The sequence below is a fragment of the Aptenodytes patagonicus genome, chromosome 1 (genome assembly GCF_965638725.1).
Source record: "Aptenodytes patagonicus chromosome 1, bAptPat1.pri.cur, whole genome shotgun sequence".
Lineage (NCBI taxonomy): Eukaryota > Metazoa > Chordata > Aves > Sphenisciformes > Spheniscidae > Aptenodytes > Aptenodytes patagonicus.
Window position 1 is genome coordinate 125423671 of NC_134949.1, and position 121896 is coordinate 125545566.

The 121896-nt window shown below is 42.8% G+C and overlaps 3 protein-coding genes across 4 annotated transcripts in view; all 3 read left to right on the plus strand.

Moving 5' to 3' along the window:
* B3GALT5 (beta-1,3-galactosyltransferase 5) overlaps nucleotides 1-635 on the plus strand; it is a 5743-nt gene extending 5108 nt beyond the window's left edge. The window contains exon 2 of the mRNA XM_076354217.1: nucleotides 1-635. This exon is cut by the window's left edge and continues 4598 nt beyond it. The gene's annotated coding sequence lies outside the window, so the exon portion shown is untranslated.
* A 12346-nt stretch (nucleotides 636-12981) lies between these two features.
* Nucleotides 12982-45586, plus strand: IGSF5 (immunoglobulin superfamily member 5). 2 transcript variants are annotated; one of them, XM_076328872.1, is made up of 8 exons: nucleotides 12982-13177; nucleotides 21725-22045; nucleotides 23064-23372; nucleotides 28518-28649; nucleotides 29168-29192; nucleotides 32305-32414; nucleotides 34387-34463; nucleotides 44825-45586. In XM_076328872.1, exons 1-8 carry the CDS (start codon nucleotides 13120-13122, stop codon nucleotides 44891-44893), a joined length of 1101 nt encoding a protein of 366 aa, XP_076184987.1. In that variant the 5' UTR covers nucleotides 12982-13119; the 3' UTR covers nucleotides 44894-45586. The 2 variants fall into 2 exon arrangements, with proteins under 2 accessions (XP_076184987.1, XP_076184988.1); XM_076328873.1 differs by lacking the exon at nucleotides 29168-29192.
* A 20806-nt stretch (nucleotides 45587-66392) lies between these two features.
* On the plus strand, nucleotides 66393-120788 carry PCP4 (Purkinje cell protein 4). Its single transcript, XM_076354227.1, has 3 exons — nucleotides 66393-66456; nucleotides 86460-86511; nucleotides 120420-120788. The coding sequence occupies exons 1-3, from the start codon at nucleotides 66448-66450 to the stop codon at nucleotides 120545-120547; spliced, it is 189 nt and encodes a 62-aa protein (XP_076210342.1). The 5' UTR covers nucleotides 66393-66447; the 3' UTR covers nucleotides 120548-120788.
* The last annotated feature ends 1108 nt before the right edge of the window (nucleotides 120789-121896 follow it).

Consider the following 121896-nt stretch of genomic DNA (forward strand, 5'->3'; position numbering starts at 1 on the left):
GGGCAGTTTATCTGTAAAAGTAGCGCACTATGCTAAAATTTTTATGCTTTCTGGGTCAGATGATCATTAAATCAGTTTTTTATTAATAGCTTTGGAAAGTTACTCTGAAAAGTTACTCCAGTGCTTCTCATTTAGTAGGAAGGAGTGTACAAATCAACAGAGCTGATAGTGTGTTACAGTTGGTTAGAGTTGTGCATTTCAGCATACTCCATTTCTTCCAACACAAGATCAGGTTTTGAATACAGAAAAATGAATATATTTTTCACAATTCTAACTCATCAACTAACATATTCTTAGTTTAGGCTAGGATTTTCAAAAATGTCCATGAAGGATTTGGTCACACATCTCACCTGATCCAGTGTTGCTGAGGAAGTATAACCTTTCCAGGCACTTTTGAGAACACAGAGTAGATTTTTGTAATGAAACATTTGCCTTACGTAAAAGCTGAATGGAACACAAGGGCTATCCGTCTGTAATGGATCTGACAGGAACGCTGCTCTTCTTGGATTTGTGCGGGTTACTATATAATGTTAATTTAAAATGCGTGACAATGTTTGCATTATTTGCATAGAACATGAGAATATTGAGCTAACTATTCAATGTATGATATTTTAGTAAAGTATTTTGTTACCACAGTTTTGTGTGTTCACTTATCTTTTCGGTTGTGAATGTATTAACATTTTGGGATGTAGTCAAGTTAGGAGGCTTGCTCTTTTTCCAGTTAAAATGAATAGAATTATAGAATCATTTAGGTTGGAAAGGACCTTTAAGATCATCAAGTCCAACCGTTAACCTAGCACCGCCAAGTCCACCACTAAACCATGTCCCTAAGCGCCTCATCTACACGTCTTTTAAATACCTCCAGGGATGGGGACTCAACCACTTCCCTGGGCAGCCTGTTCCAATGCTTGACAACCCTTTCGGTGAAGAAATTTTTCCTAATATCCAATCTAAACCTCCCCTGGCGCAACATGAGGTTGTTTTCTCTCGTCCTATTGCTTGTTACTTGGGAGAAGAGACTGACACCCACCTCGCTACAACCTCCTTTCAAGTAGTTGTGGAGAGCGATAAGGTCTCCCCTCAGCCTCCTTTTCTCCAGGCTAAACAACCCCAGTTCCCTCAGCCGCTCCTCATAAGACTTGTTCTCCAGACCCCTCACCAGCCTCGTTGCCCTTCTCTGGACATGCTCCAGCACCTCAATGTCCTTCTTGTAGTGAGGGGCCCAAAACTGAACACAGTATTTGAGGTGCGGCCTCACCAGTGCCGAGTACAGGGGCACGATCACTTCCCTACTCCTGCTGGCCACACTCTTTCTGATACAGGCCAGGATGCCATTGGCCTTCTTGGCCGCCTGGGCACACTGCCGGCTCATGTTCAGCCGGCTGTCGACCAACACCCCCAGGTCCTTTTCTGCTGGGCAGCTTTCCAGCCACTCTTCCCCAAGCCTGTAGCGCTGCATGGGGTTGTTGTGGCCGAAGTGCAGGACCCGGCACTTGGCCTTGTTGAATCTGAATCTGTTGAATTTTCTCCCCTTCTCTAAAATGCCTTAGTATGTACATCCTAAAATGACTGGTGGGTTCCTCTTCCTAAGGCAAATACGTAATTCCCATAAAAGAGAAAGAGATCAAGAATGGGGGTGCTTTCCCAAGTATTAAGCATGCAATCCTGCCACAGTAGCCACTCTTGCCATTAACGATCTACACGTGGTACACCTTTAAGTCAAAGGCATCTTAAAACAAAACCTTATAAACAGGCTGTGACCTGAATTCAGAAAGTTTTTTACAAATGACAAGAGTGTCAAGTGCAAGATTGTTAAAACCATAGCAAGGGAATTGATAAAAGACAATTTTAACCACAGTTGATACCTTCTGGAAGATCAAGATTCAACCTGAAATGGTTTTGCCTGTGTCACCATAGCCAACACTGTTTGACTGTGGCTGAACGGCATGCTCCTTGGGACCTGGAAGCAGAGTGCTGTTCCCCTATCACTTAAAAGGGAAATGTCAAATAACTGAAGGCAGTCTGATTGGTTGCCAAACACAAGTAGTTATGAACTAAAAACCATAACTAGAAAAGGTCTCCCTTACTACCTTTATCTTTTGTTTTATCTTTTTCCCTCGCTTACCTTTCTGGTGTATTTTGCTTGTTTGTTTGCAGCTGGACTTAAATTCATTAGTTCATTCCACCAATATATTTCCAAAAGTATCTACAAATGTTATCACGCTGGATAGAGGAAAGCATCTGAGTGACAGGACTTAGATATATGCAGTGCATAGGAGATCCAGCCTGAAAAAACAGACTTGAATTTGCACATGTTCCGGCTGAGCAAATAGGGATTTTTTCAAAGCCTAGTAATACAGTGGTTTTAAGGCTATCCTTCTAAAAAAGTTTGCTCAAGTACATTTTCACTGAAAAATGTAATTGGACAATTTCAATCGTTGAGAAATAACCTTGTTGTTGCCTTACATTTCACAAATTCAAAAATGCATTATTTTTGTGGAAAAAAATAATCCAAGTCCCTTCTTAGAATCTCTCCAACTGAACCATGTACACAATATCCCTTATGTTCAGCTACTGACCTAACCTGACCTCATTTAATTTATGACTTTGGGTGCAGGGATAGAGGCCCATGTAATCAGCTTCCTGTTCTTTTGTCACCAAAAGCACTTAGAAATCACAGCCGCCCTTACGCTTGCAAACCGTCAGCATACAGCTGTAGGTGCAGAATGTCATAAATTAGTTATGCAGTGTGATTTACACCTCCAGCTTGTAGATCTTCCAGGCAGCAATATTCCCTTCATGTTTAATTTAATTGTTATTGCTGGAACAGCAGTTGTAAGTAAATGTTTGACTCCAGTACATAAAGGGACCTGCAGCTTTTACATGTGCTTCTCCTAGTAAAGGTTCAACTAGGGAATAAAAAAGAAGATTGAGCTGAGCTGGGAGGCAGGAGTAGGAGTGAGACGCGGTGTGTGTGCGTAATGCAGCTTGCTCCTGCTGGGGGTGAGGAGGTGGCAGGATAGCAGCGCTTGTTGCTGGCAGGGAGAGCTCGGTGCTGTGGGCGAGGGTGTGCAATGCACCTCTGCGCTCACCTGCGCCCCCCCAGCCCATTTTGGGGATCCCATCCCCTTATGCTGAGGCCAAAGCGTGCATGCCTTGCACATATAAATCAAGTAGCAGGAGGTTTGCTGCTGGAGGCCACAGTAACTGAGCGATATCACCTTCTCCAACTTTACTGAAGAAAGTGCTGCATGGGATAGGGGAGAAGAGGAGACTGGAAACTTTAGCCTATAAACATATCAGTCTTCACTGTATTCTTGAGATCTTTCCGTGCTCACCAGTTCCCTAAGCTTTTAGGGAATGTTATTTTATATAAGAGTGTGGCAAAGGAAATAGCTGAATATAAAAATAAAGTTTACTGCTCCTCTGTAAGAGAAAGCCAAAATACAGCAGTGATCATGAGCACTTCCATTACTCTGCCACATAAAGAGAAGTAGAATATCTGCAACCATCTCTACCAGGGACTTATGTTCCCTTGCTGCAAAAGGGCAGCTTTCAGTCACAGACTCCATGTCACAGGTACAGTGCATAGGAGACATTTATTTCTAAGAAAAAAATCCTGCCATTTCTACTTGGTGATCTTAACTGAATGCCCAAAGGGAGGAGTAAGATGTCAGTCATAAGGATGCATTTAATGAAAATGCAAATAAGACACAGCATTTCCAATATAATGCCTACTTTTATGGTGATAATCTGCTCTCTCATCATTGCGGTATCAGTTTGGATCCTGCCTGCAGGTCACTTAGGGAATATTCATTGGTATTCTATTTTCAGAGGTGTATTAATGTTTCCCATAACTGGTAACCTTGCAAAATCACCTGGAAAGAAAGAAAAGGGGTATAGTTTCATACTCCCATGGTAGTTTTCCTGGCATTATCAGGAAAGTCCCGTGGGATTTGGAGCCCTGGGCATAGTGCTTGTGTGTGTGTATCACTGACAAGGCTTGTGCACTGTTCATCTGACACGTCCAGAGCTGGACTTAACGTGCACTGGCTGATAGGTGTTGAGTGCACCAGTTTTAAAGGAGCTCTGGATAGATTTGCACTTTGCCTGAACTCCTTGAAGAATCTGGCTGTGCATATAAAGCTCAGGAGGAAGTCTAAAATCATGACCCTAAGCAATAATGAAAAATGTAATAGTGATTATAATGAGTGTAGAGCATGATGTTTACTTTTTCTTGGCACGTTATCGTACATTGAAAAGTTCCTTAGAATAAACTGAATGATAACCAGACTAATTAAGCTAACTGTTTGGACCAGAGACAAAATATTTCTAAAGCTAAAGAAAATGTTGCCAGGGGAACTGATGTACTAGAGAGCACTAAAAATTTCCTTCTTAGATTTACACTCCTCCTAACAGCACCAAAGCTGCATATTCTTTCATTCTGTGATAAACTTTCTTACTTACTTATTGTTGCCTGGACTCCATGATGAATGTCTTCATCTGCGTTCCCTGAATTATGACATTTTCATTTCACCAGCTACAACTCATCACCGATTTCAGTGCTGAAGAGGAGGAATGCACCTGCCAAAGGGGAAACATGGAATGCGGTTCAGAAGGAGTGTGGGCGGGAAAGTACTGGAGAACTACATTCCAGTTGTGCAGATTTATTAACGCCAAATAAAAACTGCAAGGATATTCATGCAAATAAAGTATTTAATCCTGTGGCCTCCTGTGTGTGAAAGTCTGGAAGAAGATTCTAGCCAAAGCTTTCCTCATTAAGGGCCCACAGCAATTCTTCATAGAGTTACGACTTTATAATAACCTGCAAGAGAACACTGAAGAAAAAAATCTGAACAAAAAAAATCAGATGAGCTGTATTGGTGTTAGGAGGTTTCTGAGGAGTTACCCAGGCCTCAATTCACAGTAGCATCACTTCATGAATCTTTAGGTCAAGACAAAGATGACCTGCCTTCCCAGGAAGGAGATAAAACAGGATTCCTCAGATCAACATGAAATATTTTCTGTTGGTGGGATTGGTCTCAGCTAACTTCTGCAGCCTAAAACAGCACGTCCAGTCTAACCCAGTCTTTCAGACTACTCGGTAGTCAAAATAATGAGGCAGGCCTAACCAAAGGGTGACAAATCTCGCCTGCCTTAGACCCTCATGTCAGGATAGGTGAAGCATCATCTGGTAGTGCTTTTATATCTTTAATGACTACAGAAAAAATCCTTGATAAATAGTTTAGGATAGAGGCCTGTGTCTTAGCTGGCTAGCAGTAGCTGAGGAGGGGGTCCTGCATGCTGTGTATGGTTACTGGTATTCATAAGGATTGCAGCTCCTCTGGAAATGCCCCCACAGCCCCACTTTGCATCACGTCATCTATTCAATGGGGATGTCACAGGATACCATCAGTATCTTTCAGATAATTAATGTATCTGTCCAGTAATTCTTTTTTGTTCACTCAGCAAACCATTTCCTACAAACTGAGGTTTCTTTTAAAATATGGAGACAAACATTACACTACTGTTTGTGCAACAGAGGGACATTTGGGGTATCCTAATTTTTCACATAAATATATATATATATGTAGTAGACAGCAAGGACCCCAGCTTTCGCTGAGTCTTCACTGTGCTTGATGTTGAAAGCAGAAACGGGTCTCCGGACTTCTCATACCCTACAAAGTGGAAACAAGGTGGGGGAAAATGCATCTCAATAGTCACAGAGGTAATAAAAAGAGGAAATGGCATGGCCCTGTTATTTCTAGAGCTTTTCCTCTAGTGCATTTGGGTCCTAATTAAGGAGAAATGTGAACCAAAGCTTAAAACTGTGATGAGTCTTCAATACATAAACAGATTAATGAAAAGATTTTAAAAAGTAAAGCTTGTGAGAGAAGGAGAGGGATCTGTGTATCTCACTTTTCTATAGCTAACACTAATAAAATCTGTTTTGAATGAGAAACGTGCCTTTCAGAGCACCGAATATTTTGGCAAACAGTAGAGGAAAGGTGTAAGAGCATAGAAAGAGGAAAAGAAAAAAGGAGGCACAGTTGAAAAAGTTATGGTTTAACATCTCTTTGGCCTGCTCAGCTACTAGGGAGAAGAGTCCTGTAGGTGTCAAGATAGAGACAGCTAATTCAGTCACTATGTCAGCTTGTCTCCTACCTTAGTCTTTTCTAGATATTTCAATTCTCCTGTTCTTCACTAGAGAAAAGAACATTTATTTTTTAATAAGGAGCCATTTCTCAAAGTTTTTGTAATGTTCAAACCCCTTTTCAAGCCAGTTTCCATGGGGAAATGAAGAATTTTATTCCTGTTTCTAGCACTGACCTCAAATCAGCTTTAACGTTGTATTTGTAAGTGTCTCTCCTCTGCTATTTTAATGCCCGCATACTCTGATCATATTTTCTTTGACTCAACTGAATAAGCTAACGTACAGCATGGAAGTGTAGGGACTGGTGGTTTCCCCTGCTGCATTCTCACTCATTAGAAGTAATTTACAAATCAAAGTGTCTAAATGCTCTTCATTTTCCATCATGACAATTTGTCCAAAGTTCCTGTGAGAAAAAGAAAATTACACTTACAGCCACAATGACAATGACAGAAGGCTTCACTAAGCGACTCTCAGAAAGTCCATTTCACTTGGAGCTTCTTGTGTGGGTTTGCACAGCAAGCTGAACAGACATATGTTTCAGACTAACACACCCTAGAACAAAAAGTGTTGAGGGTTGCTCCAGCAGTTTACACAGTCTACACACTACACAGAAGAAATTCTATGGTGCGCAAAAAAGAGTTTGGAAGGGTTGGGGGAAAAAAAAAAGGGCAAAAATCCTCCTACTCACAGGCAGAAGAAAAAGGAAGAATTGGAAAGAAGTGTCTAGAGAAACTGGAGTGGGAGGTAGGAATCTGCCTGGTATGCAGGCTGATGATTCACAAAATGATTTTCCATTTGCATCAGGCTGGCAAACTTAGGACCTGATCTTTTGAACAGTCATGAGCATGGGTAGTCTTGTACATGCACGATGTTCTCAGCAGTTGGGGATTTGGACACTTTGCCATGCTGTGTGATGTCTTATCCCACGCACATCCTAACCAATGCCAATGGTTGTATTCATCACAATATCTCAGTTAATTAGGAAAGTCGAAGTACAGAAGGAACTAAGAAGGGCAGTGAGAAATAATTAATAAAATATTAATACGTGTTGGTTGTCTAAGCAGCCCCAGGGAAAAAAAAGGACATTTGAATCCAGTCACTGTGTACCAGATTCACCCAGGAGGATTTCAGCTGATGAAGCCAAGCCAGCGAGTGTGTGGGTGGAGGTGACAGGTGCTCTCCTGATGACTCCCACTGGGGTCAGATCCAGAGCAGGATGTAAACATGGTGGATGCTCTAGGCCACAACGCACACAGTTCCTGCTGTGGGCTTCAGCCTGTCCTCTCTACGTTGAGGGGATGGGAATGAAATGCCTGTGACTGGGGCCAGCAGAGTGGTGTATGCATCTTTATGTGCGTACACGTTTAAGGATATGGCTAATCTACAGACCATGACAGACTGCAGTGTGTTAAACTGATAGCTGATCAGCCTGTGATTAGCTAGTGTTTTAACAACAGCTGTAGCACAGGTGCAGCAACATGACATCCAAAGTGACATTGATAAGCTTGAGGACTGGGCCAACAGAAGCTTCTTGAAATCCAGTGTGAAGAAGCACAAAGTCCTGCAGATCAGATAAAACAACCCTGAGGTACAGGCTGCAGTGGTACCACCTAGGTGGCAGTGGGTAGAAATCTTGATTTCTTGAGAAAATTTTTTGAGACCTGGGTGAAATGAACACCAGGATAACTACAAACAAACAGTGCCCTCTCACCGCAAATATGGCAAACCAGGTACTAGGCCACATTCAGAGAAGTGTTGCCAGCAAATGCAGAGAAACTATTATTCTCCTCTACTAGACAAATCTGGAAATCTGTGTGTGGTTTTGTGTCCCTCAGTTCAAGTTGGATGTAGAGAAGCTAGAGAGGGTCCAGTGGCAGGACATCAAGGGTCTAGAGCACAGCACTGGTGAGGAGATGCTAAGGGAGCAAGGCTTTAGTCGGGCAGAGAAGAGGTTAAGGGGTGATCTAATAGGAGCTTAAATCTACCTGAAGAGCAACGACAAAGATGACAGAGACAATCTCTTCTCAGTAGTGCCAAATGATAGTTTTGTAGAAGTTTTAAAAGCAGTTATTACCCTTTCCAAAGCATTTTTACGAAGAGTTATCGTTATTAAATCAAGCTGAAAATCCAGTCAATCCATTTTAACTTTCTGCACTTTTCCTACTTGGACAACCAGAAACGGAATATGCTTATTAGATGTTTTCCCTTTTCTTCCTCTAGCTTTATTTGGATGGAAATCAAACTATACATAGAAGGTATTTCAAGAATACTGTTATGAAAGTAGGGCTGTTGGTTGAACAACAGTGTGAGATTTTAGACTTAAAAAAAAGGGATGTTTGGAAAAGCAAGAAAGCAAAAAGAAAAAATTACAACTGGTCGAAAAACTTCCTGCAGGCTTCATAGCTTCTTTTTTTTTTTTTTTTAACAAGTCAGGGTGATATTTTTTCTAATAAAGCAAAGTTCCTGAAATTAATTTTGGAAAATGATCAAAATTCCCCAAACAGACTGTTTCATTTCCCTTTGCTGAACTGAACCTTTTCATTTTGAGTCAGTGTGGCATTAATTTCTACTTGCTAGAACTGTTACCATGCTTAGTAGGAAATATAGTTCAGGAAAGTCATATGTCCCTTTATGATTTAAGCTTCCCGGCAGATGGACTCATCATAAAAATCTCCTGATGTGTCACATCAGTTCAACTCACTGACCAACGATGGCGTAATGCGAAGGATGCTGTTCAGCTCTCAGAGGAAGGCAAAAGCTGCAGCCATTGAAAGAGCATCTCTCATGAGGCATACGGCAGCTTTGGTGAGCACACGCAATTGTCAAAGTGGCAGGAAAAGGTGTGATTTAACTGAGCAAACAAACACAAAATATTTCAGAATTAAATGAAATGATTTAATGAACATTTTCCTGACGTAACATAAAAAAATCCCCAAAATAAAAACTGAAAGGAGGAAAAGAATATGAAAATAAAAAAGGAAAAAAATAGAACACTTGGGGACTGTATTTTCCATTAAAAGATGGAAAACCAATTCAGTTTTCTCACCGGCTGCTTATAAAGTTGCACTTCACAGTAAGGGCCCATTTTGCCAGGGCCCTGGGGGCACCAGTGGGCCTCACCCTCCCTCGGCAGCCCCCCAGGGCTCTCCCACCCTGCCCACGGCCCAGGGCCCCACATCAGTCACCTGGGGCTGTCGGCCCCTGCCCCAGCGATGCCTCAGCCTGCCCCGTCCCTGCCTCTGGCCCTGTCCCCTGGCTGGGCCCCTTGGCACCATGTCGTGGCCTTGCCTCCAGCCCTGTCCCCAGCCTCGTCTCCTTCAGCTCTTGACTGGACCCCCTGGACATTCCCTGGCCCTGGCTCAGCCTCTCACCCTGTCAGGGGCTGCCGATGGACCTCAACACCCCCGGCTGAGGGTGACAGCGCCTGTTGGTGAGGGCACGACTGGCGCAGGGCCCACGGGCGGGCACTTCTGCTCTCTCCCATGTTGCCTGCAGAGCTGTAACAGTGGGACGAGCTCCAGCCTTGGCCCGGGGCACAGACACACTCACCTGCGCAGTTATAAACTGGGGAAAATAAATCCTGCGCTTCCTGTTGCGTCCTGGCAAGGCGACGTGGCCATCCTCTGTGAGACATCAGGCGGCGGCACCCATCCAGCTTTTCAGGTTGGGACGGCGTGAAGTTTGCTCCTGCGTGTGTGTCATTGGCTGTGCCTTACTTCCTGCTGCAGGACCGGTTAAATATTAACACAGCAATAGGCGTATTTGGGTGGGGGGAAGGGGAAAGGCAATCCTTACCTCACCTTATCGCGGGGACAATGTCAGGGTGAGTACCTGCCCTGGGGGCTGGTGACTGAGAGGCGGCAAAGGTTGGCACTCCTTCCCTGTAGCACCTCGGGCAGCCGGCCCTGCCACCTGAGGGAGGTTTCCTCGGGGCGAGGAGGATAGGGCTGGCCTGGGGCTCCTCGCTTTGAACACCGATGGTCTCCTCCTGTGTCCCCCGGGCAGAGGGTGTGAGCGGGCCTGTCGTCAAAGGGCAAGCGGTGGGAGACACCCTCTCGGCGCCTGGGGAAGCGATCCAGGTAACCCCTCCGGAGCCTTTCGCTTCCCAGCAGGAGGAGCTGGCGGCTGAAAGATAATTTAACCCTCTCCCCTGCTCCTGCCTCAGCAGGGAAGTCTGCCGTGGGCCAGCAGCAGCGGGGTGAGCAGGGGCATTTTGCAGCCCCCATCTCCTGCTGTGCTTCCCGACCTTTGGGGTGGATGTCTCCTGCATTGCGGGGTGCCCAAAGTATCCGAGCCCCGCTCCGTGCCGGGCTGGATCCGGCTGCTGCTCCTTTAGGGCGATATTATCGATATTATCCCCTTGCCTCTGGCGCGGATGCCGGAGGTAGTAGGCTCAGAGCCATGCATGGCAGTGCTGGTGATGCGAGTCGCCCCATGTACCTGCGGAGAAGGTGAAAAGCAGCTCAGGCCAAACCCCAGGTATTTAATTCATCGGCCAAAATATCCTGTTTCATCTGGGGATCAGGTGATATTTCCTGGCCCTTTGAAAGTCCATTTTGAAACAAAGTAAAACAAAACATTATAGATTATTTCCTTTCCTGTCTTGCTTTACTTCACCCCAAGCTATTTACTGATTTTGGCCTGAATTTGGGCATAAGATTCTAGCAATTTTATTCTTCTCCATAAAACTTTGCTCAGCTCAGCTTGCGTTGGTGCAGCTGGATTTGTAAGTGGAGGTATGAAGGCTGCTGCCCTGGCCGGCGGGGACCTCGCCAGGCCTGTAGATCCTGCCTGGGATCACAGCTTCCTGGAAAAGGACATGGCCCTGACTTTTGGATTTGTTTCCTGGTGCTTTACTTGGGCTGTTTCACTTCATATGACAGATAATACTAACTCTTAAAAACTACTGACTGATTTGTGTACGTGCTGAGAGCTATCACAGTGACAGAGCAAGGAGAAATCCTTCCAAGCTGTGCATGGTGACCCTCTCACCCCTGCTTCCTGCTGGGGACTCCTCCACATACGAAACGTGGAGGTGAGAAAAAACCAAAACCTTTCAAAATGCACTGGGCAAACCCAAACCAGCCTACAAACTAGCCCCCCTCCCAACATGCACGTGAAGAAATCAGCACACAGGTTCGGCTTAAGACATTGATTAGTTGACAGGGCTTGACTGAAAGCTTGCTAAATGGGAAAACGCAGAGCAAGCTGCCAGCCGAGCCAGTCAGGTCACAACTGCTGCAGTAAACTCAGCGAGACCCCCTGCCTAAAGCACTGAGCAGTGAACAGAGCTCCAATACAGCTTGATGCTGCAGCTGAACATGTTTGGAAAGACAGCAGAAATGTTTTTTGTTGGTTGCAGTGGTGCAGCGGGCAGGGAAGGTCTGGGCGCGGGGCATTCCTCCCACACGGGGACCCCGTGAGAGGCACTGCCACCCACCCCTGTGCCATCCCACCACCACTGCTTTCACAAAAGCCCTGCTGGGAATTAATGCAGGCTCTTCACACAAAACTGCAAAATGAACTGCTTGCTTAAGGGCAGCAAAACAGCCGGGCCAGGGCTTTTGTGTTTTGTGCTTTGGTGTGGTTTTGGTTTTAGTGAAAGGGCGGTTAAAAAAGTATGCTTGTTACAGGAAATTCAGGGTACCTCTGTGGTGATACTAGTATTTATGCATTGCACAGACCTGCCACAAAGAACACCCCTGAAATCTAAAACACTTTCCTGACAAGAAATTTGGGCTGGCCACAAAACCACATCCTTTGACCCGAGTCCCTTTCATGAAGGCAAGCTTCAATTTCCTAGCTGAGACGTTTGTAAACCAAGCAGTGCAGTCAAACTCTCTCCCACATAGTTTGAGGGGGAGGAGAAGAATATCACACAAGTGAATCACAAATGCTGGAAAAGCAGAAAATGCAGAAGTAAGGTGATGGCTCCCACCCAAGCTCTGTATCTTATCTCTGACCATGGTGGAGAGCTGGTGGTGTTTTATTTTGGGGTGTAAGAGGCACTCTCGGGTTCAGAGAAATAATTCTGGGGACACTCTTTGCACTAGCAGCCTTTCTGGGCACTCAGCCTGAGGAGCTGGGAGATTTTGTGTTTCTCATCCTTGCCCCAAGGCAGGTGGGATGGAGAGGCCAGGGTGGCAGGAGCTGTTCCTCCCAGCTGCGGTGGCCCCTGTGCGGCGAGGGCCTGACGGGACCGCTGCAGCAATGATGGTACCAGGCTCTGCCTGGAAAAGTATGAATAGGAATCCTAGTTTTGGAGTAAAGCACACAGAAAGACATCAAAACAAACTTTCTGTGTGTAGCGGCGCATTGGGATATATTCCCGCTTCCTCTCCCGAAGGCTGCCTGGCACAGGAGGCATTGGTTTCCCGAGGTGGGGGTAACAACCCCTCCGTACAGAGGTCTGCTCCCCTCCGACCCCAAGAGAGCAGCTGGCGCCCTGCGCAGTTGCCCTGCATGACAGTAAGTGATGGAGCACAGGGTTCATTAGTCTGCCATGACGCCGGCGGCGGCACGGATGGTGCACCCACAATACACATGCAATTGCGGGCAGCTTAGATAATTAGTTTTCCCAGCTGCTCATGATTAACTTTGCTGATGCAGATGGAGCTCCCCTGACACAGTCAATCCTGAAGCAGTAGTGTTGTAATAGCCAGGAGGGACTAAGGGCGTGAGAGATGCAAGGTCCATAGGGGCAGGTTTCTCTGCTGAAGAAAGCTCCTCTACTTGTTTTGAAACAGTTGTTTTGAGAAAAGATACTGGTCTCCTTCCAAACCCTCCCTCATTTAATCTTCTCCCCTTGTTGGTAATACAGGTCACATAAAGTCACATTTTATCACAGGACGCAAAGCAGCAGCTCATTACCGAGTTTCTCGATAAGTTCTGTCCTTCAGCTTCTTCTCAAGTATGCAGTGACCGCTGGTGGCTTTCTGCCTTAGGGACCAGGAGAGAATGCTCCAATGGAGAGGTTCCAGCAACTCATTTTAATTCCTCTCATCTTAACTGCCTCGCTACCAGGTAGGACACATTCATAACCCGTGAAATGAGCCACCGTGGACAAAATGTGTGAACTAATTTTAAAGCTGTGTAAATGACAGTTACTGGTGATATCAGATTGAACAGTCAGTCCCAAAGGGGGATTATTTAAAATGTTTGAAATGGTTAAGTTTGCATTTCAAGCCTGAATGATCTGATGGCTTAGAGTGGGCTTCAGTATGCATGAGTGAGCAGTGGATGGGGTGGCGAGGAGGTGGGGAGGCTGTCCTCTCTCACTTCCAGTGAGCAGGGATCTCCCACTTGTTTCTTCCTCTCCTCGCGCTCTTCTTCCTCCTGTCTATTTGGGAATGCTTTTGAGGGGGCATCTGTAGAGAACTCAATATCAGCAGCTGATTTTGCTTCCAGAAATATGTGCAAATTATCATTTTGCTAGTTTGCCTCCAATTCACATTTCACATGCCTGAGTTTCAAAGTGAATTCAGATAAAAGGTGATGGCAGAGCTTTAAAGAAAATGTGAATATAAAGTGACTGGTTGGGTAATGGACACAAGGCTGATTTATTTTTTTTTTATTATAGTCTAGCTGGGGTTTTAACAGGCTCTGAAAGGAGAGAGCTGCAGTGGAATGAGAGGGAAGGTATTGTCATGGCTTAATAACTGGTGAAAGGAAACACAATGCAGGAATAAACGGTGAGTTTTCTGAGCAGAGTGGTGTTCCCAGTGGAGTTGCACAGGGATGTGTGGTATTCAACAAGCTCTTAAACAACCTAGTGAAGAGGAGTGAACTGTGAGGTGGCAGACTTTGCAGGTGGTGCAGAATTAGTTAGGGCAGCCAAATCCAAAAAGAGACTAGGAAGATTTGCCAGAAAATGTCACGATGCCAAGTGAGTAAGTAATAAAGGAGCAGAAAACATTCAATGCAAAGCATCACTTAACTGAAGATGTCTGGTGGGGGAAAAGAATAGATATCTTGGAAAGAGAGTAAATTGCTGAAAAAGAGAGAAAATTTCACCACTTAGTGTCTTCAGCAAGGGAAATACAATGAAACATGGCATTATATAAATCCGCAGAAAACTTATATCTTGAATACTGGATGTTTTGTTAGCCCTTCCATTTCAAAAAGGACATATTACGTCTGAGAAAGGTATAAAGTGTGACAGAGGTGATCAAAGGTATGAGGAGGCCTTCATTAGACTGGGATGTTTTTCTGCTTGTGAAAAAGAAGAAATAGTAAAGATTTATTAAAATAATTAATTATATGGAGGTGAATGGTGAAATGTTTTTTCACAATTTCCATAACAAAAAGAAGTAGTGGCAACCAGTAAAACTATCAGAAAGAAGGTTTAAGGCAAACCAAAGAATGTACTTTTCCTCACAGTATGTAATTAAATAGTAAAGCTCATGGTCACTGGATATGGGGGATACCAAATTACGAACAGGCTGAAAGAAGTTAGAAATAAATATCATGGAGGGTAGATGCAATGCAATCATTGGCTCTGGAAGTCCCTAGATCTCTTATTTTTGGACACTGAGAAGTTATAACACGGAAGTTTCAATTTTTATTTGTTCTGTTTCTTGCACTCTCTTCCTAAGCTTCCAGAGCAGAGTACTATGTGTTTGAGAGGGTTTATATTACCCTTCACTAATGATTTTAGTCAAGCACCCCTGCAATGGGCGTTTTATTGCCTCACCTGCAAGCCGTACTGGGGTAGCAGGCATTGCCCACACTGTGCGGGGCAGCCATGGGAGCACACCCCAAAGCAGAGACAAAAAGTGTGTTGTGGAGAGTCAAGTGTTGCTCTTGAAGGAAGTATTGCTGCTCTCAGGATACCAGGAGTCACAAGGCTGAGTGGTGTGGCTAGGCTGCCGAGATGGCTGCATGGCACAGCCAGTTTGAGCATCCCCGTGGAGGGGCACCGCATGCTCTTTGGCAGCAATAGTATTGCAGACCACAGAGCTGACGTGCAGTGCAGGGTCCCAGCCTGCTGCCAGGATATTGGTGGTGGTGCTGCTGCGGTGCTCCCAGCCTGGGGACCCTTACCACTAGAGGCAAGAGACAGTGCAGGAGGAGAGGAGGAGTAGTCCAGCAGCAGAGCCAGGAGAGGCTGCAAGGGACAGCTGTCAAACAGTGAGTAAGAGAAAAGATGGGAAGACACACTTCTGTTCCTGTGGAGAGGTTTGTATGCAGGTGGGTGGAAATTTTGGTTTTCAAAAAGCTCAGCTTCCGGGTTGTTGGTTTTTGAAATAAACTGGAGATGTGCTGAAAAAAAATCTTACCAAATCCAGAACAATTTATTGCAGAGCTGTTGCTAGAGCAGTGGGCCAGCAATGAGGCAGGAAAGGCGGAAGGCAAGGTGGGCTGAGCAGGAGACTAAAGAAAGAATGAAAAGAAAAACAAATTTAAAACAGACTGGAAGGAAAAAAATGTGGAAATCCAAACAGAAATAGCAGAGAAGGAAGGGAGGAAGACAGAGACTGGACACAAAAACTGAAAGATAAAAGGCAGGGTTTATGGAAGGGCGATACGGGTATAGAGGGGGAGATTATTTTGAAATATGATAATGAGGCTGAAAGAAAAGGAATCATTATGGCAAAAGGATAAGTCCATCCTGTCCTTCACTGCACTGCATCCAAATTGGTCACTTATAAAAGAGGAAAGACAGAGTCAGCAGAGGAGAGGAGGGAAGGAAAAGAAGGTAGCCATGTCTCTATGCCCTTGTTGCTGAAACCTTCAGCATGAAAAACATGCTGAACAACCCCAAGGCTGAGAGAGTTGGGGTTGTTCAGCCTAGAGAAGAGAAGGCTTCGGGGAGACCTTATTGCAGCCTATCAGTACTTAAAGGGGGCTTATGAAAAAGATGGCGGCAAACTTCTTAGCAGGGCCTGTTGTGACAGGACAAGGGGGAATGGCTTTAAATTAAAGGGGGGTAGATTTAGACTAGATATAAGGAAGAAATTTTTTACACTGAGGGTGGTGAAACACTGGCATAGGTTGCCCAGAGAGGTGGTGGATGCCCCATCCCTGGAAACATTCCAGGTCAGGCTGGACGGGGCTCTGAGCAACCTGATCTAGTTGAAGATGTCCCTGCCCACGGCAGGGGGGTTGGGCTAAATGACCTTTAGAGATCCCTTCCAACCCAAACTATTCTATGATTCTATGATTCTGTGAAAAAGTGGTCCTTTAAAGTTAGTTCAAGTGAGGAAGAAAAAACATCAGTGACAAATGGCAAGGGCGGTTCTTTGACAAATGAAGTTCCCTCAGTGCAGGTTTCATCCAGGGAACGAGATGCATTTTTGTTTCTTCAAAGCCCCCAGTGATGTGACAGTGAATTTGTGTGACAGAGGAGGGAATAAGCAGCTCATAAAGGGGTTGGTATATGCTGCGTGCTGTTGGGAAGGACTGAGCAACTGAAATACCATACTTACCAGTTTAAGCAAACTTTCACCACTGGTGACTGCTTTATAAACATTTAGTCATGTGCCTCAAAGAAGGTGTCCTAACTCAGCTTTGTTCTTCAAAAATCAAGGGGTAAGGCAATATCATGAAGACAGCCTAACATTTCCCTATTGCAAAGATGATATTTGCCTGGGTGGGATTCCTCATTGATTGTGTGTGGGGAAGCAGATGTTAAACCAGCTGTGAAAAGCAGAACACGTAATTCCTGTAAAGTGCAATGACAGTCTAGCCTGAGACCTTAATTTGTCTAAAAGCAACCATCTGCAAGGTATTTTTAAGCAGTATGTAAATGAAACTAGCACTAAAATTTTCTCTTTAGTGCAAGAAGCAAGGCCCAGCAAAAGGACTTACAGCACTGGCTTAAAGCACTGGTAACTGGGTTTAGATCCCATTTCTGTCATGAATGTCCTCTTTGACCTTACACGAGTTACTTTATCAGTGTTTGTACGTGGATTGGACAATGGAACGGACTGTTGGTTCAGGACTCCATGTTCTATTGCAGGATAAAAAATAAAAGCAAAAAGATAAAGAGGTAAAGTTAAAACCACCAAAAATGTTTTGGCAGCAGGTGGAGAGGCTCATGAAGCTCCTTTTTTGGTTGTGCTGGGGCTTTACTTAGATCTAAATGGAGGCAAGGCTGTGCTATGTCCCACCCCTCAGTCCTCCTGCTGCCCATAGGATCCCCATACAGGGCTTATGGACCTGTTCCCTAGCTCACAGAAGTCAGTGAAAGACCATCTATTGCTTCAGCAGATGTGGTTGGTGGAAGAAGATGTAGATCCTACCATACCTATGGACTGATAAAAAAATATTATATTAGATAAATGAAGGAATAACTCATACCTACCTGCCTATACTGTCCTGACTGTCTGAAGAAAACAAAAGCAATATCAGCCATGTATTTTAGAGCTGATGATCACTGATTATTCACGTTTAGGGATAAATTTCAAGACTATAATGGAACTCACAGACATGATCTCATAGCAAATTATTAATTAACAGCTAGCAGTGTACTGAAAGTCACATCATTTATTCAGAGCCGTGGCAAACCACAGCTCCTTAAGAAAGTAAAATGTTTGCACAGGCATAGAAATAAATTACAAATGCACAGAGATCAGTTTGCATTAAGAAGAGCAGTATGGATAAGTACTGCAGCTCCTGTTTCATGAGCAACTAAATGATTTTGGTGTTAACTCTAAGGAATTTTGTTCATGGCTGTGTCTATCATCATGGTAGCTGTTTATGACCACTTCAACCAGTCAGGAAGAATTCAAAGTGTAAAAATCAAAAAACTCAGCACAGGAACATGTTATAGACACCATAGATGTACAGGGAGTAGTATTGTAAAGGCTGGCTACAATATGAGTCAAGAAAAAATAGATAATTCAAAGACATGTTTGAGCTTAGGACAGTGTCTCAACCTTGGTAATACAAGTTATGAATAGAAATCATGACAACTAGATGTTGAATATCAGGGAAGAGGGCCATATTATGTGACAAATGGTCTCACTAGAATGCACTTCATCAGTGCACGTTCATTAGAAAACCCATAGCTCTGTAAATGATGCCATCCACAGATATGTGGCCAATCTCTAACACTCAGAACTGACAAATAGAAAAGAGAGGAAAAAAAGCAACGTATTAAGGTATGCACATAGATTTGATTGCCGAGTTCGTCTTCAAGCTGTTTCATGTTTTCAAGCATTTCAGTTCACCTTTACAAGTCTGAAGAGAGCTTTGAATAAATGCTACTGGAAAAAATGAGCCATTTAAGTTGAACAGAAATATGCTTTACTGTATCTTATCTGGCTTTATTAACTATCAGTAGAAGTGAAGTTTGCTTTTCATTTAATGTTTTATTGCTCACACGCAGATATACTTTGGAGAATGAGGTGCATGGCAGAGGTAACATAACCCAGGAAGGTGGAAAATTTTTGTAAAGGTTTTTGTAAACATGAGAGAACTCAGAGTCAATCATACAAAGAACCAGGGAGAGCTAGGTTTGCATAATCCTGCAAAACAAAGAATGAAAAGGCTCTTGTCTGTAAATACATGTGGCGGGTGGGAGGAAAGAGAGGAGCTATTTATATTAAAGAACAATTCTTGGCACAAACCTGGTTAGATATACACTGCCTAGGATTAAATGTGATCTGCAAATTGGAGAATGATGTTGACATTGGAGCAATGAGGTTACAGACCCTATGCCCTGGGTCCGTTCACAAAGGCTCTGGTTGCAACGTCGTAACTGAGATTGGGCTCTGTTTCCATTTATAAAACTACCAAGCATCTCTTTTGTGTGAAACAATACAGCATTTTCTCCCGTACTCACGTCAGCTGTTGACTGAATGAAAAATGAATTTTTCAATAAATTGTAATTAATCTATAAATGAATAAACTACCTAAAATGTACAAAACCTGGGTTGAATGAAACCTTTAAAAATCACTTCATTGTCCTGAATACTCTTAGCGAGGCAGCAATGGCCATTTCAGACTTTCTTTCTCCTGGAAAATAATTGAACACTTATGCTCAGGCCAAATTTGCAGACACAGGGTCTTAATTAGACTGCTATGGAGTGTAGTATCTAATTGCTGTAATTACGCAGACTATAGCCTGAATCGTTAGGGGTAGCACTGGCAGTCCTGGTGCTTCCTCAGCATGAACGTTTCCCAGTAGGTGGTGAAAAACACTGGTGAGGTAGATCTCACTGGCAGGACTGCTTGGTCTGCAGAGAGCTTGTGAAATCTCCATCCTTGGAGATATTCAAAATTTGACTTGACAAGGCCCTGTGCAAATGGCATAACTGTGAAGTTAGCTCTGCTTGGAGCAGAGAGTTGGACTAGAGATTTCCTGGGGTCCCTTGCCACTGAAACCTTTCAATGCCCCCATCAAAGAGCAACTCTGTCACAGTGAGGTGCAGGTAAGCACTAGGCCAAAAGGGAGCAGACCCGAGCTTAGAGGCAGGTGAAGAGACGATAGCAGCTGTGTGGGATGAGAAAGAGCTGTGCCTGGTGGGATGTGTACAGAGCACGGGCAGTCCCCTGAGATGAACCTTGGTGACAGCAGAGCCTGCAATGGCAGTCCTCTCCCTCCCCCTCCACTCCACCTGCAACCAGCAAGGCTGTGGGTGGCACTGACTTAGTTAAGTGACTGGCTTATGAGAGCGTACCATTTTGGGCTCCCCAGTACAGGAAAGGCATTCATAAACTGGAGCAAGTTCAGTAGAGGGCCACAAGATGGTAATGGGCTGGAGCACTTGTCCTGTGAGGAGCAGCTGACGGAGCAGGGCTTCTTCAGCCTGAAGAAGAGACGGCAGCGGGGTCTCTAATGGCAGCCTGCCAGTACCTGCAAGGAGGCTGTCAAGAAAATGGAGCCAGGCTCTTCACAGTGGTGAATGGCAAGAGGACGAGAGACAACAGGCATATGTTGAAACAAAAGAGGTTCAGAGTGGAGAAAAGGAAAAGCTTTTTCCCCATGAGGACAGTCAGGCAGTGGAGCAGGTTGCCCAGAGAAGCTGTACAGTCTCCATCCTTGGAGGTTTTCAAGCCCTGACTGGATAAAGCCACGAGCAACCAGGTCCAACCTCAGAACTGATCCTGCTTTATCAGATGGGCTGGACTGGAGACCTCCTGAGGTCACTTCCAACCTGAATTACTCTATGGCCATTTGGTCAGCTACTCCTCCTGAAAAGCATCAATAGTACCTGTGCCTTTGCTCTACTGCACATGGACATAGCCTACTCTGGAGAACTGAGCCAAAATCCAAAGGGATTCACAAAGAACAAAGACCCAGAGAAGTAGGTTCCTGATTTCATACAACACTGCTCTCTCAAGTCCTGTTCCCTAAGACATCAACCAAATAATCTGGGTTGTTCTTACAGTTTGAAGTTTTGTCCCTCATGAAGACTAGGGTAGTGATGTCCGTCTCTGAGAAATACTTTAAAATTTGCCCACCTTCAAAATAGCACCCATTTCCTCTAGCTATTTCAGGGACTGAAGTCACAGCTGCTGCTCTGAAAAAAAGGTCTCTGCCTTCATCCTTCCTTCACTTTCTGCTTGGTAGAAGCGAGTGCTTCTGCCTTCCCACGCGCAGTGGATCCACCATCTGCCTGGGCAACAGCTGCACATTCGTTCCTCTGAGGGCAACGGGAGGCCCTGGGTCTGTTGAGGAGGAAAGGAAAACAGAATGCCTTCATTAGAAATGAGCTTTCAGTTCTGAAGAATAGTAGCCAAAATTCATACTACCTTTTAAAGAGAAAAACTCATGAATTACAGCAGCTCTGGCTAACAGAAAGCCTGAGAAGGTGGGGAAGGATGTATGTGATGCATGCATGAGAAATAAGGGAAGAGGCAGATGAATAGGGGAAAGAGCATGGAAGGATATATGCTGAGGCTGCAAAAAATCAGTGGCAATCTCAGGTATGGAAAAGGGACCAGTTACATACTCCTTTATTTATTTAAAGTCTAGAGAACTCATGTATTTTCCGATTTAAAAGTGGAACTTTTTTCTTTCAGCAAAATGATAAGCGAGCTTTTTAGTGAATCACTGAAAAGAGAAAGTTAGTTGATTTTGGAGTGGGAGGAGGAGAGACCAAAAATCAAATGCATCTTTAAAGAAAACCATTTAATCTAAGCTGGAGCTGAAAGATTAGATTGTACATCTCCATCTCTGAACTGCTTAAGATCTTTTAATCTATATAAACCTGTACTTCTTGGGTCTGTAATGATTGGCTTGGGGATCCATTATAACAATGTAGCATTTGACCACTGTTTACTGCTGTGGGATTAACATTACTCAGTTGCAATTTCAATTCACCATACATATCTTTTGACTACTTACTGACAGGCATTACAGAAAATGAGACAATAATCTTTTCCTGAAAGTATCAGGTGCTGGCGACTGTCAGAGGTGAAGTGCCAGCTCAGCTGAATCAACAGTCTTTCCTGATACATGACTAAGTGCTTAATACCCCAGTGTTCCTAGTGAATAACACTGTTTGAACCGAGGTGCCTGGCTTTTTAGCCTTAAATTGCTGGCAGTAAAAATTAAGTCAAAGGCCTTTGGTGGTGGTGTTGTATATGTATTTACAGACTGTGGTTTTTTCTTCCTTCCAGGTCTTGGCTTTTGTTACTCTATTATAAATGGCCCTACTAATGCAACAGTCCTTGCTGGTTCAGAAGCCCACTTTAATTGCACTGTGTCGGTGGGATGGGTAATTCTCATTTGGCTGTCCAATGGAAATCCTGTCCTCACTGTCATCAATTCTCAAGGAGCTGTTGAAACATCAGACCGCTTCACCTCTCAAAATTATACCAGTAGCAATGGGTTTACCTCGGAGCTGATCATCCACAACACACAGCTGAGTGACTCTGGAAAAATTGAATGCAGCATCCAGCAACTTAGTGAGAGCAGCTTTGCATTTCTTTCTGTTCAAGGTGCGTATAGCCATCAATAGAAAGCTATTTTATTATACGGCACTTAAAGGAATCCTCTGATGCCTTGCCCAAATTATCCCTGTGAAGGAGTACATGCTCTCATTTACCATCCTTTGCCTCCTGTCCTCCTTGTCTTAATTTTACTGTCAAAGCAGGTTTCAGAGTCACATTCAGAGTGCCATTAACAAGGTTTTGAACTGCCCTTGTTTTTTCCTGTTACATCTCTTATTCTTTATTGGATTGCATTAAAGTGCCTGAAGGTTATATCAGGCCCACCAGCAGTCAGTCAAAAATGATCTTTTGGCTAGAAACAGTATGGATCTTTGTGCATGAACCTTCTGCTGTCTTTAGGGCAGATCTCCTTCCTGATTTCTGACTCAGGAATCAGTCTGTATCCAGCTTATTTGAGTTTGATTTAACGGCGTGTAGAAGTAATGAGACACAAAGCGGTAGTCTTCATATGATTGTTGCTGCAAGCTACCATTTCCAAGGAACAAAAAGTTCCTGTGTATCAAGCCCCTGTGTATGAGACCTCTTCCTCCTCTCTGAAGCATCAGTAGTGACAGAGTGCAGCCACTAAAGCAAGATCTACCAGACACTATCCATTTTCAAAGAGATGCTCCATGTAATGAGAACATCTCATCATCTACCTGTAAACCTTTCCTGATAAAACCCAAGCATATTTAAAATTTAGAGAGAAACACTGTTATTTCATTATGTTGTCCTTCAGCTGGGAATATATCAGGAAGGCTAAAAAGTATAATTTCCTGCTTGTTATTGTGAAGGTACTGAAAGCCGAGACTTGTGCTTTAGACATACTGGACAACGTGTCTGCGAAGTTGCAATATCTGTAGTTTATATTATGCATACGGTATATCTGTGTTAATAATGATTGTTTTTAAATTCATGTCTCAAGGCATAGCTAATTTTGGGCAGCAAGATAAGATTTAAAACTATGAGCAGGAAAGCAATGCAGCCAAATATTCTGAAGGAACAAAACATCTTTTCCCTCCTACAGTTAATGGATCTTTATTCATCAAAAATAGCACCTTAGCAGTAAAAGAGAACAGCACAGTTGAAATTGTTTGTGAAGCCTTAGGATGGGCTCCAGCTCCAGACATTGCCTGGATGACAAACGACTCTTTCATTGATAAGTCGAAGTATGTTACCCAGCAAAGTCAAGGATCTAATGACCTCCACAATGCCCTGAGCATCCTAACTTTGACTCCGACAGACACTGAGGTTTTGACTTGTTTAGCTGACATAGAAGCACTCCCTAACCCTCAGAATGCAACTGTAACTGTTATTTTTGTCAACTCTACTATAGGTAAGTGAATGTTTGTTGTACTTTGCCTATACTGTTTTCTCAGAACTGTGCTCTTTGTTTTGTTTTGCTTTGTTTTATTTTGAAAAGTCTTGTATTTGCAAATGAAATACTATGAGATGTGCGAAGGTGATAGAATTAAGACCCAATAGTCACAACCTGATAGGTAGGATTAAATTCACATCTGTGAGAGGACTGGTACAAGTCTAATGAACCACAAAGTCCAGCTTAGGACTGAGCAAGACAAACGAAGCAGTACACCTGCCACTGACTCCTACTATGGATTCACTGCTAAGAAAACCGGCCTTTGCTCCTTGTCCAGGTAAACATCTAATCAATTTAGATGTTAAATATCTTTGATTAGGCCATGCCTGCCATATGAACATAATTTGTTAAATCTCATTTACTCAAAGCCAAACCGTCAGGTGAAATTTTTCTCCATAATGTTCAATACCAGTTTTACCACTGACTTGGAAAAAACCCCTGGATTTTACTCCCTGTTTCCACACACAACCCAGAATAAATTCGGTACTAGCACTTCAGATGCAAATAGAAAGTTCTCCATATGAGCTGTGATCAGATGTTGCGGAGCTATTGTAGTATGGTGGTAACATCCCCAGGGCTGCACTGAGGCTGGCACCTAATTGCAGATGGTAACATTTGTATGTAGGAAGTTCTATACTGTATACCTATCATCAATCTACTATAAGAATGTCTTTGTACGTGGTGTATTCACCCATTACAGAGCAAGGATCAGGTCATCAAGAGAAGCTGTGTATCATGGGCTTTATCCCAAAGTCTACTTAGATCAAAGAGCCATTGGGCCTGCTTACCTCTTCCTGATATGGTCTCTTTCACGTCTTAGAGGAAGGTAAAATTCGTCCCGCAGCAACATATGTGGGATTCTTTGGATAGTGCATTTGGTTGCTTTTTATTGCCTTTTATTTAAGGTAATTCAAGGTTACTTTAATCCAAGCATGGCTGTTGAGCAAATCTCTCAAGAACAGTTAGACCTTTGATAACCCTAAATATTTTCGCTAACATTGTCAGCATTTTTTGTAATGCTGCTAATCTTTGGCCTCAGTGACAGTGGCCTTTATCCTATGACAGTAAATTCCATAATTTAACACATTCACAGCATTAGGAGGTTTATCAGGAAAAGGGTGATTTTATCTGATCTGTGCCGCCAGCGTGGAACAAAGCAAGTGAGACTCACTACAGATCTGCCTCATAATCAAACAGAATCCTATGCAAAAAGTTTTTCTTTTCCAAACCGTAACACAATAAGAGCAAGTAAGAGGAAGTATCTCCCTGTGGCTTAGCAGTGTTTAATGCAGACGAGGGAGACAATACCAGACAATTTCTCTGTTGGGACCAGCCAAGTGTGTCAACTGTAAGGTAGAGGAGCCTCAAGACAAACTAAACTTGAAGCACTAATTGCATGGCAGGGAGCTGAGGTTACTGGATATAGGTACACTGCCACCTATGGTGACATAGTCCACCATACAGTGACATCCCTTTTATTAGCCTTATCCTGTGGTATGGGAAATGCATAGATTATATGGATTTTTTTTGCAGTGAGTCTATGCATCCCCAGCTGTCTTCTGTACAGAGTAAGGCCTCAAATCCACGTTTCTTTTCATGATGTGGTGAGCATTGTGAACTTCTATGATCATGCTGACAGCTTCTCTTGATGAACTGATTCTTCTTCTGTAATGGGTGAACACAGCACGTACAAAGATATTCTTATAGTGGGTTGATGAGGGGTTTGGTATAGAAGTTTCGACATATAAACAACCGAGGAGGTTGAATAACTGTGCCTTTTATTTTAAGTATGAGTCATTATTAGCAAGCCTTTTTCAGAAGTACTTGCTTTGTAATGCAGTTGAAAAAGGTCATTTCACCATTCTTAAGATGACTTTTTTGTAGTCAAATTGCTCCTAATTACTGACTAAGCAAAATAGAACTATCCTGAGGAAATTAATAAATTCCCCTGCCTACTCGTTTGTGAAGTACTGAGGTATCCACCCTCAGTTTCCATAGCTACTCATTGTAAATCAGAAGAGGAGAAAAACAGATGTCATGAAGCACAATTAGTGTATAATTAGTGATTGTATAGGACCATCATTCATTTCTCTTTGGAAAAATCATTGTGCAGCAGCAGACACTCAAAATTTGTCAGTATATGAGAATATGAAGTCTTTAAATTATTAGAATGAAATAAAGACATGGCATTTACGACAGAGGAAGATATATAATGTATATATCACACTTGAAATCTCAGAGCTTGTCTGACTTTTCATGTACAGACTCAGCCTTAGCTAGCTGTTGTCAGGAAAGAATACAACTAGCTTCAAACATCTAAGGAGTCCTTCCCAAAACTACTGTAATATCAATTTCAGCCTTCCATTAAAAGCTTGAGGAATTGAATTCCTCCATGTTCCTCACAAGCAATACCTGTCCATTCACAAGAACTGCAACCAAAAATCTGAGCTCTCTTCAGCCAGCCATCTCCTGGGCAACGAATGTCCTACCTTCCTGCACCTCTAGATCAGTCTTAATCTCAGACCTTTCCATACGGGGTGATGCATTTTTATGTCAGTCACTCCTCCTCCAGAGTTACCTCAGTCAGAGTGGTGTTTGGCTGAGCCCCAGATATGGGAACTCCTATGGAGTTATCCCAGCAGATGCGTTCACAGAGCTGTTATTGGGAAATGGGGTCCATGGCAGAGTCCCTGAGCTGGGCCCAAGCTCTCTTTGGCGTCAGTGTTGACTTCATGTGGCCTTTGGTCTGCAAAAGATGAAGATAGGGAATCTGCCCTGAGCCTGATCTTCCTTCACTTTTTTAAGTTAGCCAGAAAGCTCCAAAGTGGCCAAGAAGCGATGTGCAGCTTTTTCCGGTCTCTCATTTCTCCTTGGTCACCAGCATGTGCCAGGGAAAATCCCCTTTTGTGCAGATACTTTGCCCAAGTAAATTTTTGGGCAGCTTTGGGAGGAGCCAGAGGTCAGGATAGCAGCAGAGGATGGGCCCTATAGAATGAGGAAGTGGCTTCGTCCACACTAAGCACCTCATGTAACTTGGTGTGGATTTACTAATAGGGCTAAAAGGGGTTTAATGCCCTCATGCCTTAGTGCCCCTCTGTTGCACCCCCACTTGCGTGTTGAGCTGGCAGCTCCTGCATTCACACCTGCTGGTCCCAGCTCCAGTTTCTTTCTGGATCCTCCAAAACTGGGGAGAAACTACAGTGCTGAAGTGCCAGGAGTGTTTGTGTTGTATCCTGTCCTTCTCGCTTCAGCTCTGTAGATCCTCTTTTGGCATGTAACCTGAAGCTGACAGGGAGCAAAATGCCTTGGTGTGGCAGCCAGCCTCGAGGTTTGGGCCAGTGCAGGTGTGTTTAGCTCCTCCCTTCACACTAAGGTTAAGCTTTCCCCTATAGCTAAATAGCTGTCTTTAATATGTTAGGCATCTTGAAATCCCTGTGGCATGCTTTGTGGAGCAAAACATGATAGAATATAGGTATTTGTTGCAGTACTTCTAGATAAAAATATTTCGAACAAGTTTATCACCAATTGTAATCACAACTGATTACAGCCTACTGAATTAACTACTAGTTTGCAGGTTACTGAGTGCTTGTTTTCTCTAGTAGTCAGAAGAAATTCAAAATGTGCTGATTGAGCATTAGGATTAGAGAAGACTGGAACAAATCGCTTAATCATAATGACCTGAGCTTTGGAGAATGCAGACTCCTAACAGAGGTTCAAGCTTTGTAGGAGGCTCTGGTCCTGTATCTCTGCAGTCTGAAACCTCCAAACCCCAAACACATGCCCAGGCAAATTTGTAGACAGAAAGGTTTTACTTCTTTATTCTCTGCCATAGGTAAACCAGCAGATACGCTGGTTCACACATCAGGGGCATAGCCCTGACCCTGCGCAGCTACCAGTCACCTACATTGCTGCGGTACCTTTTCCAGAGGCTGCCAGCTAAATGTGGCCATGCAGTCGTTAACTGGGACCTCTAATGAGGAAATGACAATCATAAACCCAGTACAACAGAATGGGTTTTGTCAAGTTTGGATGCGTCTCACACCTGTAATTTGGATTGGAAGTTTGTTTCTAAACATCTGCCAAAATGACTTTGGGGCTGCTTTTCAAAGGATAGCCAAACTAGAGCTCCTTCTGAAATATTTGGTCAAAACCAAAGGGCAGGATGATGTGGCAATCAGAACCGACATCTTCCTTGTGCATTCGGCTGCGTGAGAAATACAGGATATTTTTAAGATTCTGGGTACGTTAGAGCTCTGTAGGAAAACTGGTCATAGCAACCGATTTCAGCAAGATACTGAATTGTCTTAAAATCACCTCATTTAACTCTGTAGATTACAGCAAAGGCAAAGGAATAAGTTAATGTTGTGAGAATGTCAGTAGTGAAGATGGGTTAGTCGCTGCATACTCCCAAACGGTGCTACTCTTTACAGGTTTTGCTCTTCACTGCTTTTTAGGTGGATAACAGATGCCCTACCAAGTATGTCCCAAAATCAAACACCTGCTGAAATCAGTGAAAGAAATCCCAGGATGAGATTCATCAGAAAATCATATCTACAGGCTAGAGATCTCCATCTGTACTAGTCACCTAAGACTATCGCTGTAGTCTGTGGGGAGAAATGGACACTTCTTCAGAGCTGTTCATCTTATCCAAAGGGACACATACACATTTGGCCAAATGAACTGTGGCCCAAAATACCCATTTTCTCTCCACTGACAAGAGCAGCTAGGCAAGATGTTTAATATCAGCAGTATAGACATCTAAATTGAATCTTAACCCCTTTTCCCAACCCCAAATGTCTCCGAAGGGTGTTGGGAGGCCCAGCATATCTACAAAATAAAGTTTAGGTTGGAAGATTGCAACCCTGTGTTTTTCGGAAGAGAAGTAGCTGTGGGAAAGTTACAATTGCAATAAAGAATTTCTGTTTGGAAACATTTTAAATTCTTGGGCACCATCCATAAATACAGAGTCTGTCATTTGGAAAACACAGACTCCTTGTTAAATAATCAACGAGCAGTTAATAGCTTCTCGCAGAAAAGGTAAATATTCTGAAAAGGATGTTTTGAGGCTCTAATAGTACAATGTTTCTCCATTTAATTTAACAGAAAATGATTACAGTGAAGACAGCAGAAGCACGTGGGTTATTGTACTTGCAGTTGTGCTTTCACTTGTTGGTATTATTCTTCTGATCATTATTATTGCGGTCGTTGTACGCTGCTGCTGCCTAAAGAAGAAAGGTAAGTGAACCTTCACAATTGGTCTATATGTTAAAAAGTATCTTCAATTAGATATAAACCTCCTAGTTGTGCCAGCTCTGGTGCTGTGCAAAGACCGTGTGAGCAGAAGCGTGAGCAGACAGATCCCGCTCTTAACCATGACCTGCTTAAGATGCTCCTTACTTTCACCTTGCTGTTTCTCTTATAAATTGGTTCCAAAGTAATCGGTGTCAGCCACTCGCATTAACTACAAGGGGGTCGCGTTTTTCAGGAGTACGTTAACTTTCAATGACGTGTAGCTCCTAAGCTGAGGTTCTTTGTTGAAGCACACCTTCAGTGCTGCGTGCCCAATTTCCAATTTCTGTGTGAGCTATTCTACAGGGACGTTGCACGATTTTGTAAACAGGGAGGGGAGATGCCCCTGTGGTAGCTGGAACACAGTGCATGCTCTAAGAGCAGCTCTACAGTAGGTGGCATTTTAGTTTCCTGCATTTTAAACACATCTCTTTTTTTCTTTTCTTTTTTTTTTTCCTTCTCAGGATCTACATATCAAAATGAAATAAGGTAAGCTGGAAGAGGTTGGAGCATTTTTCCCTTTAACTGAACTCTTTCAGGCTGCTGCAGGACGGCGAGAGGGACGTGCCGGTTCCCGTGGCCCACCGCCCAGCACTCCCAGGGTGCGCGGGTGCTGCCCTGCTGTGTGACCTGGCCCATCGGCAGGCACAGCAGGGGAATTGGGGGGGCAGCCTGCAGGGAAAGGGACCGACCTTAGGGGCGAAAGGCGAGGGCCGCAGCTAGCCACTCTGTTCCCACAATAAACCGGGTGAAAAGGATTTTGATCAAAATCCTGCCAACGCTCCCTCCCTGATTCAGCGAGCACAGAAATTACAAACTGGCAACGCACTCCCGCTGAGGCTGATGCGCAAAGCAAATCCTTGAAAGCCGGCTGTGCCCCCAGGCGCCCGGGGGAAGGCGGGGGGGAGCCCTGCCTGCAGCGGGCTGGCTGCCGGCAGCGCGCCGGGCGTTTGCCCGCGCCGCCACGGGAGGTCACTGCGAGCCCGGCGGCTCCGCCGGCGCCGCCGCGGGGGGGATCCCCGGGCCGTCCTGCGAGAAGCCTCGCCGCAAGCTAGTTGGGGTAAATTGGCAGGCCAATTAGGCGGGCTCCCCGGCTCTTTTAAGGCTCGTTAGCGTCAGGGTGATAACGGTTAAATAAATAAATAAAGCTGCCCCGATGATGAGTGGCGACACTTAATCAAGCGATTATCAGAGGCGCTTGAGTACGAAGCTGTCGGTACATTATTGCATTGAGTTGGAAAACCTTAGAAATCATGAGCTGATGGTTATCAGCATTAAGATCCTATTTGTCGGCGCCAGCGCGGCTGTGACAGCAACGGCAGTGGGGTGATTTGGAGTTATTTTTTCTAAGCTTCTAGGGAGCACGGTAAATTCATACTCTTGCCTAGCTTGTGGGGCTTTTAACTCCCCTTCTCTTAATGAGTTTACAGAACGTTCACCACAGTTGCCTAGCGCTTCAGTAATACCTAGCTTCATTAACGGCCTCTTTGTGGGGAAATTTTGTGAAGGTCTGTTGACAGATTTCCTTTTATAGAGCACTTTATTGATATGAAACAAAATAAGGAAATTAGGTAAACACTATTTTCTCCTGAGGAAGTGATGCTAATTATGCCATGCCAGACCAGTAAACTTCCATGTGATTTCTTAGTCTATGATGCTAAACTGATCATTTTACCAAGTGCAGCTATATAAATAGGGCAGGACTAAATCAGCAGGGAATGGGAGGCCAAAAGCAGGTGCAGCTTGCGTATCGGTTTTGCTATGAATAAAGTCCTACAAAGCCTTTTTGCTTGGATCCTGACTTGGTTCTGCCAAAAGCCTTCTGCAAGGGTCAACCCTGCTAAGGCAAAATCAATTGAACATGCAGGGAAGCATCTGCCCAGCAGTGGGGACTGGTACGGCCGGGTCCGGGTCCTTCCCAGGACCCTACCTCGCTGATGCAGGTCTGCACAGTGCTTTCTCGCAGACAACCTGAACAGGTCCAGAACAGGACATAACGTTACTTTCCCCCTGTGTCTTTGAATCTGGTCTGGGCAAATACAATTCTATCTTCATGACAGAATGTGTGTTTTTAGACCTCAGCACAGTAAAGTTCCTATTTTCCCATTAACTTTAAACATGAGTTGTCGTACTGACTTCATAAATGTTGCTTACACTTTGAAAGTTTAGCAAACGCTTAAGCAAATACTTAAGCACTGGGATGAGTCCAAGCTCTATGGTTCAGCTTGGACTTAGAAACTCAGTGTTGACAGTTCTGCAAAATTTTGGTGTGTGTAAACAATGACACTGAGATCACAGGAGTTATTTACAATCACTTACAGATTCTATAGGTTCGGTGTTTTTTTTTCTTGGGGGGAACCTACCTGCAGTAAAAAGAATGATGATTGTCCAGATTTTGGAAGCTGTGTTGTGGTAGTAGCAAAGAAGTGATGAGACCAAAGATACATTGTTTTACTTCCCACATTTATTTTTAACTTGGCTGGCTATCTTTCTGTACCTCCCATACTGCTTTATAGCTGCTTTCAATTTGTCTACTACACTGAGTTTGTTGAGATCTAATGATCACATAAAATAGACAGTACAGTATCATGTAACATGTGGAGGTGGTATTCCTAAACAATTGCTCTTGTCTTCTAGCAACCATGACAGGTTTCTTAGTGGTATCTAACATGTTTGTCTCCTAAAAAAGCCATGTAGTCATAGCTGGCTCGTCAGATTTATGTGTGCATCAGTAATGCTCATCTGAAGCTCTATGGGCCTGCAAAGTAATTCCTACTAAACATAAAAAAGCAAATGCAGCATTTTCCACAAATATTGCTGACCAGGGATATTTCTGCCTTCCCCTACAAATCCCTGGGTTGTCATAGTCCTGCCACCAATTTGTGCTTGCCACACCAGAAACCTAGGCAATGATGGACCTGGGACTATCCCGGAGAGGAGTCCATGGTAAGAACAGATGAATAGTAGCATCTTCTCTAGCATAAGGGTTTTGAGTAAAAAGGCACTCTTTTCTGGCTGTGCAGCTATACAGATAACCGTTCTACGAATTCAGAGATGTGTAACTTTAACCAGGGAAGTTCTGTCAGCTTCACTGGGGCTACGCTCACTTGTAAATTTCAAAGTGAAAGATTAACTTTGGAGCGTACAGATGAATCACTTGGGAGCTAACTGTGGTGATGTGAGATAACATGCTTTGTTTTTGCAATTGGGAGGGGCTCAAATCACAAAAACGATGAGCTGTCAGAAGTGACCTAGCTGGTGTTCCATTATTGGGCCACTGAATTTCCTGTAATTCAGAATTAGAGATCAAAATTAATTTCCTACAAAACCTATGATCTGGAACAGAGTCTTCACTCTTTGAAGATCGCTCGCTTTATTTTCCTGCTTTCTGATAATGCAGCTGATGGAAACTTCCTAAACAGAATTTCACAGGTAATACTTATATGGGACAAGATTTGTACTAGCTAATTACTTGGAAGGCCCAGATATGTTTTGCACCTATTTTTTCAGAAGTAAGACATATAATTCTTTCTCTGTAGCCTACTACCCAAGCGTTCTCATATCATAATGAAGTTGTAATGACAGGCCTTTTTGTTTCTAGAAAAGTTTCAGCTGAGAGGAAAAAAGATGGCGATTTGGAAAACAGGCAAAGGCATGGTAGCGAAAATCAGGGATACATTCCAGAGGAACCGCGGAACGTACAAATACCAAGTGAGTCTAAGCTGGTGAATTACATATTGTCAAACTGCTTCTCAACATAGGCATTTTGGACAACATGTCAAGCAATTACATTACAAGATTTCACAACACTTTGTGAAGGACTTGTGCTTGGCCTGAACCTCTTCAGAACATTCTGGGTTTTCTAGAGTATGGTCCTTCAAAAGTATTGAGAAAACATCAAAGTTCTTTGCAGTTGAATTTAGTTTTAGTCCTGGGTTTGTTTTTTTAAATGCCTTTGTTCTTCCAAATATCTTCTGGGGCCAGAGGTGGGAGTGCTGGATTCCCATATGATAGTCGATTTAGGCAATATTTTGCAGTTGGTCTGTAAAAACAAAAAAATCTACCACCACCAACAAAAAGGAACAAAAATAAAAGAAAGAAGGAAAGAAAAAAAGGCAGTTAGTGAACTATGATTTTACTGATAAATGACTAAGGCATTATAAATTGTAGTCCTTAAGTACAAAGACTCTTCAAAAACAAATGTAAATCTCCACCAAATCGTTTCCCACCACTTGCATTTATAACCACATTATTATCAAAACGTTTAATCAAACACTTAATGACATAAAATTATTGTGCAGAGTCTATAATCCAGTCGTACATCCTTTTCTCTCTAACAAATAAATTGTGAAGAAATAAGTGCAGTGGAAAGATTTCAAGAGCATGTGGTATTGTAAAATGTAGCAGTTACAATAAATAGAAGAAAAACTAAGTAAACCTGGACAAATTGATTCTACTGGGTCCTAGATGGGCCTCTTTCATATTTGTTAGCATGCTGGGTTGACCTTGGCTGGCCACCAAGTGCTCAGCAAGTCACTCTATCACTCCCCCTTCTCAACAGGACAGGGGAAGAAAATAAGATGGAAAAGCTTATGGGTCAAGATAAGGAGGGGGAGATCACTCACCAATTACTGTCACAGGCAAAGCAGACTCCACTTGGGGAAGATTAATTTAATTTATTGCCAATTAATAACAGAGTAGAATAGTGAGAAAGAAAAACGGAACTAAAACCACCTCCCCCACCCCCACTTCTTCCAAGGCTCACCTTCCCTCCTAGCCCATCTACCTCCTCCCCACAAGCAGCGCAGGGGGAGGGGGAATGGGGGCTGTGGTCAGTCCATAACACATCGTCTCTGCCGCTCCTTCCTCCTCAAACTCTTCCCCTGCTCCAGTGTGGGTTCTTCCCACAGAATGCAGTCCTTCATGAACTTCTCCGATGTGGGTCCTTGCCACGGGCTGCAGTTCTTCAAGAACTGCTCCAGCATGGGTTCTTTCCATGGTACGGTCCTTCAGGAATGGAGTGCTCCAGTGTGGGTCCCCCACGGGGTCACAGTTCCTGCCAGAAAACCTGCTCCTCCATGGACTCCTCTCCATGGGGCCACAGCTCCTGCCAGGAGCCTGTTCCAGTGTGGGCTCTCCACGGGCTGTAGCTTCCCTCAGGGCACATCCACCTGCTGTGGCATGGGGTCCTCCACGGGCTGCAGGGTGCATATCTGCTCCACTGTGGTCCTCCATGGGCTGCAGGGGAACTTCTGCTCTGGCACCTGGAGCATGTCCTCACCTCCCTTCTTCACTGACCCTGGTGTCTGCAGGGCTGTTTCTCTCACATTTTCTCACTCCTCTTTCCCAGCTCCTGTTGCGCAGCGTGTTTTACCCTTTCTTAAATACGTTATCACAGAGGTGCCACCAGTGTCGCTGATGGGCTCAGCTTTGGCCAGCAACAGGAGTCTTGGAACCGGCTGGAACTGGCTCTGTCTGACATGGGGGCAGCTCCCGGTGTCTTCTCACAGAAGTCACCCCTGCAAGCTCCCCCCCACTACAAAAACCTTGCCATGTTAGCCCGACAAGTTAGCTAGAGTTTGGCTCACAATATTAAATCATATTTAGCTGTATTCCTGAACGGCTTGTGGTTCATGCCATGGTGGACACTGAATAACAGCAATCTTATATATTCTTGTTACAGGAATTGCCTCTCTTCCCCCAATGTCTTCTAAGTTCACTGTCCCTGCTGCAGATTTACATACCAGTTCTGTACCAAAGGTAATTGTAATGCTGATATCTTGACCTTTTTTTTTCACAGTGTGTATCGTACTATATCCAAACATAGATTTTGGGTGGAGGTAGACATTTATAAATCAATTACAGCTGTCATTGGGTAAGTGGAATGTCCCTTCAGCATTCCTGAATGTCTGATTTATAAGGATAAGTGCCCTGGGTGTTAGCCTTGGATTTAGATTGATTTTCATGGGGGATGGGAGGTGAGGGAGAAACAACCACCCCTGATATTTGGAAGAAATGTCTAATAAAGCTTTTGTCACATCTGTTCCCCCCAGCACCCTGCTACATCTTCCTCCCCACCTCCTAGGCTAAAGTTGCGAAGTCACAGACTTCCCCCCATAGAATCATAGAATCATAGAATATCTCAAGTTGGAAAAGACCCTTAAGGATCACCGAGTCCAACTCCCTGCTCCTCGCAGGACTACCTAAAACTAAACCATACAACTAAAAGCATCATCCAGACGCTCCTTGAACTCTGACAGGCGTTCAGTGTCTGCTCTTTCCTTTCCATTGCTTTCCGTATCTTTCCTCCTCCAAATGTCAGCTAGGCCTTTCTGCTGGCCAGCATGATGGGTAGCCCTGGCTGGGACAGACTTCCCATAGGTAAAGCCAATTGTCTTTTCATCATTCCTGGGATTAAACTCTCTTCCTCTCTCTCTCCACAAACCCACTTATTACCATTCTTTCAGCCTTGCCAGCCAGAGTAACTCTGGCTTGGCTTTTGAGAATTCACCTCTGTGTATATTATACATTAAACCATTATAACGTGGAGGTTTGCTTTGCTCTGGGCATGCAATAATTCTGGACAGCTGCCTTTGCCAAAGTGGAGGTCTGCAATGTTTTTGTTGTTCTACCCAGTTACCACACTGGAGGAGATGTGGATATAAGATGGAGGCACTGTTGAGGTGAGGTTTGAGGTTCCTTTGCAAACGAAATCCAGTGCAGATACAGTAAATAAATGTGCATTTTCTCTGGATCATTTCTTGATTGTATTTTCCAATTACACTTCCACATTGCAGAAGTTGCTTCAGTCAGGAACTTTGATCTTGGACACCTCGGGTATCTCAGCAGTAAATAATGGAAGGGAAAGCACGCAGCTAACACCCAGTCCGCTCTAGAGCTTTGCCCCCTTTCCATGTGGCTAACACCTAAAGAAGTAGAGCTCAGTGTTTATCCCTCTACTTGTTCCATTTTCAGCTACCTGTGTTCTGAAGGGTGGTGCTGGGCTCTCTTAGCTTCTAGCACAACAGCAACATAGATCTTAATTTATGCCATGTATTTGTAAAATACATTTACCACCTCTGTGATGGTTTTTGCCAATATTCCTTTGGGAAAGTGGCAGTGATGTGGTACCGAGTTCAATCCTCAACACAGTGATAACTCATTTATTTTTGAAGAGCTGTTTCAACATGTACAATGCAGAAATCTGTCTTGGAATGACATTGCACATAAATCATAGCAGAGCGTGTCTAGTTCTTTTGGTACACAATGAAATTTAGGAAGTACTCAATCAATGATTAAAACAATGATCAAAATAATAACGGTAAAAGTAATAGCAACAATACTGATGTATTTGTGGCTGGTAGTTATGATGTTTGACATTAATTACTTGTCAAACAAAATACTATTAAAACAAAGCAGAAAAGCGTGTATAAAACAGCTGAGGGTTCAGTGTGGATCTATAACCCTGAGCAAAAGTTTCAGGCAGTGTTTGATACACTTATGAACAGGATTATAAGGCACTGGCTATGTTTACATGGAGAAGGCATGTGGTACATTACGGTCTGCTCTGAGAAGCAAAAGAGCTTGCGCTGAGGATCCCGTATCCACCCTATACACATTTCAGGGGGAGGCGATAACTTCAGTTAGCTATAGCCGTTTCCCAGTGAGTGGGTGCTCATTGATGGTTGATGTGCACTAGTTGTGCACTGGGGGCCATTAAGCCAGTTGGTGTCATCTGAAAGATATCCAATTTGGGTGCTCTCAGACAGCTCCACAGTGAGAACGATAGTGTTGTGAGTGGGGACCATCAGGAGACCAGGTTCACAAGCGTTGGGCTCATGCTCCTGATTCAAACTGAAACACGAATGTAGGTGCAGCCCTCCATGTCAAATGTTAGATTAGATGGCCTAGGAGGTCCCTTGCAGCCCAGTGGCTAGGGAAACATTGAAATCCTTCACAGGCACACAGCATAAAGTTGAACCGTTTCTGTTAAACCAGTTGTCCCTGGACAAAATTTGGTACAAGTCTGTTACGGTGGCTTCTAGCTGCATCAGTAACTGCACACACATTTTTGAAAAATATCAAGAGATAATCTCAAGGTTTATTGAGATTAAAAAATTATTTAATTTAATTTAATTTAATAATATTTATTTAATTTATTTAATAATTATTTTAATCATTTAATTTATTAAAATTATTTATAACTGTTTTCCATATGTTGGAGGAATACTTAGCAATCTAAAAATGGCCTGTGAAGACAAACTATTTCTCAGTTTGAACAGGGCTTCTCAGTATATTGTGATGGCCCCATCTTGTATATGCAGGAGCTGATAAAGGTTGATGAAGGTTTACCTTAAATTGTGGATTTGCAGTCCATGATTTAAATTTATGGCATTATATACAAACATAGTAAAACATTTCCCAGACAAAAAAAGTGGTTTTCTTTCACATTCATAACCTTCCCTGTTAACTGTGTAACAGAGGTTTTCTGACGAAAAGTGTTACTGGATGCATTCTAATAAAGTTCAGTCACTACTGTTGCCAATATATTGCATAACAAACATTGTGATGCTCTTTCATTGTAATATATTTCTTGTCAAGGAGGAGAAATCAGATAGCAAGCCATTTAACTGTTTGCTGATTAGTGCTGGATCAAACAATTTCTTCAGAAACCACCTGCCTTCCTGCCACTGCATTTTCTAAGCACAGAAAGTTGTGTTTCTCAGTTGGCTTTCCCTGCCTGGATACTGGAGACATTCCCAAAGGTTTTTCATCTTTATTCTTCTGCACTTTTTAATGAGAAATAGGAAGTAAAAAAACAGGAGGAAGAGAAGTTATCCAGATAATTTTTTCCATAGTGAAGGAGGTCATAAGGGGTAGACTCCAGCAAATTGCCTCTCTCTCCCTGGATAATCAAGAAAAATGAGCAAATGTCCTTGCAGTGCTTCTATGGAGGTCAAGAAGAAGGAGTGAAGAACCCAAGTCCTCCCTCAGGAGCAGACTGGGGAAGGAACGAGGAGACCGTCTACTCATGGAAAGACTCACGGAGACTGAAGACCTAAAGCCTTGTCTCTCCACCTCTGCAAGGTGAAAGAAGTTAAGATTTCTGTGGTTGCCTTCCTTGTCACCTTATGGGATCAGGATTAACCACAGCAACAAGGCCAGAAAATAGGTCCATATAGGCAAAGTTTGAACAGAGAGTTTTAAAATTAAAAGAAGCTCATGGATGTGGGGACAAGATGAAAAGCAGGGCAATCGCAGTGAGTGAAGATTTTCCCAGTTAGCATTTGGCTGGACAGAGGCGATCATACCTGCTGCACAGCCCATTCCTCCCACTCCCAGGAGAAAACTGGATGGAAAGTTTCTGCACAGGTCAGTGGCATTAGGCAGTCTCCTGCGTCTCTGAGGGTATCGGCTTCAAATTTGATCCCTTCTGTTCCATATGTAAAAAGTTACAATTTTAAATTATTTGAGAGATTAAGGGAGACTTTGTATCACAGGTTTTGTTTCCTCAGAAGTCCTTGCCCATGGACCCAATCAGGTACAAAGCCTGAAATACCTGGTGGGTCTTATTGTAAAAGGTGACAACAGAAAATCACTTAGGTCAGCTATTGGCCATTCAAACTCTTTGAATCAGAAACTGATGCAAAACATTCACAGAAGATAAATGTTCCCCAGCGATTGCACTGATCAATTCACAACATGAACAATAGATTTGACAAATCATCTTTGGGAAAAGTAATACCTCAGCAAAGAAGAAGGGGGGGGAAAAAGGTGTGTGAGACATTTAAAAAATGATGAATATCAAACTAAGGAAAAAATTACCAGCCACTGGAAGAGGAGGCCAGGAGCATCACTCAGGGGTGCTGGAAGGTCTTCATTCTGATTACATCAGCCAAGAAAAGGTCAAATGAGTAGAGTAGAGTTACAGGCTTCTGTTTAATTGCATATTTTATTACTGTCAGCGATGGCAGGAGAGTGATCCTTGCTCCCAGTCCCAGGGCTGAGCTGCAGGCCAAACGGGTGTTAGGGACCAAGGTCCCATCCAAGGGGCCGTTTCTCATGCACTGACCCATTGTGCAGAGCTCCTTCCAAAACCCAAGTGCGATGAGGGGGATCCCTTACCTTGGATTTAGCAAATTCTGGGGCAATGCCACAGACAGTTTAGCTTGAGCAAGGGTCATAGGGCTAGTTCTGCCAGGTCCCGAGTGCCACCGCCAAGGAACTGCATTTTTAAAGTCCCACTGGTACAAAATGAGCTCTAAGGACTCAGCATCTCGCAGGACTGGGCAGTCTCCTACACAAGCTTCATAATTAGTCCATTTAATATGCCATAAATGTCTCTATGATAAATCAGAAGACCATTTCATAAGAGGGAGCGAGTACTCATTTATAGTGGGCCAGATTCATCCCTGGTGTAATTCAGCTGACTTCAGCACAGCTACAGGAGGCTTGCACTTGCCACCACAGCCACACTCCTCCTCTCCAATCCAGAGTGAGTCATGGCTCCATTAATGGGGAAGGATCTATTTTTCTTCTTAACTACTCCAAATGAGACTCTATAAACTGGAAATATTATTTAGTTGTGGTTGTGGTTTTATACTGGGAAGGAAATGAAGGATGAATTGTAGCTCCATTTATTGCACTGTGTATAACTGCTCTGACTCTGAGGATTGTTTGAAAAGAAAAATTAAGCTATCAGAATCAAATTAAAAGGTCAATAAAATAGAAATATAAACCAATGACAGCAAATAATTTTACCCCTACTGATGGAAGGTACTATAGAGTATGTCATGTTACGATATTCATTGGTCAGCATATCTTGATTAAGAGAGTAATAAATATCGATGATACAGATATAGAAAAGGCAGGTGCAGTTTATAGTATAATTTTTCCAAGTGTCTGTGGAAGAAGGGGAGGAGTGAAGTTATGTGGGTGGGATTAACCCATGAAAAAATGAGAAGGAATTTCCAGGCTGTCTATTGATGGACAGGGAAATGTGCTGAGTGTACGAAAAGTTGACAGGATGGAACTGGTTTGCTATTGGAAGCGATAGTGTACCCAGATTATTCTGAGGGTATCCAGAACTTTTGGGTGGGTGTTTTCCTCTAAAGGAATTGAATTTGGAATAAGAATTAAAAACTGAGGGCAGGGGGAAAAATAACCTTCAGAAACAGAAAGCTGTGCCTCCCTGATTTTTTGTTCTAACAGTTAGCCAAATGTGTGATGCATGCAGACACATTTGAAAGTACTCCTACCACATTAATTTCAGCAATTTGTTCTAATGCAGTTAGACTTGGATTTTTTTGGCTGGCTAATAGCAGGCAAAGCTTTCAGTTTATCACACATTTCCACAGCATCGCTCTTTGAGGAGCTGCCATCTGTCAAATCAATTTAAATATCAGAGCCCTGTTTCATAATGCCAGATGTGTGTTCATCATTCATATCACTGATGTCATATGGGTTGCAGAAATGACTATAACATGCTTGTAATAGCAGAAGTCCTTTCATTGACTGAAGATCAGTATTCAAAACATCACTGAAGGATTCAACCCTGAAATCAGCTGATAACACACACTCATTTTACTTTCTGATTCATCCATGTATTGCTAGCTCTCTTTTTGTCTGGCTGAAGAGCTGGAAGAGATGGAAAGATTTGGGCATCTGTTTCCCCAACCAAACCAATGAACTATGCAAAGCTTTTCCCAGTATAATAGTCCCTTTATAGTAATCCCTATAAAAAGGCATCCAGGGCAGATGATAAGTCAACAGGCAGGCTTTGAAATATGTGACTGTCAAATAACCATGGTTAACTAGATGCCAAGCTGACAGTACAAAGAGATTTAAAACTATGTGAAAGAAATGCTGATGATATTGCATCCTTACTGATAGTGGGGACAACCTTAGAAACTTGCTCCTGTAATGTTGGGCTGTGCAGCGAACCACTAGAGCTGTCTTTTTTCCCTTCAATGTGTAGGATGTAACGAATAATGAAACCATTTTTTCTCAGACTAGGACTGACAGAACTAGCAGAGCACTGCATTAATCTGAAGAAGAAACAACTTTGAAATAAAAACTGAGCAGAGGCTCTAGCAGCTGTAGCATATCAGGTTCTAAATATGAAATGGTTGTTGTGGTCCTACTCCTCTGCATTTTGTATTTGTAATGCGTTGTATGAGATCTTCTATAGCATCAGAAAATGAGTTTTAGGTCACTGACCAGCAGCCAGCAGCCTCTATTTCAGTGAACTGCAACCTCAGTGAGGCTATGCTACTTCAGAGAAAGCTCCACGAAAATGGGTCAATACACAGCATGGGTTGATTGAAATTAATGAAATTATTCATTAATCGATATCTGAGTGAGAATAAAATATAAGTAACCCAGGGCATTTGCTCTAAAGCAAATAACATGAAAGTTATGGAGCAGATCCTCCTGGAAACTATGCACATGGAAAATAAGGAGGTTATTGGTGACAGCCAACATGGCTTCACTAAGGGCAAATCGTGTCTGACAAATCTGGTGGCCTTCTACAACGGGGTTACAGCGTTGGTGGACAAGGGAAGAGCAACTGACGTCATCTACCTGGACTTGTGCAAAGCATTTGACACTGTCCCACATGACATCCTTGTCTCTAAATTGGAGAGACAGGAATTTGATGGATGGACCACTCGGTGGATAAGGAATTGGCTGGATGGCCACACTCAAAGGGTTGCGGTCAACAGTTCGATGTCCAAGTGGAGACCAGTGACGAGTGACGTTCCTCAGGGGTCAATATTAGGACTGGTGCTGTTTAACATCTTTGTTGGTGACATGGAGAGTGGGATCGAGTGTACCCTCAGGAATTTTGCCGATGACACCAAGCTGTGTGGTACAGTTGACACGCTGGAGGAAAGGGATGCCATCCAGAAGGACCTTGACAGGCTTGAGAGGTGGGCCCGTGCGAACCTCATGAAGCTCAACAAGGCCAAGTGCAAGGTTCTGCACATGGGTCGGGGCAATCCCAAGCACAAATACAGGCTGGGCGGAGAATGGGTTGAGACCAGCCCTGAGGAGAAGGACTTGGGGGTGTTGGTTGATGAGAAGCTCAACGTGAGCCGGCAATGTGCGCTCACAGCCCAGAAAGCCAACCGTATCCTGGGCTGCATCAAAAGCAGCGTGGCCAGCAGGTTGTGGGAGGTGATTCTGCCCCTCTACTCTGCTCTGGTGAGACCCCACCTGGAGTACTGCGTTCAGCTCTGGGGCCCCCAACATAAGAAGGACATGGACCTGTTGGAGTAAGTCAAGAGGAGGGCCATGAAGATTATCAGAGGGCTGGAGCACCTCTCCTATGAAGAAAGGCTGAGAGAGTTGGGGTTGTTCAGCCTGGAGAAGAGAAGGCTCTGGGGAGACCTTATAGCAGCCTTCCAGTACCTGAAGGGGGCCTACAAGAAAGCTGGAGAGGGACTTTTTACAAGGACATGTAGTGACAGGACAAGGGGTAATGGCTTTAAACTGAAAGAGGGTAGATTTAGATTAGCTAGAAGGAAGAAATTCTTCACTATGAGGGTGGTGAGGCACTGGAACAGGTTGCCCAGAGAAGTTGTGGACGCCCCATCCCTGGAAGTGTTCAAGGCCAGGTTGGACGGGGCTTTGAGCAACCTGGTCTAGTGGAAGGTGTCCCTGCCCATGGCAGGGAGTTTGGAACTAGATCATCTTTAAGGTCCCTTCCAACCCAAACCATTTGACGATTCTATGATTCTATGAAAGACGCAGCAGGGCAGAGGCGAACCATCACAGGCACAGTCCCCACCCCAGGAACAAACTTGCTGCTCGGTTTGTCCTTTGGTGGTGAGGAGAAATGGCATGACAAGGCAGGGGCTGGACGGGTTATTCTTGCAGATGAGATTTTTAAAGCAAAAGAGGCATGCTTGGGTTACATTTTCCCCAGTGCTGTCAGGGAAGAAGAGGGCAGTCTAGATCCAGCTGGTGCAAGTCCTCTGCCTCCCCCCTATTCAAAATCACATGCAAACCAAAATCTTCTGCAGTATTGCCTACTAATGGCCATAAACACTGCCTCTTTCGACAACATTACTTGATGAACTTTCTGATTAATGTCTTTTTTCCTTTAGTAAATCTAAATGATGCAATACGGTATTTTTGTGCAACAAGTTCTGGGAAATATTCCCACCCCAGTATTTTGCTAAACATGGGATTCAAATAATGACCTATTTCAGGAAGTTTCAGAGGCCGTGTTCAGTGAGGTGCTCTTGGACCCCCTCTGAAACTTTCTGGTTACTCAGTGTGCTAACTAGTTCAGCATACTTTATACTCAAAGGACAGTCCACAGTATCTGGGAATACTTGCTTTCCACAAACATAACGCTTGCCTTCAGCTTTTTTCGGATGTTTTTTTTTCCATTCTACTTGTAAATTTGTTATTTTTGGGGGGAGCAGTAGTAGAGAGCTTCTCAAAACCTCTGTCCTAGTGAGAAAGCCTGCCATAACAGACCTGTAATTGAATGATCAGGAAATGCCAAATAACTGTTTTGCCATAAATGGAGCAAATTTCATCATGTATTAATCTCCAGGGTAACACAGACCAGAGGAAACTTCTGACGTGCTCTAGAAATGAACGAGTGATGTCTCTGTTGAGCACCAGTAAGGTATTTGGGCTGAACTGCAAGAAATTAAGTGCAGCAGAGAGATCTTGGAAAAGCTCTCTTGAGCAGAGACAGGCAATCCTGTTACTTCCCAGAGCACCTCTCCTCTCTGCAAAAATAAACAGTAAAGAAGGGTAAATTTAGAAAACAGCAGTATGTTCTAGCAACAAAAAGGGATGGGGGGGGGGGGGGGGAGAAAGAGAGTTGTGTTTAAAACAGAAGGCAGCTGTCTTATGAAATGTTTCTAGGATAGTTATATTTATCCCATGGTTTTCCTTGAAGTGCTGGGACTCATTAAATACCAGAGACATGTTGTCCACATTTGTTATCTAACATTTTCCTCTATGGCTTATTCAATAATGTATATGTACCAAATGCATTATTTAAGATGTTTAATACTGGAAGAATACCAAGGCAATACAGACTGTACATGATTAATGCCCCAGAAACAAACCACAAGAAGATTGGTCAATAGTTAGGAACCAGCTTGGGCTTGATAAAAAATTCCACCGCGAAGAACAGTGAAATTTCCATTGATTTCCAAGGGCTTGAGACCAGGTGGGGAAGTTGCAAGGAACAGTGGCCAGCAGGTAACATCTGCTTGGAGGTAGATAAAACCGACCCTGGGGCTGGCCGCAGCAAACCATTCGACTGTAGCGTTTCATTTAGGAAGCTATGTGAAGATACATGTTTATAACTTTGGAAGACATTTTCATTCCTTAGAGCTACTTTGTAATTATCTATGTGAGGTCTCACTACTACATTTAAATATCCAAAGTGTATGTTTCTTGGATGCACTTGAGAATGAATTTTTCATTGTCTTTTCCTCCGCAACGATATTTTGTAAAAGCACATAAGTAATTAGGACTGGAAATCCACTGCACTGATTTCAAATGAGGATAGGGTTTTCAAAACTGCTGAGCATTTCCCCTGAACTGATCCCACGGGGCTCAGTTTGAAACCAGGCTGCTGTCGGTGGAAGTGGAATGATGCCAGTCATGGGAACTTTAAAAAAAGCCTGCCTTGAATAAACACTGAGATGTTGAGAGCGGTCTTTCGGATACATGAAATACTGGCGTGCTTATTTTTGCAATTTCTAATGTATCTGGAAAGCAATGTCAGATATTAAGTTTTTTTACAGCTTGACGGGTAGTTTCTTTAAGAGAGCCAGAGGAGAAACACCCAACATCATGTTTTGCTGCAAAGAATACAAACTGCAGAGTCCACAAGAAGTTCTCAGACAGCATAAGACCAGTCAATGAATTCCCAGAACTGCCATCAGTGTTGCATGTGAAGCTTTTGTTTTGTTCTGCTGTTCATCCTTTTCCTTTGTATTTAGATTTTGAGTGGGTTGCTGACGATAAATTTCATTTTGGTATAATGCTTTGGGGTGAGAGGTTGGCAGTTAACCTCCTGAGGACCCTTGTGGGATTGCTTTTCTAGCATTTCTTTTAGTTCTATAACTGCTTTTACTCTCCCATAGGTGCGACCTCAAATGCATATTGATTATCCGACCAGCCCAAAGAAAATTAGAAAATTGACACTTGTTTAGGACGTACTTCTCCAGGAAATTTCTCTTATCAGTTGCATTTTACACGTTTGGATGGCTTCCTGCAACAGAGAAGAGTTAACACTGGTTCTCTCAGTTTAAGCTATAAGTTATTTTTCTTTTTTTCCTCATGTAATGAAATAAAATTGCAACCTTTATGATGTAGCATATGATATCTCAGCAAAATAATGGACATAAATGACACCCTTAACTTCAGAGACAATGAATCTGATGGGACTCTACAAGAACAAGAATCCGTGCTTTGGGTCCCAAGGAAATCAGCAAAACTCCTATCAGACAGAAATGTTAGGTTATCCACAGCACGATCAAGGACTGGAACTGCAAGAGATCTATTAGTTCAGAAGAACTTGTTAGTAATAATACTGTTTAATACAATATCTACTGGTTTTTAAATGTATTTTATGTACAGCTAATCATCTTGAGCTTATAGACCAACAACATTTTCCAGTTTCTGCTCTGTAATAAAATCAAGGGAAGTTTTCATGAGGGCTGTTTCAAAATTTCTAACAAAACTATCTTTGGATCAGAAATGACTTTGTTTCATTTCAATACATTCTTTTGTTAAAGGTATTTGTCTTAAACCCGATGTTCCAGTTTTAAATAAAAACCAATCACCCATGTGCCAAAAAAATCCTATTTTGATTGAAATGCAAAAATCTTAAGCTGAAAAATGTGGATTTGAGACTCCTGACTTTTAAGAAACTCCTGACTTTTAAGAGTTGTTACTTGAATGCTTTATGTCTCTGTTCTACTCGGGGGCTGAGTTTGGCAGCCAAATGACTTGGGTCACAGCAAATGGTGGCTGCTGGTATTCATGCTGGACCCTGTTGTTTCATCAGGGACAGAGTTGATAATGACCATGGGGAATGCACTTTAGCTAGGCAACCTTGTCAGTAGAGCAGATCTGGCACATGGACCCTGTATGTGCCTTCCCAATCTAAAAATTATGATTTCTAGCTGAAATGTTTTGTCTGAAATTTTGTATTTCATAATAAAAAGTTCAAGCTTACTAGTTTTTTACAAAAAGGCAAAATTCTTCCAGAAAAACAAGTTATTTTCAGTGTACTCGTCTTTCTACCCACTCAAAGCATTCCGAATTATTCAGTGTTTTGCATGTTAATCTTTTGTATGAACCAATGCAGGTGCTCTTTGAGTGCTGAAAGAAGCCGCTACAGAGGATTACTTTCAGTGATAATCTGTGCAACAAAAATAAGAAATTTGAAAGCTGGTCTCAGGAAAAAGAAGTTGTTTTGCATGTTTAGCATTTGGCATCTCATTAAGTTGTGACAGATTTTGCACGGCTACTCGCGTTTTCAGTCACTCTGTCAGAACAAGTGCCGAGACCAATTCACTGTCTGCCGTGTGCAATTGTATACAAAGCTGTTTCAGGTTCTGACCATCTACACTCTTTCTGTCTTGTCTGGTTAGGGAGGAGCTCTGACACGCATTCCCATTGAATGCAATTGCACCAGCAGCATGGTATGTAAATAGCTATAGTGTTATACAGAGAAAATATAAGCAATTTACATTGTGGAATACCTGTGTTTTTTCCTTGAAATAACCATGCACTGAGAGAAACGTCTACCTTATTCTGATACAAGTATTGCTATTGCGGACATCTCCTGGTTACTACTGTAGCTTAATGCAACCTAAACACGAACAAAAATCCAGTTTATTAGAGGAATGTCCATTGCATGAGAGAGAGAGGCCCAGGGTAACACCAGCCTGTGACTCGGGGATAAAAACCACGGACCTTTGGCTTTCTGTGCACGTGTGTGGTTAGCAAGCCTTCTGGTTGTCAGAAAAGTAACCCTGCAGTACAAAAATGAAAACTGCACGGAGGCAGTAGTTTCCCAGCAGAAAACGTTGATTCATTAGAATGTATTTTGAAAAGGCATCAAACTATACTATGTTGTTTATCTCACAGCCTTTGATTTCAAGCTTGGCTTCGATGTTATTTGGTATCATATTAAAAGAGCCAACCTAGAACTGAAGAAAACCTTTTCTCTAATTAACCTATAACCTTCCACATTAATCAAAAACATTGTTGTGTTGAGGCCACGGGCAAGAGGACACATGCTCTGAGCCAAAAGACAGACGGACTCCTGTGTCAGCAATACGGCACCTTCCATGCTGGGGAGTTCCCGCCGAGATTTCCACGCTGTGCTACCTGGTGCTTGAGGCTTTTCAGAGGACACCAGCAGTGCTTCCCAAATTGGTTTTCAGGCTGTGGTTGGGCAAAAGCACCTCCCGGCACTGCTGTTGAATGAATGAGCTGATGTGAGACCCCTAATCTGGGAACCGTGTGGGAGCACCCTTCCCTGCTGACAGCTCCAAGCTGTTGCAGTCAGACGTCAGGGTGTGCGGCCAGGTCACCCTCCAGCTGTGTGTCTTGCCTGGGAGCTGGAAAGTGCTCCAGCGTGCCACACTTAGCTCGGGGACCACTTGCCAGCAGATGATTGCCAGCGGATGGCACACAGCAGAAATAAGAATTACACCCCACTGCCCGCGCATCCCACTGACTCAAAAAAACGAAGGTTTTTTGCACAAATAGGTACCACAACCGTGGAAACGTGCGCATTAACCAGAGTCTGGAGCTATTTTCCTTCCTGCCAGCTACAAGAATGCATTCCACACAGCTATGGTATACTCTTAGCAGCATTAGCATGAGATTAAAAATTTTTACGGTGTCTTTGAAATTTATAGTTGGGGGCATTTGTATGCTTCCAGACTTGTTTTCTTCAGACATGTTATACAGCCTGCCTGTCATCTCCAGTACTGGCTGTTACTTGTGTTTGCAAATAGAGCTCCACAAACAACAATACATAAAATACAGAGACAATTTTTAGCACACGGGGAATATAAAATATGCAGGCACTTTCAGAAGACACAGTAGACTAAAAATATTGAATTTCAGGCACTTTATGGCGACACCAATCTTTTGTACACATGCATATTGATTTACAATTATGACTTGAGGGACGTTTTAGTAATCTAGAAGTATCTAGTTTTTTACTGCTCACAGGTTTGATAATATAAAACCCTTCCACGTTTCCTTACAAAATGTTCCTATTTGAATTCCATACATGTGTATGCGGGAAAAAATGCATTGGCGATAACCAGTATTTCATTCTACAGTAAGGTTTCCTAAAGTTGTCTCACCAGTTGTATATTTCACAGAAAATTCAGGCTACCTTTCATACAAAGCCACTTAAAAATAACACTGGCTTCCTGTGGAGGTTTCTTTTTACAATAAAAAGCACCTCATGTTTGTGTGGGCTGAGCAGAATCAACAGATGAACTCTTAGTGAAGGGTACTCGCAATATTGACTAAACATTTGGTTTCTTACTGATCTGGTTGAATAGAGCTTCTATTTTCAATATTTATTTGGTCGAATGTATAATATGTGGTGCTGCTAACCTAAAATACACCATTCTCAAGCATTTGGGCCTCCCAGTGATGGAGATGGGAACTCTTTGGTTACTGGCCTCACTGTCTCTTTCCCCAAAAGGATCCTGCATGAGGCAGGAAGGACACAGCATCCTACAAGCTTCGCCAGCAGAACCTCCCGGAAAACCAGAGGATGGTCCCTCAAAATGTTGCAGATAACTCATCTTATTACCCTTCCCTATCCACCCAAATAGATCTTACCCATCTAAAATGGGTCCCACCCCCAACTCTCCCTCCCTGAATTTCTCTAAATCCCATACCCACATTCCCAGAAATACAATACAATTAATCCAGTGGCCTCATGGTAACTGTGTAAGTAAAATTAAGCAATCAGTATGGACCAAAATGGTCTCATATGGTCAAGCTATAATAAAAAACCCCCTAGCTGCCAATAGGAGAACACTGCTCCCAAAACACCTTTGGCATCTTAGTAGTCTTTTTCCGAGCAGCCTCCAAAACCCTTTCTAAAGATGAGGTTGAGAATTGAAATTCATAAAGCCACTTGATATGGAGGAGCACGCTCTCAGTAGATGTGACTTTCATGATTAGACTCTCCTCCTACTCACCACGATCGACTCTTGTTCCCCAGGCTATAAACTACCTGTCTCTTCTTCCCCCTAGGTGACAAGCAGCTTCATTTAACTTTAACTTTCTCTGTCTCTCACTTTCCTCCCTCTTTACCTTTCTTCTACCCAATATCTTTTCTTTAAACAAAGGCCTAATTGATACATACTTAATTAACATCCGAGCATTTGTTCTCAGCTTGTATTTAGCTCTGAAAATTGCTGCTTCTATTTCAGACCTGAATACGGGCTTGCATACCTGAAAGTTTGCATAATATTTCCAGCAATACCAGCTGATCCAATAAAACATACTACCTCTACCTGCAAACTTTTTCCGGCCTATGCACACACACTGATGGCTGTGTATTCCCATCATCCCACCCACTTCAGGAGGGACTTCAGGGACTTCAGGAGGACGCTATGCAAATCTCAGCTGACCTTCCTGAACTGCTGTTGGGAAAAATTGGAGAAAGAAAGAGAAGCCAGGTCAGGTCCACACTAACATATCTGCCCCAAACCTCCTCAGCCAGTGGAAAAGTTAGCCGTGTTGTGAAGGTGGGATTTGGTAGGAGCGCCCTGCGCTGCTGCAGTCTGTAGCTCTGAATGAGGTTCCTGACCTTCTGCCCTGTGGAATTCAGTTTTCTCTTACCCGTTCCTGACCCTGCTCTCTGTTCTTTGGGAGATGCAGGTTGGTAACAACTCCTTTACATTATCCTAGAAATCATGGATTATTTATGCTAGATTAGCACAGATAGTTATTTAAATGAATATGGGTATTTGCTGGCTCAGAGGAATATTGCAATAGGCTATTCCTTTTCAGCTCAGAGAATTAATGTCTGGAAGCTTCCAGTGTCATTTGGCATTAGCTCTCATAGCAGAACTCACGTCACACAGATGTTATTTATATTGTTTATTTTCTACTGTGGTATGATCGCTCCCTCAAATGAGGCTTACACTAAGTGCTTTTTTTTAAATCATGTTCCAGCAAAACACTCTGTTTGTTTTTGTTTTGGGGAAAGAATGCCAACATCCAGGGAAAACAATACTGAGATGTTTTTATTAGAGAAGCCAACCAGATCCATCTCAGCTCTGCCTCCAACTCATTAGCTTCCCATCACAAAAAGCCCAGGGGCTGCTCTGACCTTGGACCGTCTCATCTGTGCTATTGATCCCCTTAGTCCCAATGACTTTCCAGTCAGATACTGATGCTGTGGTCTCAGCTCCGCTCACTTGGACCATGTGTTCATGCACCCTGGGTCTCTCTGCTGCAAACACTAGTGTTGCTACCACCCATTTTAGACCCACTGTGAAAGGATGAAGGGAGACTCGCGGGTCAGACCTCCTGGCCCACAGCTGACAGTCTTTCAGAAATGGTGGCAGACTGTGTTTTTCTTTCCCAGCGGAGTAAGGATTCACAAGGTGCTACGAGCTGCCAGATGCTGGGACTGTTCCGTACCACTCTTCAGAGACACAGTTTCATTTAGATGTTACCCTACCATCCTTCCAAAGGACAGGCAACGAATCCCCCTTGATGAGGCAACACATTTATTTAGTTTTACTACAAAGCCATACAATTTGTTAAGATGAACACTGTGCCCTTTAGGTTTGTCTCAGCACTTCTCTTGCATGTTGCAGCACCTACACAGAAGCCAGTAATCTTCATGATGGTTGCTGGTCCACACCGAAAGAGTGGTGGGGCAGCAATTCCTGCTTGAAAATTAGCCTTATGTACTCTGGATTGCATTATTTTTCAGTGTAGAGCAGTCAGACACACTCAAACCATGCAAAACAGAGACTGTTCTGTTAAAATACAAGCAAATTTAGCAGCCATTTTTGTGGAGATCTGTGTCTTGGAAATTTGCAAGGCTGCTCTCTGATCCTCTAAAGACATCCTCATTAAGATCGACATTATCAGCCAAGCCCTTTGATGCTGCCTGTGAGGAGGCGATACCTCAGCCTGAGCTCAGAAAAGACTTTAAATTTGATCACTGCTTTATAGCCTCCATTTGCGAAATGAACAACTCAAAGAGGACAGAGAGGGATGCAGTGTCTATGCTGAGCCGTCAAAATTCATCGGGGAGGCATCCGAGCTGGCAGAGGAACAGTTACTTTCTGCTATTCCTTTTATCCATAGCCAGAGCAGGGGGCAAACACAGAGGAGTGACAAGGATGGGACTGCTGATCACCAGGAGTCCTCACATCCAGTGTGCTGCTCCCTGAGTAGAATGGAACAATATAGTTTGAAGGATAGCTGTAACTGCAAAACAGGTTAAAATAAAATTAACCCTTTTTGCCCTAAAATTATATATGATGGTTACATCATGGATTCTGTCATACTGGGGCTATAGCTTAATCGTGCAATGCTTAAAAGCATGAGGCAAGGTTTTACTATGGCACTGTGCTCCTGTGGCACAGTGTCATAGTGTTTTGGTGAAGAAACATCACCTGAATATAATCTACTGAAATATCAGCAATGTGAACATAAGACCTAATTATCGATTACCTTTCAGCTTAAGATCCTGAAAAGAATTGTGACATTCTATATTGTGTTGTACAACCAATTTTGAGGAAATTTTGTATTAAATCACAAGTCAAGGTTCTGTTCACTTTGTTCATGCAAAATCTTTGCTGATTTCAGTGGGGTAAGTCTATTTTAAAGTTAAAAGACCTTTCTTATTGGGTAGGACTATCCAGAGTTACAAATAAACATACTCCTTCCAAGGCTTCCATATTCCACAATTTTTTCCCAATGTATAAAGATTAGCTGTGTGTATTAAATGTGTTTACAAGATGGATGTACTAAAGACGATGGAACATTGGGAGGTGCAAGGGCTGGAAAGTACAAGGTAAAGGAGGAGGAGGCTGGGGTAGCACACATATATTTCCACTGCTCTGAGCTGATACCTAATAGCTGAGATCTTGGGACATCTAATGAAATAACTTCGCTTTCATATGCCGTTTGGTAACATTCATAAGAAGCTTGTCAGTGCCCCGGATATGTCAATAGACTCTGTAGCCATCTTTCTCTGCAATCCTCCTCTGCAGCCTCTTCCGCCCCACACATCTAAGGGCTTAGCTGCCTGTGTTTGTGGTCTGCTCTAACAGGGTGATGCTGTGTAACCGTCAATCACGCTTCTGTGAAAACAGCTGAGTTGTGAGAAAGAGCCATGAGAAGCCTCATCCGGGGCCTCTGCTCATGCACCCCGTGCTCCCTGGCTTGGGAGCTGCAGTACCCGCCTCGCAGGCAGGCGTGCTGCCCAGTCCTTGTACCTCGCTGGCACTGCCCCGGCTTCACTTGCTGGCTGGACCCAGAACCAGCCTGCCTCTACGGACCTGTGCGGTCATTTGGACTTTTGGCTGACCTGGTGACAGCTGCTGGAGGTGCTCTGCTCTTTTTCCCTGGGTCCCATGGGACTGTGCCCCTCGTTGTGAGGACCTGGCCCCTGCCTGCCCCGCTGTCCCCGGCAGCTCATGGCGTGCCTGCCTGGTGGAGCAGCCCCACGCTGCGGCTCCTGACACCGTGTGCTGCTGCCGGGCCCTTTCTGAGCTGCATTGAAGTCCTCAGTTTCCTGGCAGACAGCTGTACGGATTCCTCAGGTTGTAAGAAAGATTATTTTGAGGGCAGATATAAAAGTTGTTTTTACAGACGCCACAAACTAGGTGGCTAGGATGCCTTCTGTAGTTTCCCACTGGTTGCACATTACAACAAGGAGCCTCCATCCACCCAGTTAGGAACAGAGTTACTTCCAGATTTAAGCGCAGTCCCACCACAAGGCAGCGAGGCACAGCATCGCCCTTGGGTGGTCCTGCCGCAGGGGGTCTTTCTGCAATGACCACAGCACTGCCGCTGCCCTACATCACTCCCAGGACACAGGTGGGAGCAGCCTTTACCCAAATGGAGAAGCTGGGCAGCTGCTCACTTTGTCACATAACATGGGAGCACAAACAGCCGACCACGTGGTCGTACAGGGAAGAGCGAGACAAGCCATTTGTCTTTATTAATCTGTGCGCATCAGTGCAGGAAGGCCAGAGCCACTCACTCCTCTCACGCTGTGGTATTGCCCCTAAGCAGATGCCTAAAGAAAATTTGCTCTGTGTCCAGAAACCTTTTTGGTGCAAGTGCTTTCCAGCTGAGCAGCTGCAACAAAGTCACATCTGAACTATGCATACCTAAGCTGCACTACTGCAAATAATGTTTTATTTCTCTCCAGAAAAGTTTTCTTTTTCCCCTTCTTTGCAGATGCTTCTTTTCTCCCCCTCTGCCCTCATAGCTTTACGTGTTTAATCAGGACCCCAAATGCCTCGGAGCAGGTGCCTTGACTCCTCAGCTGGCCGTGAAGCTCCATGAGCAGCCACATGGCACGGCAGAAATAATAAGGAAGGAAATCTATATCCCTTTACCCTCAATGGCCAGACTGCTGACAAATTTTGCCCTGCATTGCAGATGCGATTTAATTATTGCAATGAACCCAATCAGAAATAATTAATCAAGACTTTCTAATGCATATTGGTAAGATCATCCACCAAAGCAGGGAGGTTTTCTTTCTTCTCTTGCTATATTGCTACATTCAGCAGCTTCATAGCTAATAATTTGCAAAGCCTTAGTTTCCTTAATTTCAACTGCAAATCCCTTTTGATAGGGCTCAGGTAGATACAATTAATGTCAGATGATTATGAAGTCATTGACGGTGCTCTGAAATGGAAACTGTAAGAAGAGCCACGAGCTATGGCAACATTCGTAAGATTTGCTTAGCAGGCATCTATGTCCTTTGTGCCCTTTGTAGCTGCTTAATGAGAAAAGTTCGCAGTGGGCAAGTGAGTGACAGTGCACACCATCTCTCATTTTCTGTGTGTTTGTCTTCCAGGGAAGCACTGCCTTCAGACACACTTGTGAGGCATTGGCAAAGTTAATTCAAAACATCAACTAAATGGCCTGTATTTCCAACAATTTACATGTAAGTGCTGGGCCGTAACTATACTGTTTTTCCTACCGCAGGTGCACAGTGCAGAGTATTCAGCTTACGCTGCCTGAGTTGATGTTATGCTGGAGACCTCATAGGTGAGAGTTCATTGAACTCAGTTTGCTCCTTTTGCCGTGTTTTCTGCTTCGCAAACACAGCTGTCAAATGAATATAATTGCTAGCACAGGGTGGTTGTTTTTTTCCTGTCAAGGAGCAAGAGGACTTTATGAAGGCTTAAAGATCTAACTAAAAGGTCAGTTGGCATAATCAACAATTTAAGTAATAAAGCTATTATCATGCTTTCAATTTCATTACCCAATTAATGATTCCTTCCCCTGGGTTAGAATTGGCATTTCAGTGCGCAGAACATGGCGATTCTCGATAGCCAGGTACATTTTTTAATGTACTTTATGGCCAAGATAATTTATAACGTAAAAACTCCAAAGGACATAATGGTTACTTTGTTCTCTAGGCATCAGTCGTGTCCTCCTTTAAATTAGATATTTGTATAATGGAACAAGGGGAATAAACATCTAATATGGAAATGGACTTGAGTTGGGATGTTTATGTGCTTGCACATCTTTTTGCATGGTATTAATTGAAACTAGCAAGAAACATATGCTGGCAATGCTCTTGGTCACCGTCCAAAATAGTTCCCCCTCTTTTGCAGCAGTGAGAGAGGAAGGAGAACAGGGACAGGGAGGGAGAGGCACATTTCAGCAGCAGAAAGCAGAAAGAAGCTGACTCTCATGTCTCCTCTGCTGTTGTAAACCAAACCTCATCCATTTGAAATGATTTTGTTTAAAGACACTACACTGAAGATCCTCTGGAGTGACTGAGACAAGATACTGGCCTATTCTGCTAAGAGCTCTCCCAAGAGTCAAATTGTGCATTACTTGTTTTCCAGTTTTATACTAATCATAATTGCCTTTTCCCACTGAACCCCATATATTGCTGATATATGGTGCATAGGTTAGCGATAGTATTTTGTCACTGCTTTTTAATACTGAATTTAAATGTGGTCTAAGCAGATAAGTAGCAAACTGTTTACAGATGCAGAACTGAGAGTGTAATTAACCATCCTGCTTAATGAGGTATTAGTGGGTATCACCCAAGAGCCTGAGGATATGTATAAAATATGCTTTCACCTACTTCTCAGTCCTCGCCCTGATCAGTGCCTCATCAAATTGAGCTCTCAAGAACAAGTAAAGCTTCAGAATTCATTAAAGGTCCTGAGGCACCTGTACAGACTAGTGCGGGACCGGCAGGGTTTTCCTCCCGCACCAGGGTAAGAGAGGTCCAGCATTAGGCAGCCCTTGCCCTCAGGCCCTCGATTTGAAGGTTTTCTGCCTCCCATAAAACTTGGGCATACGTCAAAACCCACAAAGTGCTGCGGCCTCTAGAGATGCACCACTAAGAGGCATGTGCAGGGGGAGACTGGCACAGCCATGTTCTGATATAACTCCCCAACCAAGTAACTGCACAGGCTACTTCTCCACCCAAGGAACGACTTGTGACCGGATGGCAGCGGGAACCCTGATAGCGTGCATTAGGACTGCCGAAATGTTCCTGCAAAGACAGAAAATGTGCTAGAGCTAGGAACTACAGTGAGTTTATTGTATACATGGAAGCCCTATTTACTCATCCAAAATTTGTATAAAAATATTTTTGCTTATCTAATTCCACGCCACCTGGAAAGATAAGAATGCATCATTGACAAAGATAACACACACACACAAAATCTCCAGGCTCTAGGTCAGAAACCCTTGCACGTGGTGTCCAGAAATTTATATCAAATGGTTGCACCACGTTTCCTTATGTGGGCTGTATTTCATAGCTGTTCCTGGGGCAACATAAGGATCTCACTGATGTTGGCCCTGCGCTGAGCTGAGGAACCTGATGACCTCCAGAGATCCCTTTTGACCTAGATTATTCTTTGATTCTATGAATCTGTTTGAAACATAAAACAAGGTAGATAAATGCTCACCAAAATGACAACGTCCTCTGTAAAAGAAGCTAGCAAGTTTTTGGCCTTTCCTGGATAAGAGGTATGTTATTTAATACCCTTCCCTTCCTCAATATCGGGTGAACTCATCTGTTGCATAACATCATTAAAGTTTCCGTTGCTGAAACTTTAAATACAAAGAGATGATAAACTAAATATTTAAAAGAACCTGTGATTAGATTCCACTGACCTTCACGAACTCCTTTGAGTAATTTATATAAATGAACCTACTTATTATTCATAAAAACAAAATGCCTGAAAAAATGTAAATCCAGGACAACTACTGAATTTTGCAGCTGAGATCAGAGCTAGCCCATTAGGGCCATAGCCAGTACTTCATCATGCTGCCAAGTCCACTGTAGTGCCTGAACTGCTTCTAATTGTCTCAAAATGATTTTATTTCTGATCATTTGAGGAGGTACTGGACTTTTGTGTCAGTCAAACCATAGCGTACCAGGTTAAATGCTAGACCCCTCCACGCTTCATTGCACTAGAGCTGCACAGGGACAAACCAACTACACAAGAATGCATAAAAACTAACTGTGCTTTTTTCCTAGTCCTAAGTAACACGATGCAGCTATTTTTAATTTCTGTGCAGCAGCAAGTGTTAAACAAGCTACATGTGACCTAGCTTGCATTTTAAAGAGGGAGGATAAGAAGAAAAATTTGTAAAAGCTGCACAGTGCCAGACACACAGACTGTGAGGCTGGAACTGGGGGATCCCGTGGCTTGGTCTTTTTCTAACCCTCCCCCATTGCCATCCACAGAAGATTGTCATCTTTTAGGGGAAGGGTTTCCATGTCAGTCCTTAGGGGTATATCCACAATGGCTAAAAAATGGCTTAGGGTGCCTTCCTTTCCCTCATCTAACTAAAAAATTAAAGGGGGGGGGGGGGGGCGAGAAAGAGAGAGAGACGCTCTGCCAGGACAAAAATCAGGGTGGTCAGTGATGTCCTGAAATTCCCTCAGGGGAAACTTGCCCTTTCACAGTCTGCAGAGAGATCCCCAAGAGCCCAGCCCCTCCAAGCTCACCTTCTGACGGTGCTTTGGAAATACCACCAAGAAAAACTCTGTGCTGAATAAAATGGCACTGCAGTGAGTCAGAACAGAGAACCATGTCTCTTCTGTGTTCATGAATCTATTTTAGAGTTATGTTGACCTTTACAAGAACCTTTACTTAATAACACCTCAATTAAAGATACTCGGTCAGAGAGAGAGCACTTTCCAGCAAGGATAGAAGGTGGACAGGGCCCTCGGAAAAGTCACCAACCATTAAACTAATGCCACCATTAGCCCATAGGAAATGGCTAAATGAGGTGTTATTATTGGTAACACAGACATTGTAGAAGAAAGATGAAGGAAACAGAACTAAGCATTTCTTCTCTGTTAAAAGTGAGATGCTTTTAGTGAGGAGTCATCCGTTCCCATCAGTCAGCTAGGAGTTGCTTTTATTTCCATCTGCATTTTATAATTTCCTAACAGAAAAAATGCAAATAATTTCATTAAAAAAGATTCAGCCAAATTAGCTATACCTATTCATCAGCTTAGGTCTTTAGATGCTGAACATGCATAGCTGTTTTTTTCTTGCATACTTTATGTCTCCTTTCCTTTCCATGCCTCATACTCCTCTCAGCAAACTAACCATTGCTAAAAGGAGAGATTTAACTCAGTGGCACAGAACAGGCTGTGTTAAAGTGCCTGGTTTTGGGTCTCTGAGCATGCCCGTTACTAAATGGGTATTTCTAGAAGCCAACACAATCTGTCTCAGTCTGTTGTTGTGCTTCACGGCTCAGAAATTAAAAAGTGCTGATCTTACATTTTCTTTGACTAGCTCAACTTCTGACTGTTAAGTAAATATCTTTACCTTGATAAGTGGAACAGATCCCATTTTGAGAATAAACTAAATGTAGGAAATAGGCCCAGAAGGGACCTCTTGAAGTATCAAGTCCATATCGTGCTTCCTACCTCCAGCCAACATTATATACAATGTTGATGCTAACCAGCTCCATTTAAAAACCAGGTATGTGAGGGTCAAAAGGCCCCAGAAGCTGAGGTTGAGAACTCCAAAGCTTCACATATTGATTCACAAATATATTTTTAAAATATGTTTAGCAGTAGAGACAAACCCTTCTTCTTTTTATTGACCTTCCTATGTGTGAGTCCTAGCACTGATAAGGTTTTCCCTCTCCAGCTAACTGCTCGGTCTTGATCCGCGCCCTAACCTGGTCCACCCTGCGCAGCAGAGGCGGGCACCTGCCCCCTGAGAAAGTGAAGAACACCAACACGTATTTGCATGAGGGAAGAGCAGAGATGAGGTACGTTTGCATTGGTATCCTCATTTTGGCAGCCGCTAATTATGGATCACTTGACCTGGAGACTTTAACTTCCTTTTACTGGAATGTGTTATGTGTAACTACTATCAATACAGCACTAAAAACGTTTCTAGGGCAAGTGGAAAGAAAGGGTTTGAATGTCTTGACTTTTTATTTTTTCCTGTAAAATGTCTGGCAAAATTTGGAAGTGCTATGACACAAAGATCAGAGGTTGTTTTGAAGCCTCTGCTCTGTCTAAAGATGAAAAGCAAGCATGACAGAAACCCTTCTGAACTTCAGCTTTATGCTGTTATAGAGACCAAAAAAAAAAAAATCCAGCAGCTGCAGCAGTCATGGCAGCAGTGCTGGGTGGTGCACAGTGGAAGGGGTCTTGTAACACTACCCTTCATTTTTGGTCAAACCAGCTTTCTGCAGCTGGAGTAGGAGAGAAGACTTCGATCCACGAGCTTCATGCAGCGGTTAATGCTGGCAGTGATGTTACCTTTGCAATACACTTCATCCCTTTTGAAGCTGGGAGCTTTCTAGATTCATTCTCTGAGCTGAATAACGATTTAGGGAGTACACAAACGGGAAAAGGCTCCCTGACCCCTGACCCCTGTGCAATGGTCAAGAGCCAATGAGACTCTCCTAGAAGTCTTATTTCACCCTGACGTACACAGCATACATACATACATACATACATACATATATGCAGCACCTAATGCTCTCAGCTTGTATTGGAAATAAATTCTTTATTTCTGTAAGTTGCCACTGAGAATTTTGGGAGAGTTTGATTTTTCCTTTGTTTGTTTAATCTAAAGGGCACAGAAAGAGATGCTGAGCACGGCGAATTTGCCCTTAACCTTAGTTTCCCCAAAGTCACTGAAGTAAAGTAAGGGAAGGAGTATACTTTAAACTTCCTTATCTCTCCATACTGCAAGTTATAATTGTTGTGGATCTTTTTAACCACATTAATTCCTTTGTCTGTACAGAGATTGAAAATTGTTAACTGATAATTATTATGTCTTTTTACCTTTTAATTAAAAAGTTAACTGCCATGGGTAAGTGCCAAGTAACATCTGAATGCTATACATTTTCACATCCTCTGGCTTCTGCAAAACAGAGGCAATCAGAGAGTCAAAACACACAGCACTCTTCAGGCTTTGAAAGGTTTAGGGAATTTGACTTAAACTGAGAATGGTTTTCTTTACACCAAAGTTAAGGACACATCCGTGAATTACCTCCTTCATAATTCTTTGGCCAGACTGAAGAATCGACACTTATATTTGGGTGTTGTTTTTTTTTAAGGATAGAAGATGACTCACACTGTACAGTAAGTCATGTCATGCAACCTTCCCAAGAAAAGACTCAATTTTTCCAAATTATATTTGATATTTTTGTGATACCAACAGCGATAAGATTTTGTTGGAACCATTGACTTATTCCTTTTGCACGGGAACAAAGGTTAGATTGTAACAAAGGCCCTAAGGCCCAGATCTTCAAAGGTATTTTGTTGCTTAACTACCCACAGCCATTAGCTTCTTAATTAAAAGCTAAAAAGACATACTAATGGGCGTTAAGCCTGTGGAAACTGCCTTTTTTCTACATTTTAAATTTTTTACTCGGGCAAATTAGCTGATATGTATGAATGACCAGTCACACATCATACAGTGTCTAGGGCTATGTTTGTTAAATCTACTACTATCAAGGAGCAAACCAAAGCCTATAATTACAGCGCGTTCTCTGTAATTAAGGTCATGTTCCAGATCCCCTTCTATTTTCCAGTATTCAAAGGCACACATCTTTCTGAAATGAAAGCTTCCCGTTTGAAATCAACATCCTTGATTTCAGCTGCAACAAGGGCTTTTTTTTCCCCAGAAAGTTAGCGTGAAATTGTTCCTTCTCTTTAAAAACTCATAGAGTGTAAAACCAGCAAGAGGCATAGGTTTCACTTCAATATACCGATCTCAAGTGCTGGGAAACTTCAGTTTTTGCAGTCATAGTCAAAATTCAAATATATTCTACCAAACAGAGTGGTTCTGCTCTGATGGAATATGGAACACCTTTCAAGGCACAGTCATATTTTCATTTTGATTTTTTTGGGTTTGATTTTATTTGAATCAAATTTTGACTGAAAAATACAGCAACATAAGCTGTCACCTTCCACTACACTCTGTGTTACTGTCTCTTCTGGAGCGATTCTGCAGCTAACCAGACTTCTAATAGAGCCACTTCACTCAGCAGATGCCTTCAATGGCGGGATTTAAAGTGAAGCAAGACTGTGCAGTTGTGTGTCATTGCCAGTTACAAATGTGCAACACATGGTTCTCCAATAATGCATTGCTCAGTGTTGCAGAGAAGAGCTGTCTTCAGTCCCCTGGCACAGATGAAACTCCTTGGAAGTCCGTGATGCTTTCTGCTTCAGGATCCAGCTCAGATGCTCTCTCTGCTGCGTCTTTCAGGTAAGTGGGAGTAAAAGGCAGTAAAATTGCAGTCATATGCCAGCAGACAAGATTGAACACGTACAGAGTGTAGACATGATGAATAAGAAGGTGGTATTTTAATAGTCAATTTTCAGAATATAACAGCTCTTGAAAATAGATTAGCTTAGAACATTTTCTCTATTTAGAAGCGTCACTACTTAGCTGTGCGCTTAAGTAAAAGTTGAGCTTTGGGGCATCTTTAAGTTAAAGGATTGCCGTAGGTTGGAAAGGCTGCCAGCAAAGGGGTACCTCAAAACTAAAACCTGGTATCATCAGACAGCATAAATGACAGAATATAAATACAACATATATTAGGGTCATCTTTATTCTAAGTTCCTTCCAAAAAACTCAAGTTGCCGCTGCATTTCCAGAACTCAAGATATGTCAAACTAAGCTGGCTCATAAATTAGAATGTCGGAGCTCAGGTTGTACTCAAGATTAGGATGTATCTGTGTGTCTGTGTGTGTGTAGGTTCAAGAGCTATTAAGTTCAGCAGGTCCACTCTAAGAAGTAGGGGAGGCACACAGGCATTTCTGCCCCCAGTTTATATCTAGATTGCTTTGGTTGGCTGTGGAAGTTTTCTCCCGTGTAGGATATGCAAACCTGGGAGGCAGGGAACAAGGTTTGTTCGGAGGGAGAGGTAGAGAGAGAACAGATGCATCTCTGCGGGTCAAGGGCTTTCGTCGGGGAGAGGGGAGTCCTGTGCTCGCGCAAGGAACCTGTCTGAGGGCAGCTTATGCATCTTATGCTGCGACCGCATACTGCAATATATGCAAGTTGTCCTCAAAGTAGAGAGTTACTGCATGGAGGGCACCGTCACCATCAGCATCATTGCCTGGGGCTGTATTTGAAAAGAGCAAACTTGGCACCTGGCTATGAACTCAAATTTAACACCGGGCCCTGAGAAGGGAGGGGTTTCCACCCTCTTCCAGTTCTCCCACTAGCTAATCTGGGCAGCTCATTTCTCAGAACGCCAGCTCACATCAATCCTGCTCTCAGGTACTGAACTGGGACCGCAGGGATGTCCTGCAGTGAGTGGGCGCTGCAATGAGGGCGTGGGGCTGAGTGTCGTGGGACCTCTGGGCTTCCCCAGATGCAGCTCAGTGTGCTCTCCCGCGTGCCTCTCTTGGAAGCTGTGAACTCCTCAAAACAGGTCAGAAAATAAAAACATTGTATGTTCCCCTGCTGAATCTAGTGCAAAGAGCCTTCTCTGCTAACATGCTTCTTTGTGCACAGTGGAGTACAGCCTGAATTATCACCGTGGGATTTTCTGCTTGAATTCGACACATTTATTTTGATGATGAAGAGCAAGACCAATAGGACTCCTATCAGTGTCAATGGGAACTGAAAAGATTTTTCTCTCAGCGGTCTGTATCACCTACCATGTGATTGCGAGCCCTTTGGTCAGAAGTACCCCTTTAATAATTTGTGTTAGCATTGTGCCTTGTACCCATAAGCTGACAGACCAATGGCACTCCTGTCAGAGTATGAATACTAATGCAGTGTACCCACAATTACTTTTCACTGGAAAATGTTGTCACAGAATAAAAAAGCTTCTTCAGGGGCTGAGCTTCATCATCTTTTTACTTTGGGTCCTCACACCGTACTGACACGCCTGAAGCTGCAGAACAAACTGCTAATCATGCAATGAGCTTTTACCATGCTTATTGCCCACTTGGTCCACTCACAACAAGATCTGGGGCAATTAATGTAAATTTTAAAAAATGCCGGATGCCGGTGGAGGTCCTGGGAATATTAGCATAATAAAAGAGGACCAAAGGTGATATTTTAAATGGGGTCTTCCTCTTCTTTTGTTATCACTAGTAACCCAGAGAAGCCTCAAAAAAAAAAAGGGGGGGGGGGGGAAGTCCTGTTCAGGCTTCGCATTCATAAAAAGTAGAGTCCCTGCAGCATTGTATCGCCAGTTGTGGATGGTAGCGTTCATACTTAACCTAAAAATCATACATCCATGCACTTGGAGAGGTGATTCTTCTCCAACCACCTTGTGCTGTGAACTGTTTTTTAAAGAAACTATGCATATCCGCAAACACAGCATCCTGGCTCAGGTTAAAGAAGATCAAATACTAGTCGAATAATGACACAAACTGCAAATATGCCACTGTGTTTAACAGGGCAAAAGAAAGTCCTCCTCCTGCTGCTGGATCAACGCTCATGGGTTCACATAATGCTGCCACCCCTCTACTTCCCTGCAAGACTGGGATTCCAGATACCCTCACTCAAAATCAAGACCGTGAAAGTCCCCGTGGCTGGCTCAGATTCATAATCACATCAGCGACTGAGAAGAACTGCACTGGCTCTTACCTTGTCAGGAGCCAGCAAGTTTCTCCAGAACAAGGATAAATCACGATTTAGCATTTTATTCCTGCCCAGAAGTCAGGGCAGCAAGTTTCTGAGCTGATACAATAACATGTTGTCAGTCCAAGCAAACGGATATGAATGGATTTACAAAGGTAGGCAGGTCGGATCTTGCCAACCTGGGAGCCCAAGCGAGATAAAAGGCAGCACTCTTCCTTCTTCTTCAGAGACAATTCACCTCCTTCTGTGGCTGAGGTCTCCAGTGCCCATTTTCAACTCGTGCCCTCAGCTTCCTCTGCTTTCCTAGCACTCTGAAGGAAGCAAGAGGCAAACCATGCATCTTCCATCCTCCTGTTATCAACCCCCGCCCCAGCCTGTCCCCCTCCACATTTCTCCCCCTTCTGCTCATACCCCATATCCACAGCCCTGTGCAGGCACTGGTAAAAAGTCTCTCTACATCTTTCTTATAAGCCCCTTTTATATATTAAAAGGCCACAATAAGGTCTCCCCGAAGCCTTCTCTTCTCCAGGCTGAACAGCTCCAACTCTCTCAGCCTTTATTTACAGGAGAGGTGTTCCATCCCTCTGATCATTTTTGTGGCCCTCCTTTAACAGGTCCATGTCTTTCTTGTACTGGGGACCCCAGAGCTGGACACAGTACTCCAGGTGGGGTCTCACCAGAGCGGAGTGGAGGGGCAGAATCCCCTCCCTCGACCTGCTGGCCACGCTGCTTTTGATGCAGCCCAGGATATGGTTGGCCTTCTGGGCTGCAAGTGCACATTGCCAGGTCATGTCCAATTTTTCATCCACCAGTATCCCCAAGTCCTTCTCCATAGGGCTGCTCTCAATCCCTTCATCCCCCAGCCTGTATTGATACCGGGGGTTGCCCCGACCCAGGTGCAGGACCCTGCACTTGGCCTTGTTGGACTTCATGAGGTTCATGTGGGACCACTCCTTAAGCCTGTCAAGGTCCCTCTGGATGGCAACCCTTCCCTCTAGTGAATCAACTGCACCACTCAGCTTGGTGTCATCTGCAAACTTGCTGAAGGTGCCCTCAATCCCACTGTCTATGTTGTTAATGAAGATACTAAATAGTATTGGTCCCAGCACAGACCCCTGAGGGACACCACTCATTACTGGTTTCCACCTGGACATTGAGCCATTGACGGTAACTCTCTAGACATGGCCATCCAGCCAGTTCCTTATCCACCTAACAGTCCATCCGTCAAACCCATGTTTCTCTAATTTAGCAGCAAGAATATTGTGGGGGACCATATCAAAGGCCTTACATAAGTCTAGGTAGATGATGTCTGTAGGTCTTACCTTGTCCACTGATGCAGCCACTCCATTGTAGAAGCCCACTAGATTTGTCAGGCATGATTTGCCCTTGGTGAAGCCATGTTGGCTGTCTCTAATCACCTCACTGTCTTCCCTATGTTTCAACGTATCTTCCAGGAGGATCTGTTCCATCATCTTACTGGGCACAGAGGTGAGGCTGACTGGTTGGTGGTTCCCAGGGTCCTCCTTTTTACCCTTTTTAAAAATGGGTGTGATGTTTCTCTTTCTCCAGTCACCGGGGACTTCGCCTGACTGCCAATGACTTTTCAAATATGATGGAGAGTGGCTTGGCAACTACATCAGCCAAATCCCTCAGGACCCTGGGATGCATCTTGTCAGGTCCCACGGACTTGTGTATGTTCAGGTTCTTCAGGGGGATCTCGAACCTGCTCTTCACTTTCGATAGGAGGGACTTCATTCCCCCAGTCCCTGCCTTGTGGTTCAGTGGCTTGAGAGATGTGGGAAGAGAGATTACCATTGAAAACTGAGGCAAATAATTTGTTGAGTACCTCAGCCTTCTCCATGTTGGTTGTCACCAGCTCTCCCATTTTGTCAGTTGTAACCAGCTCTCCCATTTTATTTACCGGGGGGTACATTTTCTTTAATCCTCCTTTTCTGGCCAACACGTGTAGAAGCCCTTCTTATTATTCTTCGCATCCCTTGCCAAATTCACCTCCAGCTGTGCCTTAGCTTTCCTGATCCCATCCCTACACATCTGGGCAGCATCCCTATATTCTTCCCAGGATACACGTCCCTGGTTCCACTGCCTGTGGGGCCTCCTCATCCTCAGGTGGAGGAGCTCAGCCCACCCCTGCTGGGGAAGAGCGCTGGAAGGAGCGCAGAGCCAGGCAGGGCGCAGGCAGGCATTCAGGCAGGAGCAGATTGATAGCCGTGGCAGCAGTGACTGCAACGGGAGGGCTCCACGTGCCCCTCTGTCCCTGTGTATCTACTGATGGGTGGTACGGGAAGGTGAAGCTGCAGTGCCTATGCCTCTGCAACTCAAAGGGGAAAGGCGTTTTCCAGAAAGGTCTCACAGGATTTATTTCACTGTCTCTATTAAGGCTGGACCTGAACATAGATTTTGATGAAGAGAAGAGGCTTCTGAAGGTAGTCCCTGGAAGTGGAAAGGTTTGGCAAGCTTCTTGGGCTCTCCAAAATAATGCGTTAACTTTTTTATTGATTTGAGAAGAATTTGAGGGAGTTAAATGCATTCCCAGAGCAAATTGAATTTATATTTCTTCACAGATACATGAGTCAGAGCATCTGAATGTGTATTGCCAAATATAGTAATTGTGCTGCATCAAAAGATGGATGCTGGAGTATAACAGCACACTTTCCAAAGTTTTGTTGTAACTATTTGTTCAGAGAAATTGTCAAAAGGACTCTTTTCTATGTATCTGCGAAGGCAGCTAGATGAAGAAACGCTATATATTTTAACAGAAATGGCAGCGAGCCTCCCACTATGACTGGCTGAGCTCCACAGCAGCAAAGAACGAAGCCGGGTGGCAGAGAGCCGTGAAACTCCGACTGTTTAACGTGCTCCGTGCGCATTAATTCGCATTTTCAGGCTACCTCCAGCACATACTATTTGAAGGGCCGCTCCCACCCCGAACTGGGCGGCCGAGCCCACCCCCGGCTCCCGGGTCGCCTCCCTCGGCGATGGTCTCTTTCCTCTGCAGGGACACTCCGGGACCCCCCCAAAGGGGAGCGCTGCTTGTGCCGGGCCTTTGCGGAAAGCAGCGGTCCCGCTGCTCGTAACCACTGATTTCTGAGGAGGAGCGTGCAGCGGGGCTCCCGCCTCTGGACCTCCGCGCCGCCCGCTCGACCGGGGAGGAGGAGGCGGGGGCGGCCGCCCGGCTGTGCGGGACAGGGACCGCCGGGGCCCGGGCGGCCGCTGCCGCTGCCGCGCCTGAGCCGCCGCCGCCGCCGCCGCCGCCGCCAGGGGGCGCCGCGCCCTCTCGGATGGGGGCGCGGGGGCTCGGCGCGGGCGCGGCGCTCATTGGCTGGCGCGGGCCAGGCCGGGCGCGGGGCGCCGCTTCTTAACGGGCGGCGCGAGGCGGCGGGAGCGCTGTGCTGGGCGGGCTGCTGCGAGCCGGGCTGCCGCGCGACATGAGCGAGGTGAGCGGCCGTTGGGCGGGCGGCCGTTGGGGCGGCGGGCTCTCGGGGAGCGGGGAAACCGCCGCAGCCCCTCGGAAAGCGACCCCGGAGGCTGGAGCGTGGGCAGCACCTGGCGTTGAACGTAACCGTCACTTTCCGAAGGGCAGCTGGGGGAGGGACGGGTGCTTCCCGGGCTGGGAACCCGGTGAGGCTCTGCTGTACTTCCCGGCAGAGCTGGTGGACCTGAGAGGTGTCTCTTTGCTGGGTGTGGAGGCTGAAATATGTAGCTTCTGTTAAGCCCTGCCTTCTGATAAACAGATCTCCACAGGTGTGTGTGCTCCTTCGAAGCATAAAACAAAGCAATATTGCCCCTTGAAGGACCGTGCACACCAGTGGAGAATCATTTATTAAAAAAACCTAATAATTTAAAGATGTATCTAATGCTTTCCTGTGCAGAAAGAGGGATTTAGTAAGTTGTGTGAAAGTTATCTGCTACAGCTCATGGAAAAACATGCCCTGTTTGTAGTTGGATGCTGATGTAAACTTTATAACTAGTGTCCTGGGAAGGATTACAATTAAGGAAAAAAATGTAAATAGTGCCAAACATGTAAGGATTGCTTGTGCCCTCATAAATAAGTAAGCTGAAAATTTGCATTTGTGTTCTTTTGCAGTGGAAAAGTTCTCTGGGGCAAACTAGTATTTCTGTTAAAAGTTTTATCAGGCATGGTGACTGCTTGATAGTGTAGTTGGCCAAATGCTGGGCAGGTTCAGCTGGCAGATCCCACATTCTCTAGTGCAACTCTTTCTTTGGGAATCAGTAGAGATGCTTGTAACTACGCCTTACCCAGCACCTATTTTTGAAGGCTATCTCCTGTTAGAAGAGACCTGCTGCTTCATTAACAAATGGGTATTCTGTTCTTAGCAGCAGAAGTAAAATCGAGCGACACCAAATAAGTTTTGACTAGTTGTTGTGCGGGTGTTACACTCAGCTGTATTTTTAGATGAGGTGTAAACCTGAGACAAAAAGCGGTGTAGTAGCATGGTCTCTGGTTCAGGGATTTATGAGGAGAAGCTTACATCTCGGCTTGCAGGTCAGGCCAAATGGGGAAAGCGGAGGAAATCCTCATCGTGCTTTTCTGCTGCTTGCAGGGATCAGGCAGTCCGGGTGTAATGCACCAGGCTCTCTGTGACCTCTCCTCGGCTGCTGCCTGTATTTATATCAACTGGATAGAGTTCATGCAGTGTGGGGTTTTTTTGCAGTCACTGTCCCTTTGCCACCCAGGCTAGCTGAAGTGTTCTGCGAGATGCAACAACACTATTCTACTCCTTAAAGATAGGACTTGAGGAAAAATCTTCTAGTGAGGAGTAATGATTGGGTGATAGTGCTGTACTTACTGTAACTGTACAAGGTAGTCTTTTGTTATAGCCCTGTGCCGGGTTGCATTTGCTCAGTAATTACCCCTTCATAGTTTGAATTAGATTGCTTGCCTTTCGGATTTTAAAAGCTGCGATGAACATCAAGATCATCCCTAACTACCAGCATAGGGGTTCTCTATTCATAATGCATTTCCTTGTGCCTCACAGAACAGTATTCCTAGCAAACCCTCAGGGCTGGAAGATGGCTCTTTCTCTGGTGCAGCACTAAGCCCTGTACTCAGTGTCTTTAGTGCTACTGTCATTCAGCTGACAATATTGGAGAGTTTTTCTTCATTGGAGCTGTGAGTGATAAGCTTCCTTGCTGTTACTTGCCTGTCAGCTATTACTCAAAAGATGATTCTTTTTCCAAAAGGCAGACGAAAGCAACTGGACCGCCCCAAGCCACCTCACTGCAAAAGACCGTTGTTAAAAAATGAGGCAAAAAGGATTAGCAAGAGCAAGTTCCTTAAACATTTGTTTGCTTTATTTGGGTGGGGGTCTTGGTGGATTTCACTTGTAATGCTGTAACTGAAAAATATTTTTGTTTTCTTTGTTTTAATCTGCTAGAAAATCTGAGGACAGGGTGATTGAAAAGAGGCTCAACTAGAGCCATCAAAAGATTATCCCAAATAGAATGGTGTTGGGGGGGTGGGAAGGTTTTTTGCTTTATGTTAACAATTGTCAGGATTTGAGTGGAGCTTGAAATGCAGTTGCAGAAATCTCTGTAGAGAGCTTTCATAGCCCTCAAGTTATTTGCTAAGACTTTCCATGGATTCTTATTTTACTGCTTCAAGCAAAATTAACTTATTTCCTGTTTATGGGTAGTTATTAGTAGTCTCCTGGTGGAGAAAGCTGACTAGGAAGCAGCCATTCATCTGACTATACTGCTTTTTTATTTTCTAGCAGCTAACTTTTTTTTCAGGAATGGTATAGGATTTTTCTACAGAGAAACTCTACACTTCTTCCTCTGTAATATTTGTCTGAAAATGTGTTTAAGATGCTCTGTCTGCTGGGCAGAAGTCTGGTCCTGTAACTAGTTACAGGAAACTTGAGGTATAAGAATTTACTTAGTAGTATTGCAAAACACGGTTAGTGCTTCCTGCTGCTTGGTTTTATCAGAGAATCATTTAGGCTGGTAAAGACCTTAAGGTCATCAAGTCTAACCATTTAGTGGCAGATAGATCGCTTAGCTGTATGGGGAGCTTCTTGGGAACATCACTATATACTGAAATGCATTTTTAGGTGTTGAAGTAGCTTTGAAAATCTGTCCTCAAATAACTGGGGAACCTTTTCTTTAGGTCTGTAGGTGTTTTCTGTTATTTTTAATGAGCCTAGAGAGAAGAGCCATGCTGGAAATATCAGCTACTGTCAGTGAGCACCCATGAGATGCAGCCGTTCTTCCATTAAAGATCTCTGGTCACATAGGATGCAGTGGGGGAAGTGATCTTGGCTAATGGTCTCACAGATGGGTAATGGGCCAAATCGCTATTCACAGCCAGTAGTTTTACCAGTGAGCCTCTAGAGTCACAACTGGCATGAACTTGATTCACCACAGGGAATCCTGTTATCTTATCAGTCACGTAACTATCTGACATGTTGCAGATGATGTCTGGTCATGGTGACAGTATTCCCCTGGCACAAAGGTTCACAAGAAGCATTTCATCACACAACATTTTCACGACATTCACTACCACTCTTGCAGTGTTTGAATGATTCTGGTTATGATCAGGAATCAGGTCTGGACTTGGGAAAGAGTGCACTTAAACAGTATGGTGTTGCAGCCCTGGGTGCTGTTCCAGTGGCTCAGGGATGAAGCACATGTGTAAGGAGTTGGAGCTTAAAATAGCATTAGCAGAGATTGCCTGGTTGGATGCATTTATTTCCTCTTGATATTAAAGAGTCAGAGTGGTATTGCTGGTGTAGGGGAGGAGTGCAGCTTTAACTTGTGTTATTTAGGTGTCTGACTTTGGGAGAGCCATTCCGGAAGACTACCTAATAGGCCCACATGCCTGAGGCACCTGTGATTTAAGAGAAGAACTTGCATTGGAAGAGCCTTACACAATGCGAGTGAAGTGCTGTACTGATTGCCAGGGTGCTGATGCGCACCACCTAAGGCAGGATTTGAGCCAGCAGCTTTATATATTTGAGGAGCAGCCTAGCTACCAGACAGCAGCAAGAATATTCTAGCTTTCCTTTTGAAACAGGCATCAAGCAACCAGGCACATGAAATTCATAAGAGCTGTTAGGGGGTTGACTCTGTAGAGTGCTTAGGTCTCTTACTTGGGGAGGCTAAGAGCTGGGGACTTGATCTCTGCATAAATATAGGGGGTTTTGGTCAGGCTTGAAATACAAAGAACACCAGGTCTTGTTTCTTTGAGCTACGGCAAGCTCTTTCCCTTTGCCTTATGTTGCCTCTGGGCTCTTGAATCCTGCAGCAACTGCTATGTTGTGTACACTTTCAAAAGGATCATGAAGGGTGCTCATGTGTTCTGTAATAGGGGTGTGCAGGGCATTCACGGGGGAAAGAGCTGTTATGTGGGGTATGCTCATCCAGACAGCTCTCCTCTGCAGCCTGGAGTACTGAATCTTTGTTTTGGAGCTCAGATCACCTTCAGTGGGAAGTACCCAGGCAGCCAACTCAGACAGAGGCTTCACTGGAAAGTTGATATGGCCTAACACTGGGGTCAAAGATATTTTTCTGAAAATTGAGCTTCACTAGTCCTTGAGGTGTGTGTAAGACACTAATCACCAAGGCAGTCTCTGCTGTGGCTGTTTTCAAAACCGGTAATACCACATGGCCTGGTGGTTTGGGCATGCCCCTAAGCTGGCAGAGTAACAGAGGGTGTCTCTTCCCTCCAGGTTGAGGGAGAACCTGGAACATGTCTCTATCACTCTGGACAAGTGTGCTCAGCAGGAGGCTGTTGGAGGAGAGGGACATGTCTGAGTGTGAAACATTAGGTGTACGTGGAGGCTTCTGAGTGTGAAACATTAGGCGTACGTGGAGGCTTCTGTCTGAAACTGTAGCTGCTTCAGGCAGTTAAATGGGAAAAATAGTGTTCTTCTATGGGTAGCTCTTCTGAATTCAGTTGAAACGGTTCCACTGAAATGGAATTAGGGTCTTGGAACCAGATGTATTTAAACACTGAAGTGAGGATTGTACACCAATAATCCTGATGGCAGTCAGTCAAAGAGTGGGTGTTTGTAGGGGGAAAACACGCTGTGTTTGTTTAGGGGAGCTCCTGTTCTCTTGTGTGGTGCTTGCAGTCCTGGGGAGTGTCTGAGCCAGCCAGTTGTATTAGGGGGGCCCTTCTGGATGCATTTTTCAGACACTGCCATGACCCCCAAGTGTTAACTATTGGCCTCACTGAGATTATACCTGTAATAGGTGCAAAACTGCATAGTTTTGAAGTGCGGCAAGAACACGGCAGGGTGGAGGAGGAAGCCCTGCAGCTGTTATAGGATGGGGGTGGGACAGATAAGGCACATGAACATCAGGTTTTAATTTTAACTTGCATCTATTTATTAGCTGAGTAGTAAATTGCAGCTCAAAAGAGGAGGAAGAAGAGAGAACAAAAGTTTTAGACCTGTCACTTTGCTACTCCTTCCATCAGTGTGGTTTCAATGGGATCAAGCATCTTCTAAAATAGCACTTAGAAGTGATGTTGGAAATTGTCTGCCAGTTTCACCAAATTAAGATCATACTGTTTAGAAAGAAGCACACTGGTTTTCTTGCCATGTAGAGAATGCCAACAGATTCAAAGAACACAACACTTTATTAAAGGACAGTTAGCTTTGATAGCATGCCTCAGATATAATGTTTCCCTGTAAAAGAGTAACTTAAAGCAAAACCTCCTGCATTTGTAAAACAGGAAAAATCCAACCTTCATACTGCGGTACTTGATAATAGAACATCATTTCAGGTTGCAAAGGCATATTAGTTTCTAGTCCAATATCCCTAAATTTGTAATGCATTGGCAAGTTTATAAGAGTCATCTTCCAACAGTTTCTACATTAACTAGATCATGCTAATGATGAAATGTGGTGTATAGTAGCAGTTAACTTCAACAGGAACAGCGGTGGCCTTTTTATCAAAGGTTGCTGGGTGTTTGTTTATTGGTTTGAATAAAGTATTTGATTTCCAGGCCACTATTTGCTATTGTCCATCTTGCTTTTTTGTAGGGATGACTTGGAAAATGTGTCTTAGTGTTTACATGTTTTTACCTCTTCTCTGTAACTTTGCTACAGAAGAACTTGTAATAGAGTAGCTAGGCCTAGACACTGGGTATGTAAATCATGAGACACCCACTTCTTGGCTGAAGAGGCTTGGGAGAAGAAGGATGCATGCATCAGAGGAAAGCTATGCCTTTCTTCAGCCTGTCAGTTGCAACGGAGCCTTAAATTCACTGAGCCATGTAATGCTTTCTTCTCTGCAAGGCATAGGATCTTCTAATGAAGATGAATAACATACATTCTCCTTCTTTCTAAGAAAAGGTGTTCTGTTTCTTCAGTTGTTTGAACATGGGTTTCTAAATAAAGACAGACATAATAGATAAGTAGAAACTAGGTCAAATCATAACTAACAAATCCTTTTGCCCCTTCTTCCTCTACTTTTAATTAAGAAAAATCAGTATTTATTTCTCTTACGGGAAGAGATGGGAGAGACTGACTATATAGGCTACCTTTCTCTTAATGGGAAAATGAATGGCAATGTTGATGGAATAAGCAACTGCAGAAGAGTTGCAATTGTGAAGCTTAGTATTAATGACAGGATTTGAGGTCTCAATTTATCCCCACTCTCCATGTCTGCTCCCTCTGAGACCAGACTTGTCTATTTACAGGTAAATTGGGCAAGCGTCACATAGGTCTTTGGCTGGTGCTATCTCATCTGATCAATTCATACCAAGTGGGATATCTGATCAATTCATACCAAGTGGGATATAGGCTTATTTATGCACTAACATGGAATTTGGAGAAAGAAGCACAAGTTTAGTCAGAGAAGAAATGAAAATTGTCTGCCTACATGCCTTGAATATTAGTTACAGCTGAACTGTCTTTCCTCTTAAAGAGAAAACTGCTATTTTATAGATGCTGAATGTTCTTATATTATCACCTTAGTAGATAGTGCATGAAACATGACCTGAAACAGTGGTGCAGCTGATACTGTGAGTACTGTGACAGTAGACAGAATGATGTTAGAGATCCCTTTTGTTAAAGGTGAAAGTAAGAAACAAAAGGGAAAAAAAACAACCAACCTATGCAAGGCAGTGTCCTTCTTGTCTGACTTTGGAGACTTCAAAGATTCCTGGACTGAGACAGCAAGCTGATGAGAAGGGTGGCACCAGGTGTGAGGGCTTCGGATTTTCTAATGTGCAGGGAGACAGAGCTATAACTATGGCAAAATATATGCAAGTGTATATTTAGTGTCTATAACACAGAGTCTTAGCGTCCAAATGCCTGACAGAAAGGTCTGAGCTGTTCTGTCACCGGCCTTGTTTGCAGCTCCTTGGCTGGCAGGTTTGATTCTAGCTGTGCTGTGGAGCCAGCTGCTGGATAGTGCCAGCAGGACTATAGAAAGCTGCAATAGTAGAACCAGAGAAACCTGAACCAAATTTTCAGGTTTATAATGGTTTAAACTCAGAAGGGGCATGCACCGCTGTGCACTTGAGCAGGGGAAGGTTGTGTTGGATCACAGCACAACATGAGCGTCCTAAAAGTGAAGAAGAGGTACCTGTAAGGATCCTGGCTAGCTGTACACACTGGTGTAGATGTATTTGTAGGGATTTTAGGTGCACCTTTTCTGGGAATGATGGAGCACAGTTCAGGAATGCCCAAGCTAGCACTGACCAGGGCTATCCCTGGAAACAGGACAACTCCATGTTATGCTAAAGCTTGTTAATCTTGACGAGAGTTAGCAGGCTTTTCTGGAGTGAATCAGTGAGACAGCTGGAACAGTCCTGTTAAGTCAGCATCTCTAGTAGGAACTAGTAGGATTGCACACGAGAAGCAGTTTTTCACAGGAAGTGCCTTAGTTTTGTAGGGGGTGGAGGAGAACTTTCAAGGAAACCAGGGATCTGCACAGCTTTAGAATCACTGGGCAGAGTGCTGGAAAGCAGACAGTACCCATTGCTAATGCCTGGGGATGCTTTGCATCTCTGTCCTCTGTGACCCACAAAATAAGCCTTGCTACCCAGCAGGTACCACTGATCAGGGCACCTGGCTGTCAGTCTGCCTCAGTGATGCTTTGTTCTTTATGAATCTAACACTAGAGGGATTACCAGGCATTGAAATAGTAGTTGGCAGCATTCTGACTACAGGAGAAGATACATTTCAAGGACAAGGTTATCAAGATCAGGATAACCAACTCCTAAATTGGTGCAAGTGGGTAACTAGGCAGATGAGGAAGAGCTGAATAGATCTGAAGACATCTTTGATTTCTTGAGAATTTTGGTAATGTTGGACCTTTTCCTAGTAACACTTGGGATATGAAGGAGGACCAGTGATTTGTGGGGATGTTTTTATAGACATCATAGCACTTTCCCACAGATAGTTTGGCTTTAGTGAATTGGTACTTCTGAGCCAGATGTATTTAACTGATTTGTCCTGACCAGTGCCACTACCCATATACTACTATACCTTTGCCTGTCTACTAAGAAGCTGTGTGTGTCTCAGCAAAGCCCTCAATAGGTAGTAGGGTGAGGTTGGGTTGATTAGAGGGAAGTGTGCCCTATTCTACAAGAGAATGGGGGATTTGGGCTTTGGATGTCCAAGGTAGACTTCTCTTTAAAAGGGACCAAACAATTCCAAACAAATTTGAGTTTGGAAGTGAGTGCAAACTTCATCAGACAGATGCAACATAATCTGGTGAAGGAGAGAAGCCTGCCTGAGATGAACCGGAGTGTAATGCCTTGCTAAATGTGAAAACACATTTGAAAATGCCGAAGTCCAAGTTTGGGTGGGGCAGTAGGGGAGAGGTACAGACAAAAATAATTTTCATAAAAATCACTAGCATGTCTTTCACTTGAATTCTAGGCCTTTTCATTCCCTAGCTTGAATGTTTCAAGTAAGGGGATTCTTGCTGTCTCTCTCCTTTTCTCTTGTAGAAAATATGCTTCTTTTTCAAACCCCCAGAATTAAATTATTTTTGTTTTAAGATACTGAATACTCTGGATGTTGACTTTTTTAAAGCACATAATTTTAACACTAATAGAAATACTCTGAAGAATGTATTTTATTTGAACTTAAGGGATAATGTGTGGTGTTCAGGAAAAAAATCTGAATAACATTGAAATCTGGCTCCTTGAATTCCAAACATATATTAGTAAAATGTGAGGTAAAAGGGAGACAGAAGTTGGAAATGGCTACAAATTAGAAGCATTGACTTGGTAGGAATGAGGAGAAGGAAGAACATACTAGGCAAGAGGGGATGGCTAGGCAGGCAGCTTTCTGCAGATGACATGGTGGAAAAATAAGATGTGGCTTCATAGCTGCTTCATATATGTCACTACTCCACTCAGATCTGACAGATACACACACCACTGGAAAAGAGAGCAAACACATTGTTGGCTTGGCACACTTTAAAATGCATGAGCCAGCACACATGTGCTGCAGCTTAAGCGGGGCAGCCAAATGCCTAAGGCAGGCCAGCTTCATGCCAATTTTAGTTTGCCAGTCAGACTTGGCTAGCTATCACTTCTTTCCTTCAGCGTATTTTGCAAGCTACTGGGCAGTGCTAACATCCAAGCCAAGCTGAATGAACCTCTCAAGTAAGGTTACAGGAGACCCTTTCCTTGTTTCGCAGGGCTTTTATTCTGAGCGCTGTCTTGTATTCTTTTCTTGGACTAAAAGCTTAGTGCATTTCCATCCTGGAACTGGACTTAAGGAATGGATCTGCAGATGCAGAAACATTGGTAGCAAAGGATCTAGCATTAATGTTGTAAACTGCAAAAAAACCCCAAGTTGCAAATTATCTGAATTCTAGCAGTATCTTTTGTGGTCATACCATGTAAGCCTTTAATAGATGTTTTTGACTGCAGTGTGTCAGGCAGCACACAGCTGGATCTAAGTGAATGTTAGTATCTGCTTTCTGCATGAAACTCCTAAGGAACCTATTTTCTGTCTAGTCATGGGATGGGTATGTTAGAACATTAACAAAATGAATGCATGACTGTTTCCTGGAGGAGCACATTAGGGTCCTTTTTTAATGGCATTGAATGATGGTTTGCCGTGTTCATGTGTGAATAAGGTGAAAATGTCTAGCTGGTTAACATTTGTCTTTCATTTCATGTGCGTGGCACGAAGTGCAGAATGGAGCCTAATACATAATGGGAGACTGAAGGCAGAAGGAATGACTGACTATTTGTAGTGGAGAAACTTGCAAGTTTTCATTGAACTTGAATTTGAAAACACTGTTCTGTGGAGGGAGAGTGTTTGAAACAATGTGGGGGAGCTCTTGCTGAATCTGCCTGACCACGTACCCCCTGGACTTATTCCATGGCTAGGGCACTGCAGGAACTGTAGAGTGTGTAGTCTTAGGGCAGGTAACCTGGTGGGTCTGTCCTGGGCCCAGGGACCCTGGGAACTACCTACAGCTGCTCAGTGAAAATTGCTTTCTTCTCTGCTGCTATTAACAATGAAGCTGATAGCAGCATCAATTTCACTGAGCTGCTGCAGGGTCCTGGGAGCTTCTGATCTGTGGAAGCCTTTTTTTTTTTTTGTCAGTTCTTGGACAGAGCTAGTGACCTGGAGTTTCTTCTGCTTGCTGTATGTGAGTGTATTTGATTGCTGTCCCTGATTCCTGGCAATCAAGGTGACCTTGTGCATCACCCTGCCCATTTTGGTTTTTAGTATGGCAGGCTTGTTTCTAATTGCTTGGCTGGTGTTTAGACTCATAGTACCAAGACAGCTTTGCTCTGAACTGCATCACACTTTGAACACAGCAGCTCCCCCAAAGTCTCAGCGGGTCAGTTCTGATGCAGATTTGAACAAGGCAGGACAAATCCTCTGTCAAGCGAGGCCCCATTTCAAGGGAGCTTCAGCAGCCAATTCAGGGTTCCCCTTGCATGAATCTCCTCATGGCACAGAGCCAGAGTAACAGGTTTGTGTCATCTCTCTGTGCAGCCCCTGGGCAGGGTGCGTTGCCAAGGCTGCAGCAAGCTCTCAGTCCAGTGATTCCCCTGCTACTGGAATAGCCCTAAAGTTACTGTGATAACTGCAGATGGCTCTGGGGCTGTTTGGAGTTGCTCTCCATGACCAGACTGGCTGCCCGGGGGTTTGAGGAGTAGAGTAAGTGATGCATAAACATCCTTGCTGCTTCGTCTTGCTGTTGTCTTGAAAATCAGAAGGCTTTGCCCTAGGATGAAGGCAGAAAGTTCCTTTGCATGGCAACTGGCAACTGCCATAATTAATAACTTTTAAAAACCTTGCTGGACAGTTACTAGTGCAGTCTAACAGACTGTAATAACATCTGTTTGCCTCTGAAATATGTAGGGAAATAGGAAGAAAGCGAGAACAAATTTTTTTAGTTGTACAACTGGAAATAAAAACAAAAAAGCCAACAGAAAAAAATGCCAGAATTTTTGCAGTCTGGGAAGAAGCAGCCTGTTTTTAATAATGATAACCAATATGATCAGATATGAAGTAATTTGTCAGTGCAGACTTTTGCCATTAATAACTCAAGTTGTCCCTCGAAGACAGCCTCGAACTCAATTACAGCTGGGTTTGGAGCTCAGCAAATTAAATTACCCTGAACTTCAGAAGGGTTTGGAAGAATGAAATATAAAGTAAATTTGTTACAAAAACATCATCCATATTCAGTTATATTATGCCTAGGTAAGGATCCTGACCCCTTAATTGGCTTAGGGCACTCTTCCTATCTGGGGATGCTAATATTAAAGGATACCCAAGATATAATCTGAATCCAAATGCTTTTCCCAGGTTCCCAAGGTTCTGATTTGCTCCTAGTCAGACGCCACATTCAGTTGCCATCAACTGTCTGTATTGCCTGCATGGGTGGCCAAGGCTTATAATTTAGGCTGCATAGGTGTACCAGTGTTGCTCCATGTTTTGCTCTGTTGCAGAGTAAAGATTAGTAGGAGGTAATGCAACATCCCAAGGAGATACAGCATGCTATGTTTCGTGGTATGAAGCACTGACTTGCTCAGATTTTCAGTTCCCAGAACAAAATTGCAGTGCCTCCTCACCCTGGTACCATCTGTTGCCTGTTCTGTTGCCCTTGTACAACTGTTTGCAGATCAGAGACGTCACTACATTACTGAAATGATCAACAGAAACAATTAAACTATGTATTTTTTTTTAGTGGGATCACTTCAATGATTTTTTTCAACACAGCTCTGCTGAAGGGTTATTTTTATCTTGAATAATTTTAGTGCTCCTATTTTCTGTATGACCTTGCAACCAACTGTATCCAAACAAATGAGGCCTTGGGGATGGGAAGGTGAGGCTGGATTGGGCTAGACTGGGAAATAGGAGTTCTTAAGGCTGGTTTCCTGCCCAAAAATGCCCTTTCTGGGACTGTAGTGCCAGGCCTGATGCTACCAATGGATAAGAAATAATAGGAGAGGAAAAAGGAAGAGACCACCTTAAGAACCCCAGTAATTTTTCATTTATGCCATCTAGCTTAAATCTATTTTTATGTAACTGAAATATTCCTCTTTGGTCACCTTGATGTTTCCTCTTTATCAATTTCCAGTGCAATTAGGATATGGGCTGTATCACCCATGTCTAAATGAGAGCTGAGGTGATTTTTTGGCAAGTGGTGTGAGAAGACTTGTTCTGTAGTTGACTTTCACCCTCTTTGCCCTTTGCTAAACAAAACCCAGCATGCGGTTTAGAGAAATTCCACGGTACCACATTGAGGTTCCAACTCTACTCATGCGAGTAATTCTGCTGAATTGAAGACAACTACTTGTCCACATATGAGTTACCCCTGTAAATAAGCCTTGCGGGATCAAATCCTCCATTTCCTGCAGGAAAAAAAAGGGATTACTTCTCATGGCTGGCATGGTAATTAACAGGATTTGGGAAATACATTCTTGCAGCTGCTTTCAAAATTAACTTCAAAGATTCCATTAATCCCTGCCTCAGAAAAAAAAAATTGTGATTACAATGTCTTTGGAGAAATATCTACTTAATAATGTTTTAATTCAAAATATGCTAATAACCTAAATATTAAGCAAGCTACTGTTTGTGCTAATTATGTTGATTACATCTGGTGTTGGTGTAAATATTCTGTTTAGAACATTATATTGAATCTGAATACAAAATCAGCAGGTTCTTACTGTGCTGATTTATAAATTTCAGCCCAGCACTGGCAAAAGTGGGGCACAGTGAAAGTTCTTCTCTGTGCTATTAGAATATTTAAAAACAGCACTCTAAGTGGATGCTTATATCCCAGACAGTGATTCTCTCTGCGCATTTTCATTAGGTGCCTCCTTATTTAACCTGAAAGTGTGCTGGGTGCTGAAACTCTCCACACTCAGAAGTGCCTGTTCCGAGGACGTACCTCAAGCCAAAAAGCTCTGTCTGGGCGAAAAGTGAATAAATCACACCTCTTAAATTGAGGCAAATGCCCTAACTCTGCTAACACCCCTACAATTAAGGCACTCTGCCCATTGGGCAGAGTATGCATTTTGCATAGGTATGTAAATAAAATGTGTATTTTACATGGACAATGACCATATTGCAAACAAAATAATGCAGGAGCAGGGACTGCAACCCTGTCTTTCAACTACCCTGAGAAGCCTCAGCTTCAAGGTTACTCCTTCAGTTCCCACTGCTTTTTCTGTGCCTGGTTGTCCAGTGGATCAACATGCCACCAGCATGCCTCCCTGGGCTGCCTCAGGGGAGTTGTAGGTTCACCCTGACTAAACAGTACCTAAACCTGCATGACCTCCTTCCTGGGGAACTGCAGCAACCAGTGCATCAGCAGTCAACTTGGTAAATTGTCTGCTTTTCACACAGGCTGCAGCTTGTATGGACAGCTATAGCTTGAATATAGTGCTTTCCTTCTGTATGTGAAAGCGTTTGAGACTTAATTTGCACCAGTGTAAATGACTGACAAAGGTGCAAGGATATGAATGCTGAGGTCCAGGTTGTGTCCTTTATAGAAAGATGAAAGGAAATTGCAAAGAGATTGTATCTTGAGCAAATCATTGCAATAGCAAGAGCCAGGCACTGGTCCACAGTGTCTAGAAGGAAAATAATCTGTAGTTATCCACAGCCTTGTTGTCAATTTCTGTCATCCTAGAAACCACAGTAATACTTGTCAATGTGCATGTGTGTGCATGCTTATGTGCCTTCAGTGACTACAAAAGTCATAGAAAACCAGTGCTGGTCACTGTGCCAACTTTTAGCCATTGCAGTTTGAATCCCATCAGTTCATCTCAGCCCACCTGTGGAGTTTTAATGTATTAAAACAGCTATAGGAGAGTCTTAATAAAATTAAGGACAATCAAGAGCTAGTCAAGTAGAACACTGCTTGACCCATGAAGATAATTACAGAAATTATCAGAGTGCCAGGGATCACTTAGTTTTGACAGCCAGTATTGAAAGATGGGTTCTGGCACTCTTGCTCTGGCAATATTATGCTGCCCTGGCAACACAAGACAGCCGGAAAACTGGCTATAGAAAAGTCCCATTGTGTAAAGGAGCATGCAGAGAAGGTGCTACATAGGCAAGAGTAGAGGCCATAACCTAAAGAACTGAGATCGTAGGGTGAGAGCAGCCAGGGAAAAGTGGTAGTCTCCAGAAAGTCACTTCTACCAGAAATGTATGGTCATAACCAGGAGTGAACTGCTTTGTACTGAAGTATACGTTGATAAATATTTTTCCTTTCTGTCAGGTGCCCAGAAAATGTGGCCTGTGACTTCTTACAATGATGTGTAAGACAGAAGTAACAGCCACATTATCAGATTTACCCATCATTCAGACAAAATATTGGCTGGATGTTCTGTACTTGATGCAATTACCTTAGATGTGGGCTCTGAAGGACACTTTGATCTCATAAATACTCAGTACCATGTGTGTAAAAATGTGGAGGGACTTGTAAAGGAGGCACAAATAGACCAGTGAGGAAAGCTTACTTATGTAGCTTCTAATGTAACTTTCATAACTATATTCAAGCTTCTCTCTGGGATTCTTCAGTTCTGTCTGCAGATGTTCTTTAGGTGACTAGCTGTTACTGATGTGAATGAACCTGTATGTCACAGAAGTTGGTTTGGGATTTACCATCTGGCTGTATTGCAGACCAGTTTTGAGAAAACTTATAATAGGAGAGAATGAGTGAAATGGCAGAATTTGTGCATGACACACCAGCGGTATACCTTATCTTTCCCAGCTGTCCATCTTCATGCTTTTGATAATTAATTCCAAAAACTACAGTGGTGCTAAAATTCCCATTATTTAGAGGCATATGCCAAGGTATCCCTTGGCAGTCAGTAAACAGGTATCTGTTTACCTGTCACAGCAGCATAATTTTTCCTGCTCTTAACCTTTTATCTTAAACATGGTAATATCTTTTGTCCTTATTACCAAATTATTTACTGTGTTGTGGTTAAGAGTAATGTTTTTCACACCTAAATGTGTGAAATACTGAGTGATATAGTTTCAAGTCAATGCATGACATTAGAAAGAGGTTGTCAAACATAGTGAAACAGAAATCTCCAGTAAAGAGTTTAACCTAATTAATCACACTGAAATCTTGAATTCTACAGAGTGTATCCACTCATTCCAGGTCATAGCTGCTTGGTTCTTGCCCCTACCTAAATTTTGGATCTTCATTTAATTTCTGACATACAGCTTGTGTTGTTTGCTAGAGCATGAAAGAAAAGCAATTGCAAAATTCCCATTGATTTCAGTAAGCTCAGGATATCACCTCATTACATAATTATTTTTAAGTGGCATGTATGCATAGTGTATTGATCTACTGGCAAAAGCTGATGTCTCCCTCAGTGCCCACTGCTTGTTTTTTAAATTGAATAGTTATATTCCTGCTTTTTTTCAATAGCAAATTTATACCTGGTGTTAAAGCATGGAAAACTCTGGGTTCTTAGAACCAGAGGAGTTGACTATAATATGGCTGGACAGGAGGTACATGGAAAAGGAGGCTATGTGAAGTATGTAGGTCCCACATTTGATAGGGTCTTCTGTTCTGTATTTTTAATCCACATTTCTCTAATTTTTTAGTGTGTAGGAAGTGTGCATGCTAATGTAATGTCCTCAAAATTCCACCTAGGGGAAACTAAAAAAATATACTATGAACCTTCAGGCAGTAATGGTTATATACTAAGTATTCTTTGGGATCTACCTGTGCTTGTAGTCTAATGAACCTCAACTGGGGCTTACTTCAGTACTCTAAAACTCTCAGTATCTTCAGAGGTCAACCAACACTAAGTAGAGATCATCCTCTAAGAACTTAGTTTCTTACATTGTTCCTGGATGAAGTCAGCCCTAACTGTCCTAATTTGAGGAACTGTACAGGAAGTATTTAGTCCTGAAAAATAGAAGGTAGAAATTGCTGTATCTCCTGATCATTCTGCTGTTGACTAGTAAGCTTTCCTTGCTTGGAAAACATGGAAAGTCCCTAAGCAGATACTTACAGTGACATTTTTATTTGCAGAAAGGTTATAAACCTTATAAATCTGTAAAATGTATTTTGCAGTACTTTTTTCATTCGAAGGCTAAAGCAGCTGAACTCTTTAAAGCAGAAGGCTATGAAAAAAATAAGGTGCTTATGAAATAGTTTGATTCAATTTATGTCTTACAGAGAAAAACTTGTGTGAAGAACAGATGGTAGTGCAGAATAAAGGCTTGTTTGGCACACAGCTGGCTGACCCACAGCATTTTTGTGCTGCATTGTACCAACATGTATTTCCTCCTGTCACACACATGATGCATTTTGTTAGGGATGGACCTGGTGGCAAACAAAGGCTTAAGAAAAGCCTAGGATATGCACAGACTTCACTGCTGTTCCTCTTGTCAATGAGTACAGAACACCCTAATAACATTTCATATGTGTCAATGAAATGTTTTTTGTCCCGAGTCAAGTCTACACTGACTCTTTCTGCTATTCACTTTACAAAAACTTTCCACTGTTTCTATTCTCTTAATTCTACCCTTGGATGCTCTTTCATTCTTTGTAGAAATGATATACTTTTGAAAATCTGGAGCCACTCCTTTACTGGTATACAGCCTGCTGTACCTTTTTGGCCTTGCACTGAGACGAAGAAGCAGAATGTTATTACTGTAGGGGCCCATTTGTCAGAGAACTTTATGGCAGTTTCATGTCCTTGATCTTAGGCTTTATGTGGATCATTGAAAAACAACCCCTCTGCCCCCAAAAATTCTGTAATCAACACCTGGCTACAATCCCTAACAGTGAGGTGCTAATTGGAAGCATAACTGAAAAGGTCAGGCTATTTCAAGACAAGAACAGAATGTAAGATTAAAGGCAAAAATTAGGCTTGGGGGTGCAGGAGGGACTAGAAGAATGAGTAGAAAAGCTGCTGCAGTAATTTAACATACTTCTTGAAAAGTCCTCTGGGCTGCAAATTCACTTTTGACCTTAGGTTGTACACCTAGGGGACTAATTTAGTACAGTTTTTTCATACCACATTAACTAGCTGCTGTGTATAGCACTGAGAATTTAACAGGAAAGTAAACCTGTTCTTTTCTTACTGGGATTTTGGGCATATGGCAGTAGTCCTTTTTCCCTCCTCTTCTGACAAATTGGGAATGACTTTCATTTTGGAGCCTTTTTTAATGATGTGCCTTTGTTCTGTAAAACCACTGAGTTGAAAATTAGTATAGCCCCAAGCAGTCATAACTATGTTTCCTCCTACGCAACATAGCAACAAAACTGTTTATCCTGTTTTACTGTATACTCATTATGGTTTTGCACTTGTTCATTTTTGGCTCTGATGCTTCTTCTTTGATGCCTAGTGGAAAGTTTATTCAATGTTTCTGTCCTAGTGCTTGCCTTAGAAAATGCTGGGGAATTTTAGAAGCAATCTTTGAATGAAGGAAGCTGGCTACAAGTTATAGGAAACAAAGTGTTAGACTGATTTTATCTTTTAAAATATGGTCAACAACTTGGGGATTTTTTGTTTAAAAACAAACCCCAGAAATTAATATTGTTTTTCTTGTATTTCATAGATTTTAATTTGATCTATTGCATTTGAGGACAGTATCTGTTATACCAGCTTTTGGAGGGCTTTCATCCACTGCTTCTTGAAAATACCCCTAGTAACTCCTCATGTTTAGTCCTCTTGTGCTCTGAAGGACATTAAAATGCTAAGCTTTGTTCTGCAGCCTGTGCATGCTTTCATCATGAAAGGTGATGGAAGAAGCAAATAGCTCCAGCTGCTAATAATACCAGCATCTTGAAAATATTTTAAAGAATAGGTCCACTGAATGTGTTGAAATAAAAGGCTAAAGGCTTTGCAATGATCACATTGTATATGGCTCTTTCATAAGTTTCAGTGCCTTGTTAATGAGAAACTGATTTTCACTTTCAAATCCATTGTACTCACTTGGAAGACAGCACAGTGCTTATAGATCAAAATATGTATATAGCTGAAGGAAAGGCTATCAGAAGCTTATTTGGCAGACTTTCAGGCTTCATTTTGTGTATGTCCAGTGGTCATCAATCAAATGAATGGCTGTAGAATACTTAGGCTGATTTCAGAATTGAAGAAAAATCTTGACCTAATGAATAGAAAAACCTTCATTGGCCAAAGCCAAGTTTTTATTCATTCTTTGACAACTTCCCCTCTCCCTGAGGGGGAATCCTGAGACATGAAATAAATGTGTGGATCCATATTCCAGCACTCCAATAGCAGAGTGAACCTGATGGGTATTCCTCAGGGAGGAAAGAGAAGCTTTCATAAAGGCTAAGTAGCACAGCCTGAACACTCAGGAAATAAGACAACTTGAAAAAGGATTTAAAAATAAACAGGGGAGGAAAAGCAATATAGCTACCATTTTATAGATAGGAAAAATCCAGTATTTTGGTTTTTTGGGAGGTCCCAGTAAATTAACACTAAAACCTAGTTTCAAATGGGGATTGAAATTGAAATATGGAAATATTAACCAAACTTTAAATAAAGGCATAAAGGTTAATATCTTTAGCAAAACTGATTGTTGGGTGGATTTATTGATTTCTGGCTGTTGGTAACTTATGCTCTTGTAAAAGATGTTTATCCCTTTAGAATCCTGTTTTTTGATGTTATTGGCCAAGTTTTCTCTCCTGTCTTAGCTCTGAGGCTCCAGGGAGAAACAAGTATATTTCCATTGTATGGGGAGACTGTAGCTGTGGTTATAGACTCAGAGTTGTTTTCTCTCGGGATGCTCTGTCTCATTGCATAGAGTGAGATGAGGAAGAGCCAGTAGAGCAGAGAGATGCACTGAAGCCTGCCACAGAGAAGATAAACCCCACCACTGGCATGTGGATGCATGATAGACCATATGTAGCTTTTGTATTCTCCTGAGGGGCTTGAAGAGCTTTCTTTCCCCCTTTGGCTTCTATAATAAGAGCTAAGAGTACACATGAAGGTTTTGTACTTATGCGGTGATTAGCTCCATATACACAGAATACCCTCAAAATACCACTGCTGTGGGAGATGAAGGACAGAAACCAGAGCAGTAGAGAAGGTTTTAACCAGATATTCTAGAGTAAACACCTTCAGATAAGTATACCTGTATGAATTTTCATAAGAGAATCGGTATGACTGTCCATATTTTGGTGCAAACCATTTGGTTTGCAGTGCTACTGCAGCTGTTAACTTTCCTGATGCATGAGGATGTGCTACCTCTGGCTGAATGCAGCTGGATTTATTAATGAATTTAATACTCCTAGTTTTTTTACATGTACAACCCTAAAGGACGAATTTTTTAGTCTGTTTCAGTAATACACACAAGTATGGATAATTTTGCATAAGAAATGCAAGTTTTGCCATACTTGCTAAAGTACCTTAATTCCACCTGTGAGATGCTTTCTCTGGGGGATGCAGCATAATTTTCATAGAGTGACCATTCCTAAGCTAGAAAGTTACCTAGTAGTGTAACCACACTAATACAGCTCTGCCACTGTGATTATTTGGACTGCACTGGTGTTTGCCACATGTTACTTAGAGTGACTTAAATCCGTTTGTTTCATGGAAAGTCATGAGGCTATTCCTTGGATGGAGTGAGTTGAAGTGGGAATTACCATCTCCACTTGTGGCCAAAGCGGAAAGATGAGTCTTCTGGCCAAAGTCAGGTCAGAAGAATCATGGAAATGGAGGCACAGCAGGGACCTGAAGAGATGTCCTACTGTAGCTAATACCCTTGCACTGCTGGAAACTTGATCACATATATCCCATCACTAATGTGATAATTATGTTCAGTTGCACACATAGTTATACAACTGTACCTAAATGGTACTAAGCACTCCTGTTCTGACTGGTAGTGTTTCAAAGCAACGTTGCTTGAAGGTGAATGACTATCCAAGGTATCAAGGAGAAATCAGGCTGTAACTGCTAGTAATTCCAAGGAGAAAATGCACATTCAAGTTTGTTCTAACCACTTGTTTTGTTTTTTTTCCCCCCTAACAGAGACAAGGAACTGGAGCTACAAATGGAAAAGACAAGACGTCTGGTGAGAATGGTAAGGGTAGATTGTATTTCTTGATGGAGAATATTGAGTCAAATTGAACCAAAATATTTTTACTGTAATGATAGATGTCAGGTAGCAACGGCCTTGGTTTCATATCTTATCTTTTGAACGTATTTTAAAAACTGGAAGGGCTTTAGTGGGATTGTTTTCTTTATATTTGTGTTCAAATCATCTACTAAAGTAGAGACTGATTCTGAGCTCATACTATGGTAAACCAAAGGACTCTGTAAAAGGCAGTGCAGATACAAATAAGACTAGAACAAGATAGTATTGGGTATGTGTGAAAAGGACACCAAGAGACTATAAGTATTATGAGCAGCTGCTATGTGAATGGGGAAGGTGTACAAGAGTAAACTACTTACAAAGGACTTGCTCATAAACATGATTTCTGTGATCTGATTCATCTCACCTAATTTTAGGCCCATAACTAAGATACCAAAGTTAAAAGCCAATTGCATAGAGCTCATTGGAGTGTTGCTAGAGATAGGCTATGGATGGAGCAGCTCACATGGAAGGACCATATGGCAAACAGGCTCCTAACTTCAGGACTCTACCTGAGTGGATCTGGACTCATGCTCCAGTGCTCTAAGGGGCGAGTCATTGTTTTTTTTGGACTGTAACAAGGGGCTGGCAGGAACCAATTTGCCCCTTAAGTGGCACAAACAATTCTAATTGGAAAATGTTGGTTTTGTTTGTTTTTTTTTTTGAAAAAAGTCAAACTGAATTTTCAGTGAAAACAGCAAATTTTTTTTAGCTGAAATCTCATTTCTGTCTTATAGGACATAAAATGCTTTACACACAAATGATCACTTGATTAAAATCCAGTTACCATCAGAAACATTTTTCAAAGGAAAACATTTTGATCAGCTTTCTTATATACCCCGCTGAATATGAGGCAGCATCAGTCTGTAGACATTCATGAACAGGATGAGGATTGAACTGTATAAATACGCTGTCTGCTTCTGTTTGATCATCCAGTTCTAATTAAAAGAACATGTTCTGGTAGTCCATCCCATCTACTGAAAAGCAGGAAGAATGTAAGACTCTTCTCCGAAAAGCCAAGGGTTTTCCGAGATGGGATACTTGAGCAGCTATTTTGGATATGTATTTTGGCCTTTATGTGTTGGTCTGAACAGAATTTTTGGGCCCTTTGAGGCAACACATCCTAAAACATTGAGACTTCTTTATGCTTAGTTTTCCTGTTACAGAGAGGTGACTTTCCCATAAGGGCTGTTTGCATAATGTTACAGTTAATGAAATCTGTAGATGATGTTCCCAATATGATAAAGAAGGAAAAAAGAAATATTTTGGCTTGTTAGTGTCTTGAATTAGTGGGAACAAATGTACCCTGACAGCAAAGCCATTTGCATTCTCAAGTTAACAGGAAAGGAAAGCAAGCAAAAATTATGTCAGCCATTTGGGCAGCATGGGAAGTATGTTTCTCTTTACTGTTTGAGCACATTATGAACTGAGCTCATTTGCCTTGAATTTCTTCCCAAATACAATTGTCCTGTTGTCAAGTTTAGCTTAGACTTACTGATCCTGCAGCCTTTTTAAAAGCAGATTCTTTTTTTCTCAAAGGGAATTTTGAATGAGAAAGGGCTGCATCACTGATTTACAAATACATGATTCTAGTTGTAGCGTAGTTTTAGGTATAATATAAACAGGTGGATGTGCAGTTAATCTTAGACAAATAGATACCAATTATTTTTTTGTAATGAATTTATAACAAAAAACCTGTCACCTATGTAAAATAAAGGAGCAGCAGGGGAGATGGAATGGAGTCCTCTGATCTTCCCTAATCCACATGCTTGGATGAAAATAAAGCAGAATTTTATTTGGTATTATAAATACTGAATCACTTATGTTGGAGTAACTTACTCACACTAAGAGTTTTGCTGTTAACCTTCAGTGACCTCACTGGATGCTGGTCAAGCCCTAGATGACATTTGTCTATCTTGACCTTTTAAACAAGTTGTAGTTTGTCCTTTTGCAGGTTACGATCAAAATCAATGGTGATTCATGTCTTCCTAGGGAAGAGTGACTATTGCATTACAATGTGCTCTCATGGTACATTAGTGGCTAGTGAAGTCGATGGAAGAGCTCCTGATAGCTTCAGTGGGCACTATATAATGCTGAGTAGCTTTTCCATCCAAAACATACTATATTGCTGTCAGGGAAGTCTATGTAATTTCATTCTGTTGTCAGAGTGGGAAGAACAAAAATATTATTGGGAGTAAATTACATAAACTAGTTTTCCTGGGTGAAAACTGGTCAAAGGACTATTTTTAAGAAACACCACCCTAATAATTAGCAGTAATACTATGCATACAAAGTACCTGTATGAAAACATCTTGTACATAGGAGCCATGTAACTGTAGCTGCCATAACCTCATTGGATCTTGAAGGACCTCAGTTTACCTGAAAGCCAAGACATATGTATTTGTGTATGCCATTACAAACTTAACTTGTAAACTCTATTATATAATGCTGTTCTCTGGTAGAAAATCTAAAGGGAAGACAGCAGTACTATCCCAGTGCACTCCCTCCTATATGAATCTGACTTGGTCTAACAATTTCTTATCTCACACTGGCTCTATTGTTCCCTTTTTGCTCACCTGGTTTCATTAATCTGGCCTATCATGTTTGCAAATGCATCTTAAATGAAAATGGGATGTTCCTACCTTACTTTTCATAGAATCATTGAGGTTGGAAAAGACCTCTAAGATCATCGAGTCCAACCATCAACCCAACACCACCATGCCCACTAAACCATGTCCCTAAGCACCTCATCTACACGTCTTTTAAATACCTCCAGGGATGGGGACTCAACCACTTCCCTGGGCAGCCTGTTCCAATGTTTAACCACTCTTTCAGTAAAGAAATTTTTCCTCATGTCCAAAGTAGTATTCTTACTACCTTGGCAATATCACAAAGTTCCTTTGTAGGTTAACACTTGTCACTTCTCATTCTGCTTCACATTACATAGCAAAAAAAAAATGCAGGGTAATTTGCAAGCTGGTATCATACAATCTACTCTTTACAGCCTAGCACAACTGGCAGGGAAATAATTGCATCAGAACCAATTATTTCTATCTTCAAATTTAGAATCACTTTCCTATTAATAGATCTCACCCTTTCTTCTGAAAGTACATAAGACGTGATTATTAATTAATATTTGTTAATCATTTTCTCAGAATATCAGATTTATCATTCAGTGATGTGAATATTTATAATAACAAAATACATGTTTTCATGTGATGAATTCTATAACTTCCTGGGTCTGAGTAAAATGAAAATGAATAGGTTTTGTATGAACTTACATGTCATGGTAGGTTAGGCCTACACAATCATGGCAAGATGGGCGGTTGTACTGAAAAAGTGAAGCCCTTCTCAGTTGCTGCTCATTCTCAGGCATTTGTCTTGTCAGTGTATGATTTCTGCTTTGAGGTGGTCAGAAAACTATAAATGAATAAATGCTCTGCATTTCCTCCTCTCTGTACAGTACACCATGGGATGCCTCTACATAAGGATAAAGAAACAGAAGAGTTAAAGTAAATTCTTACCTCTTACATCTAAAATGGAGTCATCTAAACTCACTTAAATCTGGATGCTTCTAGAAAACATTAACAGTAATGGTAAAGAATTGTAAAACAATCATGCATGGTAGAATAGAGATATCTGTCTAGTAAGCTTTCTTGGTAGAGGGATGCGCATCTTGCAGTGTAATCAACAGTCCATTCACCCACTTCATCTACTCAAGGAATTTGGGAAATTCTGCACTCTGTGTACACTGCACTCAGGAATAAAGAACCTTGCTAGGTCTGACAGAGTGAATAATCATCTTCATAGTTACTTATGTAGAGTGCTTAGTTTAACAGAGCTTTAATTCCTGGCTAGAGGCCAGGGTCATTATTGTAGTATGGTCTAATATAAATATCTGTTTAAGGACTTGAAATGAATTTTCCACTAATATTCTCCAATAAGTATGTAAAAATGTACTGGTTTTGGGAACAGCCCTACAAATAAACTTACTTGTGGAAAAAAGATTTTGAAAAGGGAGGGAACACATGAGGCTAATTTGTATAAATATTCAAAGGATGTCACAGAACATGGTTTGCTGTATCTGCCCAGGTCTAGAGGTCATGTTCTTTAGTCACAGGGAAGGACAGTGACTGACCTGTAGCATTGCAATGCCTTGTGCATTTTGTCTTTCCTACAAAACATTGCTTGCTTGCTGAGGTTAAACCATGACAATGGCAAAAGATGAAAGAGGTCTTGCAAGCAACTGCTGAATCAATGTGAAAAAAACCCTACCCTTTCAGGCTGCTTCTCTGCTATTTCACCCCTACGGCACTAATCAGAAGTTAGAATGGGGAGTATTGTATGAAACTAATACTGAGTTTTCCTGGGTATTAGGTTGAGTGTTGGGAGGAAAATGACCTTACCCTCTTGTCTCTTTTCACTATGGTGTTGTTCTAAAATTCTCTTGTCCCTTGAAAGTGTGCTTCATGGAATACGATCTCCCAGACAGTAATGCAGTCTCTCTCTTCCACTTCTTTCAGTCTATGCCCAGAGCCAAGTTCTGTCCTATGTCATGCAACCTAGCTGGTACCAGTGGGGATTTGGGAAGTGTGATGAGAATTATTTGCTGTACCTCATCCCCATCCCTTAAAATAGGAAGTCTGTGTCTCAGCAACATTCCTAGACATATATGCAACCATCAAATAATGTAACACCTTCATAAAGCCTAAATACAAAAGCGTTTGAACTCTCGGTATAGTTACATAAGTTGTATTTAGTCATGTACAATCACTCAGGCTCTGAGGAAGGGGTAAAAATCCTGTGTGAACTCAACAACATGATCTGTAGCTGAGTGTTTCAGATGAGAGGAGAAAATTCAAAGTAAACAGTTCTAGATGAATCCCATCTCAAGGCATAGCTATGCATGGCAAAAACACTGCAGGCAACCTTATCTGCTGAGTTTCATTTCAGGCACTTTCTTGGGGACAGCTACACATAAAGTTTACCCAGAACCAAACCAAGTATGTCTCAGGTCCTCTCCTGGCCTCTAGCTCTTCCTTTGCCCAGACTGGTCTGTTTATCAAGGAGTTCGTTCATCTCTTCAGGCAGCCAACATGTCTCAGCTAAAGACAGATCGAGCCTTTAATAACAAGGCTCTCAGATTGTTCACAGATCTTCCCTAGAGAGGATGCTGAAAGGAAGAGAGGGGAATTACACATGAACTTCATTTCCTCTCCTAGGTGAATTTCCATTTCTTGAGGCCAGGGATGAGTGTAAGTCCTCTCCAGAGGAATACTGTGTGCTTATTTATTTGGGGCAATGATGACAATGAAGGATTGTTCACAAATTTTCATATCAACAACTTTTGATGTTTATCTAGCAACAAAAACTCTAAAGCAACAATTTTTGTGTGTTTGAGATAGACACCTGTACTGAAACTTCACCTACCCCCACACGTGTCTGTACACATGCAGTGGCCATCTGGTTTCATGGAGAGGATCATCTGGTGGAGTTTAAAGTAATGAATATACCTAACAAACTTAAATAATACTTGTAAGAGAGCAGATACTGTTCTTATTCTTTTGTTACCTGACAAGTTGGGTTTGATACTGTACATTGCTGCTGCACTTCATCTGGTAATGAGAAGCTGTCACTTTTAACTGTTTAGGCAGAAGCAACTTTAAAAAAAAAAAAAACATTGTATTAAAAGTCTCATCAATTAGCAGAGCCAGCAGTGCTCATATAGTCTGGCCAATGTCCTGTCTCTGGAATTCCCTGCAAGTTTTCATTTTCTGTATCATTTATAACTACTCTCATGACTACCAAATAAGTCCATCTACTGACACAAAGAATATGACATATGCACATGAAGGGTGTCTTTGTGTATGTTGATATATAATGCTAATTATGCAGCTTTTTCTTGCATGTTGTTTTGGGGTTTTTTCTTCCCTGGGACTGCACTGGAGAAGAAAAGAATGGTTTCCTATCTGATGAAAGAGTACCAGGAGAGCAAACTAAATGCAGAAGTCCCATAAGGAAAAAACAAAGCAGAACAGCATAACCATAGAAGAATGATTTCAGCTTTTTAAACTCACTTTTTAAGTCCTTAAATATGAAATTATTTCAAAATATTTCTCCCTTTTCCCTTAGAGGAAAAGGTTCTAGCTAGCTGGCACCTTTGAGATGGAAAAACCCTCACACTTAACACTCCTGCTACAAATGAATCTGTCTCGGTACTTATATGGTCCTCACCACCGTAGTGACTGAGTGTCTTCCAAGTATTTAAAAATAGAGATAACAATAACAATTTTTGCCCCAGTCCATCTCTCTTTCCAGCTTGCTATGAGAATAACTTGATTAATTTATGGGATCTTTGTTTTGCACACAGTGCCTGCATACAACTTGGGAAACTTGTGTGCCTGCTTACATGTGATGCGCTCAAACTGAGTGCACCCAAAAGTTCAGCTGCATTTCTGAAAATGTGAGAAACGAACACATGTATATAAGTATATATACTTACAATCAGTCACTTGTACTGTCTGTTCCTTTACACCTTTGCAGGAGGTAGAAATTAGTAGAGCTGCAGCATTCATGTGGTATTGAGATTAGAAACAGGCCAAGAAAATAATAGTGAATTATGCTCAGTTGTAACTTAGGGTTGTGGTCCTCTATTAACTACTGAAACTGTTTGTTAGATGGTGTGACCCCCCCCCCCCCCCCCGAAAGCTTACTGTGTTGTCAGGCAAACCAGGTTCAGTGAGAACATGGAGGAGCAGTGAAATTGCCTGAAAGAATGGAGTCTGTAAAACTAAAGGTAGAAAGCACCATTTAAGTCTGAGACCCAAGCCTCTTCAGGATACCCGCAAGGATCTTGACGTGCTCCTTTGTCCTTGGGTTTTTTTGCAATTTGCATTGGCTGTGGCCTGTTACACTCTGGATTTGGCCTTTTGATTCCTAGTTTCCACCCTTAGCTGACAGCCGCTACTTCCCTGTTCAGTAAGATTTTTGTCTCAGTTTCTCTGTCCTCTCAACGATGACAATGTGACTTGGATCCAGCTTCTTGCAGCATTGGGATCCTGGCACTTAGGAGGTGCCTAATTCAGTAGGTGTTTGAGCACCTGAAAGGTGGTAGGAGCCCTAATCCTTTCTGAGAAGCTGGTCTGTAAAGATCAGGCTAGGTCATTAGGAAAAAAAAATGTCAGTTGTAAATTAAGGAGGGGAAAAAAAAAGCTTTGGTGATACTGGTGGGTTTTGCCTTTTAGTTAGATAACTCATATGCTGGAGTTCCCATCAGGTGTTAATGACGAAAGGCAGAACTGAAATTATGCCTTTGACAAGTGCCATATTTCTTCTGGAAATCAGTGTGTAATTATCAGTGTGCTGCCTAACTACGCACCAGGGAGAACAAGACTTCTTTCCATGACTGGCATGTAGCTGACATGCACTGGCTTGCTTCCACAAATGTGCACTCATTTGAAACCACGCTGTCATCAATACTCTGAGAAGAGGAACATTTAGTTCTGCTTTGGTGCTGGTAGGAACCCAAATGAAGGTCCCGGGTCAAGCCAGTCCCTAGATAACCCTAGTAAAACCACTAATGTTATCTCTGAAATGAATCTGTCCCTACATTGTCAAGGATGGTTTGGGGTTGTATCAGGACTAGATAGTCAGTGGCGTATGTCAGCTAGCATATTTACACTGGAAGTCCATGGAGCTGGACTGACTTGCCCAAGTTGCAGATCTGTCTCTACATGTTCCCAGACTCTAACAACAGATGATTAAAAGGCCACAAGAGGTGGATGTAGCTCAGCAGCATGTTTTTTTTTATTTAGTGGAAGTGAAAAACGAGAGGAACACAATCAATGCACAACAGTGGTTGCCAGGATTTGCTGTTGCAGAAACATCACTTTTCTTTTTGACTGTATACACTATCTGCCTTACTTCATACAATAGACTTTTTGTTCTGTTATTTTTCTTTTCCAGAAGACTTGGTTTTGTAAATGAAAATGCTTTTCCACTTAAGAGTTCCTTGTCTGTTAGTAATTTGGTAAATGATTAATCATTTTTTCTGAAGGTTTTTGAGATTTTAATTTATAGCACACAGCTGTCTTAATGCACTTAGCTCGATGCTCCAAAATTAGCTTGTAATTTGGTGTTATCAGGCTCCCTTGTGTAAGCAGGCACCAGAATTTAGAACAGCAGGAGTGTTACAGACATGATTAGAACTTGGTCCTTAGCTGAACTAGTGACCAGAACAAAGAGCAGTTAAGACTGCAAAAAGGAATTAGATGTTACAGGAACCAGCACAACACTGCACCTTCAGTCTTGGTGCTCAGAGTGGATTTCAGGACTTTACGTAAAGTGCCTAGGTTGCCTGTACAATGGAGGAGAAGGGTGTCTCAAAGTGGGACTTCAGCCCATGTGTATCTTGGGTTCCTATGCTGAACAGGAGCTGTTAGGATTACTATTAGTAAACTCTGTCCCTCTACATAGGTTAGGGGTGAAATTCCTCTTGCCTGGCTGTATCGGTGTACATGTCTGTGAGAGACCTAAAGCTCCGTTTATTGTCAACAGAGAAACGTATTCTTTTGTGATCTGATATTTATCAGAACGATCTTCTCTGGAGAGCCTGGTGTTTATAGATCCTATTCTCATTTAGGTATAAAACGGCTTCTGATTTTGCTCAGCTTTATCAAGGCTGAGGAATTTGTGGGCAATACTAAAATAAAAGCCCTATAGAGCCTGTATATCTGTGGAGTTAAGTGGCTGCTCAACAGGGTTTTTCAGAATGTCAGTTTTGGACCTTGGCATTTAATTTCTCCTTAATCCCATCTCAAGCAACTCTATCCTTATTTAGATTTGGCTGATCCTGGCCACCTCATGTCAGCTCTTCCAGCCATTTTCTCTGTGGAAATCTGGATGTGAAAAATCCAAATATTTCCCGGCTTGAGGTCTTTGTTAGCTAGGATACTGGATCTGATGAAAGCATTTGCTTTGGTCAAGCACAGTTGGCATTGGTTCACTTTTTCCCCAGACCTCAGTGGTTACAAATAGGAAGGACTGAGGAAAAATACTATTTTCCAAGGAGGAATTCTCAAGAAAAGAAGCTTGGATAGCACCGGATATGGAAAAGGCATTTCAAGAGCCACAGTGGAAAACAGGGCAGGGAGCTCTGGCAGCTCCTGGGAGATATTGTGGGTAGTCCAGAGACTGGAACTCACCTCTCAGCACTTCTCTAGGGTCTCACATTAATATTATCTAATCGCAGTTGATGAATGAATACTCTAACTGTATTTTGAGTATCTCATCTTTCATTCTAATTTATACCTAAAAACCCCTGAGACTGCTGGTTGACTCTAGGTGGGGAAAGCATTAATTGTTTGTTAGGTTTTAGTGAAACACTGGCCCTCCACAGTGACCAATTTACTAGCTACTCTAAAAGCTACCAGTAAAAAATGGGTATGTACAAATGTATTCATTAGCACAAACTAATTAAAATCCAGGCTAATAGCCAGAAGAACAATACATTATTGTAGGAGTTTGGAATTCATTATGTGTCTGTACTAATCCAACACTAACTATGCTGGCTCCGCAGTTTCTAATCTAAGTTACAGATCTTATACTGGTAGCCAGACAGCTAAGAGTTAGCCTTTTCGATCGTTAATGGCCTTTTTACTCTAAGTCACTTCTACTTTCGTAGGTTCTCCAGAAGCGCTCCTTTCTGAGAATGTGTTGCAACTCTTTCTTTCAAACACAATGTGTAGGACAGACTCCCTCATCTGAACATCTTTAGATTTATTGCACAGTGGCGGTGCATTAACTTCCAATGCATTGTGACTTTGGTATTCTGTAGTTTGAAGCTTAGATTAGCCTTGATCAGTCCTTTTCTTTACTTTTGTAGGTTTTTTTAAGGGCTTGTTCTGTTCATTCTGCCTGCTCTATATAGGCACTGTTTTCTCTACCTAAACAATGCTGCACTATTATATGTAAATGATTTTTACTAATAATTTTCTATTTCGGTGTTCATGAAATAATTTAATTCTCATTAAAATTGTAGCACCTTAAGAATTTGGGGCTGAGGTCCCTATAGACACTGCAGAGAGTTTCTGACTGGAAGCAGGAATTAGCTATGGAGAAAATTCTGGGCTGGATTATCTGGTTTGTGGCAGATGTGGTACAACTGGGAGTGCATATACACCCATCCTGGCTTATACAGATGGCTGTTCATACAGCACAGATGAGAATCAGATACCGCCCTTCTTTTCATCTCAGATAACCAGGGGCAGAACCCACGTAGGGAAGGGCATCTAGACAGAGCTGAGGCAGCTGGATTCAAGGTTGTTTGGCATCCTGAAGCAACTACCTCTTGGTCTAGCAGCCAGCAGACTAATTACGAGCAGACAGTGCAAAGCACAGGTGTATTATGATCTCATCTAATGATTTTGTTCATAAAGCATACAGCTGTAATTTTCACTAGCAAAAATTTCTTAGTGACCTTTACAATGAATCTATTTGTAACTAAACTGTGTCTCTTGTGAGGTCTGCCTCTGGGAGGCAAAGACATGTTGTGCTGCCTAGGGGAAGTTGGAAAAAAAGCATTCCGGGCTTCTTTTAGCCAAGAAGATAAGACGACACATGGAAGACGTGTGGTTTTGGACCTTTTTATCAATGGGTGATAGATGCTGTTAGCAGAGGGCACAGACACAGGCTTTGCTAATCAGCCATGAGTCATCATTCTATCCATCAGCACCACTTTGTCTCATCTCAGACAAACTTAAGCCTTTGGCTTAAGTTCCTTTCTCTGTCAAATTCAAGAGAAAGAAATAGTTCTGCTAGACTCCAGTGGAAAGAAATCTGGAGATTAAGGATCCATAAACAATACTGTATATGCTTAGCACACCGGCAGACAGACCTGTGTTATATGCCCAGTGGGACCAGGTGCAAGACTTGGAGCTGTTCTGCCCATGTCCAGGAGGTTTGCTGGGCCTAGTCTGCACTGACTGTTGGACCTCTTTGAAACTGTGGCCCTATGCCGGAAAAAAGTGTCACAACTGTTGTTTAAGTATTTATGGTTTTTAAATGAGACCATATAAATACGAAACAAGAGACTGAGTCATAAGATGGAGTCCTCTGGAGGTCTCTCAGCTAAAAACCATTCCATTATGGAAGAACGTAAAAAACCCTGTAGTTTTGGCTATTCCCTCCATTCCTCCCATGCCACAGGCAGACCTTGTGAACAATGCAATCTAGAGGCTGTTCTCAGATGCAGCAGAACTAGTGTAGACTTTTGGTCTTTATTCATCATCTTAAGATTACTGCTGCTAACATTAGCATTTTCTCTATTATGTGGTGGACTGGCTGAGGTCCAGACTGAGTTGGAATTAGAATACTTATTTTCTTCCTTTTATTAGTTCTTCTTCTTCTTGCAGTAGAAGATGCTGCACACAAAATGAAGAAACCTGCATCAAAGGATACTAGTGCTTCTCTGTAGTTTCTCCCCCGTATATCTGTTTGTGTGAGCTTGTAACTCCCACTCCATTTGGTTCTAAGTTTTAGGTTTTAATGAACCTAAACGTAAGCACTTCCACAACTGCCATTATTTTTGGCAAGATCATTAAGAAGTTATTGTTTTCCTCTCCAAAGTATAAATAGATCCAAATTTACTTGAAATTTGGCATGGAAGGGTTTTATAACTGCCATAAATCTGCCCCTAGTTTCAAGCTTCACATAACTCTTAAGACATCACAGTAATTTTCTGTGCCTGTTAAGTAGTTTCCTCCAGGATTACGTAGTACCACAAAGCATATTTAGGGGCAGATCTCTTGACTGAACTTGCAGAATAGAAGCTAGTGTCTAATTAACCTGAGCTGAGAGAGAGAGCAGCTGCTTCTATTCTGATGTGTGTTTGTGAGGTTTCCGGCCTAGCAGCAAGAGGCTGAGTACAGCTTCCACTTTTGTTCACCACAACTTAACATTTCAGTATAATTGCCGAGATAGTGAGTGATCCAGCCTACAGCTGCCAGCCTCCTCTTCCAGTGTCAGGGATACCTTTTGTTGTAAGTGATGCTGTCTGGATGTGACAAAACAGTTGATAAGCTTGACCAAGCATGCCAGAAAACAAAACAAAAAGCAATGTAGACTTTCAGTTCAGGCAGTTCAAAAAAAGGTGTTCTGCACCCCCAGTGGCTTGTTTCAGGAAAAAGTCTGATCAATTTGGTTAAAAAAAAAAAAAATTGTTCTGGTTATTGTTAGTCAGAAGAGGTTGCACAGGTTGAGGTAAGCAGCAGAAAACAGACTCAGGTCCTCAGCTGGTGCAAATTGCCATAGCTATTCTGGCAGTGATTTCTGCTGGTTTATGCAAGGCCCAGGAGACATTCACTATACTGAAGCTTTTAATTGGTCATTGTCTCATATAAGTAGATAGTTTTCTGCCAGTGAGATCCCTTATTCTCACAGGCAACAAGTGAGCGTGCCCAGGAGAGTGGGATGAAGCATGTGATGCAGTGGGATGCTCTGGGGTGATTCCAAGCTACTGGTCCTTTCTGCCAGGCAGGCCAGGCTGCTGCGATGGGTCAAGTTAGTTGTTCCTTAGTTTCTTCCCATCTTCATAAAAACTGAAGTTTTCCTTTCATCTTTTCCACAAGCAGTTTCTTCTCTGGCTTGCTTTCTTACTGTCTCCCTCATGCTGTGTTTCTGTCTCACTCCTCATTCTTTCTCTTCCCCCAGAAAATTTCATGTCTCTTCAGCACAGCTAGGTCAAGTGCTACTTTTCCCCTCTAACTGCCTAATTTTCCCTCTTCTTATTTTCCCAGGCAAAGCTCCGGTCTGGGTCTTTAGTAAAGAATATACATTCACCAAGAGAAGGTTACTGACTAATGCTCTAATTTGAAGTCATGGTTGACCCTCACCCAAAGTCTGACATTTCTCTCCAGTCTCACAAAACACTGTTTCCCAGACTAGATCTAAGTGAGGGCCAGGTGAATAGGTAGCAAAGCAACATCTGCAAGAAGAGCACCACACTTAAGAAGGAGACAAAGCAGTCTTTAAAATAGCGGGATTGGAAAAAAGAAGGCTTTTAATTGTTCTTTCTGTCTGCCTTATTAGCTTGGGAAGGAAGGAGTAAATATTGTGTTTCCTGAGCAAAAGAGAAGAAAAAATATTTAATTGGTTCTGTTTACATTCAGGTCTAATATTCGAGCAGTGAAGAAAATGAGGTGGGTTTTAGTGCAACAGGGACTAGTTCTGGGGTGTGCTATATACTGTGCATTCTGCATATGCCAACACTTGTGGTGTCAGGGATTTAAGTCCTAACTTAAATCCTTCTATTCCACTTAACCCAGCTTGTGTTTTCTGATGCGGAGGAAATGCATGTAATTTCTAGTCCTTCTTCTAGACGCTAACCTTGTAAACTCATGGGGCTTGTAATCCTCAGAAATAGGGGGAGGAAAAATGAATCTATATAGATTAGAAAACTTGGGCTGCAGTAATGATCTGAGGTTGGTCAACCATGTGTGTCAGCTAAGATGCTGTTTCTGATCAGCTTTATTGACAATCTGACATGTCTGTAAATCTAAACAGAACTTAAAGTGCCTGTCAAAGCTTAAATTCACATGGGGAAAATGTTTTCTAGAGAAGTTTTAAATGAGTAGCAGAGCTTAGTGCTAAAGAAATCCTCAAACACAGAATGCATAGGGCAGAGCTTTGATTAATTTTTGTCTTCTATGTAATCATTTTAAGTGACTCAACTATTTTCTTTTTTTTTCCTGAGGTTAAAACTTCAAGAAATCATTGGCAACTCTCAAAACACCAGTACAGGAATATTCACACTCCTTTTTTGATTTGACCCCTTTTTGAAGATTTTCCAGCTATCCGTAACTTGTATTTTTATTTCATTTAGTTTACATTCTTTTACTCATATTATATACACTTATTTTGTTTATTACAATCTGGACTGGTGGCAAGGCCAATTAATAGAGTTGCTGAACTCTGCTGGTTAAAAGCTCCCTTTTCAGTTGTACACAGCCTTGCCAAAATCCAATTGCTTAGGCTGAAATTTCTCATGTTGATTGCTTGCCTCAAGCAGAATTATTTTGGAAGGGTTCAGCAAAGTCATTCCAGTTGTTTCCAAAAATGAGGCTTGAACAAAATGCTAGCATGTCTAGCAATTAAAAACAATTTCTGGTGGCCTTTTTTTTTTTTATTGTCTTGAGCCTTTGTCATTTTGAACAGAAATGTAAGATTTGCCATCCGGGATGTGGCTTTTCTATCTTCAAAATTGGCCAAGTTATAAATGTTCAGAAAGGTAAGTCTTATGTTTGCATGTGTTCAGTGAAGCAGTTAATTATTTTTTAATGAAAACTCAACATCACTGAGCCAAATAATAAGCACTAAAACAACTAAACCAACACTGTCTTTGCAAGGCTTAAGGAAATAAGTTTTCCTTAATTGCTGCTACACGCAGCTACATCTGAAGGCATCAATGAGCGATGAAGTCCCTGAGCCTGCAGCCCATACCTTCCATTGTATCATTGTTCCATTCCTGTCAGCCGTATGAAACCCACCAGCAAAATATACAACTCATCCCATTTCCTGCTGATTCAAGTAGAGGACAACAGCCTACTACCACTATCAGTTACTTCATTAAAACAAGAGGTCTATGTGGTGGATCTAACACTTCCAAGCAGTCGTGCTGAGGAAGCATGTAGGTGTCCATATGTTGTAGCAGAATATAATTTTTTTCTCTAAATCATAGAATCACAGAATCATTACAGCTGGAAAAGACCTCTAAGATCATCGAGTCCAACCGTCAACCCACCATGCCCACTAAACCATGTCCCTAAGCACCACATCTACACGTCTTTTAAATACCTCCAGGGATGGGGACTCAACCACTTCCCTGGGCAGCCTGTTCCAATGCTTGACAGCCCTTTCGGTGAAGAAATTTTTCCTCACGTCCAATCTAAACCTCCCCTGGTGCAACTTGAGGCCATTTCCTCTTGTCCTATCGCTAGTTACTTGGGAGAAGAGACCAACACCCACCTGGCTACAACCTCCTTTCAGGGAGTTGGAGGGAGCGATGAGGTCTCCCCTGAGCCTCCTCTTCTCCAGGCTAAACAACCCCAGTTCCCTCAGCCGCTCCTCATAAGACTTGTTCTCCAGACCCCTCACCAGCCTCGTTGCCCTTCTCTGGACATGCCCCAGCACCTCAACGTCCTTCTTGTAGTGAGGGGCCCAAAACTGAACACAGTATTCGAGGTGCGGCCTCACCAGTGCCGAGTACAGGGGCACGATCACTTCCCTACTCCTGCTGGCCACACTATTTCTGATACAGGCCAGGATGCCATTGGCCTTCTTGGCCGCCTGGGCACACTGCTGGCTCATGTTCAGCCGGCTGTCAACCAACACCCCCAGGTCCTTTTCTGCTGGGCAGCTTTCCAGCCACTCTTCCCCAAGCCTGTAGTGCTGCCTGGGGTTGTTGTGGCCGAAGTGCAGGACCTGGCACTTGGCCTTGTTGAACCTCATACAGTTGGCCTCAGTCCATCGATCCAGCCTGTCCAGGTCCCTCTGCAGAGCCTTCCTACCCTCAAGCAGATCAACACTCCCGCCCAACTTGGTGTCGTCTGCAAATTTACTGAGGGTGCACTCGATCCCCTCATCCAGATCATTGATAAAGATATTGAACAAGACCAGCCCCAAAACTGAGCCCTGGGGAACACCGCTCGTGACTGGCTGCCAACTGGATTTTACTCCATTCACCACAACTCTGTGGGCCCAGCCGTCCAGCCAGTTTTTTACCCAGCGCAGAGTACACCTGTCTAAGCCGTGAGCCGCCAGCTTCTCTAGGAGAATGCTGTGGGAGACGGTGTCAAAGGCCTTACTGAAGTCCAGGTAGACCACATCCACAGCCTTTCCCTCACCCACTAGGTAGGTCAGCTGGTCATAGAAGGAGATCAGGTTGGTCAAGCAGGACCTGCCTTTCATGAACCTGTGCTGGCTGGGCCTGATCCCCTGGTTGTCCCGCACATGCCTTGTGAGTGCCCTCAAGATGAACCGCTCCATAATCTTCCCCGGCACCGAGGTCAGGCTGACAGGCCTGTAGTTCCCCGGATCCTCCTTCCGGCCCTTCTTGTAGATGGGCGTCACATTGGCAAGCCTCCAGTCGTCCGGGACCTCCCCCGCTAACCAGGACTGCTGATAAATGATGGAGAGTGGCTTGGCAAGCACCTCCGCCAGCTCCCTCAGCACTCTTGGGTGGATCCCATCCGGCCCCATAGACTTGTGAGCATCCAGGTGGCGTAGCAGGTTGTTAACTGCTTCCTCTTGGATTATGGGGGGTTCATCCTGCTCGCCGTCCCTGTCTTCCAGCTCAGGGGGCTGAGTACCCTGAGGATAACTGGTCTGCCTGTTAAAGACTGAGGCAAAGAAGGCATTAAGTACCTCAGCCTTTTCCTCATCCTCGGTGACAATGTTCCCCCCCACATCCAATAAAGGATGGAGATTCTCCTTGGCTCTCTTCTTGTCATTATTATATTTGTAAAAACATTTTTTGTTGTCTTTAATGACAGTGGCCAGATTGCGTTCTAGCTGGGCTTTTGCCTTTCTCATTTCTTCTCTGCACGACCTAACGAGATCCCTGTACTCTTCTTGAGTTGCCTGCCCCTTCTTCCACAAGTGCTAAACTTTCCTTTTTTTCCTGAGTCCCAGCAAAAGCTCCCCATTCAGCCAGGCCGGTTGTCTTCCCCACCTGTTCTTCTTATGGCGTATGGGGACAGCCTGCTCCTGCGCCTTTAAGACTTCCTTCTTGAAAAACGTCCAGCCTTCCTGGACCCCTTTGCCCTTCAGGACTGTCTCCCACGGGACTCTCTCAACCAGCGTCCTGAACGGGCCAAAGTCCGCCCTCTGCAAGTCCATGGTTGCGGTTTTGCTGGCCCCCCTCCTTACTTCACCAAGAATCGAGAATTCTACCATTTCATGGTCGCTAAGCCCAAGACGGTCTCCGACCACCACATCTCCCACCAGTCCTTCTCTGTTTGTAAACAGCAGGTCAAGAGAGGCACCTCCCCTGGTAGGCTCACTGACCAGCTGCGTCAGGAAGTTGTCTTCCACACACTCCAGGAACCTCCTAGACTGCTTCCTCTCTGCTGTGTTGTATTTCCAGCAGACGTCCGGGAAGTTGAAGTCCCCCACGAGAACAAGGGCTAGCGATTGTGAGACTTCTGCCAGCCGCTTGTAGAATGCTTCATCCGCCCCTTCATCCTGGTTGGGTGGTCTATAACAGACTCCCAGCAGGATATCTGCCTCGTTGGCCTTCCCCCTCATCCTTACCCGTAAACACTTGACCGTATCATCATCACAATCGTTGAGCTCTAGACAATCGAAACACTCCCTAACATACATGGCCACACCACCGCCTCTCCTTCCTCGCCTGTCCCTTCTGAAGAGTCTATAGCCATCCATTGCAGCACTCCAATCGTGAGAGTCACCCCACTATGTTTCTGTGATAGTGACTAAGTCATATCTATCCTGCTGCACAATGGCTTCCAGCTCCTCCTGCTTGCCGCCCATGCTGCGTGCATTGGTGTAGATGCACTTGAGTTGGGCTATCAGTTTCGCCCCCAGCACTGGCATGCTACCCCTAGGCTCATCTCTAGTGAGCCTGGTTTTATCTCCTTCCGCCTTCGAACCTAGTTTAAAGCCCTCTCAATGAGCCCTGCCAATTCATGAGCAAGGAAATCTAGGAAACACAATGTGCTCCTAAGAATATGAAAGTTGCAGTGTCAAGAGTTTGAAACAGGATTTTTGGAAAGTAAAGTTGTCTATGCAAAATTAACTGAATTAATTGCATTATGGTATTAGTGTAGTTTGTCATTTACTAACTTTTTCATGCTCAACTTTGCAACCTTAATATTTCTTTTAAGATAGCTTTATGTGTGCAATAAATGTAAAACTGGAGCAGGAGGGAAACCTTTATTCCCTGGCCTTAGATTTTCATGTCAATTAGACTATCTGGCACTGGGTTTAATAACTCTCTAATTGCAATTGCAGAACTTAGCTAAGTCAATGCCCACCCTTCCTGATAAAATTTGTTTTTAGATAGCAGTTGTTAAAAGGCACCAGGTGAAAACTTAGTGAGGTGAAAACAAAGATCAAATGAATAGGAACCCTTCTTTTCTTTCAGACAATTTCACATCAATAAAGCTTGTGTTTTGTTTTGTTTTAAAATGTGTTTGCATTTTTTGTTTAAAACGTTTTATATTTAAAAGCAAACCAGTCCACCACCTTCTGAGTTTCAGGGAGACCTTGTGAATCTGCAAGGATACAAAACATTTACCATAAATTTGTAGCAAAGAATTTCTTTTTGAACCTTGCTGAGGTTTACTGTACTAGCACTTCCTAATTCATTGCCTGGAAGTTGTGTGGTTTTTTTTTTTTGTAGTTGTGCTTGAGATAAAGGATCAATTTTTTAAATTAAAAGATCAAAACTAACAAAAAAACAACCAACAAATGAATGAACATGTGTAGTGACCACCCGCTGAAATCCCTGCACAGCTTAATGCCATTTCTCTCTGTTTCACTGTCACTGTAAGTCTTTTCAGCACAAGGCAGAGATCTACGGGGACACAAAACCAGTCACAGACATACAGGGGAACATGTATCGACGGTTGGACTTGGATGATTTTAGAGGTCTTTTCCAACCTTAATGATTCTATGTTGCATACGGATCACTGTTGCTCCCTCACTCTCCTATTCCTCCATCTTGAGGCCATGTATGCTGTAAAAGTGAATGGGGCTGCACTAAGGGTACTTTAGTAGGGGTGGTCGATGCGTGAACCCTGTTAGGTGGGATTGCCAAGCAAAAGGAGGTGCTGCTGGACCGGGATGGGAGGGAGAAAAGGGACAACGGTCCCTTCTGAAGAAGGAGGCAGGGAATGCTCCAGGTGACAGAAGTCATTTGTTACAGCTCTGAGGGCTGGAAGGCAGCTTGGGTGGTGGGCGAGTGTGGTACTTTATAGCCACCACTTTCATTGGCAGCTCAGAAATGCACTGCGCTTCAAGCATGTACAACCTTTCTTTGTGTCCTCAGTGTACTGTGTGGGTTTGTTGAGTGCACCATCTGTCAGGATAATGAGACCATTTTCACTTCCCTGCTCCATAACCTCCTGATATAGATAAAGAGCTAGGAATATGGGACTTTATTGGAAAACTATGCTTGCTTTTACCAACGTTGAAAAGAAAAAAAGATATCTAAGCGTGATTAATCAATACATAGGCTATAAAAAAGTGGATGCTCCTTCTCCTAGCTCCACACCTGAGAACAAGTCCACTGCAACCCAGACTTAATGATCTACACTTTAGTCAGATGCTTGTCAGAACGTGTAACTGCATTCTGATCCGACAACAACCCCCCCACCCTTTATCTGAAATAGCATCAGGTTCAAAAGAGGATGTTGCTGAGTCAGTGCCTGGGACCTAGAAGGTTTGGAATTTTATTTTTTTATGAGATGGGGAAAAGGAAAAAAAAAAAAGTAGAAGCAGGATTTGAAGTGCTGTCTGGTGCCTTTGGTGCCTGACCTTGCTCATTAATCTCTGGTACTTTGAAAAGTCTTGGAAAATTACATTACCCTATACCATCAGTCCTCACTCAATAAATACAGACACTAAAGTCAGGGACGAGAAATCCAACAGAGCTTTGGTATTGACTTGTTAGAATTCCAGGCTTTAGCCTCACAATACAGTAACTGTCTATAAGTAATGAACAAGCTGCTGAGAAGGACACCTTGCCCTTCTGGATTCATTCCCCACTCTTTTAGAGAATCTATTCATTGCCATTTTTCACTCCCTTATGCCAAACAGTAAATTGTCCTATGTGCCAATAAGGTCTTTTCTATTACTCCATGAGAGGAAATTTGTGGAAGAGCAGAGCTATGCTCACGTTCTGTCTCAGAGCCAATAGTCATGTTAACCTTAGCATCAGTTTCTATAGTAGGGGAGGGGAAAGAAAAAAAGAAGATGATGACAAGGATGTATGGGGGGGTTGTATTTCTTCCATTAAGGAATGATGAAGCAGTAACTTGTGTGCTTTGGCATTTAAAGAACGTGTGCGTATACTTGTCCTGTAAAATCAGAATTCTCTATTGAGTGCACATCAGCTAAGATTTCAGTGTAGAAGCCATGCCTCCTCCTTACCCACAGGTGTTGCACAGGACCCAGGAAGGAGAGGGGATTCGTGTTGTTGTCACTATGGTTTTCTGTGCACTTCATACAGACTATACTCTCATGTCAGTGGGGGCCTTCCTTGGCTTGGATCAGCAATGAGAAGCACGGCTAGCAATACCTTTTAAAGGGTACTTGTCTTCTCCAGCACATCCAGTACATCTGACTCACCCATTTTATTTCTTCTCCTTTATGTAGTCTCAGTCCTGCAGTCAAGTAATGGCTGCCTTTGACACATGCTAGGTGCAACAAAATTCCTTTGACCATCTCCACTCTTCAGCAGAATGGCAGCAGCCATCACCTGGCTCATTATTAGCTAAATAGCAGAGCAGAGATTTGGTGTTTGCAGTAGCTTGCAAATTCAATTATAGTTCTCACAGCAACTGTCATTTGGCTGCTTGTTCATATGAAGCATTTGATATTGCTTGTCGTGGTGTTAACTGTAATCCCTTATTAGGGAAATATAAGAAGTCTTACTGATGTACACTTAAAAAAAAAGGCTTTTGAGCATGGAATAGTCTCTCCATAGCATGCAGACACATATGCATGCACAAAAATTCACTATTCTTGAAATAAATTGAAAGGGTAGCAAGAGGTGCTGATACAGGATTTTGTCTGTTCAACTGTCTATCTATAAAAAGAGAAATGTAGGCAGACTGTTCGGTCAGCTCCTGAGGGAACATGAGAGGATCCAGATCAGCTGCGCAACTGGCAGCTTCACTGGCAATCTCAGCAGAGGGAACAAATGTTCGTTTTGACCCTCTATTGAAGGTGAGCTGTTCTCTCCTTGCTAGAAATAGGATGCAAGCACACAGATGGAGTAGTGTGAGGAGGTATGCCTCTATTTATTTTATTTTCTTCCTTCCTGAAGCAAATAAGATTTCTTAACTGCTACAGTTTCAGTGTAGAACCTTTCATAAGGGCTAAATAATTTATTTGATGAGAAAGAATTTCACATGAAATAGCAGATAAGTGTGTTTATATGAAATTTTACAATGTGTAGTTCAGGCACCACTCAGGCTCAGGGAATGTTACTCATTTGATTAAGTATCAATATCTACATCTGAACTACTCACCCTGAGTTCCCTTTATAGCTAATAGAGAACTGGCCAATATAGGAAGGGGATTCAAGGGTGGGATTCGTGCTACGCTAAAACATCTGTCTAAAGTAGGTCAGATGAATTGCACCCTTGGAGTGCCTGTTTTTCTCCATTGGTTTCTTTCTGAAGTGAGCTGCTGATGAGCTCCCATGTAAACATCTGCAAGTTTGTTTTTTTTTTTTTACAGTTGGACTTGATGATCTTAAAGATCTTTTCCAACCCAAATGAGTCTATGATTCTATTATTCTAAGTTAGGTTAGGTGAATTTTTCTCAGGAATTGGACAGAGCAATTTATCTAGAATCCAGTTTTTATATGTTTGGCCTAATGAGCTTCTGCACAACATGTAACGTGGCTTTCCAAATGGCTGTTCGGCAAGACAGCCTGGAATACACTGACAACATCCTCCAGCATATAATTCCATCTCATCCTCTTTCAGAGCCATATTGCCACAGGATCTTCATTTGTCTCCCCTTACTGCTATTTCAGTGCTATCATGCATTCTCCTGGGGTGCCCCTTTCTTCCTAAGAGAGTTAAGCAAACCAGCCTGCAGGGGAAATAAACATATAATGTGGCGTTTTGTGTTCAGTGGAGACATGGTAAACTCAAATTAATGATTCTGTTCGGATAACAGCCCCAGCAAAAGAAAACAGTGGAAATTTCCTAGAACCCTCCTGCAACAGAATTTCTTTGCTTTATGGTGGAAAATTACAGCTGGGTAACTGCTTTCAAGAGTCAGCGACATTAAAATTCTGTATGTTTTATGAGAGAATTTCACTATACAGAACATTCAGTAAGACTACTGGCCAGACTTGTGGACGCTGGAGCAGAAGTTACAAAGCCAATTTATGTAGGAGCATGTAAGATCTACTGGCAGGCCAAGTCTCATGGTAAATTGATGTCTATCAGCGTATGCTGGTCTTTCCTCGGATTGTGACTGAACTACCTTGGAGCTGCTCCAGAAGCCTAGGGTTTATATCCATCAATCTCTGGGGCTCTACTGATGGGATGTGTTTGGTTTTATGGAGGGGTGGCAAACTTTCTTTTGTCAAATACACTCTCAAAAGAATCTCTTAGAGCACAATTGTTCAACTCAGTCTGTGGGTGGGATCAGGTACCCCGTGACAATTTTGTTCCGTCTCCAAAGGACTCCAGATGCTTCCTTGGGCATTTTTGACCTTAGCAGCTCCACTTCTATCTGCAAGACTTTGAGAATGGCCCAACTGCCTCTACAAGCACCCCAAGCTGGCACGTAATGCATGATGTTAAAAAAACATGGTACCTACCTGTATTAAAGCAGTGGCTTTTTCATGGTGGGGTTGTGCCAAAGTAATGATCCTATTACCAGCACAGAATAGTGCCCATGTTCATGCAAATAAAAGTTGCAGTGTTTGGACATAATTTAAGTTGTTTGTTTCTTGCATTTAATCTATGCAGTAAAGTAAATGCTTCTTACAGATAATCTCATTTACAAGATGTTTTTTGATACCATGTGATAAGGCACAGAAGATACTGATATGACTCCTTTGCTTTAGAGTGTAATGTTGAATGGCAAAGCTCAGTTCCTATACCTTACACTGCCCACTGCTGAATGTGTGGTTAAATACTTTGTAATTAAAACCTGGTGATGGATTTTACAAGAGCAGAATATCTTCTCACTGTGACTTTCCAAGCTCTCATGTAACGGTTTTTATTAAAGTTGCTGTGAAAACTTAAAATAGCTCTCTTATTAGTTGCTAACAGAGATCTGCCGGTATACAATGACGCCTAGAAACTGCCCTTACTTTCCGCTTTGAAGATGAGCAGGGCAAAATTTCGCTCTTCATTTTGTGTGTGAAGAGAAACACCTTCTGACTCCATACTACGGTTCTTTTGATTGACTCCCCTCCTTTTTCTGATTGACAGGTTTTCCTCTGTAACCTATGCCATCTTCCCCAGCTCATCTCACTTTGGCAGCGCATGAATTTGAGACCCCTTTTCTGCTACTTCTGTGTGGCATATTGTGATCACTGTCATTTCTCTGGGCTTATTCCCTAGCTACTCTTATAAACTGTAAAGGTGTGTGTGTGGGGGGCATTCCTGGAAAGCAAGGCCATTATGCAACACAAGGGAGGGAGTATCACGTTGGAAGATGACCATCCCTCTCTTGCATTTTCCTTGCAAGGGCTCTCAGGTACTGTTGGTCATCACATAAATTAATAGCAAGCGCCAAGCTCATGTTGAGTCAGTTCCCTAGCAGTCTAGAGCTACAAAGTGTTTTGTAGTGCTGGAGGCTACATCTCTATTAGAAAATAAAATGGGCTAAAGCCTTTTCTCTGACTTTGATGCAAAGTGGTGCAGCATGGCTTGCATCAATAGGGCTAAACTCTCTTTCCCTCAAAAACCCAGGGTGTTCTCATCCACCTTGCCTGCAAGATAGGGTCCTGGCCATGCTATGCGGGCACGGTAGCCAGGCAGGAACAGCCCCAGCCATGCCAGTGGCTGCATCGAGTATTACATGCTCTAGAGAAGCTGTGGGTGGTGCCTGAGCCATACCGTGCCTTGGGTAGTGTGCTGGTGTAGCCATAGCCTAGTAGGTAGCCTTGAGGAAGTTCTCCTGCTGTTATTCTAAACTTTATTGCTGAAGACACTTTTGCAAAGGTCATAGTACTGAGGGGTGGCGGAGGGGGGGGAATTTATTGTTCTGCATTTGTAACCACATTAGGGTTCCCAGCTATGACTTGGAGTGCCTGAATGCTACCATAATAGGAAAGTAACTGATCATATGTTAATCAAGCAGTTGACTAGCAAGGCAAGAAGGCGGCTTGCTTCACACACTGCTGAAATGCAGCTCTTTCCACAGTCGAACAGCAAAGCTGTTTAAAGGCACAGTGTTTACTGAGGAAGTGAAAACTGGAAATTGCACAGGAAATTAGAAACGCATCATAACAATTCCCGTTTAAAACTTGGCTGGGACATTGGGGATCACATGCATGCAGCTGCAGAAAGAGACTCCCATAACTTTGGACTGAATTTGTGGGGAGGATCATGGCACTTTCTCCTGGAGGAGAGGACTTAGGGCTAAGTGTGTTATCCTTGCTGGTGGGGCATCGTTCTGCAGTGACAGAGGGGCCTGACTGTGCTAGCCCTTGATCCCCAGCACCACTTCGTTTTGGCTCCCAGAAGCTTCCATTGCATTTACCAGTCAGTCTAGCACTCCTCAGATGCAGCTTTAGCTAGTAAGAGATGAGATTATACAGCTAAGATGGCCATTTTAATTTGTTATTTTCCTAGTTAAACTTCCACAAAGTTTGGTCTCCACATGTGGATGTGAATTATGGCCTCTGGTTTCATGCCCAGAATACCTTGTAGATCCCCATTTATACTTACGTACCTATCTATGCATCAGTTATGCATTTGTAAGCCATTTTAAAAGTCTGTAAGTGATACACTAATTATTTTGAAGGTGAGGAATGATTGCTTAAATAATATTAGCATTTAAAGAAAAACAATATTTGTCTCTGTATTAACTGTTGAGCAAAATCAATTCATCTGTATGAATTGGCTATGAATTAGTTGAAAATACATTTTTTGTAAACTGAATTTTATTACTATTCCTTTCTGTTTCATTATGTTACCCTAATATGCATAATTTTGTGCTACTTCATTTATCTTATGTCAGAAATAGTGTTGCTGCTCTCCAACATTATTACAACTAGGGAAAAAAAGATTAATCAGACACTTCAAAAGCCTCATGCTGAAATAACATTTTTAAAATCATAAAGGAACAACCACTATTTTCTACAGCAAAACTAATTTTTCAAATTCAAGATAACAACACTGCATTACAAAAGGAAAGGTCAATTTGAAGAAGAAAGGATTCTGGTTGCCTAATGAGGTCATCTTCTTTATACCAAATTGTAATTTACAGTTGAATTGAAAGATTTTCATTCTTTTCTGGCTTGCTTTGAGTGATATTAAGGGGCCAGTTGGTGTGGTTCAGATAAAAATAGCTGTTACATTTAATCTGATCACAAATGATAACCTTTATTTCCCTTCACACTGTGCTTTTGAAGTCACAGGAGACTGCTGACTCCAGGGTTTGCTCTTCAGTTTCAGAGATGATTGCTGTTTGGATGTTACACTTCTCCAGCGCCTACCACCTTCAAATAACTGACCGTGGACAATGAACACCCCTGTATAAACCCGTAACCTCCCCCACTGTCGAGTGCCTACCTACTGACACTCAAACAGAACAGGCAGCCCTTGACTTTGGAAGGTAGCCCTTGAATGTCTGAGTTCATTGTGGAGTGAAGAAACAAGAACAAATGTAGTGATGTAGTCCTTGGCACAAAATGAGTATGTCACCCTGCAGCATTTTTAATCAGTAGGAAGAAAAATTATTGTGTTATTCCTAAGCTAATGAGAGAAACTTTCTGTCCTTAAAAATGAAGTAGCTGAACATTTGAGTTGGATTATCTATATAACAGTCAGATGGTGATACCCCATTGCGCATATAGGGATAGGAAGGGGAAGAAGATAAAATTTCTGTCTTGCATAGTCCCATGGTCGCTGCTCAGAGGACTGAAAGGATTGTGCCTCTTGTGGCTGAGGAGGTCATGGGGCCACAAGACTGTCACACTGAGGTAATTTCACGGAGGCCTGATACTGCATTAGCATTATGCTGGTGTGTTGGTAAAGCAAGTAATTACAAGGCTCCCAGGTCTTTTGCAAATGACCACCAAACTGGAGATTAGCCAGTAATATCACAAGAACCAATGTCTTACATTACTGCATCAATCTAGGAAAGTTAGACCAAAATTTCAGAGTTTTGTGTTGTGACATAAGAAACATGCACGTGAAAAAAGTCATCTCTGAGAGGTTTGTGCCTAGACACTAGCTCAGGAGGCAGACAGAGCTAACAGAAAGGCTAATAATACCCCGATGCAGTAAGGTCGTTCTAGACAATGGGAATATTGCATCACACCAGCAGTATCATGGAGTCTATCCCTCAAAATGTGTAGCTACTGTGCTAATGAGCTTTCATCAGCCCACTGTGCTATAACAGGCTCCTCATATAAATAATCCTCTCTGGATCATCCCATCACTGGAGGGGTGCTGAGGCAAAGTCCTCACAGCAGCCTGTCTCCCCAGACCACAGCTGCATGCGGTATACACTGAGCTAGTGAGGTTGCAAAACCAGTGCAATGCTCAAGGCTCTGGGAGATGATTGTTCCTGATACCACAGAGAGCAACAAAGTGTAGTTGCTGAGCTGATGATCTCAGAGGGGCCTCTACTTGGCATTTCATTCAGCAAAAGAAAAGGCTAGGAAATAAATAAAAGGAGGCAAGGTCAGATTGAAGCTCTCTCTTATGCATGCTATACTACCTTCCTTTCTTCTCTTGGGCTTGGGCAACGTCCACGCCCCCAACATTGCCATCTTTTCAGCTGCCTTGTGTAGTGAGAGTCTGCTGGGGAGCAGCAGGGTGACTAAAACAAAGGCTCAGAGCCAGCCTGCTGGGTAGTGTGGCCCTGGCAACTGACTGGAGAGTTTTTATTGTTGAGAAGTAGATTGTCTCCTTTCTTCAGCCATGTTATGGTGTTATTTTTCCTCATCTTGCACAGAAGGAAAAGGCTAGATTGACTCCCTTAGAAGAAGACGAGACCCTGTCTTTCACTTCCTCACCCCTCAGTTGACTACAGAGGGGGAAGAATGGTCACATCAACTCTTGGCCTTCAAAACTGGTACTTGTAAGGAGTTAAATCTGGCCTCCGTACACCTAAGCACCCATATGTTTTCTCTAGCTGGCTGGTTGCTTTGTGGAGTCTAGTCAGATAAAATGACTCTTCCCATCCCATAAATATAAAGATAATGCTCCACATGAATGTCAACATCCGTGAGATTCCTGCCCATTTTGGTCCTCTTTCATTAGGGACTGTTCTGCCTCATTGGACAGACTGGTGTAATAGCTTGGGATTGGAGTAGCATAAAGATTGTCACAGTTTGAATGATCTTTTGAGCAGTGGGAGGTAATGATCCTGCCTGAGGCAAAATACCGCTTCTGGCGTGTTATGGGGCACTATGATTCTGTCCCACACTTCATTTAGTCTTTTTCCAAATGCTGCAGTTTAGCGCCTGAAAAATGCAGTATTTTTATGAGTATATTCCATCTTCAGTATAGTCCCGTAATTCCTGTTGGATGTGGGCTGGGTGAGCAGGGGCGGAGGGTAGCACTTAAGACGTGAAATGCTAGTTAGAGGCAACAGTTCGTGCAATTTTTCATGCTGAAATGTTTTTCCAGAAGGTGACAAGTAATCTCTATTTCATCTGGAGGATGGAGAAATTCTGAGAATAAAGAGTGAGTCCTCTTTTCCCCCAAGTCCATCACACCAGCTTTTGCCCTTCCATGAACACTTTTAGGAAAGACTAGTCTGTTTAGCCTGTGTTCAAAGGTCACCAAAGACTGCTTTAGGCTTTTGGCCCATATGGAGTAAGCAGTGTTTTCTTTTTCCAGTGTTGTCACAATTCACTTTATAGTTGAAAAGTAAATGAAAGAAATAGCTGAAGGCATATTTGTGAATAATTACACTTGCACCACATTTCTTGAGAGTTTGCTGGGTAGATTTGTGTGTAAGATTTGATTGTTTTCCTTGTTACAGGCAGCTTCATTATCCATCCAGTGTTTGCAATGGATTATGAGGCACTGGAGCAGATTATGGAGACAGCATTCTAATGTTTCATCTGGAAAGGGAATAAATAGATCTTTTTCAATTGCAACGATGCGAAATGAGCTTTCAGGATGTTCGATTTGGAAAACAGCTAATTAGATGCTGTTTCAGACTCTCCTGCTGGGATGACTCTTGCATATACTGAAGTAGAATCTGCACCCTGCAAGTTGTCTCAGTCTTTAGTCCTGCAAAGTAGTCTGTAGTACCAGACTGTTGCTGGGGCATGGGGTGCTCCTGATGATTGTGGGACTCATCAAGCAGTTGATGTTGTGCTCCAAGGAGTTTGTTCCACCACAACTCAGATTTGCCTGAATTGACACATGGCCAGAGTCCACATTAACCGCATGATTTTGAAAAATTCATCAGATACTAGACTTTTGTTATGGCCAACCCATGACTGTTGGTGTGGGATTGTTCTGTTCACCTCCCCTGTTGGCGGTGATCAGAACCCAGCAGGGACATGTACTGACTCCCCCGGCTTGTCATGGCATGTTCAGAAGAAGAGCGGGAGTCACTATCTAGGAGAGGGAATTTGGACTAAGTATGAAGAAATCTTTCAGAGAAAGCCTTGAAATAGCTGAGTGTAGTGAGAAAGGTTAGGGGTTTTATTTGTTATGGTGCTAATGAAACCAAATCCCTTCAGAAGGCGGAAAGTGCAGTCCAGTGCTTATGAACCCTTTTTGTAATTGTGAATCTCTCAAAATCACAAGTAGCTTGTGAATTGAAGTCTACTGACAACAGTCTTGTTCCTCCTAGTTTCCTCATGTGGGCCTGTGGTAGTCCAGGGATCCTCAGATATTGCTGTGGAAGAAATCTGCACATAGTCTAGAAAGTGTAGATATCAACAGAAGTGTGTGTGTGTGACTGAGGATGGGGAGGGAATCCAGATCTAACTTTATTGCTACATAAAGGTAGCTTAGAAAAAGGTGGCTTATTATCAGACAGAATGGTTGGCCCCCACCGGTAGGAATGAAAAAAGCAAGTCCAAGAGTAAAGCCTGTACAAGTGCTTATCTATGCTCTGGCCTGCTGAGAGTGAAAATTTCCTGGGTTTTCGGATCGCTTCCAAGCTAGTGATCCCTTGTGAAAGGAAAGCTAGGAGTGGGAGACAATGAATGAAAGAGGGATATTTCTATGGGCTGGCTTTCAGTTCTCTGCATAAATTTCATAATTTGAGCATTCAAACTTAATAGCCTGGATGTTTGAGATATATGAACAACTACTGACAGGTAAAAGCTAGCGTGGTGCATATATAGTAGGAAGGGTGCAAAAAGGCTTTCAGTCACTCGTATTGGTGCAGTGAGGTCATCTCTAGTCTGTGCAGGTCCCGAGCACAGGCTGGGTTTTCACTGTAATTAAGTGGGTCAATTCTTAATTGATAGAATCATAGAATCATAGAATGGCGTGGGTTGGAAGGGACCTTAAAGATCATCTAGTTCCAACCCCCCTGCCATGGGGGGTTGGAACTCATGCTCTTAACTCTAACTATCCAGTAAAACAAAACCAGTGTAGTTAGCAGGGTGTGATATATTTTAAATCATTAGGCTACTTTTAGTAAAGCCAACTCAAGGTAAAAGGTAAAATCTTTTTCCCTTAGCATAGACAAAGCCAAAGAAGGCACGCCACTTAATTCTCTCTCCAGATTGACAATCCATCTGTTAAAGTATCTTTGTTGTGACAGTCATCAATAGAAAATGTTTTGGGGAGAACTCCAAGAAAATCCACTCCCCAAATTTAGGAAATACCCCATACAGCTCTTTTGAGTTTAACACAGGACTTACTTAAAACTCTTTAAGCAAATATGTCTGTGTATTTCTCTATATATTCATATATATTCTCTATATATTCAAATGCGGATATACCATACATGTATATAGAAAGAGAAAGAGAAAGATGGGCATAGGGAGAAGGAAAACACAGGTATGTCATCTACATTATATGTAGATGATATACATGTTGTGTTATAATGTACATTATGCATATATGTGTAATCTTTATATATTTCCATACCATCTGTAAGCTAACAAGGAATTTCTTCATTACCCATATAAATGTCTTGGCCCTTTTGAACACTTCTAATTTCTTAATCTACAAGTCTATATCATGACTGAAAACTTCTCATCCTACCGTTTCTCCTTAGTGATGGGAAAAAGAGAAATACAGAAAAAGTTCATAAGGAATTTTGGTTTTGATTTCAACAAGAATGGGTCAAAAAATAAAAGGAAGTCAGATCTTAAGATATGGTAAGTTATTGTAGATCTTCAGGTATGGTAAATTATTGTAGTACAATTGATTTTAAGGCAGTGATGGTGATTCATATCAAGCAAAGATTAACTGTCCTGGAAATTCTGGAGAAAAATTATACTAAATGCTGGGTTTTCTTAAGTCTATAAAATCTTAACGTAAGATTGCTGAGTCACTACTGCAAGTTAACATACTGCTAAGACTTGGCTGTAATAGGAAATGAGTTGTACAAGCCAGATTTCATCAAGAGTTATGAAACCAATTGTGTCCACTCATCCATCTATCTAGCTTTCCCTATTGACATTTCCAAGGGACAGTAATTTAGATACTGAAAAGCTAAACTTGATGCATAAACTCCACTTTTGTTTTCTACTGTTAAGACTGACAGCTGTGTCTAGTGAGTGGCTAGGGAGGAACCTAAAACTCAGAATGTTACAACAAAATTGAAAATCATCAAGCAATGAGAAGACATTAATCTCATCAATTTCAAAGCTGATTAAATGCTTATTACATTACTAGTATAAACATTTTGATAAAATAGTTCTCCATAAGAAATAAGAGTATTTCTCCAGAAGTGATACTCTTCTCTTTAGAATAAGTTAATAGGACCCTATTAATAGAGGAGAGATTCTGACATATGGACAAGTAAAACAGTTTTTATTTTCTTATTACTGATATCACAAAGTGGTTACTGTTAGAGCTAGCTGATCAGGCTGTTGATTTTTTTTCACTCAAAAATTTCAAATGAAAAGTCTGTATTTACATGTTCTGACTGAAAATTCTTAGTCTTTTACAGGATGATTTAAAGTCCTTTTTTTGGTTTGTTTCCATATAAAATGTTGTGATTTCTTGTCTTAGTTCCCTTTAACCCATAAATACCAAATCAAAACCAACCTTCCAAAATACCAACAAAATGGTACTTATTGTGAAAATGCTAATTCCTGTTGAAATTTGATTAAAAAAATAATCCCCGTTTTTCTGCTGTGTACACAGCAATGTGGAGGAGATGGTATCTGGCAATAGGACAATTTTCACAAAGCGTTGTTGTGTTATAGTTATTAGTTTAGGAACTGGTAGAGATATTTCTGGTTCTTTAACGAGCCACTCTGAGTTTCAGTATATAACATGGCTTTAATGGGAGAGTTCAGTTTTCTCCTTGGCTGTGTCAACAGCTTGTGAGCATAAGGAAGTCACTTCCGACCTTCACCTCCCTTTTCCCATGAAAAATAAGGCCATAATTGTATTTCTGTACTTAAGGTGGTTGTGTTGCTTGAATAGTTACACAAACAGTGCAGGTTCTTGGATTTAATGCTGTGGAAGTGTGGCATAATGTTAGTATGATTAATTTTCTTCCATAAAATCTTCATTTTGATAACCTAACTTTTCCTTATACTGTATAATCAAAGTTTTGGTAAGCTCTCAAGCTATTCTTCCTCTCCAGACTTTCTCTTTCTCCTTACATTTTCATCTTTCTTCGAAAATGTTCTTCTAAGTAAAACAAAATATTAAGCGAACATTTCTTTTATGTTAACATAGCTGCATTCATCTGGTTATTGTAGTTAAAATAAAATCAGTATGGAATATGCCCAAACCTTCCCTTTAAATATTTGCCCAGTTTAGAGTGGATTCTCATTATGGAAAATGGACACAAAAATTGAGTTCTGAATAAGAACAAGAAGTAAAGGCAAGAAATACTGCAAGACTCATGCTAAAATCATGAAACAGTATCCCTGTTTTCTAGTGGGAAGGGGAGAGAGAGAGTGAGGAGTAAGTTTCTTTTCGTTTTAATTATAGAATCATTACAGCTGGAAAAGACCTCTAAGATCATCGAGTCCAACCGTCAACCCACCATGCCCACTAAACCATGTCCCTAAGCACCTCATCTACACGTCTTTTAAATACCTCCAGGGATGGGGACTCAACCACTTCCCTGGGCAGCCTGTTCCAATGCTTGACAGCCCTTTCGGTGAAGAAATTTTTCCTCACGTCCAATCTAAACCTCCCCTGGTGCAACTTGAGGCTGTTTCCTCTCCTCCTATCACTAGTTACTTGGGAGAAGAGACCGACACCCACCTTGCTACAACCTCCTTTCAGGTAGTTGTAGAGAGCGATGAGGTCTCCCCTGAGCCTCCTCTTCTCCAGGCTAAACAACCCCAGTTCCCTCAGCCACTCCTCATAAGACTTGTTCTCCAGACCCCTCACCAGCCTCGTTGCCCTTCTCTGGACATGCCCCAGCACCTCAACGTCCTTCTTGTAGTGAGGGGCCCAAAACTGAACACAGTATTCGAGGTGCGGCCTCACCAGGGCCGAGTACAGGGGCACGATCACATCCCTACTCCTGCTGGCCACACTATTTCTGATACAGGCCAGGATGCCATTGGCCTTCTTGGCCGCCTGGGCACACTGCTGGCTCATATTCAGCCGGCTGTTGACCAGCACCCCCAGGTCCTTTTCTGACAGGCAGCTTTCCAGCCACTCTTCCCCAAGCCTGTAGCGTTGCGTGGGATTGTTGTGGCCAAAGTGCAGGACCCGGCAGTTGGATAATACATTGAAAGTGTTTCCCTTGATTTGCATTAACAGTACTTGGGGATGAGCATCCTGGAGGTATTAATCTCAAGAATGAAAAGCAAAGTGGTTCAAAATGGGTGAATTCCCACAGCTGTTTTAAGTAGAGCTGTCTGCAGACTCCTGGCATGACGCTCACTGCAGAACTGGGATACTACAATTATATAAGTGAGTTTAACAAACAAGTTTATAGAGAAGAGAAACTCAGTGGTATGCCGAGGTTAGTGGAGTGAATGTGTGTTCTCACTTTGTTAGTCCAGGCAGATTAGGGTTATCTTTGCAATGAGGGCAGCAGTTTTCCCAGGGCTGAACTTCTAACACGTAGGTGGATGAAGCAAAATTCAGCGAAGTCAGCTGGGTCGTTCACGTGGAGGCCGAATGCAGTTGAACCAAAAGCTGAGGACTGGGAATAAAGGAAGGCAAAGAGCCAAGGATTGAGGCTGAAAGGCAACAACAGAGCCTGGAGAGGAGTGAGGGAAGCAGCACAGTGGCAGAGAGATTGAACATAAATGATTCGAAGGGGAGGAGCGGTACGTGTTGAAAGGCATGAGGCAGGAAACAAGTGAAAAGGATGGAAATTTGCCTTAGGAAGTATTATCTTTTCCTCTAATGCAGGAGGTGTGATGGGAACAGTCTTAATCCCTACTTTAAAATATTTTAAGGTGCCTTTGTTTTAGAGTAAACGCGGGGATATGGGTAACTTCTACCTGCCAGGGTGGCACAGGAGGGTCCCTCTGCCCCTCGCTGTTAGCTCCCCGGGCAGGAGAGGGCTTGCTCAGATGTGCAAGGTGACTGCCGAGCAGCTTTTGGATGTCACTCCTCGGTGCCTAGCTACCCTCGGCCTGTCACAGACTCTGCTGTTGGGAGGGGGTGGGGGATTTGGCCAGCTGTGTTTGCTGAAACTGGTCCCAGGATTTTTTTCTGAATATGCTCCCCATTGTCACAGCTGTGAGGGGGGAGGGGCAGGGTTTTTCACCTGTGCTGTCCAGTGATTATCGCTGTTTGAAAAAACTGTTGATGTTTTGTTTTGTTTTCTTTGAGCAGATGGGCAGAAGAAGGTTCAAGAGGAATTTGACATAGACATGGACGCGCCAGAGACAGAGCGGGCGGCCGTGGCGATACAGTCCCAGTTCAGAAAATTCCAGAAGAAAAAAGCGGGGTCTCAGTCTTAGTAGCTACCTCACAGCTTAAAAGAAAGTAATCCTGAAATGATTTATCAAGAAAATCAGAAATAACACAAAGATGCATGTACAGAAATTATCAATATTTAAAACCCCATTGGCAGATAACAAACCGTGAGCTTGTGTGTGACTTCATCCCAGATGTTTCACACCCATTATCCTCTGTAACTCACCATTTTACTTGATGTTGTAATAAAAAGTTAGGGTGAAGTAATTAAAGTGTCTGCCTTCATCTGTCTCTTCATATTAATCCAGCAACCACAGCGTTACAAATGAACCCATCCCAGATGCCTGTTTTCCTCTTCAAATAAAGCTTGGAGACATAACAGCACCGTATGTTACAAGGTTTTTGCTGAGGGACGAGAGCACGCATCGCAGCCCTGCTTACCTCATTTGGAGAATTCCAGCTGCCAGCCAAATGTGACAATAAAATTACTTTCTGTTAATGAGCTGAAAGTAAAAAGTTGCAGACAGAAGCTGGCATGAGGGGAAGAGGTGTAGGAAGCAGTGAGCAGTTTATTTTTGTCTTGCAATTATGCCAATAAAGTGGCTTAAGTGGGGAAATTGTCCCTGTCCTTCCTCTTTGCATGATAACGTTCAGAATTACCCAGCTTGGACCACATTGACTGTTATGGAAAAAAATAATAAATCAGACACAAAGTACAAAACCCGATTCCAGAAATCTTTGGAAGGTTTTTTTTTTAATTTGTAAAAATAGAAACTGACCCTCTAAACTCTCTTTTTGATGCAGCTTTTCACTCGCTACATAATCAGTAACTACTTCTATGCCATCTCTCTCTTTTCATATTATTTTCAGTATTTGATGAGTAAATCATAACAGACTCCCTGTCTCCATTTGCACCGTTCTGTATTCAACTTTACATGAGCCCCTTACTTTATCACTGTATTAGCCCAGTTTTTGATTAACAAAAAGCAGCCGCAACAATGTCTGTCTGAAATTGGGAAGTATTTCTGTTTTCTCCCTGTTGTAAAACAGTTACAGACCAGTTTCAGGCTGGATCTACGTAAGGATCTTAGAATCATAGAATCATAGAATCACTGAGGTTGGAAAAGACCTCTAAGATCATCGAGTCCAACCATCGACCCAACACCACCATGCCCACTAAACCATGTCCCTAAGCGCCTCATCTACACGTCTTTTAAATACCTCCAGGGATGGGGACTCAACCACTTCCCTGGGCAGCCTGCTCCAATGTTTAACCACTCTTTCAGTAAAGAAATTTGAAATGCCAAGAAATCTTGCCTGGCTTCAGGCCTAATCTGGAAGTGGCTGCCCATATAGCGCACGAGGAAGGTTCAGAAAAGGTTTAAACAAGTAC

Excerpts from the sequence above, each read along its gene's own strand:
- IGSF5 (XM_076328872.1), top strand. The coding sequence starts at position 13,120 with ATGGAGAGGTTCCAGCAACTCATTTTAATTCCTCTCATCTTAACTGCC. Across the intron at positions 22,046-23,063 it reads TGCATTTCTTTCTGTTCAAG|TTAATGGATCTTTATTCATC; the intron begins GTGCGTATAGCC and ends TCCCTCCTACAG. Across the intron at positions 34,464-44,824 it reads ATACCAGTTCTGTACCAAAG|GTGCGACCTCAAATGCATAT; the intron begins GTAATTGTAATG and ends ACTCTCCCATAG.
- PCP4 (XM_076354227.1), top strand. Across the intron at positions 86,512-120,419 it reads CAAGACGTCTGGTGAGAATG|ATGGGCAGAAGAAGGTTCAA; the intron begins GTAAGGGTAGAT and ends TTCTTTGAGCAG.